Genomic DNA, 144,179 nt, shown 5'->3' with positions numbered 1-144,179 from the left:
AACTGTAATTATCATTATTCATAGACACATTTATGGATCCTTCTTCCTTGAAGGCTTCAGTGCTGGAACCTAAATTGATAGAGCTTCTCAGATTTCCAAAATCCCATCATTGTTGGATATTTTTATCTTTTTATTTATTGAGTGGAGTGAGGTAAAGGGATTCACAAGTAGTGATTCTGTAGCCCCTTTACTAAAATGTCAAGAAGACATTCACTTCATCAGACAGTTTCCTACTAGGCAACAGTTTAGGCAGACCTTCTCTCTACATGATGTAAGATTAGTCTAAGATCTAGAATTTATGATTAATTGTTTGTCCCATGCATGATCTGGCTCAACTACCAACATTGCTATTGAGAGACAATTCAGGCTGTGTCAAGAAGAAATTAATATGTATACTCATTGCAACCTGATTAGAGAAAGAGCTAAGTGCTTTGATTAGTTTAACAAATAAAAGTTCAATTGGGCATAAGTCCTTTTATTAGACAGTGAAACAGATAAAAAAGTCTGTATGTTTCAACCACATACACAAGTGGTCATCATCAGTAGATAAACTAAAGTATTATAATTAAAACAATGAACCCTGAAACCCATTAATGAACTCTCTTAGACAGATTCAAGAGAATTGAATTTCTGGAATTTCAAATTTCTGGAAAAATTCTAGTGAATAAACTGGCAACTATTTGTTACCAAAAAGTAATTGTTTTGTTCTGTATAAATACATTTGTTTTAACTATAATGCCTCAGTTTACCTGCTGATGATAACCACTGGTGTATGTGGTCAAATTTGTAATTTCTTTTTTTCACTGTCTAATAAAAGAACTTATTTCCATCTGAACTTTTGTTTTTTCGTCATAGAAAGGCAGTGTAGTCTTAGAAAAAGAAATACCAATTTAAAGTATTGTGTTGAAAATTCGTTGATTAGTCTTTTCTTAAGCAAATGGATGTCTGCAAATTTTGGTCATGAAATAGACATAATACTTGAGAAGGCTGATAAGCTTACTGGGGCAACATGGGTAACAAAATTGAAGACTTTACCATTTGTGACAAAGGAGCTTAAGCTAGCTAGAAACAAGAAAAAAAGTATGCAAGGTTAAAAGATCAAAATGTCAATAAAACTCTTTATTATTAAAAGTATGAAACAATTAAAGATCAAGTGAGAGGGAAATAACAAGGAAATGTCAAGGAATGTGGGAATGTCAAGAAAAATGACACAGGACTGTAAAGAGGCTCCACTTGTAGCATCAAGAACCAGCCTGAAGCTTTTTGGAAGCATGACTCATCAGGTAATAAACAATCTAGTGGTATAGAGCCAGGAAATCCTCAATTGCTTAAACAATTGTTTTTTGTCTGTGTTCACGTCACCAGATGACAACCTTCTCCCAGAGTCACATGAGTATGAGATCAAGACACCAATGCCAGCCATTATTATTGATCAGTTGGGTTTTGAGAACAAGATGGAAAATTTAGACTCAAACAAATCAGTGGATCCCTGATGGTTGTCATGCTAGGCTGTTGAAAAAGTTTCATAACAAGCTAGCTATCCCTCTTGCTAAATTCTTCCAGAAATCACTAAACTTGGATGTGGTCATGAATGACTAGAAACTGGCTCATATGTGAAGGTCCACACTGTTTGAAGGTGTACATAGGAGAGCCAGTAAATGTATCTCTGGACTTGTGAGAAACCATATAGTGAAAGGCTACATGCTCTAGAGCTTTCAATGTTGACTTTCAAAGCCAGGTGAGGTGACATGCTTCTCACTTATAAGTATGTCCACCAAATAAAAACAAGCTTTTTACGCTACATGCCAATCAAACACAAACTAAAGGTTGCTCATAGAAGCTCTTTAAGCCCTCAGTTCACCATATAGTCAGACTAGTTTTTTTTTAGCCACAGTGGTCAAGGATTGGAATAATTTCAACAAGGAGGCCATTCCTTAGCTACCAGTCAATTGATTAACAAGCATAAGGCTGATAACCCCCATGCTTCTCAAGAGCAGAACATAATTTGCAGTTTACTGAAAAAAAAGTTTAAAAGGGTCTGTGATATTTCTAGCTATTACAGAGTGGTGTTGCATATGATACTGCGTATATGCCCTTTTGAAAAGCTGAATGCATACAGTTTTTTTGTTTAATTGAAACTCCTCCTTAACGTTCCCTAAAAGTTTCATATTGATACCCTTAGCGTCATTCGTTACAGTAACTGTAGTGGTAGTATTGAAAGTATAAACATAGTGCCTTCTGGCTAGTTCAAAATCTCCCTCAAATTACCCTTAAAGGTCTAACCTAATAATATAGATTGTTCATTAGATGTTGCTCTGTCAGCTTTTTGAAAGTCCAAATGCTCTTAGTTTGTTTTAATTTAGTTCAACATCCATCTAAATATCCCTTGAAAGCTATATCCCTCTGAATATCCACAGTAACAACAGATGTAGCAGCTTTAGTAGCAGTCTGTGCATATCAATTTTGGTTTCTTCAACATCCCCTTCAACACATGCTGAAATTTTCAACTTAATACCATCCGTGTGGGCATAGTATGTTTGGAGTTAGTTCCAAACAGTTTCTATATATCCCAAATTAGTTTCCTTAATATCCTTAGTTTTAGTCACAGTAGTAGTAGTAGCATTAGAATTAAATTGTAGCAGTTTAAGATTTAATGGCAGTAGTAGTAATAATAGTAACAGTAGTATGATGAGAAGCAGTAGCATTAGGATGCAAATATTTTCTTTTGGTTAGTTCAAAATCCCTCACAAAAGGCTATGTTAGTTTAAAACTCACACACTAAACTGTTCCTAAGATATTGCTGTTACGCCCTTTTGACAATCTGCATACAAGGGGTGTGCTCTGATTCAGTTCACCTTCCCCCTTAAAATTCCTTGAAAATTTCACCTTCATACCCTTAGGCATAGTTGTAATAGTAGTCACAGTATCCACGCTCCAATCACTCTGAATCTTAAAAAGGGCACTAGAACTTCTGATTACCAATCCAATGAGTCCCCTGCAAAGTTTGTACAACCATCCTTTCTATAAAAAGCTTATATGCCTCAAGGGCATAACTTACAAGCCTTGCCCTGAGGGCTGTGGAGGGGTTTTCATCCTCAAAGACAAAATTTCCAGACCTTTCAACTATGCTGAATAAAATGGCTATCTCGAAATTTTGATTGGATGTGTTGGGTAAATGGTGAGCATAAGGGGGAGGGCTGGTTGCCCTCCAATCACCTTCGACCATTAAAAAGGACACCAGCTCATTCAATTTCCAATCAAATGAGACCTTTTTGAAGTTTCTATGACAACTCCTTCAATACGAAGTACCCTGGTCTAAAACAAACAAACCAAAAAATAATAACAGTGCTGCCTATGATGCTCAGGTTATTGTTCGTAGATTCATTTTAGATTAATTAAGTTTTCTTTTTTCTTATTAATTCTTTTTTTTTACTTTTATTCAATTCGTTGTATTGCTGCTTTGGTATCACACAGCTGGGCTTTTGCGTTTTTGCATTTTCCATCCGACATAGACCATTTAATAATGCACGACTATGTTTTATGATGCTAGTGAATGCATTTTTTGCATTCTGTTTTTCTTGGATGCTTTCTACAGAGCCAGTGAAATTCATACATATTAAAATAAAAAGCTTTTTATCCAATCGAATGCTAATTAATTTAGTTTTAATTTCATGGTGGAGCAAACCCACTCTCTCGAGTTCAAGGATCAGACATCAGAGAACCAATGCCTCCCTCCAAAAAATGATTATTGGGTGGAGGACCAAGAATAAATTCTGCCTGTCCCCCCAATCTTGCTATAAATTTGCCATCTGTTGATTTCTTGTTAGAGCTTAGTATTCAATATTTTTGGAAATTTCTAGCCGGTATAATGTGTAAAACTCAAAGCTGCATAATGTTATTTGAATATTATAATTTTGTTGTTGTATTTCATCATATAAATTGAAATGATGAAATATGACCTGCTCTTTTTTTATGCCTTTGCTGCACGTGAGGTGTGCTCCATCGTAATAATAATAATAATAAAAAAAAAAAAAAAAAAAAAAAAAAAAAAAAAGTTGTGTAAACCTAGATTTATAGTAAAGTCCACCTCTAATGGTGAACATTCGCATTCAACATTCTCCTAGGCTGTTAAAACGTTGCCTAGCCAAGAAAAATGCCACTATTTACTATTTTTCAAGCACAAAAAACATGCAGCTTACCACTTTTAATCCTAGGCCTATTCTACATTTTAGTAAGCTTTTTTATCCATAAATCATAAGGCAACTGTGTTTAGTAGATATTTTTACAGAATGAGGGAAATCTACTAAGCTTACCATTATGGTAAGAAGGAATTCCAAATATTTTTTTTGTAGGAATAATACGGCCAAAAAAATAGTGGCCGGCGTTTACCACCCTTCTGGAAAATAGCCCCTCGGGAAATACCCACCACCTGGAAAATACCCCCCCCGCGCTCGCGAAAAATACCCCTCCGGAAAATGACCCCCGCGTGCAAAATATCCCCGTGGAAAATAAGGCTTTTCAAATTTGAGATTTTTATTTGAGTTATTTTCCGTTTGGGGAAGGAATTTTGGTACTTGTGTACTATATGCTACTCACTCAAGTTTACGCTGTGTAAAAATCGAGAACGACCCGGTTTCTTCGTTAGTTTCTTTCAGCTTAGCGTGAGAAAAGACAAAGACAAGTGACAGAATAGATGGTAAATATATAATTTGGGATTATATATTTGCACATAGGGAGGGGGTGTAAAGTATTTGGACAGTTTGAAGTCAGAAAACAAATCTTACTTCATAATATGCAGGATAAATGTAGCTAATACATTTTGCATGCATACTCGCTATACTTTACCCCCCCCCCCTAATGTGCAAATTTATTGTCTAAATTTGTTTCTGAATAGCGAAGAAACTAACAATGAAACTGGTTTGTTCTCGAGTTTTACACATCGTAAGCTTGAGTGAGTGGCGTGTAATAGACAAGTATTTCATGGAGAGAGCCGGATTTCCCGGTATTATTTAAAAACGGTCAGAAATTAAATTTAAAAAAAACAAGTCTTTTCAACTGAAAGTAAGGAGCAACATCAAAACTTAAAACGAACAGAAATTATTGCGTATATAAAAGGATTTGTCCCTTCCACAAGAACTCGCTCTTTGCGCTAAAGTTTTGACTTTTTAGCCTAGTTCTTCAAGAACGATTCCTGAAACACAATGGCCGTTTAATTAGAAAAATAAAAAAAAATACAAGTTATTTTTTAACTGAAAGTAAGGAACGACGTTAAAACTTAAAACGAACAGAAATTATTCCGTATATGAAAGGGGTTGTCTCCTCCTCAACGCCTCGCTCTTTACGCTAAAGTTTTTTATTGTTTAAAAAAATAGAGTTGTGAGAAAAATTTTTGAACGTTTTTGAATTAATGCAGGTTTTGATTTTGGCTCACCGTACATGAATAATAAAAAAAAATTTGAATATTAATTTTAATTTTATTTGGTAAAATGGCTTTCTCGAAAGTTGTTTAAAATTTTATTAATGAAGATTTTCATTACTAATAAATATATGTAACTTACGAATTAAGTTACGTAACAAACTTCTATTTTCATCGATTTTTAATGCGTATATTAGAGGGTTCCCCCTCTAGTCAATACCTTGTTCTTTAAGGTAAAGTTCAAATTTTCTTCCAATTCTTTAAAAATGACCCCTTAATCACAAATGCCATTAATTAGAATAAATAGTTCTTATGAAAGTACTAAAAAATCTTTGGCTTGAAGAGTGAGGTATTAACTAGGGAGTGAACCCTATCATATACGTAATATTTTCTGTTCGTTTTAAGTTTTGATGTTGCTCCTTACTTTCAGTTGAAAAACTTGTTTTTTTTTATATAATTTCTGATCTTTTTTTTTCAATAATGCTGGGAAATCCGGTGCCCCCTTCATAGCAGTGTCCCTTTCCCCATGAAAACTTCCTTCATGGAAAGATCTTGCCACATAACCCCCGACCCCCCTCCCCCCCCACTATCAGAAAAAATCCTCCCTGAAAACGTCTGTATACTTCCCGATAACCAATACTATATGTTAACATTGGGTAAAGTCCATAACTTTCAGCCCTCCCCCCGGGGACTTCGCGGGATTAAGTCATCCTAAAAGACATAGTTATCATATTTTCGACCATGCTGAACAGAATGGCTATCTCAAAATTTTGATTGGGTGACTCTGGGGAAAAAATGAGCGTCGGAGGGGGCCTAGTTGCCCTCCTTTTCTTGGTCACTTAAAAAGGGCGCTAGAATTTTTAATTTTTGTTCCAATGAGCCCTCCCACGATATTCTAGGACCACTGGGTCTATACGATCACCCCTGGGGAAAAATTCTGTTTTCTGGAGTTTCGGTTACCATTGAGCTGGGTCGCTCCTTACTTACAGTTCGTTACCACGAACTGTTTGATAATAAGCTTTGTTTAAAAAAAAAAAAAAACTTTAGCGGAAAGAGCAAGGTCTTGAGGAGGAGGCAACCCCTTTCATACAAGTAAAAATTTCTGTTCGCTTAAAGTTTTCATCTTGCTCCTTACTTTCAGTTGAAAAAACTTTTTTTTTTTAAATTTAGTTTCTGATCGCTTTTAAATAATACCGGGAAATCCGGTTCTCTCTTCATGAAAAATTCCGGTACTTTTGTATTCTACACCACTCACTCAAGTTTGCGATGTGTAAAACTCGAGAACAAACCGGTTTCTTCGTTAGTTTCTTTGTTACTTTGGAAACAAATTTGTCCTAGAACCCAAAAAGATATTGTAAGGGGGAGGTGTTGTAAGCCATCCAAGGAAATTATCTTATATCACGTGCTTCAATGAAACATCTCATTCAGGTTTTACCATTATTACAGTTTGAAACACCGTTTCTTTCTCGCCGTATTTTACAGAATGATAGGCAGTTTACCAGTTTATCGAAACTCGTTGTTGTGGAAAGAGACATTCCCATAAACTTGTTTTGTGGGTAGGTTATATTTGGTCAATCCTCATGGGACAGAGTTGTGGTAATTTTGCCAGAATTTTCTGAGGTCTTGTCAGAAACTCTCGGATAGACTCCTCAAGCAGAATTTGGGTAGCTTTTTAAAATAAAAGTGCAGTAGACTCCTTAAGAAACTGACTCTACTGCTCAATCCCATTCAACTCGACCATAAATTGACTCAATTTCTATTTGAATCAACCCTATACCAATAGAACTCCCTATTTGACTCAAACCCCAGGCAGCTCTGCTGTTAAGTCAACTCATAAAGAATTCTCCTCTTTAAAAGTAGGTATTGCATATTCACAGGGATGGGCGGTGGGGCTTTTGTGCCTATTCAGCCCCCTTTCAAAAAAAAGGACAAAAATATACTTCCTGAGTTTTTTTTTGTTTTTTTGAATTGGCCAAAAGTGTTGATTCGAATAGGGCTGAGTTGCAATGGCTTGAGTTAAACCATAACCCTGGTGTAAACTAAATGCATACATAATAATATTATTTACTCTGTTTTTACTCTGTTTTGATTTACTCTGTAATTCCTTGATATGAACAAACTTGTATCCTCTTTATTGCTGAAAAATTAATAAAATCCTCCTAATAGTTCTCCTCTTCTTTCTTATGCATACAAATTCTCTTGTTTTGCCCCTCTTTGTATTTGTATTAACTGTTTTAATTTTTAGATTAATTTGACTTGTCTTATCTGTTTTTAATATTCTTGACGTGTTATGACTTGTAGATATGTTTGTTTTTCTGATGGTTTATCTTATCAAGCTAAAGTTTTATTTAATATTCAATAAATGATTATTCCCCAACACAGCCCCAAAGACCAATATTGCGTTGGATGAAAGTTTCTAGATAGCCATTTCCATCACAATGGTTGAAAAGCGCAGAAAAAACTTCTCTAGAGGCAATATGATCTGTGCAGTTCTTGTAGATTTAATGTTAGATTTATTAAGATTTCCTATTTATTATTTTTCTGAGCTTTTTTGCCACTCATTTAATTCCTACTCTTATGTCATGTGGTCACGTTTTCTTTTTTTGCACTCTCTATCAAATTTTATCCGTTTTATTCTGCATTTATGTTTGTTGACATACTCTTATGTCATGTGGTCACGTTTTCTTTTTTTGCACTCTCTATCAAATTTTATCCGTTTTATTCTGCATTTATGTTTGTTATATGACACTCAACGGATGTGGTTTTCTTTATTCTGTGTTTTTCAGATGCTTTTTACTGAGTCGATGAAAATCATATCTGTTAAGCTAAATAAGAGGCTTAATATTGTCGTTGGCGTTAAAAAGATATAATAAACTGATTGGTTATTAATAATTCTTTTTTTTTTTATGCTCTATCTGCTGTACATGTTGCGTTTTCTATCACACAAAAAAGGCACTCTTGTGAAACAAACGTTTTAATAAAGTTCGCCTGCAATGGTAAGTTCAGACACAGTAAAAAAAAGTTCTCCTAGTCTGCGGAAACGGTTGTCTAGTGTAGAAAAATGCCATTTTTACTGTTTCTTCTTTTTTCAAGTAAAAAAAAAAATTCAGCTAACTATTTCTATATCCTGTTTTTACATTTGTGCAACCTTTTTTCTGTATACGTAAATTTTAAGACACCATTATTACAGGTGTTTTACATATAAAACTTTATTCTCAAAAGATCTATAGTTAAAGTTTATATTTTGGGGTTTATCAAGCCCTTACCCCCCCCCCCCCAAAAAAAAAATCGTAGTAACCATGCCTCCTGAGTTTTTTTCGAATAGGCAAAAAGTTCATTAAGGTGTTGATTTGAACAGTTCTAAATTGCAAGAGGCTGAGTTAAGTTGTACCCCTTGTGTAAGTAAGTAAATGTAAGTATTGTAAACTCTTTAAGTTCAGAATTGCCTAAACGCACGGTTTATCATCCAACCGAGTCTCAGTTTGTCCTGATCATCCATTTCAAAAGAACACTATTTGTTCCTTGAATATGAGGGTGAAATTAAGGGGACTAGCCAGTTAGCTTTTTGACATCAGCTGTCCAAGTAATGCTTTCCCATTAATGCATAATTTCTTCATTTGATTGTTTTTTAATTGTGCGCTCAAGTAATTTTTATTTCAACAATTCCTACTTGATTGTATATGATCATATAGATCTACAGGTTGACGCAGGGTTTTGTTTTGTTTCTACCTCAGATTTTTTAAATAACTTCTAACATTTTTAATGGACCCCCCCCCCCCATATTTTTTGAAATGCCTTTTTTGTATCTTTATTAAAAAAAGAAAAACTATCCTTGCCCCTCCCCCTACATTTCTATGAATTTAGGTGGCGTTGAAATGAATAGGCGGTTTAATTAAATGGGATTGATCAAATGTGTTATTTTTTGTATGGGGACTGAGTTGCCTCTGGGGTTGAGTTTTAGTGGAAATTCCTAAAATCATCGAATTCTGGTGCATGTGACACGCTTTGAGTGAAGTGATTTTGTTGCACTAGTTCAAATGGTACCCCGTGTAGTTTCTCAGCCTGCACTTATGTTGTCTCCCATTAGCTGCCATACTTCAAGATATAAAATTAGTTACGTCCCTTCATCGGCAGAAAAATCAATAAACAACCCCAGTGGTACCCCTCGTCCTCACTTCCCTTATTTAACCCTCTTCCTGTTTTCATTAGCCTTTTTTTAATTTCCTTACAAGTTCTACTTTGTGTTTTTATTAACCTTTTTACCTAGTGTTCAATTAATGATTGTTCAATATATGTTATGTGTGAATACATCCTTTAGCAAACTTTATATACATTTTTGTTTCAAACCATTTAGTGTCTAATATGTCATATTGCTTTCACTCCTTGTCAATTCCATTCTTTTTTTGCTTCAAAATACGAATTCAGTCCATCTGGGCTTGTGATATTCATTTTTTTTAAATATATCCTATCATATATTTATCTAAATTTATGGGGTTTTTTACTGGAGTTCAAATTAATTAGTTAAAATGGGTTTTAATTAATGTATTTTAATTTGTTAGTTTACTTTTTGGTGTTGATGAAAGAGTTCAACGACAATTTTTACCATTAGATACTCTTGAGACTATTTTTTGGCTCTTCATATACTTTTACTCATTTGAAACTTATTCATTTATTCACTTTTCTAGGGAAAGTGTCAAGCAGTTAATTTTTGGAAGAGAAAAAAATGCAGAGCCAGAACGAGATACGAAGAATTCAAAAGGGAAGATTGATAACTAAATTAGTGAACTAAGTCATTTCTAGAAAAATTAAAAAGCTTTAACACGAACACAGTTATTTCTCTTCGAAGGATTGAGAATACTGAAAGCGCGAACTCACTTTCAAAGAACCGTAAATAAATGAAAGCGTAAAAAAATTAAAGGCTCCGTACTATGATAGGCTATGTGTGTAAACCTTACGTGGCACCAGATGACGGGCACCTGACTGAAGCTATCCTATTAAACGAGTCTTTTTCTCTCATTATAACTAAGGCTATGACAAATATTTAGGAACGTCAGCGATTTATTTGTCGTTATGATAATATTGACTAAAGATTGTTTGTTCTTCTAACTTTAATGTTTTATAAGATTTAAAAATTATTTTCTGTGTTAAATTGTTTGGGGAGATAAAGGCCAAAAACCGAGTGAGGGCCTTGTAACTCCTTGGAGTTAAAAAAAATCACACAACTTGGTTAAAAGAGCATTAAAAGAAAATAACAAGCGTGTAGTGGACGTAACTAGGTTAGTAGTGGCTGAAGACCAGAGTGTTACGAGGGCTTTCGCTTTGGGCGAAGGGCGAAGACCCGTGCCCATTCGTTAGAGCCAAAGGCACGGGTGCGTACTTTTACTTACTTTTTTGTATTTGAGACAAGGTACAGACTGTTCAGCCAAACTTGAGGCTAGGAATTGCCGACTTTTCTGTCACAGTGGAGACTCGATTGAGTGGAGGTACGGAACAAAAAGCTGGCAAAGCCGAATTTTTCGGTGCCGATTTGGTTAGTTATATTATAACTGAAGAGAATGACTCGGTATTACTACTCTTACTACTAACAACTCACTCCAGCATCAAGACGCCTGAGGCTAACAGGTGAAGAAATGTGTATGTATATATATGTATATATATATATTATTTTATATAAGACAGCTAAAGAGTGATAAGGCCAGAAGAAAATCAATGATTACACTGAAAGGCAGTTGGAAATCAAAGTTGCAAGAACAAAAGAAGAAGCACTTCTTCTCGGTGGCTTCGACATTCTAGAAAAACTTAGGGCATTTAGGCTCTCTTTTAGCCCTGACATCAGCAGCATTACTTTTGTACATAGTTCTATTAATTCCAAGATACTTACATGTGATTATTTTTTCTGATGGGAGGGAAGCTATGGAAAAGTGTGATATCCATACCTGTTTTTTTTTTTCTTTGGCCTTTGCATTGTTCCCTAAGAGAAAATACGTTTTTTCAAAACATTTTACGGAAAGCATTTTTCCCAAACACACTTTCAAACCATATTCCGCCCGCCTCGGGTTGTTTCTGAACCCATTCCTATCCTGTATCCCGTTTGCTGCCTTACCTCTAGATATGAAAATTTTTTATCCTCTACATTACTGAAAAAATTAACAATACATTCTGATACTTTTCTTCCATGGAAGCTTAATTTTTAAATAAACGACTATTTAAAGATTTTTCTAAACTTAAATTTCACATCAACATTGAAATACAGCGCAGTGTTATTTGCTGCAAAAACTCAATAGATTTTTTTCACGTAAGGGCTTTTGAAGCCTTTTGTAATAAAAATCTTCGGCCCGTCCAAAAAATACTGTTTAGATTGACGCCAAATTAGGCTATTTACCATGATCGAAAAAGAAAAGAATATTTTACACGATTTTTATCTTTCTATTCTTTCATAAATTTAGTGACTTTTACTAGCGTGGAGAAATTAAAGTCAGTAGAATTTCCACAAATCTTTCGCTTGCGATTGTACTTCCGGTGGGAACCAGACGAGGTGCTGTACTCCTCGGCACCAAAGAACGTTGGTATGACTTTTGACTTACGTATGACCAACGACCATTTCGTTCAATCGCCTGCAGCTTTTCAGGCAATCTTCAATCAGTCTTTGTCCCATCTTCGGCCATATCTCTATTCTCGTTTTGAGCATACGCATGTTCTTGTTTTGAGCTACTGGTGCTCGCTTTCAGAGGGACCCTGGCTCGCAAACAAGGATTTCTCGACATATCACACCAGAAGATGAGTGAGAGTTTTGGATTAGCCACACCGCCTCCTTACTTCTTTATTTGAGATTCTGTTCGGTCTGTTCATGCAGATAAACACAACGCAGGCGAAGGTGATCGAATATATTCAAACTCTTGCATCTTCTATTTTTTTTTTTGCCCTGTATCACAAGCATAATGTAGTGCAGTTCAAACAATTGCAACATAAGCTCTGACGTTTGTTTTCGTTGAGATTTTTCGCCTGGCCCATAGATTGTTTTGTTGTTGTTTTTTTTTCAAGAAAGTAAATATTCCCCAAGCCTTTGCTATGTGGGCGGAAAACTCTATTTCGTCTCTACCACTTTAGTAGGGTTTTTGGGTGGTGTATATTCAGTTTGGAAGTGATAATGTGAAGGAGTTAGGTGTTCTTGCTTTTATATTGTTTGATGGTGTGTTTAAGAATGTTTAAAGATTTTCTACTGGACGGCAGCAAAAGCGTAGCTTTTTCCATCAGTGCAGTAGATGTAAATTTTAACAAAGCCAAAATACTTCAATTCCTTGATGTTTTCTACTGGCTCAGTGCCAATATTAAGATGGCTAGGATCAGGTTGGTTGGGAACTAGCTTTAGCTTTGGGAATACTGGTAACGAGTCCAATTTGCCTCGGAGACATCGTCTATCATGTATTGTAGACTATGGGTGGTTGATTCCACTAAAAAGAAATCCATACTTGTCAGAGATTGTAAGAAACCATCTATTTGACCGAAGACGATTCTACTTGATGGGTTACACATAGCTGAATAAGACGCCTATTTTTCTGCCATTTTATTCCAAAAGGTATTACCTTGTTTAAAATGATTATATATCTGATGCCTAATTAAAGCTTAAAATTATTTTCATAACATTTTAGTTCAAAGAATGATATCTTGCACAAGATGATTGTATGTTAGTTTTCATAGAAACTCAATTCTTTTATCAATTTCATTCAAATAGATGGCGATGTGCTCTTATTTTGAATTTTTTCTAATGCCCATATTTTGTGCCATAGTTCTTTTGTCTGAAACACTGAGAATCATGCATTAAAGAAAAAACTATGCGTGAAAATGGTGAGAGTAAAAAAATATTTTGCATATTTAGTAGACAATAAAAAGAATGAATCTTTTCTGAACAGGCAAACATTGAATGTACTGAAACATAGATTATTATTTTACAAGATTTTTTCTCTTCGACTCTTGGCAATACTTCAGTCAGGTTATCCAGTGCTAATTCAAAAGCATTAACGTACAGCATGATTATATTAGACCCTTAGTGGTGTTGCTATTTGGTCTTGTCATACAGGCCATATTATTTTCCGTCATATGCCTATATTATTTTCCCCCAAAAAAACTATTTTCCCCAAAGAATGTTTTTATTATGGTTCAAAGTTCATTTCTTCTTCTTAAGAAAGGGACCTGAAATCCTAAACTGGCTCTTTTCAGCGTCCAACTGCACATTTTCACTTCCTAATACATTTCACAAAGTACATAATACAACATTCAAATACATTTCAAGACATAATACATAATTTATTAAATTTCAAATCTAGTTTTGGTAAAATAACTTATAATTAATTACATTACTTTTGTCCCAACAAAAAGTTTTATGTTAGATGAAGCAGTTTTCATTTGTTAATTTGGTGTTAGGAATTTAGGATGGTACCAAAACTGAGCTGAAATAGAACGAATTAATAATTATAATTATTTTTTCATCTGAGTTGCCAAGGGCCAAATCCAAGTTATAGCTTTATGGAAGATTTAACTAATATTTCTGTTTTTCAGGTGATAACTTTAACTGACACATGGCTTAATGATCATAATTCAGAGTTGCTTGGTCTATAGGGATGTAATTTATACACAAAAAATAAGCAATTACGTAAATATGGAGAAGTATATATTAAACCAGATATTGAAGTGGCCATTTGGAGCGATTTAACTATTTATTGTGAGATGGTGTTTGAGTCACTTGTACTTCATCTTTGTTTAGGTGTTTATTCTTGCTAATTAATAATTCTCTACCGCCCGCTTACTTCCTCATATAATGAATTCTTTGATCTTTTGGAGGAGCAGCTTGAGCGATCGGCTGTGAATCTCCCGTGTTTCTTTGTGGGTGACCTAAACGTTGACCTGATGGAAATAAATGCTATCATTCCTATCATTTGGATTACTTCCATCAATCAACATACCTACGAGGGTCAAGGATACATCCACGACATGTATTGATAATATATTCTCTAATATTAATTAATCCCCCGGGGAATCACGGGGGATTCCCCCCGTGTGGTTGTTAGTGACCCTTCTGACCATTTTGGTATGTTTTCTAGTCATACTATTCCTCCAGGAAATAGTTGTAGGCTAAAGGATGAGTTTTTTTGGCATTATTTAAATAAAACAATTCTCATGTGTTATAAGGATGTTTTATATTACCTCGAATGAATTGGGATAATATTTTATCAATTGCATCTAATAATGAAGAGAGGTTTAATTTCTTATACCAGATTATCCAAAGTGAATTAAAAAAGTATTTTCAAAGGAAAAAAGGACGGCATAAGACAACCCCAAGGAACCATGGGTAACTGCAGACCTTCTAAAATTTATTTAAATGATAGAATATATAATAATTATCAGACTGACTGCTCTGAATCGATTATTGAGAAAACAAAAAGGGAACTTTACTCGAGGAAGTATCGGGAGGTCCGGCAGAAACATAGCGCATAATTAAAAAGTACTTCAGCAGCCAACGAAAATGATCCCACTTGAAATAGTTAACCAAGAAGGTGAAATGCCCAAAATTTTTGATGATGTCTCGAAGGTATTCGGAAATTACTTCTGAGCGGAAGGAAAGCGTGTTACTGAAGGAATCTGTCCGATTCTAAACGTTCCAAGCATTTTTGACTACCTTGGTGATTTTGGATCTGAGGTTTCAACGTATTCAGCACCTGTATCATTAAGTGAGATGAAGTAGGACATCTACGAAATGAAAAGTATTGCCTCTGGTAGTGATATCATATTGTTAAGAATGGTTAAATTTATTCTGCCACAAATCAAGAAACCACTTTTGTCCCTAATTAATTCACCATTGAAAGAGGGTTTCTTCCCTTCTTGTTTTAAAGTAGCTCGTGTATCTCCTGCTCATAAGGGTGGTGAGACAAATAATTTAGGAAATTATAGGCCGATTTCTGTTCTTCCTGTGCTATCACGTGTTTTAGAGAAGTGCTTTAGTGCCCGTCTTTATATATATGCTTTAGAGGGTCGTAATGCGTTAAATTCTACCCAATTCAGATTTTGGCATGGTTACACAGCAGAACAAGCGGTTGCCTATCTAAGCAGCGTAGTCAATCAAGCGCTGAATGAAGGTTACAGGGTTTTAGCAATATTTTTAGATATAATTAAAGCTTTCGACACAGTGCATTCTTAGCAAGACGGCTACAGTATGTTCAGATTGACTCAAAGTGTTCATCAAGCTTTCCTATTACATGTGGAGTTCCACGGGCCTCTATTCTTGGACTGCTAATATTCTTAATGTTTGTATATGACCTAAGCCAAACTGTGTCTAATATCAAAAACAATTGCAGTGAATTATTCCATGATCTACCAAAAGTGACAGTACCGATGTTTGCTGATGACACGTAGTTTGTCTTGCAAGAACTGAGAAGGGATTACTTGAATTCATCAAACAACCGTTAGACAAAGTTTCAACTTGCATGCGCGTAAATAAACTACAAGTTCACCCGGCTAAGAGTAGTTTTATTATATTCTCGAGAACAGGTACATATTATCTATGGATTTCTCGATTAAAAAACAGTTATGGCGAGATTGAAAGTAAGTCTTGTCCCATGTATTTAGGCATTACACTTGATGAAACTTTGTCGTTTAGGAAACATGTTGGGAACATATGCGATTTTATCACGAAACATTGGAATACTTCAAAAACTCGCACACTTTGTCCCGCACTGCATTTGTAGGTTGTTGTATTTCTCTATAATACATCCGTACATTTTATATTGTTTTTCGGTATGGTTAAGCGGCGTTCACATGCGTGTCTAGCTAGAATTCCATGTCTAGACACGTGTTTAGCCAGACTTCAATGTCTAGGCAAAGACTGTTCACAAGTAAAATTCGGTACTTAGCTAAAACTGCAAATTTAGTTTCGAATAAATTACAGCTGTCATTTCTAGCCAATCAAGAGAGCTTACGGGGGCAAAACTTTCAAAATTGTAATCCCTATTTTTACTGTCACAAAATGATAGATGACACAAGCCAAACAATTGCCTTAGTGTGCTTCACTATTATGTCTAGTGTTGTATATTTGCCTAAAATGAAAAAAACAATTAATGAGAAAATAAAAATTAAATGTCAGTTTAATAATGTAAACTTAGATGGTAAAAATAATGGAACTTGAATAATTCTGATTGGCTGTAATCGAAAATCCTAGGCATTGAGTTCTAGAGTCTAGAACTCAAGTCTAGCCAAGTGCCTTGTCTAGCGTGTCTAGCTAACCAACGAATTTTACTTGTGAACGGTCGTTGCCTATACATTGAAGTCTGGATAGACACGTGTCTAGACATGGGATTCTAGCTAGACACGCATGTGAACTCCGCTTTAGGGACGTTTCCGTCACTAGTGAATCCAATTCGAGTTCTCCAAAATAATGGTATCCATTTACTCTACAATAAATCTTATAGTGATTTTGTGAGATTGGAGTATGGAAGACAAAAAATTTAACCAGCTGCTGGCTTACGGGATTTTTATCACCAGTTATTTGTGTTTAAGTATAATACTAATTTACCTTTAGTTATGTTTCTAAACATTAGTTATGTTTCAGGTTAGGTCTGATTGCCACAATTATAATACTTAAACAAGCAATGCGCTGTCTGATCCAATTGCCATCACTACAAGGTCTAAGCTCTCTTTGTTTATCGAGGAATAAAATTATGGAAGAGTAATGATAAGACAATTAGTGACATAACAAGGTTTGAAGAATTTAGAAATAAAGTTAAGGAAAAAATGTATTCGGTGTAAGTCTATGAGCAGTATATATATATATATATATATATATATATATATATATATATATATATATATATATATATATATATATATATATATATATATATACGCACACATATATGTAGTATTATCAGTTTTTGTGGTATATTTAATTTGTGCTTATAACTAGTACTAAAATTTTCGTTTTTTTCTTCTATTCCTGGCACGCCCCTTGGACAACTTGACTTTGCAAGTTCATGGGCAGACTAGAAGATTTTGTTGAATGACTTTGTTTTTTCATGTATTATACATATATATATATATATATATATATATATATATATATATATATATAGAATAGAATATGATTTATTGGCTAAAATAGCACAAAAGCTAGCATAAGCACGTCAGAATTACCATAACAAAACAAATGTTATGTGATAAACATAAAACAAAAAATTGAATCAATAATAAAACAGATGTCAGGGGATAAACATAAAACAAAAGTTATATCAATTATTAAAATAGGGGACAAAAGAGTTTTTGTACCTCATGGTCAACATTTGGGGATACAGGTCCAGTTGGGTATTTGGAGCTCTAAGAGCATTGAGCCTTGTATTAGGAAGGGTTGTGAGATTCTCTTTAAAGGGAGGGAGAAAACGTTGATGATAGTCAGAATTAAGGCACTTGAGACCAAAGTTCATGGTAAGGATGTGATGTCGTGATTCCAATGTACTAAGTTCAAGTCGAGTCAAACCTTCATCGCATGTAGTATAGGATGTCCCGGTAATAAATTTTATTGCTGCTTTTTTAATACTTTCTAATTCAGAATATCGATGATCGGTCAGCACGAGATATAAGATAAGATGAGTATATTTCAAACATGCTCTAACATGAGAACAATCCTTCTTTTTAATGTGTTGGGTATATACAGAGAACTGTTTGAGAAGAGAGAAAGATTTAAGGAGAAAACAACCTGACTTAAATAAGTGGGAAATGTGGGAATTCCATTTAAGGTCATTTTCCAACTGCACACCAAGCCGTTTAACAGTATTTAAATTTGGTATGCAAAGGTAATTATTGATAGGGGGTATATTTTTAAAAAAAGAAAATAACATGAAACTGCTTTTGGGTATGCTTAAGTTGAGTTTATCATTGTCAAGATCATTCTTTAAATTGTTAATTAGTGAATCGAGTCTAACATTCAAAGTATTAGATGTTTGACGAAGGTTCAGTAATGTCAAATCATCCGCAAATTTAAAAGAGTTGTCAAAACTTGGTAAAACATTATTAAAAATGCTAAAGGACCTAACTTAGTCCCTTGAGGTGCTCCACAGGAAATCGAGGAAAAACCTGATGAATCCCCGTTAGGGAGGACTACACATTGCTCACGGCCAGACAAAAAGCTAGCTAACATACGTAAAACAAAATCTCTTGCACCTAAAGCCCTTGCATTATCTATAACTGTCTGATGATCCGAAGGCTTTGCTAATGTCAGCAAAAACAGCCTCAACGTAGGAACTATTCAACTCAAGATGTTTGAAAATAGTATCAAGTATATAAATTAAGCAATGCGTGGTGCTATGATTCGGCCTAAAGCCAAACTGATTTGGGTTGATTTTATCATGAATATCGACAAAAAGGAAATGGTAAATAAAACTTTCAAAGATTTTAGAGAAAATGGAGGTTTTTGATATTGTTCTTAAGTCAGAGGGAACTTTTGGGGTCTTAGTTTTCAGTATAGGAGATATAATAGCTCTTTTAAAACACACTGGAAACATACCATCTACAAAAAATTGGTTAAAAATAGCAGTTAGATGTACAGTTAAATGCTAGACACAGTCCACAATCAATTTAGTACGAATATCACTAGGGTATACTGACTTGTTTGTGTCACGAGCCTTAAGTTTAAGTTGACTCTGATAAATTTCAATCACAGGAATGTCACTCACTGCACTGCTGGCCGGCATAAGCTGGAGCGGATGGTGAATTTTACAAATTGAAGCAAAATGATCATTTATGACATCCGCACCCACTGGGTCACCATTACTGTCCAGTAAGAAAAATTTTGAAGAGACCTTTCCCACGAGATCTTGGACACTTTTGTGGAATTTCATGGAATCCGAATACAATATCTTATTGAGCACGTGCGCGCCATGCTCGTTTATTGCTTTACAGATTTTGTTAACAACGATGTTTCTAAGTTTTCGAAATTCTTGGAAAAATTCTTCCTTAAAGAGTTTATCACGTTCATTTATTAGGTACAAAATTTTTTTATTTATCCACGGTTTGCAGTTAGATTGGCGAGTAAAATTTTTCACTGGAAAGGTGTCACAATATAACTGGAAAAGTTCCACTGAAAACATAGAAAACATGTCATTACCATTGGTAAGACGGATAATAGTGGTTCAATATTTTGATAGAAATTCTAATTTGAAATGGGCGGCCTTCTTGTTGGTAATGGGTCTGAAATAATAAATAATCAAGCTCTGAGGGGGACAAGGCGATAAAGGATTCCAAAAGATACATAGATGTTCATTTACTCCTAATGGAGAGGCCACAGTAGTAATCTTCAATGTTGGTAAAAATTAAGTCTAGGGTTTTATCACGGCGTGTAGGCGACTTGATCAAAGCTAAGAGCAGAGCTAAGCCACTTTTGGTCTAGCTCATTAAAATCACCACATAATGTAATTGCAGCATAAGGATACTTGCAGCGAATTCTGTCAGTATAAAGTTGCAGATATGCCGTCAGCTCCTTCTTAAAGCCACTACGACGAGGGTAATAAATAATACAAAAAATCATGCAAAAATCATATATATATATATATATATATATACTCATTTTGTTAAGTTCTATTTTTATTAATAAACTGAACTAACTAAAAACAAATAATTAGACCCCTTTTATTGAAATCGCTTGTTCGCCTGTGAGTCCAGGCGACTTCAGCCCCCCGTTTTGCATACAAGTCCAGTGGGCATTGTCCGTCATGAGTCAACCCAAAAATCTCGGTCATCCCCATTGTAACTCCAGTGGGCTTTCCCAGTAAGGCAAAGTTCATTTGAATTACTCCTACTCCTTGTCTATCTGCCTTAGTTCTGCCCTAGGATGGATAATAGACTATCTATCGATAAGTAAAATGACATAATTTTTATACAATTCTGTAAAAGGGTTATGCCAGCTTTGCCTCTCACTGAAACTATCTGTCTTGGCTTTACTCCAATTAGCCATGGCTCTCAAGTCTTTCATCACTTCCATCAATTAGACTTTAATTCAAAAATTTCAATTCCATTATAAAACCTTTTACTCATTTTTATTTACTAATTAAAAAAAAAATTCCTGAAAAATAAGTTATTCAATGAAAACTAAAGGTAATTTTAAACTTAACCTCAGGAGATACTTATACCTTTTAAAATTCAAACTCAACGTGACCAAAAGTTACTGCGAAAGAGCAAGCGGACCACAAAACGGACAGATCTTAAACCTGCTATCGTAGCAAAAACATGCAGATAGTAATACTATAAATGGATAAACAGAACGTAAAGTGAATAATGCATCTATTAAATACGAATATCAAGCTTAAAACGAAAACAAATATTTTGCTATTGAAGTATAAATGAAGCTTAAAACGAACAGAAATTAAATAAACAATCAATGCAAACAAACAGAAAATAGCCATTCATGTAAATTAGTAAATAAATCTTAAAATAAGTTAAACTTAAATTGGATATTCAAATCAGGCTCTAAACGAAGAAAAATCAATGCGAACAAAAGTGTTGATATTGTATCACTGCAGAAGCCTCCAACCTACTGCGTCATTGGTACTTTACTGAAAACAATTATTTGAAATATTTTCACTTTGTAACTTTAAGAAATCAAAAATTAATTAAGATTTTAGGGAATAAATATCAGCATATGTCTATTAAATTGACAATGCACATTTTTTTTTTCAGTAAACTCATTTGAATTTTTTTTCAGTAAAGTACAAATTATATTCTGGCTTTTAGAAATCATAGGGGTTTTAAACCCTAATCATATTAACTTATGCTCGATTTGAGTTTGACGCTAATATTTATTTTAATTTTGTTCATTTTGGGTTTCATTTATTTATTGATACTGATTTAAGGTAGTTGTATGCTTGGTAGATTATATGATAGTCCAGACGCCAGTTGTTGAAAATTTGAACCATACCACGACGGAATGGGGCTGCTACGAGAATTAGCCTACCCTCCACCCCCTAAATTGACCATGCGGATTCAAAAATACCAGTGGGACTTGCTTGCGAGTGGTGGAACACTCTTAAACTTGACATTTTATTATATTTTGGTGTTTCATGCAAGAAAATGCATGTTCCACAAAGTTTGAGGTGCAGTTTTCCACTCAAATAGAAATGCCTAGAAGCCATAGAATGTTTTCATAACAAGCTAACACGATTAGTTAAAAAAAAATGGCAGAGTTAAAAAAATGGCAAAACTATATGAGTCTTGAACAGTCTTGGAAAGTATAAACAAAATCAAATTGAATATTAGATATATAATGATATTAATTGTTGAAAGATCCATCAGTTCAAGATCTTTTTTCACTGTAATTTTTATTTTATTTTCAATGCTGTAAGAACTGGAAAATAATAAATTTGTAGTATACGAGTAATTCGTTTTCGGTGAAGCACCAATGACGCAGAAGGCTTTAAGTTTTTACAGTTAAAGAAGGGGATAATATCCAAATTTTGCTTGTAGTGAAACTATATTTGTATTGACAAATCTTGAAAAGAACTAATAAATTAAAATGAATATTTGATGAATAATAATATTAATTTCTAAAAGCTCATCAGTTCAACATTTTACTGTAATTTTAATATTTATTTTCAATATTAAGTACAAAAGAAAACATTTGTAATATAATTCGTTTTCATTAAAGCGCCGATGACGCAGTAGGTTTTAGTCTTCTTCAGTGAGACGATACCCAAACTCTTGTTTGTAGTTATTTTTATTCGATTCAAACTTGATTTGCATATTCAATTTAAGTTTCACTCGTTTTAAGATTTATTTATTCATTTACATTAATATATATTGTATGTTTGTTCGCATTGATTGTTTATTTAATTTCTGTTCGTTTTAAGTTTCATTTATACTTTAATAGCAAAATATTGTTTTCGTTTTAAGCTTGATTTTCATATTCAATCTAAGCATTACTCGCTTTAAGATCTATTTATTCATTTATATTATTACTTTTTGTATGTTTTTGCTATGATTGTTTATTTAATTTCTGTTCGTTTTTGTTTTCATTTATTCTTTAATAGTAATTTCTGGTCGATTGTAGTTTGCATTTTAACAAGTAGGCTATTTGTATCTACTGAGCTTAAGTTTATAATTGCCTTTACTTTTCCTTGAAAAAATTGTTTGCCGGATGGTTTTTTTTAGTTGATTTTTGTTCGTTTTTGGTGGCAAAAAGTTTCAATTTTTTATGGCATTGGGGGGGGGGGGGCGTACTGTCCGATTATTCTTGACTTTAAAAAATGGATCTAGAACTTTCAATTTAAATGGAATGAGGCTTTTTTCAAAGTCTATACGATTAACTCTTTGATAAAAACATTATATATGAACAATAGACAGCTTGCATAACTTGTGGATAGCGATTGACAACAATGAATGGATTGAAAAAATAGCTCCAATAAGGGGGTTTAGACCATTTCACTTGCTGGCACAAAGGGATCACGACTGTTTGGAATTGACCTTAATAGGAATTTGTGTGCCCAAGCAATTTTGCATCTATCACAGAGTATGTATTTTAACATTATAATTAGATAATTGTAATAGATTTCCTATGTTTTCTTCCCATACAAAACACCTTCCCATAAGTTATAAACCCCCCTTAATAAATTATGCCCCAGGGTATAACTTACAACGCCTACCCCTGGGCCCTGGTGGGCTGTGTGGACACCGGAGTTTTTTGTTATCAGAACTTTGAACTATTTTATCAAAATGTCTATCTCAAAATTGTTATCTGATGCATTTAGGGCGTGGAGGAGGGAGAGGGGCTAGTTGTCCTTCAATCTCTTTTGACTCTTAAAAAGTGAACAAGAACTTTCAATTTTCAATCAAATGAGCCCTCTCTAAAGTTTATACGAGCATCCCTTCCATAAGAAATAATATGAAGGATTCGGAGAATCATTAAATTACAACCCTTGCCCTGGGGGCTTTGGGGGACTTGTAATCCTCAAAGACCTAATTTACAGAACTTGAAACTACTTTTAATAAAATGGCTGTCTTAAATTTTGATTGGATGTGTTTGGGGAAAAGGTAGGCGTGAGAGGGGGGTTAGTTGTTCTCAATTCACTTTCGACTATTACAAAGGGCACTAGCCCTCGGAATTTCCAATCGAATGAGCCTTTTTTGAAGTTTCTACGACAACGCCTTCTGTAAAAGCCTTATATGCCCCCAGGGTATAACTTAAAACCCTTGCCCTGAGGGTTGTGGGGGATTATCCTCCTCAAAAACATGTTTTCTATCTGGAAATCAACTACGCTGAACAAAATGGCTATATCAAAATTTTGAGTGGTTGTTTGTGGGAGAAGACGGAGCGTGGGGGGGGGCGAGTTGCCCTCCAATCACTTTCGACTATTAAAACGGGCACTATCCCGTTGAATTTCCAATTGAATGTGCCTGTTTTGAAGTTTCTACGACAACGCCTTCTATAAAAACCTTATATGCCCCCAGGGCATAACTTAAAACTCTTGCCTAGGGTTGTGGGAGAGTGTCCTCCTCAAAAACATATTTTCTATCTGGAAATCAGCTACACTGAACAAAATGGCTATCTCAAAAGTTTGATTGGATGTGTTTGGGGAAATGAGGGGCGTGGGGGGGGGGGCTAGTTGCCCTCTAATCACTTTCGACTATTAAAAAGGGCACTAGCCCTTTAATTTCGAATCAAGTGAGCCTGTTTTGAAGTTTCTACGACAACACCTTCTATAAAAACCTTATATGCCCCCAGGGCATAACTTAAAACCCTTGCCCTGAGGGTTGTGGGGGAGTGTCCTCCTCAAAAATATATTTTCAATCTGGAAATCAACTACGCTGAACAAAAATGGCAATCTCAAAATTTTGATTGTAGGTGTTTGGGGCAATGATGGGCGTGGGGGGGGGGCTAGTTGCACTCCAATCACTTTCGACTATTAAAAAGGCACCAGCTCCTAACATTTGCTATTGAATGAGTATGTATTTAAGAATGCACGACCACGCTTTCTATAAAAACCTTGTATGCCCCCCAGCTATATCTTATAAATTTTGCCCTGACGGTTGTGGGGGAGGGTCCTCCTCAAAAACATATTTGCTATCCGGAAATCAACTACGCTGAACAAAATTACTATCTCAAAATTTTGTTTGGATGTGTTTGGGGGAATGATGGGCGTGGGGGGGCTAGTTGCCCTCCAATCACTTTCGACTATTAAAAAGGGTACTATCCCTTTGAATTTCTAATCAAATGAGCCTGTTATGAAGTTTCTAAGACAAAACCTTCTATAAAAGCCTTATATGCCCCCACGGCATATCTTAAAACACTTGCCCTGAAGGTTCTGGGGGAGTGTCCTCCTCAAAAACATATTTTCTATTTGGAAATAAACCATGTTGAACAAAATGGCGACCTTTGCAGGTTTATTTGATATGTTTGGAGAAAAGAGGGGCGTGAGGGGATGTGCTAGTGGCATACCAACCAATATTTAATATTGGAAAAGGACCTATCCCTTTAATATACAATCGAATGAGCCTGTTTTGAAGTTTCTACGACAACGCCTTCTATAAAAACCTTATATGCCCCCACGGCATAACTTAAAACCCTTGCCCTGAGGGTTGTGGGGGAGTATCCTCCTCAAAAATATGTTTTCTCTTCGGAAATCAACTACGCTGTACAAAATGGCTATCTAAAATTTTTGATTGGATGCGTTTGGGGGAATGATGGGCGTGGGGGGGGGGGGGTTCAGGGCACTATCCCTTTAATTTCCAATCGAATGAGCCTTTTCTGTAGTTTCTATGACAACGCCTTCGATAAAAATATTATATGCACACAGGTTAAAGCTTAACACCCTGGCCCTGAGGATTGTGGGAGAGCGTCCCCCTCAAAATATATCTTCTATTTGGAAATCAACTACGTTGAACAACATGGCTTTCTGATTATTTTGATTGGATGTGCTTGGGAAAAATGATGGGCGTGGGGGCGGGAGGGGGGGGGGGGGCTAGTTACACTTCAATCACTTTTGATTATTAAAAAGGACACTAGCTCTTTAATATCCAATCGATTGAGCCTTTTTGAAGTCTCAACAACAACACCTTCTATAAAAACCTTATATACCTCCAAGGCATAAGTTAAAACCCTTGCCCTAAGGGTTATGGGGAAGAATAATCCTCAAAAATATATTTTCTATCATGAAATCAGATACGCTGAACAAAATGGATGTCTGAGAATTTCGATACGATGTGTTTGGGGGAATTATGGGCGTGGGGGGGCTAGTTGCCCTCCAATCATTTTCGACTATTAAAAAGGGCACTAGAACTCTCGATTTCCAATCGAATGATCTCCCTTTGAAGTTTCTACGAATGGCCTTTGAAGTTTCTACCCCTTCCATATGAAGTGCTTCTGGAAAAAAAAAAAAATAATAATAAATAACAAAACATTGGAGCCGTATGGCCTTCACTATAGGCAACGCTACAGCGTTGCCTCTGATACTTTTGAATAGATGGCAGTGCATATTTGCTACAGTCTTAAAAAGTCTACTGCATAACCAGACATCCTTCTAGTGGGTTGGACTGTCATGTTTATGCACATCAGGACCCAGTGGTATATGCGACGAAGCGTATTCTTTGGCCTTCCTCTTCTGCGAGTTTCCTCTGGCTGTAGTACCGGTACCGTTGGGGGGAGTTTATCTTTGGCCATGCGGACAACATACCAAAATTATTGCCATAAGACTAGACGGCATTTTACATTTTTTCTTCATTATATTTCTCGTCCATGGGAAATAACAGGTTTGGGGAATTCACTCAATTGTTATTTGAAATAAATTCATTAGAGTTTTTTTGTTTTTTTTAACTATCTCTATTAATAAGATTATTTAATAGTAACTTCAATATTCTGCGTGAACCTTAGCACCAATATTACTCATTTGATTGTTACTAAAATTCAATTAGAATACAGCTCAGCATCGGCTTGTGATTCATTCTTGTCTGTCCTACTTTCCATGCCGTCATCAGTTCTGCATAAATTTCTGTATCGATTTATACACTCAGAGCACAGCATAAGTATACATACGAACAAAAGGGAAAAGTTTCTTCAAAAATGACATACGTCATAGCGCGCAGACTGGGAAGTTCCCCTTACGTCACAGCAATAGTTTCCCATAAGCCTGTCATAATGCTCTAAACATTTGTCACTGCGCAAAAAGGTGGAGTCATGAAGAGAGGTCTATTGATGTGTTTCAAAAATCTTTAATAGAGAGTATATTACTTTTCGCTACTGTTCGTATATATAATTATGGTGTGACTCAGAGGAAGAGTTGCACAAAGAAAATAATAATAAAATTTATTTGTGTTTTGTTTCAGCTACTCGACCGTGTTTTGGGAGAACGCCCTAAGTTGAGACAGTAGTTTAGTGTGAATGACTGGATTTAACACAAGATGGCCCCCTCTGCCGCTTTCTGCAGAAATCCTACAGCTCCCGCTTTAAATGACAGAAATCTCATGTGGCAGAAGCACCGTAGCTATTTATGGATGTTCTAGTGTTCAAGGCAAAACGCCATATCTCAACTTAGGCCCCTTTACTCAGCGAATAATTATTCTCTGTATGCCTTCCGAGTCAAGATAAGGAGTTTAGCAGTGAATTTGCCTGAAGGAACTAAATAGGGTGTTTTGGAGTCATGGATAGGGCAGTCAGCCGTGAAGTTTAATACCGAGTGAACAGAAATTCTGGAGGCTGAAATAGGATTATTTTGAATGGAGGCTCCAAAATAATACATTTTTTTTGCTAGAAGCATTCTGTGTGTTTTGCATATAGAAATCGTCGCATTAAAAATTGCTCAGCAAAAAAATGGATTGCTGTCCTTCTTGGGATCGTGAATTGACCCGGCGCTTAATGCACTTAAGATCCGACCAAATATTTTGAGGTTGGGCATTCTTTTATGGCACTAGTATCACGAAGACGATGAACAAAGTAGAGAATGTCTGCAGTCTCCACTAAAATGTTCAAATCATTGAAGTCTCGGAAGTTCACCTTCACAAACTTCTTGAAATTCAACCAGTTTTGCGATTATTCGAAACTATGAAAACCGTCTCTTGAGGGATTTAATAAGAAGGTTTCAGAAGTGCCGAGAGATTCCATGGAAATTTTTGGAAATCGGTCTTATAATCATGACGAATTCAAGGAATGCAACGTGTTCTGGGAAAGTAAAATACCCTAAGAACTCATGGGATTATAAGTAAGGGGTTTGATCCGTTCCGATTCCAGAGTTCTCCGTGTAAGAATCTCACTAGAAAAGAAGAAAGACTTGAAGACTCTAGTTAAAGCTATGTCACAGAAGGCAACCATCCGCCAATTTACGGTTCAAGAAAAAAAAACGTTAATCATATCATAGGCAGCGCGCTAGCGCTGCATAAGTAAAGAACGATGTGGGCACAATGTGTTTTTTTTTTCTCCATACCCGGGCACTTCGTATCGAAGGAGTTGTCGTAGAAAATTCGAAAAGGGCTCATTCGATTACAAATTGGAGTGGCTAATGCCCTTTTCAATAGTCGAAAGTGATTGGAGGGCAACTAGCCCCCCCCACGCTCATCATTCCCCCAAACATATCCAATCAAAATTTTGAGATAGCCATTTTGTTGAGCGTAGTTGATTTCCACATATAATTTGTACTTTTGAGGAGGACACTTCCCCACAACCCTCGTAGCAAGGGTTTTAAGATACGACATTGGGGCTTAATAGAACAAAATTGGCACAATATACCCTTTATTATTTTTTTTCCTTTGGAGCAGGGCGCTTCATATGAAACGGGTCGCCACAGAGACTTCAAAAAGGGCTCATTCGATTGGAAATCGAGAGTTCTATGGCCCTTTTTAATAGTCGAAAGTAATTGGAAAGGCACCTATCCCCCCCCACGCCAATCAGTCCCCCAAACACATCCAATCAAAATTTCGCGATAGCCATTTTGTTCAGCGTAGTTGTTTCCCGGATAGAAACTGTGTTTTTGAGGAGGACACTCCCTCACAACCCTGAGGGCAAGTACCCTTTTTAATAGTCGAAAGTGATTGGAGGGCAACAAGCCCCCCCCCACGCCCATCATTCCCCCCAACACTTCTAATCAAAATCTTGAGATAGCCATTTTGTTCAGAGTAGTTGATTCCCAGATAGAAAATATGTTTTTGAGAAGGACACTCCCCCACAACCCTCAGGGCAAGGGTTTTAAGTTATGCCCTGGGGGGATATAAGGTTTTTATACAAGGCGTTGTCGAAAAACTTCAAAAGGGTTAATCGATTGGAAATTCAAAGGGCTAGTGCCCTTTTTAATAGTCGAAAGTGATTGGAGGGCAACTAGCCCCCCCCCCCTCACGCCCATCATTCCCCCGAACACATCAAATCAAAATTTTGAGATAAACATTTTGTTCAGTGTAGTTAATTTCCAGATATAAAATATATTTCGAGGAGGACATTCCCCCACAACCCTCAGGGCAAGGATTATAACTTATGCCCTGGAGGCATATAGGGTTTTTAGTGAAATCGTTTTTGTAGAAACTTGAAAAAGGGCTCATTCGATTTGAAATTCAAAGAGATAGTACTCTTTTTAATAGTCGAAAATTATTGGAGGGCAACTAACCCCCCTCTCACGCCCACCTTTTCCCCAAACACATCCAACAAAAATTTTGAGATAGCCATTTTACTCAACTTAGTTGAAAGTTTCGGAAGTTTTGTCTTTAAGGATGAAAACCCCTCCCCCCACAATTCTAAGTGTAGGGGCTGTAAGGTACGCTATGGAGCTTTTAAAGTGCTTATTGAAATGGTTCTCGTTAAAACTTTATAGCCTCTCACTCTGTTGGATATTGAAAGGACTAGTGTATTTTTTTCATGTTCGAAGGGATTTCATGGCGAAAAATGCACCTCTCATGCCAACGGTTTTCCAAAACACATTCAATCAAAATTTTGCAGACCAAACTATAAAGTCTTAAAAAACGAAAAAAAAGTCTTAAAGTCTTTTAAAAGTATTATTTTCTTTTTCCCTGAAAAGACTAGGTCAATATAAAACGAGCAGAAATTAATTTAAAAAACTTTTTCCACAAAATAAGTTTTTCAAAGAAAATTTAAGAACTCTAATAACAAAAATTAGCAAAAATAAAATCAAATAATCTACCAAGCGTTAAACTACCAGCAAATCAGCATCGATAAATAAATGAAACCCAAAACGAACAGAAATTACAATAATTAACCGAGTCAAACTCAAAACGAGCAGAAATTAATATAAGTTGTGCGCAAAACCCCTGTGTCTTCCCAAGGTCAGAGCAAAATTTTGCACTTTACTGAAAGAACACAAATGAATGTGCATTGTCAGTTTATTATACATATACTGATATTTAGTAATCAAAATGTTAATATTATTTGATTTATTAAAGTTATAAAAGTAAAAACATTTATATTTTTTTCAGTAAAGGGCAAATTTTGTTCTGGCCTTAGGAAGGCCATCATAGCATTAACACTTATCACTTGATTAGTGCCAAAATTAAATTGGAATACTACCGACTGACCATATTCGAGTTCAGCGCCGCAATAGGATTCTTTTCTTTGTTTCCCTGACCCGAACCATCAGCATTTGGGACTAATTTATCACTATTGATTTAGTTGTTCAGAGAATGATTTACACAAAAATATGATCCTAGTGACTATGCATTGCAACAAATCTGCTAGTGTTTCTTTTTTTGCAATTATTTTTAACTTTAATATAGATGGCGATATTTTGCTGAACCAGAGTGCTCGACGTTAAAAAAAAAAGTTGTGCTTTTTCACGGCAGAGGAAAATTTCCTCATGGCAGAATGGCCTTGTTTCGTATCATCTTTTCAGAAATGTAAACGTACCAATTCCCAATATTTTTCATCTTTTTGCTGTCCTTCCAACGTTGCCTGTGTGTATTACTACACCAGAGAATAGCTTCTCCCACTTAGAAAGCTGAAAACATGGCTAATAAGTTCAACAGGACAAAAAAGACTTAGTAGTTTAGCCTTACTCACCGTCCATAGAACCATTGATATCAGCCCCAAAAAGGTCCAAGGCATTTTAACAAGGAAGAAAAATCGTCTTTTAGTTTCGTTCGCAGACACAGCATTGAACATAACAAAACCTCTTATTTGATTCTTTGAATAAACCATGTATTTTATACGGCTGCCTCTTAACGACAGATCAGTATGCCTATTTAACATCTCGTCATTCGCAAGGGACGAGGTAACGGTCATTTGTCCACGGGACACGTCTGCTTACCAGAAACAGTTTAAACACTCATAATTGAACAAGATAAAAGGTGCTTGACTCAAATAATTGAGGCCTAAATGCTATGCTAGATGCTAGCGGTCATTAGTCCACGAGAGAAGTTTATTTGGTAATTCCGGGAGAAATTGACCAACAATTCTTATTAGGAATTATTAATTACAAATTATTTTCAGCTTCAAATCTATAAAATAAAAAGATTTATAATCTGGATTCAATCTTCTTTAAAACGTTCTACTTTTTCAATGAATCACAAGACGCTTCAGTAAAAGTGGAACTGCTGTTTTTTTACGTTTTATCACCAGGCTAATTCACCAAAAATCTTACTTTTAAGTGTTTCCCGTGTTTTTCTGGACGTACTCTTTAAGCGAAATCGCCTGGCGTATTGGCCTTTTCAACTATCTCGAACTCGAGAGAAGTTTATTTGGTAATTCCAGGAGAACTTGAACAATAATTCTTATTAGGAATTATTATTACAAATTATTTTCAGCTTCAAATCTGCAAAATTTATATTTTCAGTTTTCTGGAGAGGTCGGGTAGCAAAGAAGGCCCGGAAGGGGGTTGGTTTCCTTCAAATGTATTTGACTGTTAGAAGAGTATTAAAATTTTCCATTTCCGAACAAATGACCCCCCTCCGACATTTCTACGACCACTCCTTCGTGGCAACAAAAAAAACAAAAACAAGTAAATAAATAAACGATATGTGGAAGGCAAATGGCTATTTACTTAGGCAACTAGAGCGCTGTTTTTTTTCCTTCTGATGATAAACTATCATATATAATTGACTTTGCTGTACTTGCACGTGACTAATCGAAATGTTACAGGGGGGTGGGGGTACATGTTCAATCTAATTTTTCAGCGAAATTGTTAGGCAGGTACCATTTAAAAGGAGAAATGGAGAGGCTGAACCAAACAAGTAAGCAAAGAGTGAAAAAAATTATTCCTAAATTAGCAGAGTAAGCCACTTCTAGAACAATAAAAACCTTTAATAGAAACACAGATATTACACTTTCAAGGAACACAAGAATACTGAAAGAGTAAATGCACTTTTAAAGCACCGAAAATAAGCAAAGCGTAAATAAATTAGAGATTAAAGGATATTTTAGACAATATCACTTGGTATATGACTAAGGAATATGCTTTATTTTTATATAAGACAGCTATAGAGTAATAAAGCCAGAAGAAACAAATCACTGATTAGAATTAAAGGCAGTCGGAAATCAAACTTCGAAGAAGAAAAAGAAGAAACACTTCGCCTTGGCAGCTTCTACATTGTAGAAAAACTGTACAATTTTTGGAATACATTTGATTTAAGCAGCTTTTTCTTGTTCGATGACTGAAAAAAAGAGAAATTTTGTATAAAGAGAGGGGAAAATAATTAGTAATACAAAAGCGCAAATTGGAGGGAGGAGATGGTAATTGCTCCCCTTAAATTCTTTGTCCCTTTCCTCCGTCCTAGATTTTGAAATATATTTTTTGGTATTTTCATAAAAAAAAATCCCTGTCCCCCACAGATTCTGAAAATGTATTTTTTTTCATATCTTAAAAAAAAGAAAATTAAGCTTCTATCAATTGCATAATAATTCTGGCACGGTATATATATATATATATATATATATATATATATATATATATATATATATATATATATATATATATATATATATATATATATATATATATATATATATATATATATATATATATATATATATATATATATATATATATATATATATATATATATATATATATATATATATATATATATATATATATATATATATATATATATATCCGTCCTGTCCAAATGGTTGGGGCGCTCAGTCCTCCTGGCAAATGGTCAGGCATCCTGTCCAAACGGTAAGCTCAGCCAGAGTTAACAGCCCTAAATGGATACCAGGAGAAATATATGAAGGGTAAAGAGGAAGGATGGCTGGCCTCCAGCCCCTCCCCCCCCATAGCCCTTTCTGTCTGAAGGGCGATGAAACGGAGATCAGCATCACCGGCAGGGACTGTAAAGTCCAATGCTGTATGCTTTACCCTTATGACTTGCCGCAAGTCTTTTATCAAGGTTTTAGGGATTACTGTTGAATCTTCTTTTGAAAGAGTCATCAGGGAAACTTTTGGGGATAACTTCCCCAGGAAGACCATTCCAGATCCAAGAGCGACGCCGAATGAAGCTGTGCTTAAAGTACTTTGTTCTTCGCTTGCCAATCTCAAGATAATTGGATCGTGCTGTGCGCCTTCATGTCTGTTTTGTCAGTTGGAGAATTGGGACACAATATTAGAAAGCTCTTGAGAAGGAGGTGGATTTATGTACTTGTACAAAATGGCCGTCGACGCTACATCAAATCTTTCACTAACAGACTGGAGAGCCGTGGGGAACGACTAAACCTGCCCCATTAGCCCAATTTAGGATATTTTGGAGTGGTGCCAACAAAGTTTTCGGAACACCAGCAAAAAGCGGGTATCCATACTTGGCGACAGGTCTGATGCAAGACCTGTAAAGTGGGATAATCAAGCTGAGCGGTAGAATTTCCAGGAGAGGTGGATTTTCCAAGAGAAGTAGATTCCAAGGAGATGAAGCTAGTCGACTTTCTTCATAGCTTCGTTCATGAAGATGAAGTGAGGGTGGAACTTTTGATCGGGAAATCATCCGCTCTTTTGTTTTCGATGCATTGAAACTGACCATCCAGGCATCGGACCACCTATCAGTTTCCAAAAGATCCGTCTGTAGGGGCAGGGAGGTTTTGATTGGGTCTTTATGCTTTGGGATGACTAGATAGAAAATAAGGATCTATTCCTTAAGTTCTAAAAGCGTTCTTCCGTCCAGCTTGAAAATCAGTTTACATTAATCCTGCCTAAGATCTGTTGTAAAATATCATTGTCCGCTTTACTCTAAGTCAATCGGAAATCGGGACCACTTCAGAGAATCCCGAAGAGGTCAACTAAAACAGGGATTAACACCACCAAAGACCAAATGTTACCTTTAAAAACAAGACTTGATGTAGCGTATATGAATGTCTTTCAAAAGAAAAAGAAGGAGGGCTTTCTCTCTTTATACCATTGATTTTTCAAGGGGACAGGACAGAAACATAGATACAGATCTCCCTCTTAGTATCCGGTGGGGGAGACAGAATGGCAAAAGTACTTGAAAACAGGTTCATTCAGTGCTATCTGGAGCCAACTCTTTGAATGTGCTATCCAATCAAGCCATCTGTTGATTTCTTTGAGCGAATGTTCAACAGATGTTTAAAAATTACTGATTAAAACTCGATAAAGGACTAATAGCATATGGAAGGTCATTTTATGTGCCAGGCCCTACAAAACGTGTTATAACACAAATTAAACAAAATACAGAAAAAAACTCCATTTTTTCTATTATATACGTAATGTCTTTTCTTACCTAGGACCTCGATATATAAATTACTTATAAACAAAGAACATATGTTTTTTTTTCGAAATTATTATGGTACTTGTCTATTAAACAGAACACACTCGAGAATTACGCTCTGTAAGATTTCGCAAAATCCGGTTTGTCTATTGGTTAATCCTAATGAAATATAACAAAATATAATGAAAATTGTACTTTATTAACAAAACAATGGGAACTACAGCAGAAAATTATTGAAATCAGGCCGCCAAGAACACACAGATGTCACTAAGAATCACGTTGAAAGCTCTGCCTTCTGCCGTCACTGCCGTCCGCCACATGTACTCCGCCAAATATGATTTTAAATGGTGGCGGGCTATACTTTGGTGCCGTTTGTTCATCAACTTTGTGGAGCCCCACATTCTTTCTACTTGTTGATGCACCGGTTTCTGGGTCAAAAAAATTCTTAGTGTGGTTCAACCTCAAATGCGTGAACCCTAATTTCTCCAGCTCAGTTGTGTCGTAGCCCCTCCAACAATCGGAAACGATTGTTGATCCTGCCACAGTGATGAGCTGAATTGTTGGAGTAACTGAATACAGACAGTAAACCGGTTTTTTGCAGATTTAACAGATCTTACAGAGCGTGATTTTTTAGTGCGTTCCGTTTAACAGACAAGTACCACTATTATATATAAATGGTGTAATTACAAAATAAGGTCATAAATTTGAAATACTCCATTAGCTGTCCCAATATGTAACATTTTCAACGCAGATGAAATTAATGGTAATGCAAAGCCGTAAGACAAACTGCAGCTGTTAACTAAGTAATGGGCCAGTTCAATTAATAAAATTATGTTGGTCCTTTGAATTCTTTGCACTTTTTAACTTTTAATCTGCTTTATCTATGTTACTAGGCTCACATACGGAACCGTTTTACCAATTACCTTCTCGGTAGGAAATTATAAACTATTCAAATATTAGGGAAACAAATATTCTATACATATACCGTATAACATAATATCCCACATACATTTTAAAAATATAATGCAAATTCAGTCATTAACACGATCATAAAATATGCTTTATTACATTTTATAATACATATTACTCTATAAATGTTCTTTAAGTAATAAAAATTAACGTGAATATTACTTTTCAACTTATGTTATTAAATAAGCGATAATAGTATACATTTAGCTATCTGAAATTTTTTCTTTCGAAACTGGCATTACATTTTATTCTGAAGACCTTGATACTACCATTTTTCGGTGCGAAAAAATGACCTAGACGGGTCATAACTTGGATAAAATTCGTTTCCCGCTCCCGTTTCCCTTAACATTTTTATAAATCTTCTGCTGACTGAAATTGGAACCCCCCGAAGGTTCAAAGCCTTAAGTATAAGTGCCGCTAGTTTTTCAAAACATAAATTGTTTGTTGATAAATAAGTTTGTCCCGAGCTTTTAGAGAAGGCATCCTCGTTTGATATCTTTGAAGCGAGTTTCAGATTCTAACTTGCTTTGCATTAAATGCTACGCATTACGGCAGAAAAGTTACAACAAAAATGTGTATATCAGGGGACCCATATTAACTCGGCGATAATGTTCGTTTAATACGATTGCTCGTAACAAGATAATTATTCTTTTTGAGGTGTGAAGAAACAACCTGGATAGGTCAAGATTATGGGAAAAAAAATTTCCACATGAATGACATGGTAAATACCCAGACGTCCAATACCTTAATGGTTTTACTTTCTACAGTGATCAAATGAAATTTAAGTTGTTTTGCAAAAGAAATTAAAAAACCCGTCTTTTCACCCAGCGAAGCTCGGTCCCCTGGTACTTAATATTATTAAAAACATTTCAATTATAAGCATTTTACAGTAGAATTTGTTTTGGTTAAATAATAATTTAATAAAAAAATCAAACAGAAATTTAATAGAAAAATTTTTAATTGAGACAGTGTATTATGTTGGAAGAGTATTTTCACATTACAATTAATCTCTGGAAAAGCTTCATAATGAGTCATCTATTTAATTCCTGATATACAAAATCCTCTATCCGGGATGATATCCAAATTTGAAAAAGGCAAATAAGTAATCAAGTATTCAGGAAACTATAACAAAATGAATGTTTTTTTGCCGAAAGGAACAGACATTAGACAAAGGAAATTATAGATAGCCAATGGAACGGTCATCGGCAAAGGCAAAACACCAAGTGTCTGTATTAAAATAAGAAAAACAGCCGAGGATGCCAAAAAGGTTTCAATGAAGACCTTTGTATAAGAACTTCGAATTTTATTATTATGATTTTTTTTTCTTTCTGAAATTGGTTAAAATAACTTTCTGGTTACATAGTGTGAGCAGTTATATTTGTGCTGTTTCCTTTTTTCTTAATTTCAGTAAGGTTTATCATCCACTTTGTTGTTTTTGCTTTTTGTTAGAAAATAAATTGCCGTTTTTAGGGACGCATGAAAAATTTAAACTGTACCAAATATATATTTATATGCCTTTTTGTTACGTGTTTACGAGTCGGGCAAACATTTTGGGGGAGGGGTTGTTGTTTTTGCTTTTTGTTAGAAAATAAATTGCCGTTTTTAGGGACCAAAGCAAAATTTAAAATGTACAAAATATGTATTTATATGCCTTTTTGTTACGTGTTTACGAGTCGGGCAAACATTTTGGGGGAGGGGTTATTGTTTTTGCTTTTTGTTAGAATATAAATTGCCGTTTTTAGGGACAAATGAAAAATTTAAACTGTACCAAATATGTATTTATATGCCTTTTTTGTTACGTGTTTACGAGTCGGGCAAACATTTTGGGGGGGGTTGTTGTTTTTACTTTTTGTTAGAATATAAATTGCTGTTTTTAGGGACAAATGAAAAATTTAAACTGTACCAAATATATATTTATATGCCTTTTTGTTACGTGTTTACGTGTCGGGCAAACACTTTGGGGGGAGGGGTTGTTGTTTTTAATTTTTGTTAGAAAATAAATTGCCGTTTTTATGGACAAATGAAAAATTTAAACTGTACCAAATATGTATTTATATGCCTTTTTGTTACGTGTTTACGTGTCGGGCAAACATTTTGGGGGGAGGGTTATTGTTTTTGCTTTTTGTTAGAATATAAATTGCCGTTTTTAGGGACAAATGAAAAATTTAAACTGTACCAAATATGTATTTATATGCCATTTTGGTACGTGTTTACGTTTCGGGCAATCATTTTGGGGGGAGGGGTTATTGTTTTTACTTTTTGTTATAATATAAATTGCCGTTTTTAGGGACAAATGAAAAATTTAAACTGTACCAAATATGTATTTATATGCCTTTTTGTTACGTGTTTACGAGTCGGGCAAACATTTGGGGGGAGGGGTTGTTGTTTTTTCTTTTTGTTAGAAAATAAATTGCTGTTTTTAGGGACAAATGCAAAATTTAAACTGTAACAAAAATGTATTTATATGCCTTTTTTTTACGTGTTTAAGTGTCGGGCAAACATTTTGGGGGGAGGGGTTATTGTTTTTGCTTTTCGTTAGAAAATAAATTGCCGTTTTTAGGGACAAATGAAAAATTTAAACTGTACCAAATATGTATTTATATGCCTTTTTGTTACGTGTTTACGAGTCGGGCAAACATTTTGGGGGAGGGGGTGTTGTTTTTTGTTTTTTTTAGAAAATAAATTGCTGTTTTTAGGGACTAATGAAAAATTTAAACTGTACCAAATATGTATTTATATGCCTTTTTGTTACGTGTTTACGTGTCGGGCAAACATTTTGGGGGGAGGAGTTATTGTTTTTACTTTTTGTTAGAAAATAAATTGCCGTTTTTAGGGACAAATGAAAAATTTAAACTGTACAAAATATGTATTTATATGCCTTTTTGTTACGTGTTTACGAGTCGGGCAAACATTTTGGGGGAGGGGTTGTTGTTTTTGCTTTTTGTTAGAAAATAAATTGCTGTTTTTAGGGACAAATGAAAAATTTAAACTGTACCAAATATGTATTTATATGCCTTTTTGTTACGTGTTTACGAGTCGGGCAAACATTTTGGGGGGAGGAGTTATTGTTTTTGCTTTTTGTTAGAAAATAAATTGCCGTTTTTAGGGACAAATGAAAAATTTAAACTGTACAAAATATGTATTTATATGCCTTTTTGTTACGTGTTTACGAGTCGGGCAAACATTTTGGGGGAGGGGTTGTTGTTTTTGTTAGAAAATAAATTGCTGTTTTTAGGGACAAATAAAAAATTTAAACTGTACCAAATATGTATTTATATGCCTTTTTGTTACGTGTTTACGAGTCGGGCAAACATTTTGGGGGAGGGGTCCCCCCCTAATCATATCAAATCTTATGAACAATATTTAACACATTCCCTGTGGTCCGATTGTCATTATATTTTTTGAGCAATGCATGAATTAGTTAAAGATAATTGACATTATTAAATTAATTTATTAATTTAACTTTACTGATATAGGGTGTGTGTGTAAAATCTGTAATCTTTGAGGCAATTTACACCCTCCCCTCCTCCAACCTATTGTCAGTGTCATTCTTGAAGGTCGTATCTGACATTTCCACACTTGTCAGATAATTCCCCAAAACCACTTGCTAGAGGAGAGGATATACTGTCATAAAAATCCTTGAATAATTTAAAATTTGGTGCGAGCCCCCCAAGCCCAAAATAGCTTAGAAAAATAGCAACCTCTCTTAGAAAACAGCTCAGCAAATGGTTTTTGGCAATTATCCAGGAAGTGTGAAAAATAAATATGTGGGGTGCTAACGCTATATTTTAAAAACTATTCAAGAACATTTATGACACTGTATCTTTCAATGTAAATATTAAGAACCCATCACCCCGATTATCAGCAAGTACTAATGAGTGCTTATGCAATCAGCACCCCAAGAGTTTATTTTTAGTTTGGAAAATATTAATTTCTCTGGGTAGTCATTTTCCTTTCTTTTGAGTGCATTTTGAGATAAATATGTTTATTTATGTGGTTTTTTTATATATAATTTTCTAACAGTTAAAAAATTAAAGCTTGGCCCAAATCTCTAAGGATTCTTTTGAAAATAGCGGTTTAACATATTGAATCAAAGACAAGTTAAACTCCTGTAAATTTAAAGGTCAGTTCTTTTGCTTAAAATGTATTTCAGCCCCCTTCCCCCCGGTATGTACTTTGTCGATTAAATTTCAACTTTGCAACAATAATCCATTTTTTTGTCAGTTATGACCCCAAAAATACCCCAATCACCGTAAAGCCAAGTTGTGAAAGAAGATGGTTGCGGTTAATTCTGTCAGGCGAAAATTACCAAGCACGGGGATTTCTAATTTAGAGAGAAATTTGAATGCGAGTGGCTCATCTTCCAAGTGTATAAAAAGAAACTTTTGCTTATTATAACCAGAGCGAAAATTGACTTTGTTTCACCACTTGGTCATTTTTTTGGCACTTTTACTTAAAAATTTGTTTTCCCTAATAGCTAATTTAAACGACGGTTGATTTTAAACTGATTATTTTTTTCTAATTTATGAAAGCCTCTGAACATATTTGAAACACTTCAGAACAATTAAGATTAAAAAATCGCCTGGAAATTGAAAAAAAGTTCCCTATGAATTTCACTTATCAACCGTTTCTAAAAAATTCTGATCTCAAAGATTCGTTTTTTGTATAGCACACTGAACCGTAAAGTCCTAAAGCAATGGTCTAGATTGGCCTCATTGCAAATAAGCCCTGATTATAATACAATTTTCTATCCAGAAAAAAAATTTCAACTAAGAAGCGAAATGAATATTCGCCTACACGAAAAAAATTATTCTACACGAACGTGACCAAGTAAGAATGCGAATGGTACATCTTCTAAGTGTACAAACAGAAACTTTTATGTATGGTAAGAAGAGCCAGATTTGACTTTGTTTCACCGCAAGGTCAAGGTCAAATTAAAAAAAAGTGTTATCTGAATTTCACTTATCAACCGTTTGTAAAAAAATTCTTGTATCCCAAAGGTTTATTTTGGCATAGCACACTAAACCGTGGCGCCATAAGCTAATGGTATAGATCCGCCTCATTGCGAATACAGCTCTGATCATAATACAATTTATTTACTATCCAGAAAAACAAATTTTTCAACTAAGAAGCGAAACGAATATTCGTCCACACGAAAAAACTATCTTAACTGGCACACAAAGAGTATGGATAATTAAAAGAGTAGGAACTGGCGCTAGTTTCGACGAAAAAAATCGTCAGCGTCATCTAGTGTTTGACATTCCTTTGCATTTTTAGTATAATAATACGGGGAAATCAGTTTAACTAGTGTAATACCGTATCCAGGGGGAGGAGATTAAAGGGTTTAACCCCCCCCCCGCCTGACTCGTAGAAATGTAACAAAAATGCATGAAAAAAAAATTATGCGTTTTTTTAAGTTTATTTTTGTATCCCCCCCTCCTTTCCGAAAATAGCAGGAAACACCCTTGAACTGGTGTAATTGGTAAAATTAGTGCGATAATAAGAGTCTGATCTCAGTTTCTGAAAGTAACGATTAAAAAGCCTGAAAAAATGCCAAGAGACGCCAAACACTAGATTGTGTTGTTTTTGTTGTTTTTTGTTTGTTTTGTTTTTTGTCGGCAATAGCGCCAGTTCCCACTCTTGTCAGGTATCCATACTCTTTGCAGCAACGTATAATCTGGCTGCCGAGGCAAAACTTGACCATGGCATAACATTTTGCAGACTTGAATTACCTTCTTTTGTCGGCAAAACCACCTTCTCCTGGGTTTCAGTATGCTTCAATTTATCTACTGAGAAATTCGTAACTCCGTCGAGCATTTGCTGGCGTTGCTTTTCGTTGGCAATATCTAAAAATAAATAGAAATTAGCTTCATCGAAAGGCAGATGTAGAGGAGTGTGCAAGAGGTTTAAACCAGGGACATGCCCGATCCCTTGGGAATTTTCAATCCCTCCAACAGAAGGCCCCCTCGATCCCTTCAACGGGAAGCCATAGGCTGTACATAAAATGAATAAATGAAGTCGTACTTTCCCACCTGAAAATAAACCCTTCACCTCAAAAGGGAACCATGATTACGCCCCAGTTTCTACCAAATTGAATTTTTTTTTTTTGACAAGCCATTGCTTTTAAGTACGGTTGAATATTTAATCTGGGATATTTTTGATCCGTCGTTTGGGGAGCTAAAGGAACCAGAAGGTCGCTGAATTTCGGCAAAAATAATTACTCCTCCAATTGACCAGTTGTCCCAATATTGTGAAGATCCCTAGCTATTCTCTCCCCACTTAAAAAAAAAAAAATCAAACGTAAGCATATAGACATCATGATTTTTCCAAGTTCAGCTGATCAAAATAACTGTTAATGGAGAGGGAGGGAGGTTTCGATCCTTTAGCTCCCAAAAATAGGACGCCTCAGAATGGATCGTTTTAAGAAGAAATGGAAAAAATTTCGCCCTTGAGTTACGTCCTGCCCTCCCCGCCCCATGTTAATGTTGAACATAACTTCTATTTGAAACTTGTTACATAGTTAAAGTACCAAAGATAAAAAATAAAAACATTTTTCGCCCTCTGGACCCATATCTAGAAACCACGATTTCTTAATATTTCTCTTTTAGGCGTTTCTCTTTGTGGTACTGCCCTAAGAATTCCGAACTTCGTAGGGCAGTACCACATTCTTTTCAGTGTTGCCCCGTCGAACCACAAAAATAAATAAGCGAAACTAAGTAGTTAAATTTGATAAGGCTTTAAATCCGTTAAAGTTTAAACATTAACAATCTCTTGATTCCCAAAGACAACTACACTTTCATAGGTAAGCTACACCTTCTTAAAGTGTTTAGTGCCGTACGTTTTTCGCTGATTTTGCAAATTTTCAGCCCCGTTTCTTCTTTTCATATTTGGCACCCAGTTCCACCAAAAACAGCATAACTGCAAATGGAGGTCATATTCATTAAAAATTAAATTTCAGGCTTTTTTATACCTTTAAATACAAACATATGGTTATGAAGACTTCTACTTAACCAATTCAAACCCTCAAATTTTAATTACACCGTCCTTGGTATTACAAGAAAAACATACTGAAAGCGTTGTGTACATGCTTTTTTTTGAAAGGGTTGACCAGCATGTTTTTAACACAAAGATTATTAGCCGTAAAGAATGCATCAGATCACCACGCGAAATTCCAAAGCTCAAATTTAATGTAACCTTACAACCTTAATTTGAATCTTCGGATGCATCTAATGATAAAATTTAATAAAAGAAAAATCTACATATAGGGTAAGGGGTTCCGCACTAACCGTTGTAGGTGTACATGACGTTGTGTCTCCGAACGTTCAATTAGTTTTACGTACATACTTCAGATGGGGCCAAAGTGACCTAGTGCACGATACCACAGACTTAGAATCAGGGATATACAAAGGGGGTGGAGAGTCTTGGGGCCCTATCCCCCTCCAAATCCATTTTTTTTCAAATTTCTGGGCACTTTTTTTCTATTTTTACCCCCCCCCCCCGAAACAATTCCTGCACATGTGCCTGCTGAATAAATTGAGTCAAATTTGAAAACTATTAAGGAAGAGTAGAAAGGCAGTTGCGTCTATCCACCAAAAATTGAGGGGAGGCAAAATCTTCTTCCAATTTTTTCAAAGAAAATACTAAAATAGGCACTTTTCGGTTAACCCCTCACCCCCCAAGAAAAAAAATATTTTCAAAATCTAAGGTGGAAGGGCAAAAACATCTAGACTGCTCTCCACTCCCGCTACCGGTTACCGCCAATGTAAAGACGACAACAGTTTGCACAGAGATTATTTACATTTTTACTGTCAAAATTGGGATTCTCTAAATCTGTTTTAGATTAGCTTGGAAGATAAGCCAAAGAATACAGATAACTGATATAAGAGGAAACTTAAGTTTATGTAAAAAAAGAAGAAAAACAAACACCATCTATCATTGCCTAGCAATATTATTACCTTAGTAATAAGAACGTGAAAAAAAAGAGATTAAACTAACCTATAATAATAACCAAGTCCTAATTATTTTACAATCAATTAGAAATAGTTGACTACAAAAGGTCTGCCTGGTTTTAGGAAACTTAAATATAAAATAATGTCATATGGGTGAAGGACATTAATAAATAAAAAGTCAAAGGAAAGTCTTAATTGGTATTCAACATGACTGATTAGCTCAAGACCTAAAACTGTTTTAAACACTTTACTATTATTAATGAATTAATAAGTCACCAATTTTACCAAATAAATTATCTGAGTACAGTAGCCAGGCCGGCGGAGAACTTGGTAAAGAGCGATATAGCCTATGTGCATTCTTGTTTTTCCAGCTACTTCGTATAGAAAGAATAACCATAGAAACATAAGAGAGGGCTAATTTGATTGGAAATTGAAAGTTCTAGTGCCCTTTTTAAAAGTCAAAAGTGATTGGATTACAGTAATATGAAATTTTTGACAAAGAAGCTGTATAGGAATCTTTTACTGGTAAGCAGGGGCTCAAGTAGGCTCTAATATTAGAAAAAAATAATCTCTTACAAATAATAAGCAAAACTTTCAAGATTTCAGAGGGAGGCATGAGACCAAAAATTGTCAATTGTCTAGGTAGCTGTTTGGAATCAATTCTTATGCTTATTCGATCAGTTCGATCAGGTTTTTTCCATTCCATTAGGATATGCTAGGAAAGGAGAGTGTTGTTTTAACCCCAAATCTCCTCAATTTTCTTTTATTTCACTAAAAGCCAATGTTAAGAAATGTAAAAGACTTGGAATAGATAACAGAATCTCTGGAAGGTACCCCCCCCCCTCAAGAGGGTTCACCGAACCACCAATTACTGTTCGATACATAATATATATGGATACAAAACACAGTTGCAAGTACAGAATAAAAAAATTTGAAAAAGCGAATGACATTTTCAGAGGAAAAAACTAATCTGAAAATCTGAAGAAAATGTATATGATGATACCACTAAAAATCTGTTGGTATAAATTAAGTAGGTTATTGCAATTATTTGCTAGGTCAATTGTATTTTCAGCTACTAGTAACACATACTTTTCTGTTGTTTCAATATGTTTCAAGGTATCAGCGTTAATTTTTGAACGCCATGGATCAGTACCACATGTTACCTTTCTTGTTTCACATCTGTGCACTTTAACGAGTCATTGAACCCAGTGAGCCGGCGCCTTCTTTAATATTATTAATAATTGTTTCCTTTTTTTACTTGACTGACTTGTTATTTTGCCAAAATATGTGTGAATTTTCGCAAAATGAACTAAGATGGGAACTGCTTTAAGAGATGTCTTCGGAAAGTTGACCTTCCAAAACAATGGCGTCAGGCGGGCACTTGGACAAAAGCTCAAGTGCAAGTGTCTCGACCCGAACAGAAGTCTTATTTTGGAGGTACACTATATTTTTGCAATAGTGAACTAACAGTATGATCGCTAAATGAAGTCTTTTGAAAGGAAGGCCTATCAATTAGTGGCGTCAGACAGGGACGCAAGGCCTGCTTATTTCCGAAGAACTGAGTTTTTTTTACGATTTCTCCTATCAAGTAACTTACAATCTTATTTCTGATTGGCCAAGTTTTGAAAACAAAACACAAAAATCTAACGATCTAAACTAAACGAAGAAAACTGTGAAGAATAAAATTTCATGGCAGAGGCAAGGCCATATCCAGGAGGGGGTTACCGGGTTCGAACCCCCCCCCTCCCCTGAAATTTTTGCCCGACGCGTAAAAGTGGAAATTACATAAAAACAAATTTTGATCCGTTTCTGTACAATTTTTTTATAGCCCCCCTTAAACAAAAATACCCCCCTCCCAAACAAAAATTCTAGATACGATCTTGAGTAAAGGAGAGAAGGCATTGGTCTATCCCTCTGAATGTTTGTGAATTGTTTATACAATTGAAACATACAAAAAATGTCTCCGTTTTGGTTGATTTCTAGGTTAGCTTTCCGTTTTTTTTTTCGGTTCGTTTCGTTCAGACAACGTGAACCTGTTTCCTTCTAACTTTATCTTACAGCGCTGAAGATACGTGGTTGTCCTTTCGGAATATACGTTTGTTTCATCCAATACTTTCGTTGGCCTTATAAAAACCCCATTCTCACTTTTCTTTTTCTTTTGGGAGGGGGGAGGGAGGGAGGAAGGGATGGAAAGCTAATGTGGTTTACGAAATTATCTCAAAAGTCCGAAGCACAATATAAGAAAAATAGCACTTTAGTACACATAAAGTCAAGATGCAAATTCTGACAAAAAGAAAAAATCAGTGTAAGCAAAAAAGCTTTACTATAAAAACCCTAATAATCTGAAAATCGACTTCAACCGGAGTCTATATGAAGCCAGGTCAACGCAATTCGTGACTAGGGCTGAACATAAAGAATTTCATACTCACTACCCCCTCCCCCTGTCCTGTTGAGACTATCTAGTACCATGGCAATGTCTGTCTGAATTTACAGTTTCATTCTAATGCAGAAGGACGTCAGTTTGTCTACATTTCGCGTTTGCAGAAGGGGAAGAAATATGCATGAATTTACCGAAAAACAAGTTAGTTTCTCAACTTTGGATAGAAGAACCAATCGCGGAGGAAAAATAAGCATGGGCGCGCATAAGCTGAATTTTAGGGGGCGGGGGGGAGGTACCTGGTCTAATCGGCACTTCCAATGATGTATAATAGAAATCTCAAAACAAAAACATAAAAAATATAAGGCAGCATCATTCAGCCAGGGGGGCTGCAGCCCCCGTAAGGGCGCCCATGGAAATAAGGCACACCTCGTTGTGAATTATATCCCAAAAGCAGTCAGCGCAAAAAAAAAATCAGTCTTTATCGCTCAAATAAAAATAAAACGACAACAATTGGTATAAATTAATGCAAATTGCAAAACGTTGTACAATATCGTTAAGTGGTGACGGTATGTAGCAGACATACATTCAGGAAGTGGGGTTGGATCGAGGCTCAGGCCATGAAGGCCCATTACAACCTATACCAAGACATAGTGTTTAGTGGGCAATAGTTGAGAGCAAATAGTGGGCAATAGTTGAGAGCAAAGTCCTCGGGGAGAGGGGTAAAAAAAAAACTAAAAAACATACAATATTTGTCTATTATTCATTTTTGTAACGTTTTTAAGTCAGAAAAATATTTCAGGGGCACCTTACCACCCCCCCTCCCGGATACGGCCTTGAGCACTAATATCAGTTCTTAGTAATATATTATAATATATTGATATATTATCTTGATAGCAACTGTATTATGTATTAAGTTAGTGTATATTCATAATACTAATAAACTATACATATATTAGTTAATTTACAACGCGTTATTCAGTATATACGCTTATTATTTGAAAAAAACTACGTTTTCTAAAGAGTTAAAGAGGCTGAGTTACAAGGTCGAACCTTAAAACGTACAGGGATTAGGAGGCACAGTTGGGGGGCTGCCGCCCCCCAAGCTCCCCGCTTTCGCAGCCCTTAAAAAAAAAAAAATTCTTTAAACTGAAAGTAAGGAGCGACATTAAATCTTAAAACGAACAGAAATTATTCCGTATATGAAAGGGGCTGTGCCCTCCTCAACGCCTCGCTCTTTACGCTAAAGTTTTTATTGTTTAAAAGAGTTGTGAGAAAGTAAAGAGCGTAAAGAGCGAGGCGTTGAGGAGGGCACAGCCCCTTTCATATACGGAATAATTTCTGTTCGTTTTAAGATTTAATGTCGCTCCTTACTTTCAGTTTAAAGAATTTTTTTTATTTAAAGGCTGCGAAAGCGGGGGTTTGGGGGCGGCAGCCCCTCAACTGTGCCTCCTAATCCCTGTACGTTTTAAGGTTCGACCTTGTAACTCAGCCTCTTTAACTCTTTAGAAAACGTAGTTTTTTTCAAATAATTTCTGCACGTTTTTGTACAGTTTATTACTTATTATTGCTTGACTAACTGTTAGCTGATCGTGTCAGGAGTTAAAGTTGGGGGGCTGCCACCCCCCAAACCCCCCGCTCTTGAACATTCTTGTGTTAAGGCTTTTAATTCCTGAATACTCAAATCACGTCGTACAGGGTGCCTCCTAATCCCTGTACGTTTTAAGGTTCGAACTTGTGACTCAGCCTCTTTAACCGCTCCCCAACTGTGCCTCCTAATCCCAGTACGTTTTAAGGGTCAACCTTGCAACTCAGCCTCTTTAACTCTTTTGAAAACGTAATTTTTTTTCAAATAATTTAAAATAGAAACTGAGTTTCTTTTTTAAAGTTTAAATTCAGTATATAAAAAATTTGATCTGACGGTGAATCGAACCCGGGTTTTCCGCCTGACAGTCTGGAGTATCAACCGCTGGACTAAACAGACACAATTGTAATTATTTTTTAGTAAACGAAATCTATTTTTGATGCAAGTAAATTCCCACAAAACTTGATATTTGGTTTTTGGAAAACAGGGACAAAGTAATCAGATTGAGCTGAAAATTCAAGCATAAAATCCCAAACCCCAGAAAAGCTCATTCTCTAAATTTCAGCCTGATCAGACAACATAAAGGGAGGTTGTTGTGTGAAAAATTAACATGTGATATTATAGGAAAACGAGGTTTTTCGTAAATGTAAATTCGGGGGATAATTTTTTCGGTCTGAAATATCAAAAGACCCTAACAAGTTGAATTATCCATCCAATTATTCCTCATTCACCCGGATCATTTGCCAACTGTGGCCTGTAGGCGTGGATAAGAAAAAAAAAGAAATGATGAATTTTAAGTGGCTATATTTGGTTTTTTGAAAACAGGGAAGAAGTGATTAGATTAAGCTGAAATTTTGAGAATAAACTCCCGGGCTCTATGAAAGATCAGCCTCTAAATTTAAGCCGAATCGGACAACGTTAAAGGGGGGCTGTGGTGGGAGGGTCGAAATTTCCGGCCCAGTTTACCCCATGAAGATAATGTCGGAGGAGGATGAAATTTTGCAAGTTTCTTAGTTTGAGCTTGGGCTACAAAATGCGATTACCGCCGTCTCTCTGCGACCTCTAGGACCTGAAATCGCTTAACATTGTGGTGGGTCGCCTCTTTATAGAGGCACAAGTGTGCCTCCTTGATGTAATTACATAAATTAGATCCAAGTACAAATATGTAATTAACATATCAACTTATATTAATATATAATACAATTTACACTAAATATTAATAAATTGATTCAATAATATAGTACTTTGATATAAATTTTCCTAATATGATTTCCATCAACGGATATAAGACAGAGGGGTAGATTTTTGGTGGAAGTTAGTGAAAAACAGAGCTATTAATTTTAGAAAGTGAAACAAAAATGAACAAAACGAGATCAACGCGTACCCACACCGCATGAGTAGAAAATACAGCAACTTCTCAAGAGTAAAACAAAAAATAATCGGATGGCCTTTCTTCTGTTCATCAATATTAATAATTCTTTTACTAATTCGTCAATTTTAAGGTTAATAGAGAATAATACACGAAAGGAAGTTAAGGCGGCGTGTACATGTATTTTAAGATTTAAGCAAAAAATCTAAGCTCTTCTTTTCCAGCTGTGGCAATTCACAAGCCACTATGTAACGAACAACCGTTTATACACGGAGAGTCCAGTAAAAATACGGCTTTGAGCCGGTATTTGAGCAGCAGAAATGTTTTTGGCACCTAAATACTCAGTTCGGCTAAATTCAACCGTGGAGAAAACCCTCTCTTTCAGGGGAAAAGGGAGGGGGGTCTCGAATTTAAATTTCTACAATATTTTCTAGATTGGAAGGTCGTTTCCTATTAATTCAAGTCCAGAGAGACCAAAAATGACTTCAAACATACCATTTACATCCTAGGCGAGGGCAGAGGGGGTGAAAATACCATTTGTGGTATTATAATAATCTAGTAAAAAATCAAAAAAAAATAATGGGAAAATAGGGTACTAAGTGATGGAATTTTCCAATTTTGATGTAATTTTTGGTCTCTCTAGACTTTGAGTTAATAGGAAACGACCTTTCAATTATATATTTTTTTCGATTATGTATTATATTATTATAGTACAACAAATGATATTTTTACTCCTTCTGAGCTCAAAGAGGGTGGAAATGGGTTTCGTGCAATCTCGACCCAAACACCAGTTTGCCCACAAATTGGCAACTCTATCTTAAATACTAGCGTAAAATATGAATTGGTAAGTAGTGTTAGACAAGCAAGGGACACACAAGTTACCTTCAGCTGCCGGTAGTGAAACTTTTTCTTGTGTTTCAGTTGGGCGAAGCCGAGAGGCATCGAAGCTTTCTAGATCTTTTGCTATCACTTGAACCCTTTCCATTTTTATGTCTAGAAATTAAATAGCCAAATTTAAACAAAAAGTGTGAGAGGTGATTTGGATGTGATAATGCAGAAGACAGCGGAATAGGTAATTGTAGGTTATGGGTGGGATATAACATTAATTTTTAATCAATTAACTAACTTGATTATAGTTAATCCAAATTTGTGAATTTAACTAACTATAATTGATTCCAAATATAGGGGATAATGGAATTAAGGTTTGAAGACTAACAAACAAATCAAATGGTCATAATCGTCATGGACAAAGCTAGAGATTATTCCAAGGTTGGGGGAGGGGGATTTGCCATCTTTTGTCGTAAAATACTTTTAGATTCGTGTTTTAATCGCCGGAAGTATTATAGATCCAACTTGGAACTAAAGATTCTAAAGTACGGTCTAAACCGATATATAAAACTAAAATTAAATTTTGGAAATTAAACAGATTAGGCTTTAAACCTTGTTTTATTTCAACATCATATTTTTGGACGTAATGTTAATTGAAAATGCCCGATATGCCCCTGTTTTTATCTGAAAAAGCTGATTAATGAATGTAATATACGCAACAAAAGCGATTTTTTACACTTGGTTCATACTGATGCGTTTTCGCGCGAAAACGACCGATATTGGCGTGATCCGTCACAATTTCCTTCATTTTTTACTGTAGGTTTAGGCATGTTAACGGTTCAACGGTTCCGTTTAAATATTTCTACTGAGCCGCTGAAAATCACATCCGTTATGCTAAATTGAAAGTTTCTAGTTGTTCATTAATGCATAACAAAGGGCAGAAGGGCCATTTTCAGGGAAATAACCATGGAAGATAAAAATCATATTTTGCATTAGGCACAGCAAGCCTAGGCTAATGCAAGCTAGCCCTTTGAGTATTTTCTTAGCTTCTAGAGCCTGAGTTAGCCCATTCCTAAGCTTATGATGCTTAAATATCTCATAAGTTTTCGCGCTTCGATGAAAAACAAAAATTCGGGAAAAATGAAAATTTCCGATTCAATTTGTTTATACTTGCTGCCAACGTTGCCCTCTATTTTATTTAAAAACAAATTTCAAAATTGCAAAATGATTATAACTGTTAAGTTACTTTTTGAAAATTTTTTGCACCTAAAATTTCTGCAACCGGGACAAGCACCCCCCCCCCCGTAAGACCACCTCTGCTAAGCATGGGTTTTGTCTAAATCCATATTTGGATAATTTGAAGCAGTAGTTGAGCAAAACCCAACCTAGCTTCGAATCTTGAGAAAGGCAATATTGACCTACAAAACAAGTAGTTATTTCCGGGGATCCTCAGGGCTAACGAAAAAAGAAATTAATTTTTTAGAAACTAACTAGGAACAAATTAGCAACAAAGTCAAAACAGACCAAGGTACTTGTCATTTAGCCGGAACCCACGCGATAATGCGAAGATCAGGTAGGATAAAAACCTGTTAGTCTGCAACACGCGAGATAGATACCCAGTACTAAAATGGGGTACTAAAATAAAACAAAATAGGATAAAAATAGAATAGTTTAGAAACAAATTTCAGCTATATATTTGCACATTAGGGGCGGGGGTGGGGGAGGGTAAAGCATAGCATATATTAAATACCTGACCTAGGTACCTCCCCCCCCCCTAAATGCCAAAAAAAATAAGTTTAAATATTGTAAACCCAATGACAAACCACGCTTTGCAATCCATTTCTCTGTTGAAGCCCAGACCAATTACAATTGCTTCAAATGACAGTAAAGCATTATAACCCATCCCCCCCCCCGCCGAAAACAAACAAGTAAAATTACGCAATAAAGTTTTTCTTTTAATATTCTGAAATACCATTGTTTTTATGACATCTCTCAGTAGCGCTAGGGTCTGGTTTTCCTTCTGCCCAGTTTTTTTGTCATTAGATTGTTTCTGTTTGAACTGTTCAACACGTTACACACGTCAAGAATTATTCAACCAGGTTAAGACTATTCCTAAAAAAAATCATATAAATTCGTTTCTGTTTAACTTCCTTTTAAAGAAATCAGACAGTGGTTTTCAGGAATAACCTCCCTCGGGCGACTATTTCAATGGGTGGCGCGTTGCTTACAAAGCTGTGCTTCAAGTACTTCTGGAGGAGTTGTCTCCTCTTGAAGGTAATTCAGCCGTGATAATTTCATTTTCAAAATTTTTATAAACAAATAGGTTTAAAAATACATCACGACGATCAATTAATAGTTCCCGACACCACAAAGATAATCATTAAAAAAAAAAAAAAAAAAAAAAAAAAAAAAAAAAAAAATTAGTTAACTGATTTGTTAATAGATATATCAGTATTAGTAAATATACTAGCATTAGAAGATATATTAGCAAATGTTTAAAATTAACAGGTAGTTCTAATTTTACGTAGTTTTTTTCTTTAAGAAGATATATTAGTACACAGAAACGCATCCATGATTTTTGTTCGGGGGGGTTTTAATATTTTTTTTAGGGGGGGGGGGGTTACACAAAAAACCTCAAAAAAACGCATACAAAATCTGTTTATGTCCATTTTCGTTACGTTTTTACGAGTCAAACAAACATTTCGGGGGGGGGGGTTCAAACCGGGTAACCCCCCCCCTGGATACAGCCTTGTTAATACATATTAATACAAATTTCTTGGTTGCGTCTGATTACATTCAGAAAATCTTAACTAATTAAAGGACTATTCTTTTATTAATAAATTAAATTAGTTAGGATCGTGCTGTTTCATTATCAAGTTTCACAATTTGTATAAACAGATAGTTTTAACATTACATCAAAAGACTCAATTATTGCTTTCAAACACCATACAAATCATTATTTTAAGTTAAAAAATAATTTAAGGTGAGTAAAATTAGGCTAGTAAAGCGAAATATTTCGCTTTCCTTAGTTAACTGAGTTGTTAATGCAGCCAAATTCTAGAGGAGGTTCCCGGTCCGACGAAAAGTTAATAATATTTAATAAAAATTTAATATTTCGTTCCAGGTGAGAGTGAATTAACAGCTGGAACGATCGAAAATTAAATTCGTATTAAATTTTGTATTGAATGTTTGTGAACACGGTTAACTAGCGTATTTACTGAATTAACTTCTGTACATTTATCATCAAAGTGGGAAAAAAGGAAGCAAATGACCAAAGTCAAGTCCTCTGATCCATCATCTGACTCCATTACAAGGCCGTATCCAGGGGGAGGGGGTTTACCCGGTTTGAACCCCCCCCCCCCCGAAATTTTTGACCGAGTCGAAAATAAGTAAAACCTAGGTAAAAATCAGTAAAATTAGTCGAAAACTGAGTCAAAAATTAGTAAACCCCCCCCCCGAAAAAAAAATCCTGGATCCGCCCTTGCTCCATTATTTCTTCAACTATAAGTGCTATAACGGAATTGTAAAGATATATTTGTGAAAATTTTTCCGTGTTATATTGCGTTTAAAAGTTTCACCGGAGACAACCATTAGTTAATAAATCGTTCCAGGTTCGCAGTCAATTCGTATTAAATTTGAAATAAATACGAATTAAATTGCATTTTGGACCGGGAACACGCCCCTAGGATTCCAATATCAGGAGATATATTAACACATTTTAATATTAATATATTTCTTGGTTGCTTCTGATTACAGTTATGCAATTTTCTTTTTGAATTAATTTGATTTAGCCCGAAACGCCAAGTGAAAACGCTAAGACCGTCTTTTTTCACTAAAGATTAGTACCACATTTGGTCGTATCCCGGGGAGATGAGCCCCCTTCAAAATGTTTGTCTGACTCGTAAAAACGTAACAAAAATGGATACAGAAAAATTTAGTATGTTTTTTTTTGTGTACCCCCCCCCCCCCCCCCCCCCCGAAAAAAATCCTTATGTAAAACACTCCCCGAAAAAAAATTCCTGGATACGGTCCTGGAAACACTGCTTCTTTTTCTTCTCAAAAAAGGTAGATAAAGAAGCAAAAACTGAACAACTCTCGACCCAAATTTATAAATTCCATTCTGTGTTTGCCATTTTTTGTCTTTATAAATGTGTTAAAGGAAGATAAACAAGTAGTCCCATAATCATGAGCACGCTAAAAAGGTAAACATTACTAATGGGTAGTTAAGCTATTGAAGCTGTTAAAGTAAGTACAAACAACGGTTACAAAGCATTCTATTTACCGATAATGTTAAATCTTTATATAATAGGAGTACCTTCTGCATTAGGGAGAATAGTTTTTTCATCTGTTTGAATGTGTTTCAACTGGTCTGCTTTAAAGCCTTCAACACCTTGGATAAATTGGATGTGTTGCCTTTCCTGCTTTACATCTGTTAAAAAGAGTTTTGTAACTTATTGGAAATATATCAATATAATATATTATAATATATTTATTTTTAACCCCCCGTACGAAAAAGTAGAGATTTGAAGCAAAAAACACAAAAGAAAAACAATTAATCAACGAAAAATCAGACAATATGATGGTGAGGGGACAAGTGGGCATAGGTCATACAGGGAGCAGGCAATTACAAAAGAATGTATTTTAAGGGGGAGGAATAATTTTTTTTTGATAATATGAATAAAATTTGCCCAGCAATTCGAAAAACTTTGGATTTCTGGAGGGGGAGCGGAGGGATGCCCCCTTATATACCTAATTTCCTATGTTGTATTTTAAATTTTAAAACATTATCAGAAACATCACAAGTATTCCATTAAACCCGTTTTTGTTCACGGTCGAGGATAAAGACGGAATTTATGAAATTCAAATAATTTATCTGAATTATATTCAAATCACCGGCCATGAGATTTGGGGAAAACCTAAATCGGAAGACAGAGTAACAAAAGCCGAAATAAAATCTGGTCAGAGCACGTCTTTTATACAATCCACGGTTTGAGTTTAAGATATTAAAATCTATTGTAAATTAATATAAAATTAAGTGTATTACACATTATAAAATATACTGAATAAAAACATAATATTAAATATAATGAGGTTTAACATCATACATTACTATTTATAATCATAAAATATATTATTAACTAATACTGTAGATAGAGTAACAGTTGAGTTAGGTTCCGTTAAGAGGGACTCTGTGCGATCCTCCCTCGCTTAGAAACCGAAAAATCAGCTTTATCCTAATACTAAATATCCTCACATCCAATTGTAAAATTTTATTTGTCATCGTAATTGTAACCCAAGCCTAATAACATTAGTAAAAAAAACAACAAGATATGTCAATTATATTCACCTTCAATGATTGAACTCAATTGAAGCCTAAAAACGTAAAACAAAAAATCTAGTCTTCACAAATTGAAATTGTAAGTGCGAGTTAAAATTTCAATTTTTAACTTTCACAAATAAATGAAAAAATAAAACGATTTAGCGCTGAAAGAGAAACCTATAAGGGTTTGCAGTCGCACAGAAGTCCATGTTATTATTTACCTGTTAAATCAAATTTTAATGAAAATTGTTATAAAATAAATCAAAATAAATAACCTTTAAAATAAAAATAGCTACTGAAGAATAGTAATAGACAACTAAAAATATAAAAGAAAAATAATAATAACAAATACAGCCTCCATCAAAGTGTGAATTGAATTTGGTATAAAGAAAAGGCATCAAAAGGGTGAAAGCCTCGTATCTTTTGGCTTATTTCAGTTCATTTACAGTTTGAATATTGTTTTTTTCTTTCATGTCGACACTTTTCCAGAGAGCGAATAATCCTTGGAGCAAAATGATCCTAACCCACATATGTGTAGGGTAAAAATTAAGCTGACACAGCTTTATTAACTGTCCTAAGCAGCGTTCAAAGAGGGCATTCAAAAATCTTAAATTACATTTTCCTCGGAATGAGTTTTCGAGCTGTAGGACAATTTCGCTCTCATGTCGCAAAATATCTTCTCGTGAGTGACATTCGATTCGCTTCTATTTCGATCAGGCTTGAACAACTTTTTTTTTTGGCCAGTACAATCTTATTTCAAACAAAACACCCTGTTAATACCACCGTAAAAATATGCTAATGATATCATTTACATCTTCTAGGAATACTTCAAAATAAATATTCTTTTTTGAAGCAGGATGACCCTAATAATATTGCTTTAAACGGGAAAATTAGCATTTTCAAGCGTTTTCGATTATGGTCAAAGGATGCCTCTTCATTATACCTTTTATAGCAAAGGTGGCTGAACGATACCAAATAAATCGTTATTCAAATCCACCTTATTTGGTATGGGTTATACTATCTAAATAGAGGTACACGAGACCAGTTTTGTCAAAATTGTCGCAAAATTTGACACCAAACTTAAAATTGAGAACGAGAAAGCTTTTCAATGTAAAGTTTACATATTTCAATAAATACAGTATTACGATTCTCAGAACGAAATATGCAAAATTGATAATAGTTCTTACAAAATATTAAGAGCTCTGTATGACAAGTCACGACCTTTATGAAGAAAAGATCCATTATTGACTTCGTATTTCTATATATTATTATTGACAATAGAGGCATGGGCGTAGCTAATGGTGGAGGAAGTGTTTATATCATCACATAGTCTCATTGCCTTCCAATAAAAATTCCAACGAGCGAGTCAAAATTTAAGTTTTGACAGAAGATAGCATATTTACATCCCCATCACCTAGTTGATCTATTTCCCCTCCCCAATATAAGAACATTCCGCAGCTGCACCCACGACTACAACAAGAATATATTTTTTTTCTTTGTGCTGATCAGGTGGGTCATCGATCTGAAATTGTTGGTTGATCGTACCAGGCACATACAATTTTTTTTTCGGGGGGGGGGATAATAAGAAAAAATATCATCTAATCATTGCAAATATTAAGTGCCCATAAATACGGACAAATTTTAGGGTTTCGGGGGGGCTAACAATGTTTACTATGGAAACAAGTTCTTAAGGGCCTCCATATATGTAAATGGTCGCATAATTTGTTACTTAGGGGATCAAACAAGGACCTATTGGCAAGGAAAAACGAGGCTTTGCAAATTTAAGGTTAGTTAATAACAACCCCTTCCCCCAATGCTAAAATGCTACGGTTTTCTTTATTCTTGATTTTCTAAAGGAGGGGAGGTATTAGAAGTCAAGCGATATCCTTTATGAGCATTCTGAACTAAAATATATGATTACTTTAACTATAACTGCCGTTTTACCTAATTTGCTATTTCTACAAATGCGTAAAAGAAAAAATTGGAAAATTCACTTTTTTTAAACTAAAGCAACTCTTTTTCAATGAGAAAATTTGTAGGCCACTTTACAGGTAAAGTGGGAGCACAATTTTTGTTATATCTAGCTTTTCTACAATCTTCGTTAATTTAAAAAAGGGTATTCGAAGTAGAAAAAAGTCATTAGAAAGAATAAATTGGAAGAAACTCCCCCTAAACTTGCAAAGCAATTTTTTTCAAGAAAGACACATCGTCGGTACCCCGCTTAATGGTTATACCTGAAATTTGTTACATCTCCGAGACAATTGTCAAAAATCGCTTCCTAAGCTGTTCTCAAAGCGAGAATCGTCAGAGCTGTATATCTTCAATAACACTCTGAATTTTCTTCATTTATATTTCCCTGCTGATGATCATTTTGAGGACAACTTAGCAAACGGCTTTGGCAACTATCCCAAATTCATGAAAATGTCAGGCAAGACCTTTGGACCTAACAGCGACAATAAATATTACTGCATTCAGGGCCTTATCCAGGATTTTTTTTTTCGAGTGGTGTTTTACACAAGGAATTTTTTTGCGGGGGAGGGGTTTACACCAAAAAACGTAAAAAAACGCATAACAATAAATTGTTTATATCCATTTTTGTTATGTTTTTACGAGTCAGACAAACATTTCGGGGGGGGGGGTTCAGAACCCTAACCATCCCCATGGATACAGTCTTGACTGCATCCCTATTATATGAATCTATCCTTTCTTACTCTGGCATGACAAAAATTCAATTTTGCCAAATATCATCCAAGATTATTATTTAACGCTATTTACACTACTTCAAAAATGCAAATTTCTTGAACACACATAAGAAAAAGCCGTCGCGGAAGTCATAAATCAAAGCGGAAAGGAAAAAATGTTGTTTAGTCAGACACTTCACATTGCCCAGAAAGCTATGAGTCACTCACGAAAATACGGAGAATAAAATATCCAAAGTCAAAGAAAATATGGCCAGAACGGAGGTATAGCATTGAACCATTCAGACGTTTTGTATTAGAATTAGTATATTAAACACAGATAGGGTAATTGAGTATTAATACGGAGCTTAGAAGGGACGTTTAAACTTCCAAACCATTTGATTAGTACAGGCTGGCGGAGTAAAACCAGTGTAAGTCAAATGATGGCTATGTAAAACCCACTGGAAATAAACTCGCTGAGCACCAGAATACAGGTGGTTTCAATGTAGGAACCACCAATCATAACCAGACGAAGTGTTTAATGAATCCACTGTATTTTCATTCGATCCATCAATGGCAATCCAAAACGAATATCAGTTCAATCTTGTTTCAAAACAAATCTTGCGCATTGTAGAAGAATCTTCCAATTTCTGAAATATAAATAAGGATGGTTCTAGGGGGGGGGGTTAAGGTCTGATGTGTCAATGAGTCAATCCAAAAATGTCGATCATCCCTTACTTCTAAGACTATCTACCTCATTTCTGCCCTAGGATGGATGGATGATGGACTATCTATCAACAAGTGGAAATGAAATCATTTTTATACAATCCTAAAAATGGCTTACGCCAGCTTTGCCTCTCACTCAAAATATCTGTCTTGGTTTTGTCTCTTATTAGCCATGGCTTGATGGCAACTTGATTTTAATTCAAAAATCAAGGAAAAAAATACATAATTCATAATGAAAAACATACACAAAAAAATATTTTTTTATGTCATGGACAAAAAAAAACACTTTCTACAGCTAAATTCCCGTCTGCTAGACCCTGTCCCTGAATCAGAAGTCTTGGAATGGCTCCATATACCTGTAGGTGCGTTACAGTTCTAGCCAGAAACCACTATGCCTGAATCGAGGTAACCAAAAGACACAGATAGCTGCATCTTCTTGTGTATTGTGTGGCGTTTGTTTTCAAGCCTAAATAGGGCTCAACATCCAGTGCATTTCTCTCCACCTCCGACATCTAGTCCGTAGCACAACAAAACAAAACTGGCGAAAAATAAGTGTTTATATTTAATGAATAATGGTTTGATTGCTTCAATGGCAAGGCTTTTCATGAGCAAATACCAGATTATTCCCTAGCTGTTAAGGGGAAATCAGTGACACGCGACATCATCAATCACTTGGAATCTCCGGCTTTTGACCTACTGACACAACAAGAACGAATCGGCACATGGCAAACTTATTTTTGGGAATTTTCTGCCCACACAAATATCTGTCGAAACCGATCTAAATTTAGTAATAGTTATGTAGTCGTTTATCATTTTAAAATATTTTCTCATTTTAACGAATTATGAAAAACGAGGTTCAGAAATTCAAAAATACTTAGCACATATTCAGGAATTTCTTTTCAGGGGAGGGGGACGCAATAATATAAGAAGTAATTCAATTTGATATTTTGAATAAGAAGTGCCTAGAAATTCAAATAAATTTAGAACTTCGAAGGGGGAGGGGGTCAGGCCCCAAGACCACTTCCAGGGTTGGTCCCTGCCTGAAGTATGTTTCAGTGAAAACTTTACTATGATTTGCTAAGACGAAATAAATAAATAATTATGATCACATGATGGATAACTAGCTGTTAGCGATTAACAAATCTGAATTCTCCGATATCTCAACATTCTAATTCCCAATAGTTGATATGTCAAGATATCAAAATCGAAATTTCGAAGTCATTTCTTTCCTAATGTACATGTAATATGTTTATATTGCCTTGCAATCATAAATTTTGGAAGGCATGTAAGCATATATTTTTTATTGGAAGGAGGGGGGGGTAGCAAAACAGGCAAATCAAAATTATGGGGAATATTGGAAATAAACCATAGATTTCAGGGCGAGAGGTTTTTACTTCAGCGTGCAAGTCCTAGTGTAATCTATCTTCACTATCATATGACAAGTTATAAAGATTAAACTCAGAAGTTATCCTCAATTGAAAATTTATGCACATTTTTATTTTTAGCTTAAAATACAGGCTACCACGGCAAAAGCTTTTTAGAAAATTGAAAAAAGAGTACATAAATTAGCATGCAATCTTGATTTACTGTTAGCTTTCTAAGAGAACTATGAAAAGACATCTTGAATTTCAAGTACTATATTTTTTTATTGCGAATAAAGTGCTTAAGTAGTACCCAGATAATTTTTGTATTTGAGACTTTTCAAATATCATTATATATATATATATATATATATATATATATATATATATATATATATATATATATATATATATATATATATATATATATATATATATATATATATATACATTAGGAAAGGTCGGGTACATAGACTGGGGGTAGGACTCATGAACAATAAGGAGGTAAGCTGCTAAGTCTTATTTAAGTTGGGAAGGTGTTAATTATAGAATGATAGTCGCTCATTTTGTGACAAAATGATAAAAAATTTATCAGGGGCACTAGGGGGACAGGGGGAGGGATTTTCAAAATATGTTTTCTTTTTATTTTCATTTTCAAATAATGGAAAAAAAGCTATACCACTCCTACATTTTCAAAAATTGACGCCCCTGTATTTTGAATAAGGAACATATTCTAACAGGTAATTGACAAGACTAGAAAGCTATTTCCAAGCACTTGATAGCGCTGCAAAATTCGTTTCACGAAATAAGCCAGAAACGAAAGTTTTCAGACCAAGTACTCCCTCTTCTCGTCATAATGTTTTCTTATACATGCCACAGAACTTACTAACTTAATTAATATCAATTTTTGCATGGCGAACATCTCAAAAGATTGGCCTGACATCCGAAATAAAAGGTTGCGTACGTAGCACGCTCACCCCCTCCCCCTATGCCTTCTTTTGTCGGGAATACACGCATTAAATGTACTAAAAAATCTCTGAATTTAGCTTTACTTGTGTAACCCCTTTTCTAGATGAGCTCTTCAGATAAAATTATGAAACTGGGTTTTGGCTAATTACACTAGCCCAAATCAAATGACGTATCGTCGCTGTTCCGCTTGAAGCTCGTGTCTGACATTCTCATAATTTTAAATATTTTTCCAAAACCTTATCTAAGCTGTTCTCAGAGGGAGAATCAGTAGGGTAATATAGTGCAGGATTATCAAATTTTAATTGAGCATACATTACACTGCCGATCATCTACTTGACAACAGCTTAGTAAATACTTTTTTGGATTTTTTTTCGAAAATGTTAAACGTCACATACGACCTTTACGTGTGACAGCAACAATATGTATTTTTTACCCTGATTGTTTTCCTAGATGCAACCTTGAAAAATCTAAAAAAAAATCGTATTTACAACACTTTCATGCGTAAGATTTTCGGCAGCTAATTTTCGATAAATAAGAAAACAAAGCTATCAATTAATTTCCTCTCCGAATCGTCAATTGGGTGGCTTTCCTCCCTTAGAAATAGGCAGCGGATGCGTCTGTTGCTATGTGAAAAGGAAACCATCGTCCTGAGTGTCTAGCCAATTCTATGAGTCACTTGTTCCACCCTAGCAGTTTTCGAAAAAGAAATTATTTCCTCGAGGGGAGAATTCTTCGTCAAATTATGCATTCAAGCGCTAACAGGAAGACATAGTCTGCAGATTGGGAGAAGTGATGTGACGGCATTTCCGGCCATGGTCTTGTGTGTGTGTGTGTGGGGGGGGGTATTTGATGTTTTTTGTTGGAATAATAAATCTTAACGTGAAGTATCAAGGACATCGAAATAAAAATATTTTTGCCCCCCTGTCCCATTTCGGTCTAGTCATACTTGAAAACTTGGGATTTTCCAAAATTGTGAAGTTATAAGGCAGTGCCAATAGTTCGTTAGTGTTGCCACGTTGATCCGTGAAGATAAATAAGCAAAACTAATTCGTTAAATTTTACAATGTTTTTATCCAGTAAAAATTCAAATATTACCAATCAGTTGATTGCCCAAGACAACTACATTTCCAAATGAATGCAACACCTTCTTAATATGTTTGGTGACATGCGTTTTAGCTGATTTTTGGCTAATTTTCACCCACATATTTTCTTTTTTTATTGGGTACCCAATACTTCTTAAGTACCGGGTTTCCTAAGCCTTAAGATGTATATGGCTTGGTAAATTTCCTCTTAAACAATTCAAATAATTAGATTTTATTTTCGCTATCCTTGATGCTGTAAGCATATAACATTGGACTGTTATAGGCTTGAGTCAGCTAAAAATGTCACTCGTTTCGGTACCTTCAGAAAAATCACAGAAAATTTTGAATTCTAATGTATTTTTTTTTTCTTTTAACCCTCTCAGGCGGTGGTTGTCTCTGGGCCAAGTTCGGATCGCTTGCATTGTTTATTGCAGATGGCATTAAGTTCTGGCTTGGTTTTCGACGGGTAATGAATGGTGGGTAGTGGGGGGCATTTCACCACTTTCGTTTTTTTTTTTCTCAGTGCATTGCCGGCATAGATCATTTATGGGGAACATGATGATATATATATATATTTTAACGTTTAAATTTGCTGTTGTGCTTGTTGTTGAATATATCTATCTATCCAAAATCAAATGAAAGGAATCAAACAGCTCGTGGCAACGAACTTCAAGTAAGAAGCAGTGTTGCCAACGCTTTGAAATAAACTGTACTAGTTTGCCGACTAAAATTGTACCGCAAGAGGTCAATTTGTACCATCTGAACAGCAGGTTAAAAATATTCCACAATAAGAGCAATATTTTTGACAAACTAATAATTGAACAGATATCTGAGTCAGAAAGGAGTAAGAAAAACCAAGATGTAGCCTACCCGGAAATTTGATGGTACCTAAACATTTCCTAATGTACCGCATTGTATTAGGACATCCAAAATGTACCGAAAACAGAACAATTGTACCGCTTTGGCAACGCTAGTAAGGAGCGATGCGGCTCAATAGTAACCAAAACTCTAAGAAACTGAGTCTTGATAATAATAGATATATAAAAGGAATCGAATTTTGATGCTTATTCAAAATATATAGAATTCATTAAGTTTAATGTTACCTATCAAAAGTTAAGAGCTTGAGAAAATTTGCCCGATTTTGAAAAAAACGGGAAACACCCCTAAAACATCAACCGATCTTAATGAAGATCGTATCATCAGATTCAACATATCACAGAACCCTGTTGTAGAGGTTTTAAGCTCCTATACACAAAAATGTGGAATTTTGCATTTTTTTTTTTTGCCAGAAGAAAGATTACGTAGGCGTGTTTATTTGTTTTTTGGTTTTTTTTTTTCAGAGGTGATCGTATCCAACCAGTTATCATAGAAGATCGGAAATCAAAGTTCTAGTGCCTTTTTAAGCGATGAAAATATTGAAGGACAGCTTTTCCCAAAGTCGCCTGATCAAAATTTTGAGGTAGCTGTTTTACTCAGCACAGCCGAGATCAAATAACTATGTCTTTGAGGATGACTTGACCCCATCCCCCAGTTCCCAGGGGAGGGGCTGCAAGCTATGAACTTTGCCCGTTGGTTACATAGTAGTATTGGCTATTGGAAAGTATATAGACATTTTTGGGGGGGGGGGGGAAGGGAATTTTACATAGAGGGAAAGCTGGATTTCCCAGCATTGTTTAAGAAACGATCAGAAATTAAATAGAAATAAAACAAGTTTTTATTCAACTGAAATTAAGGAGCAACATTAAAATTTAAAACGAGTAAACACTATTATGTAAATGAGGGGTTACCCTCTCTTCAATACCTCGCTCTTTACGCTAAAGTTTTATTTGAACTTTCAAAATTTTATTGTTCTAATTAAACAGCCCTTGTGTTTCAGAAGTCATTCCTAAATAATTGCAACAAAAAGTCGAACTTCAGCGTATAGATCAAGGTATTGTTGGGGAGGGCAACCCCCCTCATATACATAATAATTTATGTTCGTTTTAAGTTTTAATGTTGTTCCTTACTTCCAGTTGAATAAAAACTTTTTTTTATTTAATTTCAGTTTTTAAGGCTATTTGTCCGCAGTCGTTTGACCTGATTTCTCCTTTCTGAATGCAGTCGTTGAGGAGTAACCATGCATTTTATGACTTATAAACCTAACCACCAATAGAAGGCTAAGAAGTGTTAAACGATAGCAATAAACTTTGGAAATTTTGCTAAATAAATCAACCTGCCTATATATAGTACACAGATTAGAGAATAAAAAAGAAAGAATTCCCTTCCCACCATGTATGCCCCTATATCCATAACCTGTAATTTTAATTATTGACCGACATCAATTCTTGTACTAACAACCGAAGGATCCTGGTACACAGCCTCTAGAAACATAAACATATATTCATGTGCTCCTCCTGAAAAAATAACGACCAAAAATAGTTTGTCATACCTTTATTACTATGTTTTGACATGATGGTGTCAGGAGATGTACACCGTCGAACGTCAACCCCGCCCCCCCACAACATATAGCCTTAATGTACCTCTTGAATCCCACCCACCAAAAGTGCCATAAAACTGTCTCAAAGCTTCTTCAAAACATCTGTCTCAAAACATTTTCAAAACATCTGACTCCACCCCTCTTCCTCTCATCTTGGTGCACCAATACGGTGACACATTTTCCACTATACACTTCTCTGATCTTCTAGCGATGGATACCTTTTTGGAAAATAAAGTATTTGTCAGAACGCTCAATAGTTCCGTCGAGTTTTATTATTGATTTAAGAAATTTCAGGAGAGTAAGTATGAAAGGAAGGAAACCGAAAGGAAATGACAACGGAAACGTGAATTTTATGATAAGAAATTTCACCACAAACAAGATATTTAGGCCACTGAAATAATCTTATAGAAACAATTTCCTAGAAAAAAAGTGTATATCGAGATCATTAATTATATGTGACAAAAGATTGTTTTTCGCAAGAAATGTAAAATTCGAGCAGCATGTCGGCAAACAAATAAAAAAAAACAGTATTTTTGAGAATACCCCCTAAATATTGTCAACTAATTTTTCGTGTCTTAGTCGTAGTTGGGCCTATTTAATTATCCTCCACACGAAATGCCAATTCAAAATCAACGCACAAAATGCACAAATGAGCTGGAGATATTGTGAACATTTCTTGAAGAGTCATTTAGAAAATATTTCAAAGAAAAATGCTATAAAAAACACAAATCCAATAAATTGTGCAATCTATCTAATTCAAGATTGAATTTTATCTAATTAAATCAGTCATTTCTAATTTTTTTTCGAAATTGGTTGTTTTTTTCTATTACCCCTTGCCTTCTATGATTTATAATTAAATAATAATGATAATTTATAATTATAACTGGAGAATATAATTATGTATATTTAATTCTTGCTAAAGAAAATTAGCAATTGTTTCATTAATTATGTTTTTAATAACATTGTCAAATAAACATTCAGTATGTTTTCCAATTTTGAACCTTCTTCCAAAAAACCAATAATTTGAAAAGGGTTTCGGTTTTTTGGCAGGTTTTGGTTCTCTTTCATACTTTTTTTTTTTTTTTTTTTTTTTTTTTTAAGGTAGAAAAGGTTGAATGAAATATATTATGGAACACAACAAAAGGGACTGAAACTATAGTCCGCTGAAAACGGATTCCGTTTGAAAACTAACAGACGTAATGACTCTGAATGGTAATATTTTTCAAATGACTTTTAGAGCTAATATTGAAAGGGCCCTAATCCCAAATCTCTACCAAAAAAGGAGCGCTCCATTTCTAAGGCATACATCTGGGGAGGGAATTCACACTAAGGGAATTTTAAATTCTTGGTCAGCATGCCTGAAACTCTAGGCAGGCATGCCTTTCCAGAAACTAACAAACAAGTATGTGTCCAATAAGAGAGTCATGCATACTCCTGACATTTACCCGTGCCCGAGCCATTAAAATATTTGCCTCTCAAATACTTGGACTATCTGTCTTGGCTTTCTCTGTCTACAATTGGCCATGTCTTGATGCAACCTATGCAACCTACTGCAAAATATTTGATAACTTTAATTCTGGCCATGTCTTGATGCAACCTATGCAACCTACCGCAAAATACTTGATAACTTTAATTCAAAATCAACGGATTGTGATTGGCCATGTCTTGATGCAACCTATGCAACCTACTGCAAAATACTTGATAACTAACCTGGCCATGTCTTAATTAATGCAAGAGGTTATTATTCTTTCAATGAGACAAACTCCCATTGATTGTAATGTTTTAAGGTGTCGGGTTTGACTAAAGGAAAGCATAAATAGCTTAGAAACAAAGAGATCCTTTACATCCTATAGAAATTACAGCTTTAGGAAGTCTCTAACAAAAAATATTCACTTAATTGATCATGCTTGATCATACATGATCAAACATAAGGTAAAATAGATGAGACGTAAATAATATTAAAAAAATTTATAAAGATCAAGAAAAAAGAATTCTCTTGGAGCCCAATCTTGACTCTCGGCGGCCTTGCAGATATGCCTGGGACGGAGGTCACTTCACATAACAACCAGATTACTGTGAAATTATACTAAACACATTGGGAAGTATCATGAAAATCTTTAGTGAAAAACATTTCGGGGGGAGGGGGTATGCCCTAATACCCTTTCCATGTGTACCTGGTCTCTGCAAGTTCTAACCTATTAGGAAAGTTGCGCTTTTCAAACTATCCTGAGCAGGGGGCGTCTATTCATAAAATGTAGAGGGGCATCGTATTTTTCAAAATGTAGGGGAAAATTTTATCAAGGAAAATGCCAACGAAAGGTATTTTTCTTATGAAAACACCTAAAGTTATTTGGTACTCAAGTAAGTTCCGCGAACATGAGATAATACCCGGTTTTCACGGTGTTTATACCGGACAATTAGCTTCGGCTCGGTGGGAAATTACATTACAGCTATGTCTTAATTAAATATTTAGTTGGTATTTTGGTTAGGCTAGTTTAGTTTACGTATTTAATATAACGCGCTCTGGGGGGCCCTCCTTCCATAATTCTTTGTTGTAGTTTCCATAATTTTGTTACTAAAATATTGTATTTTCATCGTATTTCGTTTTGTTCCATTAGAATTCACCAAATTTCACTTCTCGAGTGTGTATTACATAACACATAAGTACCAGTTATTTTTTCAATCTAGGCAGGGGAACCTAGGGTACAAATTCCCTCTCCCCCCCCTTAATTGGTGTCTGATCGTGTTTTATAATTACGATTTTGGTACTTGTCGGTTATTGGAAACACATTCAGGAATTACGCTCAGGTTACATCCCAGAACAGAATCCATTGGACTTGTATAATTTAGGCTATATATTTGCACATCAGGAGTGGGGGTTAGATCAGGTTACGATAAGTTGGGTTTCCATAATTTTGTTTGGAACTATTATTTATCATCATATTTTGTTATTTTTCATTAGGATTAACCTAACTTCACTTTTTGGATGTAGGCTATTTCCAATAGCCGACAAGTGCCACGTTTTTTCCTACTTTAACTGAAAAAAATCGATGGTTTTTCCCAGTTTCATGTTATATAATTGGTTTAATCCATAATCCCAGATATCACCCGGGTTGACAAAAATCAGTTTTGAATTCAAAGAGCGAAAACACACTAATATAAGTAAATCATACAAAAACCAAGGCCAAGTTAAACTGAGCACATAACCACAGATAACGCTTCAAGACAAAATACATGCTCCGTTAATCACAACAAAGAATTTTTCAACGGTTCTCTGCTTCGTATTTGGGCAAAGCATGAATCACCCGTTGGACAAGATACAATATTAGTTACATCTCATCATCTAGGTCTAGAATCCATATTTGGAATGGCTATCAATATACCTGTCTGAAGCGATTTGAACTCTTTCTCATTTGAATGATAATGGTTGTGACAGCAGTCAAAAGCTTGAGAAAAGTATTTGGGTACTTGTGCATTATAACTAAACCAGCGCTATACACGAAACAAGTCAAGTTTGGTCAATGCTAATGAAATAAAGTAGGATTAATATATAATAGTTTAGAAACAAATTTGGGCTATATATCTGCACATTAGGGGGGGGGTAATCATAGCATATATTAAATACGTAAACTAACCTAGGTACCTTTCGCCCTCCCCTCCTAAACCCCAAAAAAAATCGTTTAAATATTGTAAACTCGATTAGAAACCCCGCATTACCATCAATTTATCTAGCAAATATCCCTTTATCTGCTTTCGTGTCTGGTTTCCTTGTACAGTCTATAGCGCTGGTTTAGTTATAATGCACAAGTACCAGTATTTGTAAAGGTAAATTTAAAAATGGTTATATTATAAAATTGGGATGAAAAATGTTCACTCCTTCCTTTGAGGTACCAAGAAAATAAAATAAGAGCACTTTCGAACCCCAGACGTATTTCGGGCAGCACCACATTTCCATTGGTGTTGTCACGCTGATGGTTCCTTTACAGGCTGCGGAAATGCATGCGGAAATACGCCCTTATCTTTTCGAACGATGGCCCAGAAAGCGCTACGTTTTAAGGCAAAGTTTTCAAATAAATGCATCAGCCTGGATGAGGACAAATTCTAAAAGAAGAATATTGGCTAATTTGATCTCTCGCTTTGGTTCTTATATCAAAGAAGGAGGAAGGAGGAGGCACAGAAGACAAAAAGAGAAAGAAATTCAGTCTGAAACAACAAAGATTTTGATATTCCATAGTCATGATTTTATTCATTTAAAAACCTTGCCAAGAATCCGTCCTGATTTGACCAAATCGGTGCGGAGTGCTGAGTTTTTCAAGCACGAAAACGGACGGAATCTCCGCACGGATTGCTAATTCCGGACGGATTTCCGCAATGTGTAAATGCACTATGAACCGGGAAAATAAGAAAGCAAAACTAAAGTTGTTAAATTTGGCAACACTTTTCGTCCATGAAAATTCAAACATTAACAATATGTTGAATCCAAATATAACTGCACCTTTTTAAGCGAGCTGTTTGATGCCACATGTTTTTAACTTTTTTTGCTGATTTTTCACCTACGATTCTTTTTTTTTCAATTTGGCGCAAGCTACAACTAAAAACTGCACAACAGCATAAGAAGATCTTTCTTATAAAAAAAAAAATTGAATTTCTGATTTTTCTTACGTATTTAAGGAACATAGGGGTACTTGTCGGTTACTGGAAACACATTCACAAATTACGCTTAGGTTACATCTCAGAAACCTGTTTCATAGCTACAAAAACAAGTAGTGGATGATACAATGCATTGGGCTTAGACAGAATGCATTGGACTTGGATAAATTGGGCTATATATTTACACATTAGGGGGTGGGGTGGGGGTTAGGCTAGGTTACGTTAGGTTTCTATAATTTTGTATCTAAAGTATAATTACGGGTGTGTTTCCAATAACCAGCAAGTACCATATAGGATTTTGGAAGTTTCCACTTAACTAATTCAGACAATTAGATTTCAATTTCATTGTCCTTGGTACTTTGAAAACAGAAAAATTGGGCCAGGCGCCGATTAGGCTACTTTAGTAGCACAGATAGATTGCTATTATGCAAAGCAAGGTTGTATGTCTTAAAAAAGGGCTAGAAAGTTTTTACCACAGTTCCAGACTAGAATCCTTATTTGGATTCATTCGAGGGACGTAGACCATTTCTGATTTAATTACAACGATCTTGATCTCGATTAAGACAAGTAAACAAAGCACATATGCTAACAATTTCCATTTTTTCTTTGTTTTATACTTGTCCTAAACTGCATACTGTATTTTGAGAAACCATTAGAAGTAGACGAGGGTTTGCCAAATTTCATAGTTTATATATTCCATGTGTACTATGTGCTATGACGTGACGTTTGCTCTGTGTGGCGTGGCGATACTCAGCCATGTCTGACAGAAAAATTGGAGCTAGCACATGCATACATAGTGGCAGATAGAGCACAACCCTTCAGAAATAATACACATAGAAAAGCCTTAAAAACAGAGACGCCAATTCACAAAAATGTAGGGATGAGAGTGCATTTCTCAAAATCTAGGGTGGACAATTAGGCTGTTTTTTCTTCAATGGTAATACCGAAAAAGGCATTTTCAATGATTTTTTTTTCAAAACCTAGAGGACAATTGCTACCACCACAATCGGTGCCCTCGCTTAAAATGGCAGCTTTCTCAGCATCTATCGAAAAAGGCACCGCAACTGCTTCCTTTATTCCAGAGCCACGATTTTGGAATGGTATTCTATAATATAATTTTATATATATAACAATATAATAATAATATAATTTAATAAATAATAATATAATTTTGGTATAATATTCTAAACTTCTTTTATTCTTTATGGTTTTTATTTGTCATTCTTTCTTTTAAGCTACTTAATTTTTGACGTGGGGGGGGGGGATTTTACCCGCGGGAGTTCTCTGAGAGGAATACGCCTTGCACCCCTCTTTAGGTTGGTGTTCCAGTGAATAAGAAAAACAATAGCTTTGGTGGGGATTGCTGCCATGTATTTTTTGTATACTTAGTTCACCATAAAAATCTTATCCAAGATTCTTATATGCCCCAAGAAATACAACAAACAAATTTTTTTAGCTGATTACACCAGGAAGTATGCCTGAATTATTCTTTGGTTTCGCTCTACCGAAAACAACCCCTTAAAAGAACATGCATCAAGCTTATCAGATTCAATTGTCATGAATTTGGTCATTTGACTTTGACCGCGTTTGCCGACACATCCAAGTTCAAAAATGGATATATTTTGGCTTTGACTACAGTGACTCCTTATATTTACACTTGTGAAAAATAAAATTACGCACTACAACCGTGAGTACAAAATTCGCGCGTAATTTGGTGAGTTGAGTTGCGTTAAAATTTTTGTACGTAAGCTCTGTGATTGACCAATCTTAGTGAAAATTTAATGCACAAATTTTTTTAAGTAGAAAAGAGGGATGCTCCAAACGGCAGTTTTCTTATCTGTATTATGAATCTTGGAAAAAATACTTATGTCGTGTTGCTAGACACGACGTTGCCAGACATCGTTGCTTGGTAATAAGCAAGTTTTGATATTAGCTTTTCAAACCAATTTTTTGCTCTTGGCTCCACGCTTCTGTATAAAGGCGCTGAGTTAAAATATTTTTTTTTATATAATATAAAAAATATAATATAATATAATTCACGAATCTTGCTTTTTTATCAACAAGTGCAAAAATGATAACTCGGGCAATAGTGAAATTATACTCTGATTTCAACATACGATACATTATCCCATTATCAAAATCCATAACACCGAGCTATTGGGGATAAGAAACATCAACAATACTTAAAATTATGCTCCTGTATAGAAATGTACTTCATCAGAGGGGGGGGGGGTGTCAACACCAAACAAGGCAAAATATATAAAAATTGTCCTTATAAATAAACAGCTAAACTATTCAATCGACATTTTTTTATACTTTGAGATAGGCTAACAGGGCCAACAGTACAAGTGCTATAAAATTATTTCTCTGGATGGCCTGAAAGAACTATTGGGAAACAGTACGTTCTACGTAGGGGAAAAATTTCTCTGTAAAGTGTAATTCCAGGGAACCTATTCTATTTCTCGGAAAAATGACCCCGGCTTCGGGGGGAGGGGGTGGTAAAAACAAAATTTTCCGAAATGTTTGACAGAACTTAGTAAGTTTTTCTATTTTAAAATAGCTTCTTTATATTTTATATAAAAAGCAAAGTCCAAAACACTTAACTGTATGAGCAATTAATAATTCTTAGCAGCCCTTTCACGCTTGATCAGACCTCGAATCCCAATCTCTGTTCAAATTTTCATTTTTGAATAGTCGACTTTAGATAATGATTGTAATAGTTTTGTGAACTTTTGCATTAGCCTAGTGTGAAAGAACCTGTTCAAGCGTTGAAGTTTGCAAATGACGTAGCGTAACAACCATTTAGGATAGAAAATCTCATAAGTAGTGTGAAAGCCGCTTAATATTATTTGTTTTATGTCCTTCTATCTTAGAAAAATACGTAAAGTTAACCATTCATACTTTGGCTATTCGTACGACCGTGTTACATACGACATACGACCGTGTTACATAGTTACATACGACCGTGATCCAGCACACCGTAAGGCTCAACAATATAACTGTAATGCAAAACAATTTATGAGGAAGGAAAATGCATAAAATTGGTGAAAGGAGTTTAAGACTATCAACCGACAAAGTCTTGGTTAATAAGTTAGGTGTTTAAGAGCTTATTTGACTAATAACAGGTTATTAGAAAGTACGTCCTGTTTAAGACCTATTCACAATGAGATTAAGCTAACGCAGAGATTTAGCTAACGCCTAACCCATTCATAACCAGATCTGGCTCATTGGTGAATTCTGAATCGCTAGGGTAGCAAATTTTCCCAAAAGCAACAGTGATAAAAAAAAACTTTATATATAAAAAAAAAATACAAAAAAATAATTACAGTTTCTGCAAACTCAAATTACAGTTTAAGAAACTATTCTACAAAACTGAATTCCGTTTTTGCGTATACCGCTAAGAATTGATAATTTATCCATATTACGATGTCATAGATAAAGTATAAAGATCATATCACAACGTACCAAGGACATCAAAATCAAACATTCCCCCCTATATTCTTTTTAGGCCTGTTCATGCATAAAAATCACGATTCTTCTAAGAGTTTTCTTTCGGTTGTTTCGAAATTATTATGAAAATATCACATTTTCTTCAGTGTTGTCTCGTTAGCCGAAAAAGAATAATTATTTAGCAAAATATGACAACGCTTTTCGTCTGTGAAAATTCAAATATTAACAATGTGTTGATTCCAAAACACAACTATGTCTTCATGTATTTTTAGCTTTTTCTTAGCTGATTTTTGAATTTGAATCTATTAATTTGGCGCGCAATGCTATAAAAAAACTGCATAACTGTACATTGAGGTCTTTTTCTTTAAGAACGGAATTTCAGTTTTTTCCTAATTTTTAAGATATCTATGGTTGCCTATGTTTCCACAAAATAAATTTTAACAGTATTTTAACCTCTCTAATCTACTGGTCTAGGCATGAATTATTTAAATTCAGGTTTAAACCAATTCTAACTCGCTCCAGAATGTTAGTTTGAATAAAACTTAAAAACAAAAGTGACATTACAACTCAAAGCGAAAATTTAATCCTTGAAAGAGAGTACCTCCACACTCAACCCCTCACAATCTTTATGCTCAAGTATAACTATTGCTTAACTGAAAGCCTTCAAGGGTGCAGCAATTATAATCCTAAACTTAAAGTAACAAGGACATCAAAACAATAGCATTTTAGTAGGTCTATTCATGCCTGAAAACTACCATTTTATAACATTTTTCTTTTGGGTATTTCCATATTATGCAGTTTTGGTACTTGTGTATTATATAAAACACTCGAGAATTTAGATCACAAATGATGAGAACTCGAGACAAGAAACTGGTCAAGCAACTTCTTTATATAAGACAATTTGCTTTGGCTCAGTTCGAAAATAAATTGCAGCTATGTTTCATTTAGTTGGTATTTTGGTTAGGTTAGGGTGGAATAGGTTTGTTTAGGTTACGTATTTAATATATTCTATACTTTACCCAGTCCCCACCTAATGTGCAAATATATAGCCCAAATTTGTTTCTAAACTAATATATTTTCATCATAGTTTTGTTTGATTTCATTAGCATTAACCGAACTTCACTTCTCGAGTGTGTTTTATATAATACTCAAATAGCCTACTGAAGTTTTTCGTGCACCATCACATTTTCGTCAGTGTTGCAATGTTGAACTAAGAAAATAAATGAGCTAACCTGACGTTAAATTTGACAATGCTTCCCCTCTGTGAAAACTCAATCTGTTTCCCAAAGGCAACTAACCTTCAAAGGAAAGCTAGACTTTCCTAATCTGCTTGGTGCCATGTTTTTATTTGTTTTTTTTTTAGCTTTTTTGCTGTTTTTTACCCACTTCTTTTATTTAAGGTCCAAAAAAGTGAAGACTCCTTAAATTTTTATAGAGGTCTTTTCCATTAAAAATTGCATTTCTGATTTGTGTTTGTTCTTTTTAAGACACACACGGTTGTGTAAGTTTTAATGTAGCCAATTAAAAAAGAGTTTACTGTCTTTAGTACTTTTAATAATTTATTATTAACTAAACATTTATGCTATAGAGATAAATAAATTACAACAGTGTTTCTTATATAGCCAAGCTTTGATAATCAAGCTCTGATTGGCTGGCTTAAATAATCCCATCCGAACTACTTGAATATTCGGCGTTAGCTAAACCTCGGTGGTAGGTGGAGTTCATTGTGAATGGGACTTCAGCACACACAGGACATTCAATGGGTTAGAATCTATTAACTAAGAAGATAGTTATCAAATTTAGTCGTAGCAATAAAGCTAACCTTCAGCATTTGGAAGAATAACTTTTTCTGTCGTATCTATATGCTTCAATCGCTCTTGACTAAATCCTTCAACACCGTGAATAAATTCCATATGCTGCTTTTCTTGTTTCAGATCTAGACCATACGAAGACAAATAAATAAATAGGTATTCATCTTGTACTACGTATTCATGTGTGTACTCGGGGGAACCTCAAGCCCATCTCCTTAAATTTTTTATGTTTTTATTACCCAACAATTGAAAAAAAAATCATCTCTTCTAGCTTCTTCGACAAACTAAGCCCTCCTCCCCCCATATCTTAGATTTTTTTTTTTCATCCTTATAACATAGTTCGCGAGGAAAGAGCTTCGAGCCCTGATGCCGCTGGTTATTTGGTTTTGGAACAAGGGTCAGTGGCATGACTCTGTAAGCTCAACCAGAGTCAATCGAGCTCTGAATGGATACCTGCAGAAACCTGGGGAAGGTAAACAGAGATGGTGTACCAAACCACAGGATGCACAATTTAGTATAACTAAACAGAAACAGAGAGTTTACTTAGGTAGTGTTTCATCTAAAAAACTTATGGCTAAAAATCTGACACGACAACACAAGGCATATACAACAACGGGCAAAAGGTCGGGTTTACTTGCTTCCCTTTCCAACATACGCTTAAAGAATGATAAGATAGACTTAAGAAAATAAGTTATAAAAATAAAGCATTGGAATCAAAGCACACTTTTTAGCTCACACTGTAACGCAAACTTTCTCTTTAGTATCGCCAACAGGAATTGCATCAAACTTTCTAAGTCATATTCCGAAACCAAATAAACTGTTTCTGATTTTGCCTCTAAATTTTAAAATAGAAATCTGATTTCTTTGTGAGGTAAATTTTGAGGATTAACAACCTACCAATTGATCTTTACCCCACGTTATAAATTTTTTGAACATTTTGGCATAAAAAAATGACAAAAAAGTTTAAAACGTATTCAAGGTGACAAAAAGAAATCGTTAAAAAAACAGATTATTAATTTTTTGTGCATTTTTAATCTATGCTAATATAAATAGTTTCAACCTCAGTCTTACCCGATGCCTAGTATAAAATAGCGCAATAATAACAGCAAAAGTGCGCAATATTAATAAAGTGTACAAATACTGAATCAGTTTCAAAAGAAAAAATGTTAGATTACATAAAACAAAGTCCAGAAGATTTAAGAAAAATAATCGAGAAAAATAGTTCGAACATTTAAACTTAAGCCCGTACAGGCAAACGAACCCTTCCACCTAGAACTCTGAAACACAGAGAAACAGAGGGAAGACTTACAAAAAATCTTGCGACTTAACGAATTTTTATTCTTTTTACTAGATGAATTTTAACAAAACGAATCAAATGGGACTTCATTTTTCACTGTTTTTACTGGCTTACTTTATGAAGTTTCAAACAAGAGAACCGAAAGGTTTTAAAAAGGCAGGGTCATGTATTCCTCCAGAAATTAGTTTTAATTAAGAATAATGCGATTAGCTTACGAAAATAAGTCGCACACAAATTAATCAAATTAAACCACGTTTTTTACAATGGAATTATAGGACTTTTTACAGTATGTAAAAAGCGTTTTTTTAGGCACCGCAAAACACTATTATTCAACAACAAATTGTCTTTATAGTTTTTTTTTCTCATAATATTGATTGAAGCAAAAAAAAAAAAACATTCTCGGAGAAAGATTTAAAACTTTGTTTTCGCTCCTTGTATGCGTTCTTTTGGTTTGAGATCAACAGAGGTTAAACATTATTATTTTAAATACGTTTTTTTTTTCATGTACATCTCGCAATGAGACTGTAATCAATATCTCAGTAACACTTTTTCCGCTATTTGAGAGTTTTTCGATGTTAAAAATAACTTTTCTGCACTTATGGGTTAGTGTGTATGCGTCAATCAATGAGAAATGGTTACAAATTGCATTATTCGTAATTGCGAAAGCAGAAAAAAAACTTGGTGAGCCGGCCAAGTGGTCTGCAAGTGTCCCATCTCACAGGTATGACTTAATTTATACACAAATTATGACTTAATCTAATTATTTATATACAGTGGACTCAACTGATTGGCCTATGTAGGATTTTATAAAAAAAAAGGGGGGGGGGTTGATGAAATTTGTGAAAATATGGATTTTTTCTTCTTGTAATAACTGGTGGAATAGGTGTGATGGTTTCAGGGGCGGAACCAGGATTTTTTAGGGGGGGGGGGCAAAATAGGTTGATCCAATAAACTTACGTTAGGAGCAAGTTTAATTAATGCAAACTTGCGTTAATTAGGCAAATTACGCCCCCCCCCCATCTGGATCCGCCACTGGATGGTTTATCTTTTTTTTCACGTTGTGATATTTGTTTTCTACGATGTTTATTTTCTAGATAAGACTAGTTTCGTTTTCAATCAATGTTTTCGTAAGAAATGGGCAGACCTTTCCTGAATTTTAAACAATGAACACCTCTGTTTAAAAATCTTTGCACTTTGTGAACTTAGATAGCGATAAGGGTTCCTGATTGAGACCAATTTTAGGACTGGGGTTCTAATTATTGATTGCTGTGGTAAAAGTTGCCACAATAGCCCTATCCAAGAAAATACCAACCGTCTGTTAAGAAGTGTTTTTCGTAAAATTCTTAAGGAGTTTTCAGAAAATTGAAGGACATCACATATTTTAGTTGCAGATCCAAAATTTTACGGGGCTTTACGCTAGAAAAGCTCCTATTATAGAATATTCTTCCAGTTTGTTAACCAGAAAATAAATAAAATGCATTTCTTACTGCTGAGTCTGTATAATCTTAGACCTTTTACGGCACAATTTCCAAAATATTTCTAAAATTATTTATATGCAGTGTTACAGCCATACCAATTATTCTCCTTTCCTTTTTTAATCTTTAATAATAATTTCTGGTCGTTTTGAGTTTGAGTTATTGTAGGCTTCTATTTCTACTGATCTTAAGTTTAATATGACCTTTACTTTTCTTTAAAAAAACTTTCTTTTTCGTAAAGTTTTCGTAGTATATATTTATATATATATATATATATATATATATATATATATATATATATATATATATATATATATATATATATATCGGCGCGTACAAACAGCTCCTCTCATTTGATCTGCCATCAGCGGTCCAATTACCCTGGAACACGTATTTTGCAGAAACTTTCTTAAAATGCCTTTAAAACCAACTCGAGACTTCGAAACCTATTTTTAATTCCTAAAAACATCTAATAATAACATTGCACTACTAATTACCAATTTTCATGTAGGCTATGTATTGGAATAAATTAATTTAAAATTAGTTTCTTCAAAATTAGTGTTCCAACGTTGAAGCCAAGTTTCGCGTTCAAGAGAGATCTGACTTGTCTACCCTTGAAAAGATCTAATTTCACTTATGTTTATACCGGTTTATACATTCTCTGGAGCAATGGCACATTGGTCCAGGTTCTTATAATGGCTGAGATAGAAAAAAATCCTACTGCTATTATATATGCTGTGCTACTGACGCAGCACTGCCTCTACCTAACCATCTGACTAGATAATTTACAAAACATCACAAAGCTTGAACTGAAATTGTTTGTCATTTAAGCCACTTAGAGTTGTGACTTTTTTTCTTCCTTTGTCTTACTATTTAATTTGTTTTCGCCCTTTGTATGCCTTTAGTGCTCTCAGTGTTAAATACGTTATTTGTCTTCTCCTTTATCTAACGTTACATGTTGATTTTATTTACTAGGTTTTTTTTTCTCTTTTATATCAAACATTTTTCTTCTGCATGATAATTTTATTTACTAGCTTTTTTCTTCGTTTTATCTAACATTTTACGACTGCATGTTAATTTACTAGCTTTCTTTTCTTCTTTACTGCACTATGTGAAGCGTTATATTGTTGCAGAATCAGACGGCACCAATTCTGAACCTCATACAACTTAGAATTACTATTATTAAAGTAATGTCAGGTCAGTTCCATTATTCCACACGCACATACACGTATATATATATAAATATATATATATATATATATATATATATATATATATATATATATATATATATATATATATATGTTAGTAATAATCATCATAGAGAGCTCAATGGGTTCCCCTGATGGTTGTCAAAAGATGTTATAAATATTATTTACAAAAAGGAGTTAGTAATTTAAGTTAGTCGTAGTATTAAGGCTAACCTTCTGCATTTGGAAGAATAACTTTTTCAGCCGTATCTATATGCTTCAGTCTCTCTGGACTAAATCCTTCAACACCGTGAATAAATTCCATATGCTTCTTTTCTAGTTTCACATCTAGACCATACAAGAAAAAAAACATTACTTTTCTCATTATATCACGCATTATACTAAACAGGATGGGAAACTTGTAAGAGATGAATTTCTGGCTACTTCACACGGAAGATAGGGATTAAAAACTAATAACGCAACTTAAAGTGCAGCACCTGGCGACTTCATCAAAAAGTAAAAAATGCAAAGAAAATTGGATATTTAATCAGATTTATCTGCAATGCAACAATCTTAAAGCTGAAGTTTCTGAATAAGTGATAATTAATCAGGTTTTTCTGTGTTCAAGACTGATTCGAAGTCGAAATCTAGCATGCAATATATAGGCCTATGTTAGCTTGGGAAAATTTTCTTCATTCTTTTAAAACGCCCACGTTTCAGTGCCATACTTGACCCCTGCCATATCTTATTCATAGCCCCAGAGAATAAGAAACTTATAAGAATCGAATTTTTCACAACTTTTTTCACAGCTTATAAGAGTCGGATTTTTCACAGTCGGTTCGAAGACTTCACAAGGAAGATAGGGATTAAAAACTACCGGCGCCGCTTACAGAGGGGCGTCTGACAACTTTAGTAAAAAGTAAAAATTCCCGAGAAAATTGAATATTTGATAAGATTAATCTGCATGCAATAAAAATAGAGCTAAAATTTCACGGTAAGTGATAGTTAATCTGCATTTTTGTTTTCAAGGACAAATCTTGGTAGGTCCAGAAGACCTACCTTAGTATGTTGCATTTCGATGTAATTTAAGTTTAAATTTTTTTTTTCATTTTCTCCTTTTTTTCCGTTGAGAAAGGTCCCCGGATGTGGGGCCGAAATATTCAGTGTGTTTGTTTAATTAAGTGTTTATTTTGCGGTATTTTTTCACTGCTTTGTCAAAATTGAAACCCGTTTTTCTTGTTTAATCTTTCGTCCAGAATTTAAGCTAGTAGGCCTACTGGTAACATAATTCTGCTTTCTTAACCCTCCCCTGCACTTTAAAATTTCAAAAGGACAAGTATGCAACAGTTTAGGACTTAAAAAATAGCCAAACACTAGATGGCGTTAGCGATATTTCTTTTTGACACTAGTACCAATTTTCACTAATAAATTTCCGATACTATTTTGCTATACCAAATAGCAAACAGGGTTACCACTCTACTCTATTTTCCCCGCTCTTTACCTATCTTAAGTTTTGTGTTTCTTGTGAAACAAAAGATATTGCAACAACCCTACAGCTACGACTTGCTTCAAAAGGATAACATACTTATATCACTGGATTCATTAGCTTCAGATCAGTCCACTGAATGACCCAGGATTACAACCTTACTTGAACTTTTTCTCAGACTTTGATTTCAACATACTTAAAAAAAAGTAATATTTTCACATTTTTTTAAACCTTTTCAACACAATGTTCAATACAAAAAATGGTACTTGTTTAGTATTCGGGCAACATGTGATAAGTGAAGTTTGATTAATGCTAATGAAATAAAACAAAGTATGATAAAAATATAATAGTTCAGAAACAAATTTGGGCTATATATTTGCACATTAAGGGGGTAGGGGTAAAGTATAGCATATATTAAAGACGTAACCTAACCTAGGTACCTTTTTTTGCCCCTTCAACCCCAAAAAAACTAAAGTTTAAATCTTTGTCACGGAGTGAGCAATACCTAACAAGGCAGCGAAAACCTGTTTTTCATATAGCATCTTTGAGATTCTACAGGCGGTTTTTTCGTGTTGCCCGGATACTAAACAAGTACCAAAAAACAAATTTCAGAAATAAATTCGTTATATTGATAACGCGGAATCTCAGCTTTCAAATGAACAAACTTCAAACATAGCAGGAAGCGAAGAAAAAGGAGGCGCACTTACACAAGCGAAACATAACACAGAACTTGTATAGTTTTGTTATATTGTCAATACGTCTAGATGGGACAAATCGGGTAAGAGGTAAAAATCATTATTTTAAAATCACTATCACAAGCTCAGGTATGACAAACTCGTATTTGGGAGTTAATAAACAAAAGTAGGCAATAACATAAAAAAAAGCTTAACTGCCAGAACATGTGTCGCCTGCCACTAGACGCGCTCGGGATCGTTCACGGCACTTGAAAACAATAAGGCTCACTTTGTTTACTTTGACTGCTGGTGATTTTGACTTTTTAAGGAGGCTACAATTTATTCATATTCTCAAGGCCGTATCCAGGGGGGGTTACCCGGTTTGACCCCCCCCCGAAATGTTTGTTTGACTCGTAAAAAACGTAACAAAAATGGACATAAACAAATTTTGTATGCGTTTTTGAGGTTTTTTACTACTACCCCCCTAAAAAAAATTAGTAAAACCCCAACCGAACAAAAATCCTGGATGCGCTTCTGCATATTCTGGCTTTTATTCTCATTCACTGAGGACAACAAGTGTTTGTATAGCCTAGTCTTAATTGGTTAACATGTCATTGCTTTGAAAAAGTCTTCATTTATTGGCATTATTTTGTTCTTAAGGACGGATTTCAAAGGGAATGGGAACTAGAACAGAGGCAGTAATGAGTGAAGCTTTAAATGGATTGGGAGGAGGAGCGTGAACAGCTGTTTTGGCGGCTTGTGTTGCATATGCTGTAAATAATGTTAGTAATAGTCTCTTTTTTTTTCTTGTAGAATTAATGAACATAAACATGCACCAGGATGTTTTCTAAATGAAACTACAAAAAATACACACCATCAATGGTCTGCAAGTCTTCCGTGTTGCTGAATCACAACTTCAGGAAAGCCCTCAAGCCACAGAAATTAAAGTGTGCCTTTCACACCATAGATACAGGATACTAAACTACCAAAATACAGGGATTGGGAGAAATGAACGAAATTAGTAACTATAGATTGGAAACATCAGTTTTTATGGAAGTATCCCAAACCAGCCAAAAAGTTGACATTTTTGCATCCAACGGCGTAGGAATTTAATTTTCGGGCACATTGACCTACTTCACAATTTAACACTGTTTCTAGATTTGTCAGTCTAAAAAAGAAAATTCCGAAAAAACCGCTATTGAACCCCCCCCCCCCCTCCCGAAAAAATATTACAAAGGGAGCCCCAGTAAATTCGGTTATCTTCTCAAATACAGAACACACGAAAGAAAGATCGCAATGAAATCTCAAAGCCGGTGTTGATAAACAGGTTTCTGCTGCATAGTGAGATATTGCTCAGTCCGTAACAAAGATTTAAGCTTCAGTTTTTTGGGGTTTAGAGGGGACTAAAAAGTAGCTAGGTTAGATTGCGTTACATATTTAATATATGGTATGCTTTGCCCCCCCCCCTAATGTGCAAATATATAGCCCAAATTTGTTCATAAACTATTATATTTTAATCCTATTTTTTTTTATTTAATTAGCATTAATCAAATTTCACTTCTCCCATGTGTCCTGTATTTGAGAAGAGTACCGTAAATTTAGATTTTATAAAAAGAAAACTAAAAAATAAAATAAAATAACGACAGCCTATATCTCCAGCGTAAGAGCTATATGAAACAGCTAATAATGTAAAAATGTATTAGTAAGTGCAACGTTATCTCGAGTGCTAGTGCTATTACCATTAATACTAGATATTAGTGGTTGTTACTTTACAAATTGTTAATAACAGAGATTAAGTGAAGTGACAAGGCTAACCTTCTGCATTTGGAAGAACGACTTTTTCTGCTGTGGCTACCTGCTTTAATTTGTCATGGCTAAATCCTTCGACACCCTGAATCATATCCATGTGCTGCTTTTCCTGCTTTACATCTAAACCAAACAAAGAAAAATTTATGATCTATATGGGCTTTTATTTAATTTCGTTTCTTTAGGTCAAATTTTGAAGATTAAATATCTGTTTAGATCTTATGATGTGGCTAATGGTTGTTTTGAAGGAGAGCTAGGCGTGGTCTCGTAAAGTAACAAAGCGACTTATTTGCGTTAGTAGTGGACAGTTATGAGTCTTGACCGGTCCGTGAATAGGAAAAATGTACGTAAACGATGTAATTATTTGTAACGATGTTTTTAATAAAAAAAAAGTATGTAAAAGTAACCAAATAATTATATAAAACTCTATGTGAACCGAAAGGCGAGAATCGATTAAAAGATATATCAATGACAAAAAAAAATTTCTATGCAAGTTTCCGATATGTACCATTTAGTAAGCATTTAAATATTGTGCATATTTACAGCTACATTTTTTGTTTGCTGTAACCAACCTCAATGGGGTTCGTTCAACGATATACCGCCGCTGTCCGCCTATAAAAGTCCTATCTGACATTTTCACATGTCTAAAACGATTAAGCCGTTTGCTAAGCTGTTCTCCAAGGGAGGATCAACAAGATAATTTGGATCAGGAGGATCAAGTATAATTGAACATTGCCCTGCTGACCCTCCATTTCAGACCAGCTTAGCAAATGCTTTTTGGAAAATGTGCCAGAAATGTTGGAATGTCAGGTATGACCTTCAGGGCTTTGACAGCACTTTCAATTTACTACACGATGCAGTAAATTGGAACCATGTTGTATAACACATATTTAGAACTTGTATTAGGGACAGAACATAATCAATCGTCAAGAGGGACAAGAGTTCTTGTTTCCTGTCTGGGCCAACTAACCATAGGTAGGCTATCGGCTACTGTCCACTGACAACAATGTTTGACTAAGCCCTTTTAATAGTGGCAATTGTCCGGCACGGTTGCGACTAAGAATCTAACAATATCCCAAAATTGAATTGTGAAAAATTGGCCCCCGGCTGACTGGCCGTATTTCAAACAGTAGGCTCTGCGAAAAATTTGGTTCTATCCCGCTTTCTAGGGCTATAATTAGAGAAAGGTTGAGGTAGCTAGGACATGTTCTGTGGATGAGGGATAAAAGATTGCCAAAAATCTTCCTTTCCGGCCAACCATCTAGGGCCAAACAGAAAACCAAGTGGTCCCCACATGGGGCAGGAGGAGGTTGCAAGGAACGATTTAAGGGAAATCAGAACTTCTCGGGAGAGTGTAAACAGGGAGGCTTTAAGTAGATTGGGATGGAGAATGAGCGTACGTAGTTGTGTTGGCCTCACGAGTCTTGGTACTGCAGTGAGTTGTAAGTAGCAGTATTAGTAGTAGCAGGGGTGGATCCAGGATTTTTAGGGGTAGGGGAAAAATAGGTTAATCCGATAAACTCTCGTTAGGAGCAAGTTTAATCAACGCAAACTTGCGTTAATCAAGTAAATTACACTATTTTATACTACGATAGGGGAGGCGCGCGTCCCCCCGCCCCCCTTGGATCCGCCACTGAGTAGTAGTGATTTGCTTTTTTAGGCTATCGTTTGATATATTTACTTTCCACAAGATATCAAATTCAGGACTAAATTTCCATATCTTGGGGAAAATGCCAAGGAGTGGCAGCCAGGCTTTCTAGTATCTTTTTTGTACTCAAGATACTTCAAAGATTTGGATTTTTACCAAGTTTGAGGTTTGATTTACCTAGTTCAAGCGTTTATTTATCAAGCACGACCAAATTTTGCTAGGACTTTCAAAGCCTCGCCGAAATCCGTATGGCCTGATGAGCCCCACTTGACAGCACATGGCACCAATACCAGCCAATATCTAATCTAAAAGCTATGCAGCGATGTAATAGAAGCTGTACAGCGGGTAGCAACAGTTTCCCCAACGAGATCAGTCAGTTGGTTTTTGGATGCTATCTATACTATGGAAGCGGGTAGCAACAGTTTCCCCAAGGAGATCAGTCAGTTGGTTTTTGGATGCTATCTATATAATAAGGATGTTATCGTTATTAAGATTGCATACAATCAATAGATTATGGTTTGTAACCTAGTAAAGAGTTAACCCCAGATCATAGTAATCGAAAACGTTCCCATAAAGAAACTTTCAAACGTATAAGAATTATGATTTGACACTGATTGAGGGATAGTAACTATTATCAATGTTAAACTTTAAGGCAAATAGTTATGACGAAAACAAATTTATGGGGTTTCAACAGCGAACTAGAAAACTCGAAAACAAACGGCGGAGGATCGAAATATAGAGAACTTCATTAGAACCACCAAAGTCAAAACTTAAATTTTGAGGTTTGGGCCCCCGCTCTTGAAAAATGCTTTCTTGCATGGGTAGCAATCAAGGCCGTATCTAGGGGAGGGGGGGGTATCAGGTTTGAGACCCCCAAAGTTTTCATCTAACTCGTGATAAATTAACAAAAGTACGTATAAACAAATTTTTTATGTGTTTTGTATCTTTTTGTCCCCTCCCACGAAAAGATAAAACCCCTAAAAAGCAAATCCTGGATACGCCCTTGGTAGCAGTAATGTATCTTCTTGTTTGTTTGTTGTTTTTTTTCATTAAAATATGATGATTTTTAAAGAGAGGTTGGTAAATATACCCTGCTCTGTCTTACGGCTTCTTTTTTTTTAGGAAGAGAGTGAACTTCAAATTTTAAGGAAATAGACAAACTATTTTTCTTTGGCCCGAACAGAACAGTGTACGATACCATTATTTTTAAGTATATCGTCTAAAATATTTTTTGGCTAGTTATGTTTTATTAGTTAGAGCGGGGTGCTACCATTTCATCTAACCGTTACAAGCTCTAAACGTAATTTCGTCGACAAGGAAAATCCGTCAGAACATCAACACGTCAGGACTTCGACATTCACAATCGCAACCCGTCAGAACGTCGACAGTCATAACATCGACAAAAAAATTAACAAGTTTATATAAAAGCAATAAGTATATAATAGCTTAGAAACAAATTTCGGCTATATATTAGCACGTCAGTGGGGGCGGGGAAGAAAAGATATATTAAATTCGTAACCTAACCTAACCTAGTTATCTTTCCCCCCTAAACCCCAAAAACTAAAGTTTTAAAATTTTAAAGGTTATGACAGATTTTGTCGATGTCCTGACGTGTCCATGTTATGACTGTCTATGTCCTGATGTGTCGATTTTATGACTGTCGATGTTATGACGGATTTATTGTCGATGTCCTGACTGGTCCTGACGTGTCGATGACCTGACACCTTCCCGTTAGAGCAAGAACACAGTTTCCAAAAAGGTCTTTTTTGTTTCTTTTATGAGATGGTACGGTTTAAAAACCGAATTTTCACCAGAAACATCGGATCCCAACAGTCCTCTTTTCGAAAGCTTATGATGCAGCGTGTTCATTCTTATAAAATACATATTGTACGGAGTACGAATTGTCTGGTCAGATAAGATTTCATCCTGTCAGAGAATCATGTTTCGATTGTATATACTGATTACAGGATCACTTTAGTTGCGGCTACTCAAAAGAGATTATGTTACAAGAAATAAATTTTACATGAGTACAGAAAAAAATTTATTTTATTTTCCTTCATTATGAACAAGATGATATTGTTTAAAAACTGAGATCCATCAGAATAAGGCAAACGAATCGTCCCAACAGCCATCTTTTCTAAAACTTAAGATATACCAGATCATGATTACTTAGAAATGCATACCGTAGGTCGTACGAATTGTTTGGTCGGATAAGATTTCATCTTGTCACAGAATCATATTTCCTTTATACACAATGACTAGAGTCCATTCATGCGGTAATTCGAAAGGTGTTATGTTACAATAAATATATTTTACATGAGAGTAAAAAATCCCCCCCCCCAGTGCAGTTTTTATTCTTTCTCTTTTATTACACTTGTTTGGTAGACATCGGAAATACGACACAAATAATTTTGGTATCAAAAGCTCAATTAGGCCAAGTTATGGCTTTTTGAGGCGAAGTCACTGGTGCTTTTTTTTTACTTTTTCCGGCAGCTTTGTTCCCTATTTGTGCTTTTTAAGGTTCAAAAGGCTAATTAGACGAATTTGAAGTAGCCTTTTTCATGAAAAGTCAAATCCTGTGAAAGTAAATCTGTTTTCACCTCGCCAATTTCGACTGAAAAAGCCATAATGACAAAAGGCTTGGTCTAACCATTTCTACGGGTCAAAAAAAGGACTACTGTATAACGGATTTTGCAAAAAAAAAAAATTGTATATAATAATAGAAAAAAAGCAAACAATAGATTTAAAAACCGAAAGACGTTAATAAGGATAAGAACATACGCTATAAATATTAGTTTGACAAGAAAAGTCTATCGAAATATCACAACCAATTTACTATAGCAATCATAGAAAAAACCCTTGGTTCAAGAAGAGTTGTTTGGAGAGTAGATTTTCAAACATGGTTCAAGAAGTTGAACCATTGGTTGAACTTCTTGTCTTCTTGAACCCTTGGTTCAAGAAGAGTTGTTTAGAGAGTAGATTTTCAAACATGCGGTCAAGCAACTCTTCTCAATGATCAACAATAATTTCATTGAGCAGAGAAAACGACATACAAGAGGGACTTTTAAGACATACACAAAATGTTAGTTAATTCATATTTAATTGTCCATAAACCTGGAGGTAACCTTTCAATCAAATTAGTCAGAGCCCTTATATGCAGATAATAAAGAGCAAAGCCACGCCCAAAATCTAGTTTACCTATAACTTGTTTTTAAGACTCGTACGAAACTGGAGTGGACGAACACCGGTATTAAAAGAATTTATCTGTGCTGCATCCTAGGGAAATTAGGCATTATTTAATCCATATAATAAGTTCGCTACCTTAATCGGTCGCATCTTGTTTTGTCTAGGCTTACCAGACGAAAAAACAGTAATTTCTTAGATCACACTCTCCATTTAGAAAATTCATAATAACGGTTAAAAAATCACTTTTCCAGGCTTACAAGGGGAGTGAATAGCAGTCACGTCATGCCTATTCTTAAATGTTCCAACCTGCGTTTATCAAATATATACTCCGGATTTGCATACAAGAGAATTCACAAATTATTTTGTTTCAACAACCTCTTTTTAGGACAACTGTAAATTCGGCAGTATTTCCGGCGTAAAAAAACGTTCTAGAAAGGTCACAACTATGGAAAAATTTGTTCACAGCAAGACCGTATTCAGGGAAGGGGCTAGAGGGTTTGAATCCCCTCCCACCCAACATGTTTTTCCGACTCGTAAAAACGTTAAAAATACATTTTTTATGTGCTTCTTATAGTTTTTTTTATAGCCCCCCGCACACACAAAAACCCTGGATACAGCTCCTGTTTAAAGCCTTAATTTTGGAACAACAATATTCGGATGAATTCGCGACGTGAATGTGGCGGGTTCGAATCTTGCAGCAGTCTGATTTTTTTTTTTTTGATGAGTGACGTCATAAATACTTGGAATAGTTATGATAAATTTTACTGAACATGAGTGTCTGTGCTAAATACTTGAAAAAGCACGCTACAATCTAATTTGATTTCCAACAGCATAGAATAATTTGTCAGTAGGTGTCAGTATTTGCCTATAAAAATGAAAAAGGTTTGCCAAATAAAATGAAACCAAGTTCTTGAAAACAGTCTTTCTTTTCACCTGGCGAAGCTCGGTCCCTTGGTACTTTATTATTTATATATTTTTTCGAAGTCTTAATTAAGTTTTATCCATTATTATACGTTTAATTTTATTTTAATTATTATAAGAAGATATCCAATGCTTGATTCTCACAGAATCTAAAGGAAAGTCGCTTCTGAAATTTCGCTTCCAATTTTCACATTGTGCCATGTCTTCATAAGGCATAAAAATTCAATATTTTGCAAGCCCCTCATATTAATTTTAAATATCGATAGATTTGTAGAATCCGCCGGTTCTGCACTAAAAATTCACGAAGATTACGATATTTTCACGCCTCGATGCGACAATCGGGATTATGAGTTTCACATTTCGCGAGAACCAAGCATGGCTGAAGATGAGCTTGGGAGGTCGACCGCAATGAAAGATCAATGCACTGCATGCTGGCCGTGAGGTTGAGGTCAAATGGGCCTCTCGAAACTATCATGCTAGTTATGAAATGAGTAGAATAGACAACATTTATATTGTTAGGTAAATTTTTGTTATGATGGTTATTTGTTTAAACAATTATTCATATGACAGAAATACTCAAGCTAGGATCTGACAGGAATCAAATTTCACTTTGGCGGCGGAATTTTACGTTGCGCAATGAAAAACATAAGCAAATTTTCATGGACTTCTGCAGCATGGAAAAATTCGCTTTTCCGACCGGCAAAATTGGGTCAAAAATAAGTAAATCCTGATCTTTATCGACTTTTAAGAAGTACTAGTGATACTCTTAGAGGAGTTGTCAAGAAAAGTTATAGAACTTCATCTCAATCAGATATACCAGCCGGTATACACAGAAGTTATTAGCGATACCATTAGGTATCGTTTCCAAAAATAAAACTTAATAAAATTTCACTTTCAATCGGATATGCCAGCCGGAAATTCCAAAGTGGTGTCGCTTGATAGTTTTTTCTTTTTAATAATTTATACCGTCTTCTGTCAGAACCAAGCTTTTTCATGCATGTTAGACAAGACTTCAATCATAGTTATTAAGTCAACTGTTTAATAAAAAGATATGTATAACCGAGTGGCGGATCAAACCTTCTGCATTTGGAAGGACAACTTTTTCTGTGGTGTCTATATGCTTGAGTCTGTCATGATCAAATCCTTCAACACCCTGAATAAATTCCATGTGCTGCTTCTCTTGCTTTACATCTAAACCAAATAATAACAGAAATATTTATAAGTACCACATTGCTTATTTGTGATTTATTTAGTGAATAAATTAGTGAAGTTTCTTGGGGGAAAAATGCCAGGCCTGAACATGCCAAACCTACATTCACATAGGTTAAAACTGGCAAGTTGCACTTTGAAAACCTTTGAGGCTAGACCCAAGATTTTCCACTTTCTTTAATCGGCAATTGTACCCAAGGGAGACAATTAAAAGAGGCTTTGGGAGCAATTTCCCTAGATTTAGAAAAATATCTTTTTCGAAGAATCTAGATTTTGAAGAATACCGTTTTTATGTCTTGATCGTACCTTCATCTCCAGTCACCCTAGAAAATGCCCTAGGTTTAGAAAAATACCTTCTTCTTTGTATTTTCATTAAGGAAGTCAAAGAAAAACAAATATACACCCTCCAGATTTTGAAGAATACCATTTTTTATGTCTTCATAATACAATTTAAAAAATATTTGCCCCCTCTCCCTATATTTTGTGAATTGACGTCCTTGATTGTACTTTCATCTCCAGCTTCCCTAGGAATTCCCTTTTCACGTTTGGTAAATCCCTTTTTACGTTTGGAAAATCCCTTCTTTCACAGCTGATTTTCTAAGTAACTTGGGAGATTCTTTTAAATAAGCATGATTTTCATCCCTATTTCTTTCTTTCTGGCATTAAGGGCATCGTTTTTCTTTGGTGGGTGGGTGGGGTTCTCAGGGTACTATGACAGAAAATCGTTGCCATCCTTTATTCGTAAGGTTCTTGGTTCTAAAGGGAAAATGTGGCCTGTTTAGCTACCATGTTGTATCATTACAGGGTATGTAATTTACCACCCACTCGGACAGGTGTTACTTCTCGAGGGGGTTAATGAACTGATGTTGCGCTGTTTTTGTACTAAGGAAGGATTTTAAAGGATTTATAGGTACGCGAAACAACTTCAGTCCTTAGAAAATAATGTATAAAAAAATCAAATACTGGTAATTACTGACCTTATCCACAAAAATAATCATGCTTTCGTTACTTCAAAAGTCGAAGTTTCAGAATTTAAATAAAAAACAAAATTAAGTAGACCATTTGACAGACCTTGGTATAACATAGAAGAGCCCCAGTGAGATCATTATGAAACCTGAAATTCCCGGAAAAATCTTTTATCTTTTCGAAGAAAAAAAAATTACCCCCTGGCCGAGTAAATAAGATGGCACATCCTCCAAAAAATAATTACTAACGCAAGGTAGGTAGCAGAGGGTAACCGACAAGGGGGTGCTACCATTTCATCTAACCGTCACAAGCACTAAACGTCGACAGTCATAACAAAAAACATCATAACAAAAACCATCACAGTCATCGACAAAAAATTTATAAGTTTATATAATAGTAATAAGTAGATAATATTTTAAAAACAAATTTCTGCTATATATTAGCACACCAGGGGGGGCGGGGGTAAAGCATAGCATATATTAAATACGTAACCTAACCTAGGTACCTCCCCCCCCCCTAAACCCCAAAAAACATAAGTTTTAGAATTTTAGATTTTATGACGGATTTTGTCGATGTCCTGACGTGTCGATGTTATGACTGTCGACCATCTGACGGGTATCAATTGTGACTGTCGATGAACTGACGAGTCAATGTCCTGACGGTTAGTGGTTCTGACAATTTCTTTGTCGATGTTATGACTGATTTTCTCGATGTCCTGACTTAGGGGTCCTGACGTGTCGATGTCCTGACGCCTTCCCACCGACAAGCCTGTCAAATTCTAGATTACTTACAGTTACGACCGTAGCTATTTTATTTGAAATAACTACAGACCTAAAAAAGGTCTACGACTGTACCCATTTGATTAACTAATTAACGAAGTCAACAAAACCATTCGATACAAATGATGTCTCACAAATTCTTTTAATAATTTTTCGAAGGAGCGAAAGCTGGCGCAAAGCCCAGCCCTTAACAAGCTATTACTTTATTTGACCGAAGGACGAGCGAGCCCATGCCATTATTTTTATTTCTCCTCGCAAGCTTCACCCATAATTGCTCCTAGCTTCTTTGTTGAACTTAATGCATGTTGGTTTTGGATGAGAAAGCACTTAAAGTAAGAAAAGATGTTACTAACCTTCAGCAGTGGGAAGCACTAGCTTCTCTTGAGTTTCAACATCCTTCAGCTTGGATTGGCTGAAGTTTTCCAACTGGGTTTTCAAATTGTCATCAACCTTTGGAAGATCCTTTACTGATGGGGCAGCCATTAGGTCTACAAAAATAGCAGAACTATAGAAATTCAGTCACTAATACACAGTCGCGCCCACAAGGAAAGGGAGTATTCTAGACATTCTTCTTTAAGTTACAGAAGGAGGGAATCTAAGGCTTTAAAGGTATTCAAAAGATCAGTTTTTTCATTTTTTTTTTCAGGACAGAGTAACAATTGCAGGGAGGGGCAAATGACCCGCCCTAGATTCAGAAAAATACTTATTTTGGTACTTTCGTAAAAAAACGTACTCCCCCTTGATTTTGAAAAATACTTTTTTTGTATATTCATTAAAACAGAACTAAGAAAAAAAACCTACATTTCCAGGAATTTGATAATATTTGGTAATTTTTACCAACGAAAGACCATGGATGTGTGATCACTTTCCAAATATCAAAAAGAACCACACATCAAAAACAGTTCTAGGACAGAGGGGCTGGTTGTTTTTTTCAATCGCTTTCAATTTTAAAAAAGGACTAGAATTCTTAATTTTTAATCAAACAAGCATCCTCCAAAGTTTCCACGACAAAGAGGGGGAAGATGGGGATGAGGAAACTGCTAATAGTCTATTTTTACAACCGGCAAGGAAAGCATGTTTTGATTGTGTTTTGCATCCCTCTGAACATTTCCTTAAACTTTCACCTTAATACTCTAATCCTTTTTAGGAGATCCGGGATCAAACATGCCCTCTTTTCTTAATTAAAAAAAAACCTTATATGTTAACAATGAGCAACTTATATAACTTACATCCCTTGATCTGGAGGCTGCACGAGGGAGGGGGGAGGGTGTCAACCTCAGAGGCAAAGTTATTTAATCTTTGGATTAGTTTGGATAAATGGCTGTCTCAAAATTTTGGTCGGATGCATTATGGTGAAAAGGGCGTGGGAGCGGAGCGATTGCCCTCTGATCCTTTTTGAACCTTAAAAAGGGCACTGAAGCTTTCCATTTCCTTTTGAATGGGCTCCCTCCAAAGTTATATGACTACCATTCCCACAAAACCTTATATCTTAACAATAGGGAATTTGCATAGCTTAAACCCTTGTCCTGGGGGTTTGAAGGGGGAGGCGGGGTTGTCAGTAGAAAGGGGGGTGCTACTCGTGACAGGACCACGTGGTTTATGGTTTTCTCACTGAGAATGAAAAACAGGAATTTTCTCACATGGAAAAACAGGAATTGTCTCACTTTTATGTCTGTTTTCATGGATGGTTATGTGTGTTGTTCGATTTATTTGATGTTTTTCATGGTTGTCAACATCAAATTATGGAGGTTTTATGGTTTTTGTCAGTGAGAATTTGAAAAACAGGAACTTTCTCACATTTATGTCTGTTTTCATGGATGGTTATGTGTGTTGTTCGATTTATTTAATGTTTTTCATGTCTGTTTTATGAATGATTTATGTCTGTTCGTTGTCAGTGAGAATGGACATGCTCGACGCCAATGTTATGAGATTGTTTGGATAACCTAACCTGAGAACTTGATTTACATAATCGCTAGGGGAAATTATTTATTCACGAAGGGGGAATTAAGAAACATTATGGTTTCTTTGATCTTTAGGCTAGCCTAACCTGAGAAATTGATTTACATAATCGGCGGGGAAATTATTGATTCACGAAGGGGGAATTAAGAAACATTATGGCTTTTTTAATCTTAGGTCTGAGGGATAAACGTTCTTTAGGTCAGAGAGAAAAATTATTATTCTATTTTTAAATAGGGCTTCATTGATCTTTAGTGTCAGGAATTATAAATGACATCACTTGTTATCTTGGAATTATGCGGGAGACTAAAGAGATAGAAATTCTATTTTTAAATACGGCTTCACTGAGCTTTAAGTCGGAGAGATAAATTGATATTCTAACGAAACCTTAGTAGTTTAGCTAGGAGCATTTATGAGATGAAGAGATTAACGTAGGAAAGGGTTTCCTAGAAATTTGAAATGTGAAAGCACAGAGATGCCAAAAAACAAAAGGAACACACAGAAATTACTTTTAGGGGATTATTTGGGCGAAACGGTTTTAGACAGCTTATGGAATTATTTCGGCGAAACCGTTAGAGACGATGATTTAAAAGATGATTTTAGAAGAGGTTTTGAGTGTGGTCGTTATAATACACAAGTTCCATTGAACAGTGTTGTGAGGTCCCATACCACAACCCCAAAGGCCCCCGATCACCCTACCCCGATCCAAAGGGTTCCAATCCCCATACCCCACTCCAGAAGGAACCCCCCGGTCCCCAAAGGTTCCCAGGGCTCCCACCCGGCCCCCAGACCCTCAAAGGCCGACCCCGGGCCCCCCCAAAGGCACTTCGAGCTACCAAACGACCACCCGGGTCCCAAAGGCCTTCACCCGGTCCCCAAATGTCCCCCAGGCTCTCAACCGGCCCCCAGGACCCCCAAAGGCCCTCCACCGGTCCCCAAAGGTCCCCCAGGCTCCCAAAGGGCCCCCCACCCCCTCCCTCTCCTCCCCCTCCTCACCGTCCCCTCCCCCTCCCCCCAATCCCACTTCCCCCTCCCCTCCCTCCTCCCCTCCCCATTTTTTTAATATTTTTTGTGCATTGAGACACAGAAGGGCACCCTCCCCCAAGGGCCCCCCAAACACCCTCCCCGGGCCCCCCAAAGAGTCCCCACGACATTTTTTTTAATACTTTTTTATGGCTTTATTATATCTTTTCTGAACAAGATCCATTCATAATGTCATTCCTAATCCCATTTTCCAACCTCAAAGAGTCCCCTCCCCAATTCGTAAATACTTTCTTGAATTTTTTAACATGGTATTTTTTTTAACTTTTTACGTATCTTAAAATGACATGAAATATTCTTACGGCTCTACAAATCGTACTCTGTGCTTGTTCATGGACACGACGCGGCTTTTCCACTGGTACTCTATGGCAGGTTATCGACACTACCGAGTTTATTGCATGCATTAAATCAGTATTTTTTACGCAGTGGAAGGATCAACACACAATTCATATCTGTAAAAAGTGAAGATGAATTATTCGACGAAAGTATGTGCACATGAAAAAATCATTGTCGTGTTGAACGCTGACAAGGAGAAATACCTGAACTATGAAACGAGTGCAAGTGGAGATCTTATTGGCAATGTATGCAATACGTTGTCATGACAGTGAGGAGTTAAATTCCTTTGGTGTACCCAAGAATTTCCATCATGCAAGTGGTGGATATGCGAGAGTAACATTACCAGAGAAATTAGTAGTCAAAGAGAATGCCAACTTAAAAATAATAGTTGATGAAGAGGGACAACTTCTAGCTAATGGTTCTGGTAGCATGTTAGCCGTTGATAGATCTTATCGCAATTCTTCCGGTGTTAGCATTCGAATGAAAGCAAAAGGAAAAAGAAGACATGCATACAACTGCATCAACATCATAAATCATATCATGTCAATGTGCCAAAACTGCTATCTATGTAAAAATAATGTGACAATAGACAGTGAAATCGCAGGCAGAATAAAAAGGACATTAGCAGACAATATCATCAATGAATATAAAGATGAATTGACGGAAAGTGAAGCGCAAGTGTACTAATAATGTATAATAATGTATTTAACATATTTTTATATCAATATTCTACATGTCCTTATTTCATTAAAAATATCTTATGCATTATTTTGTTAAGTGTTCATTATTTTTAGGGTATGCTAGAACGTCAAACGTTCAGAATATCTATTAAAAAGGTCAGAGATGTAAGAAAAATAATTTTAGAGATAATGATACTACTAGCAGGCTCAATTTTTCATAGAAGATAGAAAAGTTCAAGTTCTCTTCTGAATTTTACCAAAGAACACAATTCAATTCTAATTTCACCAGAAAAATAAAAAGCTTACTCTTCACTTTTAAGTTCACCAAGACATAAAAAATTTAAAGTTCACTTCTAAATTTTTCCGTAGAAGATAGGAAAAGTTATACTATGATAGTGATTATTTTCTATGAAGATAAAAAGTTTCACTTTAATTCTAAATTTTCTTAAATTCAATTCCGACCTTTCTCAAAGAGTTAAATTTAAAGTTCTATTCCAAATATCTTCACGGAACAAGAAAAGTCCCAAGACATAAAAAATTTAAAGTCCACTTCTAAAATTTTCCGTAGAAGATAGGAAGTTATACTATGATTGTGATTATTTTCTATGAAGATAAAAAATTTCACTTTAATTCTAAATTTTCTTAAATTCAGTTCTGACCATTCTCAAAGAGATGAAAAAATTTAAAGTTCTGTTCCAAATATTTCCCCGGAAGAAGAAAAGTTCAACTTCGATTCCGAATTTTCTCAATGAAAATGAAATAAGTTATTGATCAATTCTATTTTCCCAAAATAATATAAAATTTTCCACTTCACTTCAGATTTTTCTCAAAGAGATGAAAAAATTTAAAATATTGTTCCAAATTTTTCCTAGAAGATAGAAAAGATCAAGTTCTAATCTGAATTTTACCAAAGAACAATTCAATTCTAATTTCTCCAGAGAAAATAAAAAGCTTCCACTTCAGTTTTAAGTTTACCAAGACATAAAAAATTTAAAGTTCAGTTCTAAATTTTTCCTTAGAAGATAGGAATAGTTATACTTTGATTGTGTTTATTTTCTATGAAGATAAAAAGTTTCACTTTAATTCTAAATTTTCTTAAATTCAGTTCTGACCTTTCTCAAAGAGATGAAAAAATTTAAAGTTCTGTTCAATATATTTCCTCGGAAGAAGAAAAGTTCAACTTCGATTCTGAATTTTCTCATTGAAAATGAAATAAGTTATTGATCAATTCTATTTTCCCAAAATAATATAAAAATTTTCCACTTCAGTTCAGATTTTTCTCAGAGATGAAAAACTTAAAACACTATTCCAAATTTTACATAGAAGATAGAAAAGTTCAAGTTCTCTTCTGAATTTTACCAACAAACACAATTCAATTCTAATTTCTACAGAGAAAATAAAAAGCTTCCACTTCAGTATTAAGTTCACCAAGACATAAAAAATTTAAAGTTATTTTCTAAATTTTTCTGTAGAAGATAGGAAAATTTATACTATGATAGTGATTATTTTCCATGAAGATAAAAAGTTTCACTTTAATTCTAAATTTTCTTAAATTCAGTTCCGACTTTTCACATAGAGATGAAAAAAATTTAAAGTTCTCTTCCAAATTTTTCATAGAATATTGGAAAAGTTATACTTTGATCGGGAATATTCAAGTTCTCTTCTGAATTTTACCAAAGAACACAATTCAATTCTAATTTCTCCAGAGAAAATAAAAAGCTGACACTTCAGTTTTAAGTTCGCCATGACATAAAAAATTTAAAGTTCAGTTCTAAATTTATACATAGAAGATAGGAAAAGTTATACTATGATTGTGATTATTTTCTATGAAGATTAAAAGTTTCACTTCAATTTTAAATTTTCACAAAGAAGTGAAGAAAAGTTCAACTTCAATTCTGAATTTTTTCAATGAAATTGAAATAAGCTATTGATCATTTCTATTTTCCCAAAATAATATAAAAATTTTCCACTTCAGTTCAGATTTTTCTCAAACAGATGAAAAAATTTAAAATACTGATCCAAATTTTTCATAGAAGATAGAAAAGTTCTTGTTCTCTTCTGAATTTTACCAAAGAACATAATTCATTTCTAATTTCTCCAGAGAAAATAAAAAGTTAAGTTTATTAAAAGTTTATTAAAAGTTAACTTTTAAGTTTACCAAAACATAAAAATTTAAAGTTCAATTCTAAATTTTTCCATAGAAGATAGGAAAAGTTATACTATGATTGTGATTATTTTCCATGACTATAAAAAGTTTAACTTTAATTATGAATTTTTTTAAATTTAGGTCCGACGTTTCTCAAAGACTTAAAAAAATTTGAAGTCATGTTCCAAATATTTCCCCTGAAGGAGATAATTTCAAAAATTTTATCAAAGAAGCGAAGCAAAGCTCAACTTCGATTCTGAATTTTCTCAATGAAAATGAAATATGTTATTGATCATTTATATTTTCCCAAAATAATATAAAATTTCCCACTTCAATTCAGATTTTTCTCAAACAGATGAAAAAATTTAAAATACTGTTCCAAATTTTTCATCTAGAGTTGGAATATTTCAGTAGTGACTTGCTGTGCTTTACCTTCTCACAGTTACATTCTCTTGATTTTTCGAAGTTCATTTTGAATTTCTGTCATGAAATGCAAGAGTTGGAAAATTGGGGTCTTAGTCCACCAGCTCAGTATTGAGGTCCCAGTCCACCAGCCTGAACGGTGGAAATTCACTAGCTCAGAATTGGGGTCTTAGTCCACCAGCCTGAATGATGGAAATCCACTAGCTCAATATTGGGGTCTCAGTCGACCAGCCTGAATGGTGGAAATTCACTAGCTCAGAATTAGGGTCTTAGTCCACCAGCCTGAATGGTGGAAATTTACTAGCTCAAAATTGGGGTCTTAGTCCACCAGCATGAATGGGTGAAATTCACATTAGACGAGGTTACGTGCGCACACACACAGAGAGAGAGACGACTAACACACAGGGACAACACATACAAAGAGACGAGACACACAGAATGAAACTGAATTAAAATATGAATATGATCAGGAAGTGTTTACAAGTCAGGTTGGACGAGTAGTTATGGCGCTAGACTCAAGATCTGGTCCCCATACAGGGTCGTGGGTATGAACCCCACACCTAGCAATTTTTTCTTATGTACTTTTTTTTCTTTCATCATTTCTTTTGATTTCACTAAATAACTTCTGTAAAAGGATCTATTCAGAACCTAAATTGTTAAGGCCTTTAATAGATTAAATAAAAAAAACTAGAAAAGTCCAAAATGTTCAAATTCTCTTCTGAATTTTCTTAAAGAAGAGAAAAAAGTTAGATCAATTCTGAACTTTACCAATGAAAGTGAATTACAATATGAATATGATCAAGAATTGTTTACAAGTCAGGTTGGCCGAGTGGTTAAGGCGCTAGACTTAGGATCTGGTCCCCATATGGGGTCGTGGGTTCGATTCCCACACCTAACAATTTTTTTATTATTCTAAATCTATAGAAACGGCCTCTATTTCTGACCGTTTAAGTTTTGATGTTAGTGTTGTCAGTCAAAAGCTATTAGCTTGAGAAAAGAGCTTGAGAGAATTGCCTGATTATCGAAAAATGGGGAAACACCCTCCAAAAGACGACAGGAATGCCCCCCTCCAGCGCTTTGTCGGATATGTTGAATAAAATATGCAAAGTCGACATAGCTTTATTTCATTTTTTTAAGGTTAATTTAGACGAGGTTCTGAATTTTCTTAAAGAAGAGAAAAAAGTTAGCTGAATTCTGAACTTTTACCAATGAAACTGAATTACAATATGAATATGATCAAGAATTGTTTACAAGTCAGGTTGGCCGAGTGGTTAAGGCGCTAGACTTAAGATCTGGTCCTCATATGGGGTAGTGGGTTCGAGTCCCACACTTGACAATTTTTTTTCTTATTCTAAATCTTTGGAAACAGCCTCTGAAATGGGGAAACATCCTCCAAAAGTCGACAGGAATGCACCCCTCCAGTGCTTTGTCGGATATGTTGAATAAAATATGCAAAGTCGACATAGCTTTATTTAATTTTTTTTAAGGTTAATTTAGACGAGGTTCCGAATTTTCTTAAAGAAGAGAAAAAAGTTAGCTGAATTCTTAATTTCTCAAAGACATAAAACATTCAAATTTATCTTCTAATTTCTCCATTCAAATAAAAAGGTCCCACTTCACTTCTTGTTTTTTCTCAAAGAGATTAAAAATTTTAAGTTCTATTTTAATTTTAAAGTAAATTTTAGCTCCTTTGTCTTATGGATTCACCCCTCTAATTTTTAAATTACAAAACGAGGGACTCATTCTATTGTTAAAGACTATTTTTCAAACTCGTTCATCTAACCACAAAAACAATAGGTTAGGTTAGGTTAGGTATAAATAAATATTAATAAATAAATAGAAACATTTCTACATGTTTAAGTTAGGTTATGTTAACTTATCACGAGCACTCATGATAAGTTAACCTAACCTTTTCCGGCGAGTATGGTTAGGTTAGGTTAGGCTAGATTAAGTTAGCTTAGGTTAAGTTAGGTTAGGTTAGCCCACGTACGCTTCACTTAGGTTAGGTGAGAGACATGCAAAAAGTTAATGATTAGGTTAGGTTAGATTAGGTTAGGTTAAGTTAGGTTAGGCTAGGTTAGCCTACGTACGCGCGCGTACGTAGGCTAGCCTAACCTAACTTAATCTAACCTATTAATATAACTTAATCTAATCTAACCCTTCTCAAGCTCTTTTCTCAAGGTCATAGCTTTTGACTGACAACACTAACATCAAAACTTAAACGGTCAGAAATAGAGGCTGTTTCCAAAGATTTAGAATAAGAAAAAAAATTGTCAAGTGTGGGACTCGAACCCACTACCCCATATGAGGACCAGATCTTAAGTCTAGCGCCTTAACCACTCGGCCAACCTGACTTGTAAACAATTCTTGATCATATTCATATTGTAATTCAGTTTCATTGGTAAAGCTCAGAATTCAGCTAACTTTTTTCTCTTCTTTAAGAAAATTCGGAAGAGAATTTGAACATTTTGCACTTTTCTAGTTTTTTTTATATTTAATCTATTAAAGACCCTAACAATTTAGGTTCTGAATAAATCCTTTTACAGAATTTATTTAGTGAAATCACAAGACATGATGAAAGAAAAAAAGTACATAAGAAAAAATTGCCAGGTGTGGGGTTCGAACCCACGACCCCGTATGGGGACCAGATCTTAAGTCTAGCGCCTAAACCACTCGGCCAACCTGACTTGTAAACAATTCCTGATCATATTCATATTGTAATTCAGTTTCTTTCTGTGTGTGTCGTCTCTTTGTGTGTGTTGTCCCTGTGTGTTAGTCGTCTCTCTTTGTGTGTGTGTGCGCACGTAACCTCGTCTAATGTGAATTTCACCCATTCATGCTGGTGGATTAAGACCCCAATTTTGAGCTAGTGAATTTCCACCATTCAGGCTGGTGGACTAAGACCCCAATTCTGAGCTAGTGAATTTCCACCATTCAGGCTGGTCGACTGAGACCCCAATATTGAGCTAGTGGATTTCCACCATTCAGGCTGGTGGGCTAAGACCTCAATTCTGAGCTAGTGAATTTCCACCGTTCAGGCTGGTGGACTGGGACCTCAATACTGAGCTGGTGGACTAAGACCCCAATTTTCCAACTCTAGCATTTCATGACAGAAATTCAAAATGAACTTCGAAAAATCAAGAGAATGTAAATGTGAGAAGGTAAAGCACAGCAAGTCACTACTGAAATATTCCAACTCTAGATGAAAAATTTGGAACAGTATTTTAAATTTTTTCATCTGTTTGAGAAAAATCTGAATTGAAGTGGAAAATTTTATATTATTTTGGGAAAATAGAAATGATCAATAACTTATTTCATTTTCATTGAGAAAATTCAGAATCGAAGTTGAACTTTTCTTCATTTCTTTGAGAAAAATTTTGAACTTTTCTTTTTCCGTAAAAATATTTGGAACAGAACTTCAAATTTTTTCATCTCTTTGAGAAAGGTCGGAATTGAATTTAAAAAAATTTAGAATTAAAGTGAAACTTTTTATCTTCATGGAACATAATCAAATTCATAGTATAACTATTCCGATCTTTTATGGAAAAATTTAGAATTGAACTTTAAATTTTTATGTCGTGGTAAACTTAAAATTGATATGGAAACTTTTTATTTTCTTTGGAGAAATTAGAAATGAATTATGTTCTTAGGTAAAATTCAGAAGAGAACAAGAACTTTTCTATCTTCTATGAAAAATTTGGAACAGTATTTTAAATTTTTTCATCTGTTTGAGAAAAATCTGAACTGAAGTGGAAAATTTATATATTATTTTGGGAAAATAGAAATGATCAATAACTTATTTCATTTTCATTGAGAAAATTCAGAATCGAAGTTGAACTTTTCTTCACTTCTTTGAGAAAATTTAAAATTGAAGTGAAACTTTTAATATTCATAGAAAATAATCACAATCATAGTATAACTTTTCATATCTTCTATGTAGAAATTTAGAACTGAACTTTAAATTTTTTATGTCATGGCGAACTTAAAACTGAAGTGTCAGCTTTTTATTTTCTGTGGAGAAATTAGAATTGAATTGTGTTCTTTGGTAAAATTCAGAAGAGAACTTGAATATTCACGATCAAAGCATAACTTTTCCAATATTCTATGAAAAATTTGGAACAGAACTTTAATTTTTTTTCTTCTCTATGTGAAAAGTCGGAACTGAATTTAAGAAAATTTAGAATTAAATTGAAACTTTTTATCTTCACGGAAAATAATCACTATTCTAGTATAACTTTTCCTATCTTCTACAGAAAAATTTAGAACAGAACTTTAAATTTTTTATGTCTTGGTGAACTTAAAACTGAAGTGGAAGCTTTTTATTTTCTCTGGAGAAATTAGAATTGAATTGTGTGTGTTGGTAAAATTCAGAAAAGAACATGAACTTTTCTATCTTCTATGAAAAATTTGGAAAAGTATTTTAAATTTTTCATCTCTTTGAGAAAAATCTGAACTGAAGCGGAAAATTTTTATATTATTTTGGGAAAAAAGAATTGATCAATAACTTATTTCATTTTCAATGAGAAAATTCAGAATCGAAGTTGAACTTTTCTTCTTCCGAGGAAATATATTGAACAGAACTTTAAATTTTTTCATCTCTTTGAGAAAGGTCAGAACTGAATTTAAGAAAATTTAGAATTAAAGTGAAACTTTTTATCTTCATAGAAAATAAACACAATCAAAGTATAACTATTCCTATCTTCTAAGGAAAAATTTAGAACTGAACTTTAAATTTTTTATGTCTTGGTAAACTTAAAACTGAAGTGGAAGCTTTTTATTTTCTCTGGAGAAATTAGAATTGAATTGTTCTTTGGTAAAATTCAGATTAGAACTTGATCTTTTCTATCTTCTAAGAAAAATTTGGAACAATATTTTAAATTTTTTCATCTCTTTGAGAAAAATCTGAATTGAAGTGGAAAATTTTATATTATTTTGGGAAAAAAGAATTGATCAATAACTTATTTCATTTTCATTGAGAAAATTCAGAATCGAAGTTGAACTTTTCTTCTTCCGGGGAAATATTTGGAACAGAACTTTAAATTTTTTCATCTCTTTGAGAATGGTCAGAACTGAATTTAAGAAAATTTAGAATTAAAGTGAAATTTTTTATCTTCATAGAAAATAATCACAATCATAGTATAACTTTTCCTATCTTCTACGGAAAATTTTAGAAGTGGACTTTAAATTTTTTATGTCTTGGGACTTTTCTTGTTCCGTGAAGATATTTGGAATAGAACTTTAAATTTGACTCTTTGAGAAAGGTCGGAATTGAATTTAAGAAAATTTAGAATTAAAGTGAAACTTTTTATCTTCATTGAAAATAATCACTATCATAGTATAACTTTTCCTATCTTTTACGGAAAAATTTAGAAGTGAACTTTAAATTTTTTATGTCTTGGTGAACTTAAAATTGAAGAGTAAGCTTTTTATTTTCTCTGGTTAAATTAGAATTGAATTGTGTTCTTTGGTAAAATTCAGAAGAGAACTTGAACTTTTCTATCTTCTATGAAAAATTGAGCCTGCTAGTAGTATCATTATCTCTAAAATTATTTTTCTTACATCTCTGACCTTTTTAATAGATATTCTGAACGTTTGACGTTCTAGCATACCCTACAAATAATGAACACTTAACAGAATAATGCATTAGATATTTTTAATGAAATAAGGACATGTAGAATATTGATATAAAAATATGTTAAATACATTATTATACATTATTAGTACACTTGCGCTTCACTTTCCGTCAATTCATCTTTATATTCATTGATGATATTGTCTGCTAATGTCCTTTTTATTCTGCCTGCGATTTCACTCTCTATTGTCACATTATTTTTACATAGAGAGCAGTTTTGACACATTGACATGATATGATTTATGATATTGATGCAGCTGTATGCATGTCTTCTTTTTCCTTTTGCTTTCATTCGAATGCTAACACCGGAAGAATTGCGATAAGATCTATCAACGGCTAACATTCTACCAGAACCATTAGCTAGAAGTTGACCCTCTTCATCAACTATTATTTTTAAGTTGGCATTCTCTTTGACTACTAATTTCTCTGGTAATGTTACTCTCGCATATCCACCACTTGCATGATGGAAATTCTTGGGTACACCAAAGGAATTTAACTCCTCACTGTCATGACAACGTATGCATACATTGCCAATAAGATCTCCACTTGCACTCGTTTCATAGTTCAGGTATTTCTCCTTGCCAGCGTTCAACACGACAATGATTTTTTCATGTGCACATACTTTCGTCGAATAATTCATCTTCACTTTTTACAGATATGAAATGTGTGTTGATCCTTCCACTGCGTAAAAAATACTGATTTACTGCATGCAATAAACTCGGTCGTGTCGATAACCTGCCATAGAGTACCAGTGCAAAAGCCGCGTCGTGTCCATGAACAAGCACAGAGTACGATTGGTAGAGCCGTAAGCATATTTCATGTCATTTTAGGATAAGTAAAAAGTTAAAAAAATACCATGTTAAAAAATTCAAGAAAGTATTTACGAATTGGGGATGGGACTCTTTGAGGTTGGAAAATGGGATTAGGAATGACATTATGAATGGATCTTGTTCAGAAAATATATAATAAAGCCATAAAAAAGTATTAAAAAAAATGTAGAGGGGACTCTTTGGGGGGCCCGGGGAGGGTGTTTGGGGGACCCTTGGGGGAGGGTGCCCTTCTGTGTCTCAATGTACAAAAAATATTAAAAAAAATGGGGAGGGGAGGAGGGGAGGGGAGGAGGGGAGGGGAGGAGGGGAGGGGAGGGGAGGGGAGGGGAGGGGAGGAGGGGAGGGGAGGGGAGGAGGAGGGGAGGGGGAGGGGACGGTGAGGAGGGGGGAGGAGAGGGAGATGGAGGGGGTGGGGGCCCTTTGGGAGCCTGGGGGACCTTTGGGGACCGGTGGAGGGCCTTTGGGGGTCCTGGGGGCCGGTTGAGAGCCTGGGGGACATTTGGAGACCGGGTGAAGGCCTTTGGGACCCCGGTGGTCTTTTGGGAGCTCGATGGGCCTTGGGGGGGCCCGGGGTCGGCCTTTGAGGGTCTGGGGGCCGGGGGGGAGCCCTGGGAACCTTTGGGGACCGGGGGGTTCCTTCTGGATTGGGGTATGGGGATTGGAACCCTTTGGATCGGGGTAGGGTGATCGGGGGCCTTTGGGGTTGTGGTATGGGACCTCACAACACTGTTCAATGGAACTTGTGTATTATAACGACCACACTCAAAACCTCTTCTAAAATCATCTTTTAAATCAACGTCTCTAACGGTTTCGCCGAAATAATTCCATAACCTGTCTAAAACCGTTTCGCCCAAATAATCTCCTAAAAGTAATTTATGTGTGTTCCTTTTGTTTTTTGGCATCTCTGTGCTTTCACATTTCAAATTTCTAGGAAACCCTTTCCTACATTAATCTCTTCATCTCATAAATTTTCCTAGGTAAACTATTAAGGTTTCGTTAGAATATCAATTTATCTCTCCGACTTAAAGCTCAGTGAAGCCGTATTTAAAAATAGAGTTTCTATCTCTTTAGACTCCCGCATAATTCCAAGATAACAAGTGATGTCATTTATAGTTCCTGACACTAAAGATCAATGAATCCCTATTTAAAAATATAATATTAATTTTTCTCTCTGACCTAAAGAACTTTTATACCTCAGACCTAAGATTAAAGAAGCCATAATGTTTCTTAATTCCCCCTTCGTGAATCAATAATTTCCCCGCCGATTATGTAAATCAATTTCTCAGGTTAGGCTAGCCTAAAGATCAAAGAAACCATAATGTTTCTTAATTCCCCCTCGGTGAATCAATAATTTCCCCTAGCGATTATGTAAATCAAGTTCTCAGGTTAGGTTATCCAAACAATCTCATAACATTGGCGTCGAGCATGTCCATTCTCACTGACAACGAACAGAAATAAATCATCCATAAAACAGACATGAAAAACATCAAATAAATCGAACAAAACACATAACCATCCATGAAAACAGACATTAATGTGAGAAAGTTCCTGTTTTTCAAATTCTCACTGACAAAAACCATAAAACATCCATAATTTGATGTTGACAACCATGAAAAACATCAAATAAATTGACCAACACCCATAACCATCCATGAAAACAAACATAAAAGTGAGAAAATTCATGTTTTTCCAAGTGAGAAAATTCCTGTTTTTCATTCTCAGTGAGAAAACCATAAACCACGTGGTAATGTCACGAGTCAAACCCCCCTCTCTACTGTTGTCAAACTAGCAGGCATGGTTATTTTAGCTTCAGACTATTTTGAACAAAATGGCTATCTCAAAATTTTGATCGGATGCGTTTGAGGGAAAAATGATGTGAGTGGTGGCATTAGAACTTTTAATTTGTAATCGAACGAGCCCCCTCCGAAGTTTATACGAATACAACCACCCCTTCAATGTTATGTGCCCCTGGGAGAAAATTAATTTATTAATAATAGAATGAGCCCTTATGGCTGTTTACAATAGGCAACGCTATGGCATTTCCTCTGACTTGAGCATGCGAGTAGAACTCTTAATTTCCCTTCTAATGAACATCTAAAATTATCAAGGGTGCATATGGGGGTATTTTCCAGGGGAGGAATTTTCCGTAGGGAGTTTTCTGGGGAGGGGGAATTTCTGGAGGGGAAACAACTAGACCCAGGTGCATCAGATACAACCTGAAAATGTGCTATTGTGCCCCTCACCCTTGAAATTGTCGGGGGACCCTTTGTCGGGGGACCCTTGAAATAATAGAAATAATAACTTTGTCGGGGGATTTTTGATAGTCCATTTTAGAAGAACCAGAAATCAGATCGATCTTGAGAGGGAGGATTCTCCTCACCCTGTGTGGAGTTACAATTTATTATAATCTCTTCTTCGAGCATATGATATTCCGAATCCCAGCATTGGTATTACGCTAAGGGGAGGGGATTTTTTCATTCTCAGTGAGAAAACCACACATAACCATCCATGAAAACAAACATAAAAGTGAGAAAATTCCTGTTTTTCCAAGTGAGAAAATTCCTGTTTTTTCATTCTCAGTGAGAAAACCATAAACCACGTGGTAATGTCACGAGTAGAACCCCCCTCTCTACTGTTGTCAAACTAGCAGGCATGGTTATTTTAGCTTCAGACTATTTTGAACAAAATGGCTATCTCAAAATTTTGATCGGATGCGTTTGAGGGAAAAATGATGTGAGTGGTGGCATTAGAACTTTTAATTTGTAATCGAACGAGCCCCCTCCGAAGTTTATACGAATACAACCACCCCTTCAATGTTATGTGCCCCTGGGAGAAAATTAATTTATTAATAATAGAATGAGCCCTTATGGCTGTTTACAATAGGCAACGCTATGGCATTTCCTCTGACTTGAGCATGCGAGTAGAACTCTTAATTTCCCTTCTAATGAACATCTAAAATTATCAAGGGTGCATATGGGGGTATTGTCCCGGGGAGGGGAATTTTCCGTAGGGAGTTTTCTGGGGAGGGGGGAATTTCTGGAGGGGAAACAACTAGACCCAGGTGCATCAGATACAACCTGAAAATGTGCTATTGTGCCCCTCACCCTTGAAATTGTCGGGGGACCCTTTGTCGGGGGACCCTTGAAATAATAGAAATAATAACTTTGTCGGGGGATTTTTGATAGTCCATTTTAGAAGAACCAGAAATCAGATCGATCTTGAGAGGGAGGATTCTCCTCACCCTGTGTGGAGTTACAATTTATTATAATCTCTTCTTCGAGCATATGATATTCCGAATCCCAGCATTGGTATTACGCTAACACATATGCGTATGTAGTATACAACATAATATTTGGTGTTTTTGAGCCATAAGCATTCACATATTTCTGTCCCAAAAATGTTCAGTCTTATTTACTTATAATTAGACTTCCCCCCTGCTGGCACATAAGGCAGCGACAGTGCCTTTCCACGACGATCTCTCAGGTGCTATAGAGGAAACACCCTCCAAGTACGATCTGCAAAGAGCAGCATCCTTCTCGAGGAATTATTCTTTACTGTTTTACGCGTCTCGTTATACTGTGGGGGGGAACATGCATCATGAGGGAAGCAACCCTCACCCACATGCAAAGGTCACCCGCCGGTTTTTCTTACCTCCCAATAATTATATATAAAAAAAAAATTAAATAGGTCTACACCTTTTCGCTCTCGATGCGACGATACTGGAAATCAACCATAAACACGAGCATATGACCAGATGCAAAACTGGAAGTCGAATAAAACACTATCCAAAAATACGTTATTGCGCTTCCACCGTCCATCAATGAGCGTTCACCTATGGAGTGGACGGGGGGAATCGTACCATACTTAGTATAATCTATGGAAAACCACCAACGAGCGGGACAAAAATGTTTCCATGTCCCTTTTCTAAATATTTTTTCTTACTAAAATTTTCACTAACAGAGAAGCTAACATATTCAAAACGTTATTTTTGGTCCACCTAAAAACTCTCAAAATGTTACATACGTGAACCCAAGTCGTATCTAGAAATTGTGCTAGACATGACAATACAATTAACCTATGAAATGATTTGGAATAAATTATTTAATACCCAGACATTACGAGGAAAGAATATTAAAATCAATAAACTTAAAAAATACACATTTTCTACAATTTAGATATAAATCAAGGTCCAACACATAAAGGGCATTATGCTGATTATTCAGTTAATCATTGCACAGCCTAGTCACTTTTACAAGGTTTCATATCGTAAGGCATTACATATAATGGGAAATGAAGTCCCTTTATCTAGGTAAATATACAGAGAACCTAGGCCCCAGTTTTTAAGTTTTTACGTAATTTCGAAAAAATTTGTATTTTCTAAATAATTCCCGTACTTTTGCCCTCTTTATATCAAGTCCCCCCCACCGGGAAATTAATTCTTGAGCGTATACCTGAAATGGTTAACAACATATGTATTTGTGACTACAACAGGACAAGCGACTAACAGGCACGATTACTATTCAAAATACATGTGTTGTAGTATAAACAATGGCTTAGTCTAGCTCGATACAAAAAAAAGTCATTTTTAGGGTTTAAAATACATTGTAAAAACTTGCTGAGTATTTGTGACTAGACAAGATTTATTTAAAGCTTGATATACAGCTTCAAATCCCATTCTTATTACCAGAAAGCAGCTTTTCATCTCAGAAATGAGCGCCGACATGTAATACATGTTGGAAAATGACATCGCAATGAATTCTTTACTTTGCTTTGTTTACTGTGCTGTTAAAATGCGACTTTCATATAAAATTCTAGGTATTCTAAAAATATGTCAGCGTAGTCCGACTTTATATGAGCACAAGTTCATAGGCACGCACGAGTTAAAAACTTGGGAAGAGGCATAATTCCTATGGGAAGGGAAGCATCATTTTTCTTTTTTTTTATTATTATTATTTGGCATTGCGAACCAGCTATTGATGAAAAAGGCACAGAAAGTAATGCAAATGAACAAAATGGCAATTTTTGCATATAGCATATGGCTATTTCCGGGTCAATGGGGGAGGGGAGCTGTGGTATGATTTAAACTGAAGGTGACTATGGAAACTGGATAAATATAATTTTACTACATCTAATCAAAGGAAGAATCTTGTTATTTAGTGTTTAGTTCAGAAAAGGCCAGCCGTAAGACTGTTCCCTCTGGAAAAAGGATTCCTCGGATCAATATTACGGGTGATATCTTCCCCAGTGCCACTATATACAGATATTCCATAAACTTTATACATTTATAATTTCTTAAACCACATTGGCCTGTCATCACATAAAGAAAGAAAAACGAGCAAAAATGGGGTTTTTTATAGGCCAAATGAAAGTACTGAAAAAAACCACAACAAAGCGAATATTTCGAGAGGACAAACTCCTCTCTTTTTCAGCGCGAAACGAAATAATGTATCCAAAAACAAACGCGGAAAGTCAATGTGAAAAGAACCAAAAAACAAAAGAAAACACGAAAAATTTAAAAGATGAATAAAATTCAATAAAAGCCAAAAAATATAAGAATTAAAACCAAATACCTAACAACCATAAAAGCGAGTTATTCGCCAATATCTGTGATTTGCACAAAATCCAAAAAATTATAAACTGCCATCGACGGATACTAGCCAGGGTTGCCACCCTGACCTGAAAGAATTTACTAAATCAGAGAGGAAAAATTTACAAGATTGCATCTGTTTTTACTAAATGCTCAAAAAAAATTTTATATATATTTTTATATATTATATTATATTATATATATATATATATATATATATATATATATATATATATATATATATATATATATATATATATATATATATATAATGTTACATTTCTACTTACTTTTAATTTCTCTCAGCAGGCTCCTTATTCCTCAATAAAAATTCTCAAACTGAGGAGATTCACCTAATCACCTTGGGTGGTTGGCTTTTGTTTTGATTCCAATACATTCACAATAGTCACAAATCCAGGTGTCATTATAGCTTCATTTTTAGTTGGTAAGATTTGATATACAGAAAGCTGATTTTGTCGACCTTTAGACGCCGGAAGTGAAGTGTTTGTTTATGAAAATAGGTGACTGCTTGTCTGTCTCTGAGACAGACAAGCAAACTTGTAAATTGTAGAACAGACAAGCAAAAATTGTAAATTGTCATATGTTTACGATAATTTTTTTCCCTGAATTCATGGAAAATAAAAAAAAAATTGTTTACTATAAATCATGACTTTTTACTAGATTTCGGGAAATTTACTAGATCCCCTAAATTTACTAGATTTTTTTTTACTAGATCTAGTAGAATCCTACTGACGGTGGCAACCCTGATACTAGTGAACAACTGAGAGAGAAAAGAAAACAATTCATTCACTCAAAAACAAAACGAACCAGTATATATTTGCACATTAGGGGGGGGGTGGTAAATTTTGAACTTACCTCCCATTTAGATCAGAAATAAAATTTACCCCCCCCCCACCTAATGTGCAAATATATACCCTGAATTGGTATATATAGGGGTGGGGGTAAAATTCATTCCCAACGAAAATGATCATTATATTTGGAAAGAGCATAAAAAAAGGCATCAAGTAGTAGGCTATATTCATTTTATTTGTAAGTCAATAATATGATTTGGTAAAAATTTACCTATTTTTTTATTACATATTTACCTTTATAGTTAAAAGTAACTAAAGTAGAATTTTACCGCAATCCCTGTTACTTGAGTGGAATTTTGAGCCATATCAGTGGATTTTTTATAAATTCAGGAAATGTAGGCTGGGCTATTTGCAGATCTTTGAAACCTCATAAATTGGAATTGAGCAAAGTTAAGAAGCTGAAAACAGTTTTGTTGTAGGCTACTTCATTTAAGCAGAACATCTATTTTGCAAGGTTTCACTTTTATAACACAACGATTTTTAAAGGTCAGTCCTCTAGAGGAAGAAGGAGTGGAAGTAGGCTAGGTGAGCTCCTTCAAAGTACCTTCCCAGGACATATTTTAGTCTGTAGACCCACCCCTGAAAGTTTCATTTTCCTAACCTAACCCCTTTTCAATATAGCCTAGTAAAACATAGCTAAACTAGAATCTACCCTTAATTTTAGCTATGAAGCCTATTTGCAAATTAGGGCTTCGCCTATGCCCGTTCCACTGTTACACATTTAGCGGATACTTGATCTGAGCCCCCCCCCCCCCATACGTTAAGTTTATGTTGCCTTAGCTACTAAAACAAAAAATACACTAGAAGACATCCGATCGGTTTTGGCTTGCAATCCAAGTGGTTTTCTTTTGGCATAACCACTAGCCTATTAGAAAAAAACAAACATTAAAAACTTACGTATTTCCAAAATTTACTCTATATTCTTACTTCCTCAAATGTTGAAAATTGACTGACTCAACTTTCGTTGTCGGAATTCGCCATTTGCATTGAAGCCATTGTATTGCGCGAGCGCAACAGCTGACCTGGCAGTCGTTCAAAAACTTCGTCATGATTCAAAATTTCAGCCAATTTTGATCTTTACAATTTTAGTTTTTGCGCATAATTTACTCTTTAATTAAACAGCTAAGAAAATTATAAATACAGTACAAAACGAAACCATTGCCGTAACTTCGTCGAAATTCTGGGGGGGGGGGGGCAAAGGTGGATCCAATTTTCCCATATCAAGTGAAAATGATAATAGATCATATGAAAACAAAAGGAATGTAAAGAAAGTGTAGAAAGCATTAAAATATGAACTAAGGAGTTGTGAAGTAGAGGCCATGGGTAAAATTGCCGAGGATCTGGAAGATGCAGCTAGACGGTATAATAGTAAAATATTGTACGGGCATGTTAACAAATTGAGAGGGAGTACTCAATCCGGACTTGGCCCCAGAGGCGCCATTTCAGCCAAACCTTAGGGTGGGCAAGCAATCGACATGGGCCCCGAAGCGGGCTTGTATAAAAAAAAAAAATTGCCTCTAGCTTTATCCGAAGAAAAAAACTGCCTTCTCTGGGAGTTACCGTAAAAATTAAGGAAATTGTCTCAATTTCTTTCCCTTTCCTTCTTTTGCTGTTATGCCATTGTTTTGGAAAAGGCCAGATATCTGAAGAAAATTGAAACGGTATGTATAATGTTAAAAAAACAGCCGTTTAGGAATCTTTCACTTTTCCGAACCTATAACTTGACGAAAGCCAAACCTCTGTAGAAACTCACGCTTTGACTAAAGTATATTCGGTAGCCGAATTCTTCAGCTCGCTGCTTACAGTAAATACTTTAGTCCAAATTAGAGTCACGCTATAGCTATGACGATACAGAACATTGCTCGGTAAAGCATATTAAAAGGATAAGAAAATACAGAAAAAATTCGACTCAGTTCGGTGGACATTCAAGGAACAAAGGGGAACTCCGTGATTTCATCTTTGTCATTTCTTCAACAAGCTTGTCGAAATCCAAGTTTTTAACTAAATCCTTCTCTGCAAAGATCAAAAGCAGGTGACTGAGATGATCGTCTCCTGTGGTTGAGCGCAGATAGTTCTTCACGACTTCCAGTCCAACAAACAAGCATACATTGCTGGCTGTCGTAGGAGGAAGTGTGGCAGCAATATGAAGACCCTTAACAATTTCTGAATAGGCCACTGGAAGTATCTTGATATTGTTGATAACGTCCATGAAGTTCTTTGACTTTGCCTTCTCCTCGAGCAAAAATCACTTGGCAATATTAGTTTGAGCCTCAAGAAGGATCAGGCCAATGTTAGTTTTAAAATAAAGTTCAGAGAATTGCTTGAGGAGCCGTGCATCCAAGAACATGTTAGAGCTGGGGTCTAAAGCTTTCAGTGTACTGAGCACTGGAAGGTTATCTGTAAACCGTCTGTCGAATTCCGCAATCAGACGATCTACAGTCTCCAGGTATTCTGTTTTCAGTTCTTCCGCTAGAGTTGGAGCTCTATTGTCGGATTCGACCAAGTGTTTTTCTATACTCGGATGGGTTATGAATTCTTTCAAGCATTTGATACTTTTTTAGGTTCTTCTAGGTAATCCTTACTGACTTGCAGATGAGGATCCAGTCGTAAGCTCATACATATTAGGTCCTTCAAGGACTAGACATCCAGCGACCTATTTTGAGTTCTCCAAAAACGATGCAAATGAAGTGGCAGAGCCCAGTTCAGCTATTTCCTTCCTTGTTGCTTGAATCAAGGTGCAGGACCAAGATATTACCAGATCAACTGCCTGAAGCTGCTCAGAAAGGGAGGTTGTCGTCCTCAAAATTGCTTCCATATAGAGCAACTAAAATGTAACTGTGAAAGATTCCATTTTTCTCTGGAGCCCAGCTCCTTCTGCTCGAGCTTCACTATCAGCTCCCTCGCTGACTGTAGGCAGTACAGCCAGAACACATTCATATCGGAGTCTTATCTTCGATATTAATCGATACCAGTATGACCATCTTGTCGCAGCACTCCTTTCTAATTCCAGGACTGGCAGTTGAGTAGCCTTTTGGGACTCGACAAAAAGCTGATGCCTGGTGTTGCTGTTGGAAATGAACGTGTATAAATTTTGGACTAACGCAGAAAATGAGGCAACAGTCCCAACACCTTCAACACAGTTGGCAGTGACCAAAGTCTATGCGCATAGCAATGAATGTATATTGCTTGTGACGCTTTCGCTCTCAGTCACACTTGAAGACGAGAGAAGGGCCCACTCATCACGCTTGCTCCGTCGTAGCACTGAGCAACACAATAGTTCAAGTCGAGACCAAGTTTCGCCACTGTGTCGTGAATGAAGCTGGCTAAACTCTCAGTATCCAGGCTTTTCATATGGTAGCATCCTATTGGTCTTTCTCGTACTTTTTCCTCGTCGAAGTACCTCAGAAGAATGGCGAGCTGTTCTTTCTTCGAATTATCTTTTGTCTCGTCGACAAGAACAGCAGAGTGTTTGGCACGCTTAGCTTCTTGCACTATTGTAAACTAAAACCTAGATCCGATAACCGAATTGAGATCGTTCTGGTGTTTATGGGAAACATGATGATTGTGTCGTCTTTGTATCTTGTTAAAAAGTATGGGAGAATGTTTGAAGAAAGGATAAAATGTTTTGATAATATGATTTTATTTTGCTAGAGAGACGGTCTCATGGCGGCTATAAAAGGCTGTACCAAGTCGCCCCAGTAGGGCCATTACTTTCAGTAAAGCCTTTACGTGTTCCCTGTTTTCATTTGTCTTCTTATTCCTGTCCGTTGACAAAACAGATGCGATGGGTTGCATCTCCTTGGCTTGTATAGCTTTGAACTTCGTCCACGAAACTGCACTGTCTCTGTGGTGGTCACTTTTCGCATGCTCTTCTAGAACGCTTGAGATGTCCTTACATCTTCTAAAGCCGATCTCGATAGAAGGCCTCGCCCTGTATGTCTGTCCACGAAGGGTTGACGTGCCGCCAAAGTGTCTGCAGCAGAAACAGAAAACCTAATTTTCCTTAACTGAGTACTTAAGCCAAGGATTCTGTTCATGATACAAAATATCAAATTACCGTCTGAGCTTACCGTTTGCTGAAACACGTGTAGGGTATCGCAACAGTTCTGGTTGACATGGATGGTCGTGGGAGGATGAAGAAAAATCAGTAAGACAATTTGAACGATGGTGCTCTTTATCTCGAGTCGTATTTTGTCCAGAGTGTGGTTCTTGAGCAGTGAAAGGTGCAGTGTCTCTTTGAGTTGCCTCTTTATCTACTATCTTGACCTGATCGACCACTCTGTCATTTAAAGGATTCAAAGCGACAGCAATGAACCGTTCATTTGCTGGGTCAGGCCCCTGAAAGATATACCGAAAGGTTAAAAGCTACTCCTGCACTTTTAAGAGCTATTGAACTAATTTTCAACATTTAAAAAGTTTCTTTTTTTTTAGTATGTTAAGTCCAAAGTGCGTAGCAGTTTCCACTTTCGGCACAGCAATTCAGGACAAATAGCGCTAGAACTCCTCCATGGTGTGAAAGTTTATTAAAGTATATTGAACTTCAGAAAAAAAACAAGAAATTTCAGCAAAGCCACAGAAGGTGTTTTTCGGATGATTATACATGCGTTGATCAAAATCTACCCGCAAAGACAATAATAGAAACTTTGGGCTTAATGCAATAGCAACCCAAATCGCAAAAAGCTTTTGCAGTAGTCCTTGAATGAATGATTCAGGTGTCATGACAGATCGCAAATAAGCTAAAGGCACGTTCGATTTGCTATAGTTTTAGTTACGTCCTTCTCCGTTGTGGGCTTATTTGCATTTTTTCTGCTACGTTTTCCCATTTAGCCTGAAGAACTACTGATAATGTGACCGCCAAACAGGTTCATAATTTTGGACCAAATGGCGAAACGTGAAGCGTGACTATAGCAAATCGAATGCGGCTTCATATCACCAGTCGGCTTTGTAGAAAATCTAATGCTATAAGAACTGCCAAAGTGTGTGGTTCCATAAATAAAAAAAAAAGAAAGAAAAGAAAAAAAACGACAATCTTTAGATTATGCCTCTCAACCCATGTAGCATTAATATCCATAAAATTAACACCACTGCAAAACTGTGTGTTTCAATAAATAAAAAAAAGAAAGAAAAGAAAAAAAACGACAATGTTTGACTTATGCCCCTCAACTCATGTAGCATTGTTATCCATAAAATTAACAGTACTTTGCAGAAGAAAAAATAACAAAACAAAACAACATAGAGGTAATCTTAATCAAACAGTTCGTGGCAACGAACTGTAAGTAAGGAGCGACCCGGCTCAATGGTAACCGAAACTCTAGAAAACCGGTTTTTGATACCAATTGATACATCAGAAGAATCAGATTTCAATGCTGATTTCAAATATATAACTTTCACCAAGTTTAGTGCTACCCATCAGAAGTTACGCCCCTGAGAAAAATATGGCTGATTTTCAAAAAAAGGGGGAAAGAATCCCTAAAATTATAGAACCTTAATGAAAATCAAACCATCATATTCAGCGTATCAGAGAACCCTACTGTAGAGGTTTCAAGCTCCTATCTACAAAAATGTGGAATTTTGCCTTTTTTGCCAGAAGAAAGATCGCGGATGCGTGTTTATTTGTTTGTTTGTTTTTTTGTTTTTTTTTCCCCAGGGGTGATGATATCGACCCAGTGGTCCTAGAATATCGTGGGAGGGCTCATTGGAACGGAAATTAAAAGTTCTAGTGCACTTTTTAAGTGAAAAAAAAAATATGGAGGGCATATAGGCCCCCTCCCACGCTCATTTTTTTCCCAAAGTCACCCGATCAATATTTTGAGATTGCCATTTTGTTCAGCATGGTCGAAAATATGATAACTATGTGTTTTAGGATAACTTACTCCCCCGAAGTCCCCGGGGGGAGGGCTGAAAGTTATCAACTTTACCAAATGTTAACATATAGTATTGATTATTGGGAAGTATACAGAAGTTTTCAGGAAGTTTTTTTTCTGGTAGTGGGGGGTGGGTGGGTCGGGGGTCATGTTGGAGGATCTGTTCATGAAGAAAGTTTTCATGGGGGAAGGAAAATTGCCATGAAGGGGGCGCTGGACTTGCCAGTATTATTTATTGGTTATTGGGAAGTATACAGACATTTTCAGGAAGGATTTATTTCTGGAGGGGGGGCTGGAGGAGGGGGGCTGCCGGAAACAGGCGTGCTGTTTCCGGCACACCTGAAACAGCGTGTTCCTGGAAGCGAAGGAACACAGTTTTATCTTTTGCTTATGGAAAGCGTACGGTGCGTTTTTTACGACTGCAAACGTTCTCCTCTTGAGATGTTATCTTTGCTTGGTCGTCTTGTTTACTGCGTTCGACATTGGAGATCCTGGGTCGTAAACAGTGGACATTATGCTTTGAGCGATAATTTTAGTACCACAAACCTTTACCATTGCCTAGAGATAAATATGCATTCCCTAGTGCTTCTCATTCGTCGATTCAAACGGCTTGGGCTCGAACGTCTTTTCAAACTCTCCGACATGAATAGCCAACCGTGTGAAGATTTTTTTAGGAAGATGCGGTCTCAAACCAGCACTTACAGTACTATAATAAACTTTTCGTTCCTCCAACTTCTACATCGAATTCGTCGATATGAAAGTATAACGGATTTTGAAGCTCAATATTCTAATGAACAGTTGTCCTTGCCCAAGGCCAAGCGAGTTAGATCCATTGGTGTTGTGTCTGTCAGTTCCGATTTTTCTTTGCCCGGGGACGATGAAATTAAGCTCGAGCTAGGGCGAGCTCGTATTGAAAGCCAGCGAATAATGAAAGCCTTGATACCCGACGACGTACTTTCTGCTTTCGGTCACCAATTACCGAATGTTCGTCTTTCTGTACTTCACGACAGTGACACAGAGGATGACTCAGAGGAAAATACTATGTCCGATAAGCAGGAAAAGGCTTCCGCGATTGAAACTGAATCGGGCTCGGAAAGTGACGGCATCTTTGAAGATTTGCCAGTGATTGCTCACTGTGTGAAACACCAAGTTGAGAAAAATTGGGTTAGTGAGCCTGTGACGAACATGAAGAATTCTAGGTTTTGTCTTGTCAAGACTTCTGACGGCTCCATAACACCAATAAAAAAATCCACGCTGTTGTGGCTTCTGAGGGAAAACTCTGAGAAGCTGAGTAGTGACCGATTAAAACGGGTGATGGTCCAGGACCGACGAGTAGGACTACGTGAGTCGCCACAAACCAATGCAGAGGTCGGTGTGAAATCGGAATTGCGTATCGGTGAATGGTGCGTTTACAGACCGGTTAGCAGGGGAAAGAAAGCATTAGTTGGGCGGGTCATACAGTTTGGCTACTTGTCTGGGCGAAGATGCCACTCTGTTGACACGCAGAATATGGCAAAGCCGTTCCCTGACAACATAGGAATTCTGTGCCAGTGGTTCCAGCTAAATGCTGATCTCAGATTAACTGCCACATTGGTAGACCAGGGTTACTGTGACTCCAGCCTGTATATCATGCATTCAGCAGAACCCGTTTCTATGGAAATCGGCACCAACATTGTCTTTGGCTTTGACTCATACGTCTTCACAAAGCTGAATTCATTTATCCAGAAAAAAGGGTTCCACTTTTTTGATGTCTCGTCAGCATCGTAATCATCATGTTAAAAATGGCACGTAAACCCAAAACTGACCTCAAGACCATAACCACCACCATCGCCATGTTCTGTGTGTCAACAGAAGGAATTTTGTTTAACATTTTTCAGAGGTAGTTGTCATTTTTTCCCCCTCCTCTCCTCCTCTCCAATCGGTGATATTTTAATAAAAAAAACATACAAATCTTACAACTTTATACATTATCATATCACCTAAACTTCAAAAACAAAATTATTATATACCAGTCAATGTATTAGTGGACATGAAGGCACACTACCATTTAACTTTTTTCTTGCCAAATATCTATCGCTCCCCCCGTTCCAGGGTGTCCTTCCCCCTCTAGGAGACGCTTTTCCGGTGGCATTTTTACTTCAATTTCTTAAAATTCATATCCTTAAATTTTCACTAATACGAATTCAAATTTTAAAGGTGGTCATCCATAAGGCTTACTATTATAATTTTAAAATTTTTTAACACAAAAAAAAAACTATTTGCTCTTCCGTATACAGGGCGTCCTCCGTCCACAAGAAATCCATTCTTGCAGAGGCACATTTTTCCTTCTTTTTTTCAGGTCTTTTTACGACCAACTTAAATCAACAAACAAACCAAAATACAACCAACCCATCAACAAAAAACCAAAAATAACCTTAATACCGACGTGCATGAGGGCACAGAACTGAACAGAATCTTGAACCATGTCTCCTACGGACGAGGAGGCCACCCACGGCGGGGCTGGTCCTTCCAGCTCAAGTGTGTGTGCCCCTCGTCCCCCATTCACTTGAGTTCTTGATATAATTTTTTGAGTCTCGAATGCATTCCGAGATCTAGGGCACCATCGGAAAACTTGTTATGCTCAATAGAAGACCTAGTAGTAGAAAACTTAGTGTTTATACTTGTGCTAACCGAGCTTAATTTGATTTACTGAAGCTCATTTGTCCAGTTTTTTAGGGTTGTCATTTGAGCTGTGATTATCGAGATGATTACTGAGACGTACCAATAAATATTTGAGAAACTAGTTATTTTTTTTAGTTGGTTGCTTTACTTAGCGCTTTTTACTAATAACTCGGTAGTAACAGTTTTTCTGGCTGTTGCTTTACAGTTTTCTCTTCAAATACCCCAAGGCCTGGGTTTAATACCAAGAATGTTGGATTCTAAGTACATTCGGGAAAAAGGGATCTGTGCTTCTTCCGGATTCTTTCGTGTCAAAACAGCAGATTCCTTTTTTTTTAGTACAATTAAGAATCCGAGATCCAAGGGTGCGTCTTGGCACAGCCACTAAACAGAAAAGCAGGTATGATAAAAGGGAAAGGGACGTGTGAAGACTGATGAAACATGGATGCGTAGACACGTTTTTTCGGAAGTTTGGTGAATTGTTTTGGCCTAAAATATTTGTCGTAGATCCTACTAATCCACCAGAACGTTTTCACGTCGAAATAATACTAGGAATATTGACAATCAGTTGTTATTTACAACTAGAAACCACGTTTCACGGTACTTTGAATTTCGCACCTTGCTTTTTACGTCATAACCGCGCAGCCCTATGTTTGATAACTTAAAAACCGTGTTCCGGGATTTTTTTTGAAATTTGGGGATTTTTTTTAAAGAAAAATCGTAATTTTATTTTTGAGCTGGTGGCAATGCTGCATGTGTAATAGGAAAAAGTGACACCATCAGTGCCATCGTAGGGTTACCTAGTTTTTGCAAGGATATCAACAGCTTGCAGTCCTCCGTTCTTCTTCTTTAGGTACATATCAGTTGTTTTCAGTCTTGGGGGTTCTTTTCCTTGCCAAATAAACCCCCGTAAATGATTTTTTCCAAGTTTTAAAAAATTGCTTTTGAAGGTGCTGAAATATTCGACAGATACCGAATAACAGGCAAGCTGTATATATTTACATATTGCGCCCTTTGGAATATTTTATAAGTTTCCTTACCTGTCCATTTTTAATGCCTCCGGCGTGCCTCCGGAGGCATGCCTCCGGCGTGCCTCCGTGCCTCATGCCTCCAGGTGTCCTTAAAAATGCCCAGTTGTTAACCCCTCGACTAATGCCTCGATAACTACCACACTCACTTTTATCACCTCTCTTAAAAAGTGGTTTAATTAAAGTTTTCCTAAAATCGTTAGGTTCTTCCCCTTTTCAAAAATCATATTCATAATCTTCAGTAACTTATTTCTAACCTCAGAGCAACGATATTTAAGAAACTCATTTACCAACCTATCAGCACCTGGAGCCTTATTATTTTTTAAACCTTTTAGTACTGTTGCTAGTTCCTACTAACAAAACAAAACTTCTTTCACATCCAAGGTATCACAAACTTTTTTCATTTTTCTCTATATCTTTTCCTGCAACTCTATCTCGGTTAAGCAAATTCTTAAAATGTTCGGCCCATCTCTCTCTAATTCTTTCCTTATCGCTAATTGTGGCCTCATTCCTATCTTTAACTGGGCCAAGCAGAGGCACCGTTTGGCGGGGGGGGGGGCAGGGGGGGGCCATTACCCACCCTAATTTTTCTGGGGGGCCCAAGCTTCCTCCCAAAAAGGCCTTTTTTATTCTTTTACAAAATATACAGGAACAAAATTACAATTAGCAATTAGTCAAAATTTTGAAACTGCTACATTTATATGTAGATTAACTCAGATAATAGTGAGATTAATAGTGCAACTGAGTCGTGCAAGGGTTGAAGTGACAGATCAATTTCTGATTTTATTGATTCAACATCTTTCTTATGTGCTATCATGAGCAGTGTTTCCACTTCTACTTAATTTGGTAGTAGAATACTTATTTTTGGACTATTCTACTTCCAAATATTAAATCTACTTATCTACTTACTTTCTACTTATTTTTGGAGGCTTAAGTTTTCGTGCCGGCCAAGTATTTTGGTTTTGATTCCGTTGAATTGTAATCCTATAATGTCTTATAGAATGGAAGGGTGCAATTGTTTTTAGAAGCGGCATCTTTGTCGGGAGCGGAATCTTTGTCGGGAGCGGCAAAAAGGAAATTCGAGAAATTATAAAGATTAGTTTAAATGAATGAATTTGTTTAAAACCGTAAGACCATCCATATGGTCTTATTTGTTTAAAACCGTATAACCCATGTATTATTTGCCCAGTTTGCCAGTTTACTATCTAATATCAGCAGCTGAAGAGCCATTGAGAATTCATGAGTTTGTCAGGAGCTCAAAAGCGTAAATTGGAAGCATTGAAGAAGGAGAAAGAAGCAGAAAATCAAGTTTCTCTCAACAAATCGATTAAGAAGTAAAAGCCAAGTGAACCGGCTCGGCAAGTAAGTAACCTAAAGTATTTGTGTTTTGTTAAGTCGTTTCTTTTTTGTCGTGATCTTGCTGACCAAAGTTACTAATATTAACCACACGGTGTAGTTCATATTGTGTTAAGGGGATGTGATACCATAAATATTAACCCTAAAACACCCAATAGAAACTTTTCTAGTTTGTCTGGCCAAACTATTTACAATTGATTGGGCAGTCTTGCCCTGGCTTGTAGAGCTTGGATAAAAGATTCGAATAATCGACACAAAAATAAAAGCCGACACCTACTTTCCCGGAAATCTTCGAAAAACCATATAACTTCTCGCGGTTTGTCCCGGAGATAGAGATGTTCAGATTTAATGAAACATATATTATCGGAAAGCCTATTTTTAATTTTTTTCTATTAATTGGAGTAAATTTTCTTCTTAAAGTTCAAGAAAGGACAAATGTTCAATTGGTCCCTCAAAATGTTCCAGCGTACCTGCTAGGAAAACGCCGAAAATCACCTCAAAGGAATTATCAGTTGATCAGCTTGGTCCCTTTGGGAACTCCCTATGGCGCTAAAAAAAGCTTTTTATTTTTTTTTTTTATTCTTTTTTACTGTTGTAAAAAAGCTAATTCAGAAGTTAGGTAGCCTCTTTTACTTTCTAGTTTTCTTCTTAGATCTTTCCTTTTTTTCTGTCATTTAATTCTTCTTTAATAAAAGAAAATTATAGCCCCTCAACCAATGCAGTATAGTTATCTTTAAAATTAACTAGCCTTTTACTGAAAAATAATAAATACAAAATAATACTGGATATGCAGTAGACCTGGTTTCTAGTAAATTAAATAAAAAAAAAACAAGTTTTTTAGACTGAAAGTAAGGAGCGACATTAAAACTTAAAATGAACAGAAATTATTCCGTATATGAAAGGGGATGTCCCCTCCTCAACGCTTCGCTCTTTACGCTAAAGTTTTTTATTGTTTTAAAAAATAAAGCTTTGAGACAGAGTCAACTTTAGCGCAAAGAGCGAGGCGTTGAGGAGGGGACAGCCCCTTTCATATACGGAATAATTTCTGTTCGTTTTAAGCTTTAATGTCGCTCCTTACTTTCAGTTTATAAAACTTGTTTCTTTTATTTAATTTCTGATCGTTTTTTAGTTAATGCAGCTTTTATTTTGGCTCACCGTCATTGAATAAGTAAACAAAATTTGCATAAAAATTTTACTTTTCTTTTGCTTAATGGATGTCTCTAAATTTGGTTATAACGTAATTTACAAATTAACTTACGTAACTAACTTCTATATTCGTATATTTTTCTTCTGGCAAAAACAAACAAAGTTGCAGATTTTTGCAGATATGAGCTTAAAACCTATGTAATAGAGTTTTCTGATACGCTAAATCTGACGGTGTGATTTTCATTAAAATTCTTTCACTTGTAGGGGATGTTTCCCCCCTCTTTAAAAATCGGGTAAATTTTCTCAGGCTCGTAGCCTTTGATGAGTAATACTAAACTTAATAAAATTTATATATTTAAAATCAAAATGATAATCACATTCTTTTGGTACATTTATTGACATAAAAATTCCGTTTTTAAAAGTTTCGTTTACTATAGAGCCGTATCGCTTGTTTTTTTTATTGTTTTTTTTTTATTACGTATATGTTATTACGTATATGAGGGGGTTCTCCCCTTAGTCAATACCACGCTCTTTACGTTAAAATTTTAAAAAAATTTAATTCACAAACCCCTGAATCAAAAAGGCCGTTTAATTATAATAGATAGCTCTTTTGAAAGCACTAAAAAAACTGTAGCGTAAAGAGCGAGGTATTGAATTGGGGAGAACCCCCTCATATACGTTATAATTTCTGTTCGTTGGTAGTATTATTAGTAATAATAGTATAATTTAATTATAGTAATAATAATTTAATTATAGTAAGTATAATTTAATTATAGTAATAATAGTATAATATAATTTAATAAGAAATTAGTATAATTTCTGTACCTTGGTAGTATTATTAGTAAAGATGGTGGGAGCAGTGAAGATGTTAAAAGTAGAATAGCCAAGGCTCAGGGTGTTTTTCATAGTTAAAAAAAAATTTGGAAGAATAGGAAGATAAGTCTGCAAACCAAGATTAGATATATAGAGTATTGAACTAGCTCTCAAAGGGATTACAACTGTCTGAAATTTTTATTTTGTTTGAACTTATACTTTAACCTTGAATTAATTCAGTGATTGCAGAAGTTGTGCGATTGGAGTGTTTGCCAGATAACGTCAAAGCAGTGACAGTTTTTCATTTTTAATACGGATAATTTGACTTGACTTGCTTTATTTACTAATAAATACAAAATAAACTATATACAAGCAACCGCCTGGGGAAGACTCGGAAATGCTGATGAAAGACGGCTGCACTCGTCTAATTCTCAACCTCTCAAAATTCTAATTCTCAAAAAAAAAAAAAAAAAAAAGAAATGAAAAAAAAAAAAATTGAACACTCTCTCTCAAAATAAACAAAAATACCAAAAACTATGAATAAAAAAAAAAAAAAAAAACATTAATGATGACAATAATAATAAATTACCTCCCCTCTCCCAATAAATGTTTTTTTATTTTTAATTTAAACGACCCAATGTGTTCAGCTTCCCGAACGCCAACTGGGATATCATTCCAAATAGCCGGAGCCAAATACCGAATCCCGAAACCTGCACGTGTGGTGTCTCGATACTCAACACTAAAATTTTCCGCCTCTCTAGTCGCATACCTGTGGAGTGAACTATTTACGCGAAAAAAATTTGTAAAAACTGGAGGACATACATCATTCAAACATCTATAGGCAAAAATAGCAGCTTGGTAATCGCGAATCTGACCAATGTTAAGCGCTCTTAATTTTTTAAAACATGACGCGGTATCATTCACATTTTCTATATAATTCCCAAGAAGACGTACTGTTTTATTTTGTAAAATCTGCACTCTTTTGAAATTTGCATAAAAATTGCTAGACCAAATGACACAACCATAAGACATATAAGGCGCAAAAATTTGATTTGGATAATTTGAATGCAGAAATTTGGAATGTCGGAGAACGGTGGAAAAAACTGACAGGCTACCACGTTCCACCAGACCCCTCCAATAAGGGTGTCTTCCTCCGCATTACGTGACCCTGTCCGCTAAAGATAAGTCTACTGTCAATTTATTGGATTTTTATTTTTATTTTCATCATGGTGCAGTTTCAGAAGGGATATTTAGCGGTAGCTCGGCTCAAGGTATATCCCCTCTGGCCAGTCCGGGTTGTTAACATAACAAACCAAAAAAAGTCTATGCCAAAATGCATTGTTTTTTGGTACACTTCCTATGACTTTCAGACTGTGGTGGAAGAGAATCTTCTTTCATATAGTGGAAATTATGCCAAAGCTTCGAAAAAAAAACCGCTAAAGGCGTTAATCATGCTTTTTGTGAGTGTGAATCTTCTCCGGATCTTTACTATCAGTTTCATAGTTGCCAGGTGGCGCGCATTTGCGCCATTTTTGAGTTGGCGCGCATTTGCGCTTTTTTGAGTTGATAGCGCATTGAATTTTTCAAGTTGGCGCATTGCGCCGATTTCGCGCATGTCAAAAAAATTCGGCGCAAAGTCGGCGGATCTTGCCTTTACAATAACAATGGCAGAACCCAAAACTTTGAAGTGTAGTATTTACTGACAACGTCTACTGCCAGAATCAGGAGTCCGTCAGTAAAGCTAAATGGAATTTTCAGAACGACGTAGGGATTCTCATATTGCAGTTCAGGCTCCATGACGACCTAAATTTTAAATTTTTAAATCGTGCATTATCCTTAGCGTGAAAAACCAAATGGGAAAGTGGTCAAATTTCGTTAAAAAAAAAAAAATACAGAAAAGAGTGGGAAAAGCTGACCTTTGTTCGACATAGCTCAAGCAGCTCTTTTTGCTTACCCATCAGCAACCCTTTCGTCAAGAGACTGTTTTCTGTTATGAATCTTGTCAAGTACAAAATTCGAAACAGGATGCACCTTAAAATGCTTAACTCTACTGTGATCATACGACTTAGGCTAAATTGTCAGGGAAAGTGCTGCAGGGACTTCGATCCTACACGCGCTATGCTGAACAGATTTACCATTGACATGTATGATACCGAAAAACCATCCAATGACAATGAAAATGAAGATAAAACTCTTGAGGAAATTTTGGGCGATATAGAAGGAGGGTTTGCTTTTTAACTTTGAAAATTATCTTGAATATTAGTCGAAGATAAATACAATATATGATTAAAAAATGTACAAAACTATTCTAAATCGAAGTTCATTGAAAGGAAAACACAAATAAAATAACAATAAGCACTGTTGAAGGACCTTGCCAAGTACAATTTTGTTCATATGTATGTCTTTGGCTTCTGTTTCATGACAAAATCTCAGAAAATTGTCTTTAGCCTGCAATTTTATAGATAGTCGTATTGATAACGACCTGTCTAATTTCTTACCTTTGACTTGGTCGTTCTTTTCGTTCCAATTTATATTTTGAAATCTACGAAACATTTTGTTCTCATAATTAAGTTTGAGAATTTATATCTTTTTGAAGCTTAGAATTGCAATGTCATAAAAACACTGTATAAAGAAGTAAACTTTGATGTCACTTACATAAATGACATTTTGGAGAGATGCGACCTTCAAGAATCATGCTTTTTTAGTTCTACATTAGAAAATCCTATCTATTAGTTATCTTTATCAAATGTGCCTTTAAATTCTACGTTTGCGTAAAACTTATCAATATTGGAAGACCAGTATACTGAGTACCTATTTCTTTTTTTAGTTCTTTAATCACAATTTCTATTGTTGATAGGGAATAATTCAGCATATTGGCAAGAAATTAATGTAAAATACCACCTTAGATGTTGGCAAGTTTTTTTTGTTAGATCTTCTTTAATTCTCTTTTTTATTTAATTCTCTGACATACCAGAGAGTTAAGGAAAATATCTTTCTTGTCAAGCCAAAGACTGAGAACAGAAAACTTCGTCCACAAAAGCGCATGTAATCAGTCAACAAATACTTCCCAATTCCAGATTTCGGAATATGGTGCCGAAATCTGTCAATGAATACTGAATCCTTCAATTTTGAGTTCTAGTATTCTGAAAAGCGAAATTCACACTATCTGGTAACATTGTCTCTCAATTTCTTTTTTTTTTGCACTCGTCCCTGAAAGATCTAATTTACCCTGAATTTCGAAGTCCACCCAAAAAAATATAGCAAAAATGCGCCGATGGCGCATTTTCGCTTCCCTTGGTGCGCAATCTAAAGTCAGGCACCTGGCATTATTGATCAGTTTATGAAAAAGAAAACTGCGAAAGGCGCGGGTAGCGATTTAACTGCTTTGAGCGAATCATCTGCATCCCGAAAACAGCTTATTTTAGCCTAAGATAAAGTTACAAAGCTTAAATTTGGCCTAGTAAAAGAAATAGAAAAAAAAAGTTCAGGAAAAAGTGGTTTCTGTGACAGGAGTAGCAGGCTCATCGCAACAAGCCGCTCTGAACCCTGAACTGATTGTTTCGGAAATATATGATTCAATCACTCTTGAATATAACACAAAGTTTGAGAAAATAGAAAAACTGTTTTCATCTTTGGATAGCCAGATTCAGTCATTAGAATTTTGGGTGGTTACTATTGACGAAAAGCTGGATGATTACGAACAGGAGCATATACTTGATTCTTTAGTTGTTTTTTTTTTAGTGAAGCAGGACCCCAGAAACGACCTGGGTACTACTGTTCTTGATATAGTGAAGAAAATGGGTGTAAATGTCCAGAAAGAACAGTTGTCGTCTGTAAACCGTTTTAGACGTTTGAATGCTGCCCAGAATATCCAAACACCTACGACTGTTGCGCCAGTTATTGTGAAATTTGTAACTAAAGATACTGCGTAAACTGTTTTCAGAACGAAATAAAAGCTGGCGAAATGAGGCGTATTTGTCACGGAATATTTTGTAAAAATGAAAAAAACATATTTTAAAAGCGCAAGAGAAAGATATGGGGTAAGAAAGGTATGGTGTGATTATGGCCGTGTTTACTAATGTGAACAGGATTAAAGCTATCTAACACGATTCTCCTCGCTTGTTGGCATCCTTTAGTGTCTTATAAAAAGGTGATCTTTTATTTTTTATTTTTTGTTTTCATACTCTAGCCAAATGTGTTTAAAAATATGTTGTTTTTTTGTGTGTTTTTATTTTTTTTAAATATGTTTAGTATGTTGCAGTATTGCAGTATTGGTATGATTGTTGTTATTTTAATTATTTATTTATATTTATTTTTGTTTTTATTTATAGCCTCTCAGTTATTTTTTTGTTTATTTTATTTTGTGTGTGTTGTAGCACAGCTTTGATACTTAGTCTCCTTAAGTTATATGAATTTTTCTAACTCAGGCTCTGGGGATTTTTACTCCCTTGATGGGCGTTTACTTCAATTAAAAAGAATCCCCTTAGATGTTTTTAGTATTATTAATAATCCTATCGGTCAAATTAAAATAAATTAACTAAATAACTACCAATAAATAAATAGTAAGTATGTTTCTTATTTGAAGTGGGTTACTAAACGAAATGATCATTTTTTGGTCCTTCAACTCAATACTCAGGGTCTCTGCTCATCGATTGATCAGTTGAGGCAGATAATTTTTGATGGGCGACCTGCTGTTATCGGATTATGTGAGACTTTTCTTAATTCTAGCTATGAAATATTTATAGATATACCCGGTTACAAAATGGAGCGACTAAATCCCAGAAGGATGGCAAAGGGTGGACTAGTAATGTATGTTTCTGATATTTTTCCCTGTATTGTTCGAAGAGATCTGTCAAGGAATGACGAAGGGGTTTTTGAATCCCAGTTTATTGAAATCGATTTTAAAAATAAGGTTTTGATAATTGGTAATGTTTATAGATCTCCCAGTGGATCCATCCCTTCTTTTCTTCAGGTCCTTGATGAGGTCTTGGATTTAATAGGCAGACGTCCATTTGAACTTGTAATAATGGGAGACTTTAACTTAAATCTAATTAACAAGACTTCCTCTTCTAAGGTGGATTTTTTGTCAGATACTGACTGGTGGGATGGAAGGAACAACCTGTATTCCGACACGTGTAACTAAAACGTCAGCGTTTTTAATTGATGATATTTTTTCGCCTCTTACCTTGGTTCAGAATTCTGTTGTAGTGAGTGATATTTCAGACCATTTTCCTGTATTTTCCAGTTTTATCATTGAAAAAACATTGAATAGGGACACTCCAGCATCTGCTTCAGCTTCTTTTAGGTTTGGTCTGAATGAATTGATCCGCCTTAGATCCCATTTAGCTGAGAAGACATGAAATGTTTTTGGTGAGGATAATGATTTTTGTTCAAAGTTTGATTCCTTTTAAGAGTCCGCGAAGGAGTCTATTTTTGACGTATGTGCTCTGTTGCTCTGTCCCCCTCTACTCCAAGGTCAAAAAGATCTACTTCTCTTAACCCATGGATGACCCCTGGTCTTCTAAAGAGTTGGAGAAGAAAAAATAATCTTTGGAAAGCTTTTAAGGCAACAAAGCCATCTTTGAGTGCTGCACGTCTTCAGCAATTCAAACTCTACAGGAATGTTTTCAATTCCTTATGCCGGAAGGCTAAATTCCTTTATTATTCCAAAAAATTCTCGGATTCTGGGAAATATATTCGAAAAACATGGCAAGTAATCAATTCCATCCTCAAACATTCGTCTCCGGCTCGTTCTATCCCTCCAAGTCTTTTAGTTGGTGATGTGGTTGTTGAGGGTATTCCATTTGTTCAAGATGCATTTACATCATATTTTGTCAATATTGGGAAAAACACTGTTTCTTCAGTCAGGTCTTCACAACCAAATTACAAATCTTATCTTGGTCCACCTTGTCTCAAATCGATGGTGTTAAATCCTGCTTCTGATGCTAAAGCAGCCAGGACTGTAAATTGCTTGAAGGGTTCTTCGTCGTCTGGCCCTGATTGTATTCCAACTATGGTATTTAAGTTCCTTCTTCCTTCAATTATTTCTTCATTGACAAAACTTATAAATTTTTCTTTTGAAAATGGGATTTTCCCCAATTCTCTTAAGCGAGCTAGAGTAATTGTTTTTTATAAAGGTGGAGCAAGAAGTGATCAAGCCAATTATCGTCCTATAAAGATAATTTCTTAAACCAGATTGGCCTGACATCATATAAAGAAAGAAAAACGAGCAAAAATGGGGTTTTTATAGGCCAAATGAAAATACTGAAAAAACAAAGTGAATATTTCGAGGGGACAAACGCCTCTCTTCTTCAGCGCGAAACGAAATAATGTATCCAAGGAAAGTGCCGAAGAAAAAAAACAACAAAAAACAAACGCGGAAAGTCAATGTGAAAAGAACCAAAAAACCAAGGAAAAAAAAAAAATTAAAAGATGAATAAAATTCAATAAAAGCCAAAAATTAAAAGAATTAAAACCAAATACCTAACAACCATAAAAGTGAGTTATTCGCCAATATCCGCGATTTGCACGAAATCCAAAAAACTATGAACTGCCATCGACAGATATGGCAGTTCATATTGAAGCGTATTTTGTTGAGTTTATTGATTGATTGATTGATTGAATAGAAGCTACAGTGATGACAGTGGTCAAATATGGCTCTGAACCATGGACGCTCCGAAAAGCGGATGAAGATTTGCTAGGTGTTTTCGAGAGAAATTGCTTAAGGATTGTTCTGGGTACCCGGTTGACTGACCGTATTTCAAACAATAGGCTATACGAAAAATATGGTTCAATACCGGTCTCTAGGGCTATATTGAAAGAAAGGTTGAGGTGGCTAGGGCACGTCGTGCGGATGAAGGATGACAGATTGCCGAAGATTGTTCTTTTCGGCCAACCGTCTTGGACTAAAAGGAAAGCAGGTCGTCCTCGTCTGGGGTGGGAGGACGTCATAAAGAAAGATTTAAAGTAAATGGGAACTTCGTGGGCGGGTGTAAAAAGGGAGGCTTTGAATAGATTGGGATGGAGGAGCGTGCGTAGCTGTGTTGGCCTCAGGCGGCTTGATGCTAAGGTGAGTTGTTAGTAGTAGTAGCAGTAGTAAGTGAAAATGACAGTAGAAGACTGAAACTGAAAAAGAAGACATTTGGTACGCTTAGATTATGCAGACTTATCTTAGTTTTGACAAGATTTTTGAAGAAACGGTACTCTTGCATTATGCGGGCCTTTCTAAAAAGTCAAGTTTGGTTAATGCTAATGAAATAAAATAAAATAGGATGAATATCTAATAGTTTAGAAACAAATTTGGGCTATATATTTTCCCATTAAGGGGGTGGGGGTAGAGCATACGCAATGAAAACCATGCTATCATTGCCTAGTCTATAGCAGTAAACATGTCAAAAACGAGTTTTATCATTGCCTACTTTATAGCAGTTAACCCGAGAGGCCCGCATAATGCAAGAGTACCGAAGAAACTAAACTTCAGCTGGGGGGGGGGGGGTTGGCAAACTCAGGTCTAGGGGGGACAAAGGTCTGGTAGGGGCAGTTGTCCCCCTGCCCCATAGCAAATTATGTCCCTGAACGAAATGACAGTTTTTGTGAGGCGATAGACGATAAAGCTCAGTATATAAACCTATGGGTAAAGGACCACTAGAAAACTCCCCAGGAGGAAGGGCAAGTGCTAGGAGCTCTGTTTTGGTGCTTGTCTATTATAGTGACCACACTCAAGAAGTGAAGTTAGGTTAATCCTAATGAAATTAGTGGCGGATCCAGGGGAAGGGCAAGGAGGGCGCCCCCCCCAACGGTGTCTAAAGTAGTGTAATCTACTTAATTAACCCAAGTTTGCGTTAATTAAACTTGCTCCTAACGCAAGTTTATCGGATCAACCTATTTTGCGCCCCCCCCTAAAAAATTCTGGATCCGCCCTTGAATGAAATATACCAAATATGATGAAAATATCATATTTCAGTAACAAAAATATGAAAACTACAGCAGAGAATTATTAAAAGCAGGTCGCCCAGAATGCATTATATTAAATACCTAACCTATTCTATATATAAAATATTAAATGTAAAATATACTGCCATAGTAGTTTATCTCACTCAGGCTAAGCTAATTATCTTCGTGTACACAAATAGAAACTGGTTTTAAAACAGATGAAGAACTGTCCAAATATTGGCGTGGTCGCTATAATAGACAAGTAGCCTACCTTTGCTTTCGTCAAGATTCAAATGGAAAAAATGTCTCATTTTTCTATTTATAGTTTTCATGTCTTTTTGTTTCCCAAGGGGGCATTAGTCTTCCTGCTACTCCTCCCCCCAGCATCCGGTGTTTATGAGCAAATTGTGGCGAGCCTTAGAGAAAATACAATGAAATGACATGAGAGATCGCAATCCTTTTTGAAAGAATTACTGAGAAGTAGCTTGAAAAATTAAAACAACATCCTTTATGAAATGTTATCTCTGAGAATATGTAAATAGGAGGAAAAGAAGTAGGTTTTGCCTGAAAGGCTCCTCTCCACCAGGGCATTTGTTTCGACCTCTCATTCTCGTGAAATATCTGGGGGCTTCCTTGAGACGGTACTTGTGGGTTATTGAAAACATAATCAAGAATTACGCTTTTGTTACATCTCAGAGAACTAGTTTCATAGCTAAAAAAAACAAGTGATAGATGATACAATGCATTGAACTTAGACAAAATGCATTGGATTTACATAATTTGGGCTATATTTTTGCACATTATTGGTGCAGGTGGGGGTTAGGTTACGTTAGGTTAGGCTGGTTTACGTTATGTTTCCATAATTTTGTATCTAAAGTATTATTTTACCATCATATTTTGCTATTTTTCACCTTGAAACTATTATGAGTGGAAATCCCATTTTCAGAGAAAAAAAAAAAATCATCAACGCTATCTATAGTCACCAAGTAAAAAGGGAGACCTTAAATCAAATAGGATAAAATATTTTTTGAAACAAAATCGAGTTTTCATGAGGGTACAATGTCTTTAATAAACCCCTGAAAGACTACAGAACAATGATACAGCATGACATTTGAAGGGCACACATCATAATCACACATCATAATCACAACAGCAGGAGAGGGAAGTTTAGTTTCAGAATTAAAAATACAGGGGTAAATTGCTACAAAAGTCTGCCATCGGGGCAATTTTCTAGATGGAGGAGCTCTGACCACTAAGTTACGGCGGTCCGTTAAAAATTCTTCATATTAAAGAACATTCTTTACTTTTTCGTGAAACTTTGCCACCCATAATAATTTGTTGGCAATGTGATGGTACACTAAAAGCATGGGCGTACGTAGCTTCTTGTCTAGGGGGGGGGGATTCTGAGATGAAGGGCGGGGGGGGGGATGAAGTTATATTGTCAGTTCACAAAACCTTACATTGCCAGCAAGTTCTATCACACCTATGAAATCTTTATTAATAAGTAATAAAGATTTCATAGACCAAAAATCATCAATAAGCTTCAGCATTAATCTTCTTGGATTGGAGCTAAATATTTCCAAGACATTATGGATAATTGCTTCTTATTTGGCCATTATTCTGTTATTTCAGCAGTTTATTTCCAGCTTTTTCAACCATCTTCCTTTTATCAACTGCTTTTTTTAGCCATATACCTTTTTTCAACCTTCTGCTTTTACAACCATCTGCTTTTTCAGCCATATCTAGTGTAAATTTGAAGTGCTAGGGTGGGGGGGGGGTCAGCCATGTCCGTCACGTATGGGGCGGAGTGGCGCGAAGCGGCACGATTTTTCCAACGCCGGTAAAATTCATTGTTCGGTTCAATAAAGACCATGAGAATACTGACATGTCATCTACAGAAATTTTGAACCTGGTCGGTAAACGCAAAAGTTTTACTGACTCCTGCTATGATTTTACGGATGGTGCCACAATTTTCGATTTGGTTAAATAAACAGCACAAAAATAGTGACATGATATGTACCGAAATCTAAATCTCGGTTGGTAAATGCAGCGGTTTTACCGACTTGTGCAGTGATTTTACATATTGTATTTGAAACGGACAACATAATAATTATTGACAAAAAAAACAGTCGGTAAAAATAACCAGCGAGTTGATAAAATCTCTATCTCCCCCCCTCTACCAAACATTTTGGTTAGTAGCAACACTGAGGGCAGCAGCCCCCCTGCCCCCCCTCAGTACGCCCATGACTAAAAGTCCTTCATATTTGGCTATCATAACTAGAACTGACTCCAAAATCCGCACTAAACATATCCAGTATTTATTTTTAAAGCAAGGTCTCTATTTATTGATTTTTTTTTAATTTCAATTACCTCCTAAAAGAATGTGGGAAAACATTTGCTTCAAATATTAAAGTTGCGACATCCAAAAGAACTACATGATCTGGATTTCCAACAATGAGGAGGGCCAAAGCAGAATCAATTTCCACACTTTTTTTTAATTTTACAATTCAGAAAATCTTGTATTCACGCCGTCTTTTCCGCCGAAGCCAGTGTTTACCCCCCACCCCGGAAAATACTCCCACGGAAAATTCCTCTTCTCCCCACGGAAAATTACCGTCCCCGAACGGAAATTCTCCCCTCATTTTACCCTTGGATAATTCTAGGATTTTCATTAGAAGGAAAATTGAAATTTCTACTCTATTTAAGTCAGGGGCAATCGTATTGCATTAACTATAGTAAAAACCCATAAGTGTTCAATGTAACAATTTTTGTTCATTTATCTTTTTCCAGAGGCACTATATAAAAAGGGTGGTCGACTAAGCTTTGGAGGGGGCTCAGTCAATTGGAAATTGGAAGTCCCAGTGGCCTTTTCTAAGATTCAGCCTGCTTTTCAACCAAGTGCTACCGAATGAGTTGTTACTGACTACAGTGTCTAAAAGTGATTCTTGTTCCAGTTTAACGTATCTAAAAATGATTCTTTTTCTAGTTTAACGTGTCTAAAAGTGATTCTTATTCTAGTTTAACGTGTCTAAAAGTAATTTTTATTCTAGTTTAACATGTCTAAAAGTGATTCTTGTTCTAGTTTAATGTGTCTAAAAGTGATTCTTATTCTAGTTTAACGTGTATAAAAGTGATTCTTATTCCAGTTTGACGTGTCTAAAAGTGATTCTTATTCTAGTTTAACGTGTCTAAAAGTGATTCTTGTTCTAGTTTAACGTGTCTAAAAGTAATTCTTTTTCTAGTTTGACGTGTCTAAAAGTGATTCTTATTCTAGTATAACGTGTCTAAAAGTAATTCTTATTCTAGTTTAACGTGTCTAAAAGTGATTCTTATTCTAGTTTAATGGTCCTTGTGTTCCAGCAGCTGTTTTGAAAGAATCTTCAGATAAATACAGAATTAGCTATGAGGAAGAGACGATGGGAGAGTGGAGGTAGAAATTGATATATAATCCTCAAGGCCGTATCCAGGACTTTATTTTAGGAGGGGTGGAGGGAGGGGGGCTTCAAAACAGGCACGGTCACCTGAATCAGAATCTCAGTCTGAAGGAGAGGAGCTAAATTTGCAAGCCAATCCTGTTGAAGACAGTCTTAATGATAGTGAAAGTGACTGAATGTTCCGTTCTTATGATCCAGTGGTTAGTTAATCAAAGTCATCAAAGTGTTACAAACCTCTTTTTTAATTGTATTTGGTACTTTTATAAATAAATGAAAAATAACATGCATATGATATGAGGAATGTGGCTGAATACTGCATTTTGAATATGCTAGGTTGTTAGCGTAACATTGATTAGGTTTAAATGTAGAAAAAAATGACTAACATGATTTTACTCCCAAATAATGGTAAATTTGATTTATTTATTTAATTTATTTTAATTCATTTTTTTTTACAAAATGGATGCCCGAAATCAGGCACTGTCCAATTGCTGAGCTATTACCCTAGGCACAAGATTACCAAAGGGATAAACTAGAAAGCTAATTAAATTGATGAAGCTCTAGGTGAAGGAGCGTTACCTTTTTTAAGCCCAGGAAAATTGAAATCATTAAAGAAATTCATTAAAACGAAGCTTGTAACATTTCAATTTTTTTTAGCTTGTTTTTCTTCGCAGATCTTGAACTTGATATAAAATATAGATACGTGGGATGGGGGGGGGGGGGGGTGGATGAGAAATAAAAGACCTTTGAAGAGACATTTTCATCGGAAAAAAACTCTTGAAAAACTGATTAAAACTTTTATCTTTACATTCATTTCATCTAAGCATGCCAAATTAAAAATAAGTGTTTAAAAATCAGTTTTTCGTCAAGGCCACCTAGCTAACTTAGCTTAGATAACTTAGCTTAACTAGCCTTGGAAATCTTACTTATATTTATGTAAACTACAAAAAAGGTTTCAATGCCAACTCTGAATTCAACACCCCCACCCAGACTGCCAATTTTGGGAAAAAATCAACAAATGCCTTCCTTCCATTCCAATTAATCTTTGATTCTAGCTGTGCTTGTGCAACATCTAATAATGATTTATAGAAATAATATATAACTGTTTAATCAAGGTATTAAAAATTATTTATAGACTTTAGTTACCTTGTGGTGTAGGCAACACGATCTTTTCCTGAGTTTCAGTACGCTTCAGTTTTTTTTTGGGGAAATTTGCAACTCCATCAAGAAATTGTTGACGTTTCTTCTCCCTTGTAATATCTAAAAATAAATGTACAGATGAAATAAAGTATAGATCAAAAGCATTGGTAGGAGAAAGCTGCAAGTCCCACTTGTGCAACTGGAGGAGGGGTTGACCATCCATTCACGAAATATAATATCTATGTTTGCAGTTTTTATGACCCGAGGGTTAAGTTTACTTCAAATAAACCTCCCTACATTTCCGCACTTTAAATAGGCTATTATGCACAGAATAATGCTATTTTAAGCAAATGAGTTTCATCTTTCCTCAAGGGTTTTCAGACCCCATACGGTGACAGTTGATTATAGTTATCTTGACTAGAGTCTACAATCAATTCAACCATAGTTCTGACTCTGCTTCTGACGACTCAGACATTAAAGCTTAACTCTTTGAAGTCGATGTCCATATCTTTTGGGAAAATTTTCAGAAGAATTTAAACGGAGTCTATTTTTAAATATCCCTAAGACCACATTTGTCAAAAATTCAAAAACCCACAAGCAAATTCCTAATTTCCATAGGTGGCTGCACGTTGATTCTAGTCAGTAACATGAGTGACAAAAAGTCAACTAGAACTCGGGGGTCAAACGGCCAGGGTAAATCTGACAAGGAGGGTAAAATGCTTGGAGTTGGCTAAAGTACAATTATAATGAACTTCAATTCAAGGTTTAAACACATTCGTTATGGATAAACTTAGTGTCATCTATTATACATTGAGGCAAACTATAAAAGCCCACAGATGGCAATGGCATAGGATTTCTATTGTTAGCGCTAGTAAAATTGAGTAACGTAAAAATAATGAATTTTGGGACAATCTTTAGATCGACCATTTTTCTTATTATATTTTTAAATAACGGTCTCGCGGAAGTACTACTGATCTTGGCATTTGTAACATAGATTTTTCGACACTTTTTCGGCACTTTTTCGTACAGGGTAAACAAAAGAGCAGCAAAAATAAAATGCTGAAATTTATGATGCAAGTTTGATTGTTTTTCTTTATTTCAATATAGTTATTTCTTATATTTCTAGTTCTAGTTATTTTTTTATTTCAATATATGTTTTTCTTTATTCAATATATGATATATATATATGATATGATATGATATATATATATATATATATATATATATATATATATATATATATATATATATATATATATATATATATATATATATATATATCAAGGCCGTATAAAAATATGCTCCCATACTAAATCCTATTGCATTTTGTGGGTTAACGGTTCTGATCAGCTTACGCAATTAGGTAACCATAGGTAACCCCATGTTCACCTGACCTTGCATAGTAAATTAGGGTTAATAATATGCCCTCTGATCAGCTTACGCAATTAGGTAACCCCATGTTCACCTGACCTTGCATAGTAAATTAGGGTTCATAATATGCGCTCTGATCAGCTTACGCAATTAGGTAGCCCCATGTTCACCTGACCTTGCATAGTAAATTAGGATTAATGGGCGCTCGAGGTATGGTATAAGAGAGTGCAAGATTGTCAGTTCAGTTCAGTTCAATTTCGGACTTGGCTAAGAGAAGAGCGATTTTCAACATGAAGAGGAAGTGTGATATTACGTCGTTTTTCGCGCCCAAGCGGACCAGGGATGTTTCTGACTATATATATATATATATTGAATAAATACCATTGTTGAAAGCTTGAAAAAACTAAGTCTGTCCAGCCGTTAAAAAGTTATTGCTTTAATTGACCAAAGAACGAGCTAGCCTTGGCCCTCATTTTTATTCACCCTCACAAGCTTCAACCATAGTTGTTCCTAAATTCTTTGTTGCATTGAATACATACTGATTTTAGATGAGAAAGCACTTAAAAAGGATGAGAAGGAAGAAAAGATGTGACTAACCTTCAGCAGTGGGAAGCACTAGCTTCTCTTGAGTTTCAACATCCTTCAGCTTGAATTGGCTGAAGTTTTCCAACTGGGTTTTCAAATCGTCATCGACCTTTGGCAGATCCTTTATTGATGGGACAGCCATTAGATCTACAAAAATAGTAGGCTATAGAAATTCAATCACTAATACATAGTTTTGCCTAAATGGAAAGGGCAGGTTCTATACATTTTCCTCAACGTAAGAGAAGGAAAGAATCTAAGATTTTAAAGGTGTTCGCAAGAACAGGGCGTTTGCTTGAGGATAGGTCACCAGTTACAGGGATAGGCAATGGCTCCCTGGCCCCCCTAGATTTTAGAAAATAGATTTTGGCACTGTCGTAAGAATTGAATATGAATGTACTGCCTCCTTGATTTTGAAAATGACCCATTTTTTGGAATTTCATAAAAAAAACTAGGAAAACATACATTTCCGTAAATGTATGTTAAAATTGTAGAACAACAGAAAAAAAAGCATGCCCGAACTTGATTAGGGAACATAAGCTTTACAAAAAACATAGATTTTGAGATGATTTTGTTCAAATCACAGCCAATCTCCCCTTTATCCTTTTAGGGCATCCCCTCATAATTACGGCTCACCAGCTATGACCAATGAGTGAAAGCGCTAGAAAAAGCTTTACTGCTTTGTAACTACATTTTCGAAAACAAGTTTGATACACCCTTTCGTTTCGACACAACGACATTCAATATCAATTATGGTGGTGAACACACCGTCAAAGCCAACACCGAAGGGTGCATCAGGTATAACCTAAAACTGTCTCAATGCATACGCCTTGAGATAATAGAAATGATAAGTTTTTCAGGGGATTTTGGATAGTCCATTGTGGAAGAACCAGAAATCTGATCAATCTTGAAAAGAAGGATTCTACCCATCCTGTGGGCAATTACAATTTAGGATAAGTTATTCTACCTGTTCTTCAATGCATTTGGTATTAGGAATACCAGCATTGGTTTTAATTTAGCATAAATAAATATATAGTACACAGAGTTTTTGAGCCTTACTCATTCATATGTTTCTGTCCCTGTCAAGGTCAGTCTTATTTAATTATGCTTTGGTTTCCCCCAGCTGGCAGACAAAGCAGCACTAGTGTTTTTCCAAAATAAAGTTTACAAAATAATATTTGGTATTTTGAGCTATAAGCATTCATATATTTACTGTCCCAGAAATGTTAAGTCTTATTTACATATGCTTTGGTTTCCCCCAGCTGGTGGACAGAGTAACACTAGTGCCTTTCCACACTGACCTCTTGAGGGCTGTAAACGAAAGACCCTCCAAGTACGACCTGAACAGCTCAACATCCTTCTTGTGGCATCGTCGAATTTCCTATTTGTGTCATTCGCTGTTCATGATACTGGAGTTGGGGGGGGGATGAATCAAGGAAGCAGCCTTCGCACGTTTACGAAGGTTTTCTTACCTCCCAATAATTATAAAAGCATGATCAAGGTATTAAAATACCAGAGGAATTTTCCTTGTTTTTGAAAAAAAGTTTGAGACACACTTTTTCTTTCTCGATGCAATGATACTGGATATCAACCAGAAACAAAAGCATATAGACTGAAAATTGAAGGTTGGATAAAACACTTCAAAAATACATTATTGTGCTTCTACCGTTTCCCATTTTCCCCCAAGGATTTTTTCCCATTTTCAAAGAAATTATAAATATGTTTTAAATAATTCATATATTTCCCTCCCCCACCACCGGGAAATTAATTATTGAGTGTATGCTTGAAATGACTCGCAACATCTGTATTTGTGACAGCAATAGAACAAATGACTAGCAGGAATTGTGACTATCCAAAATACATGTGCTATAACATAAATATGGGCATACTCTATCTGCGGACAAAAAAGTTATTTTTAGAGTTTAAAATACATTATAAAAAGTTACGAGGTATTTACAACTTTACAAGGTTTCTTAAAAACTTGATACCCTGCTCCGCATCTCTTTCTTATTATCAGAAAGCAGCTTTTCATCTCATGAATGAGCACACACATATTATACATTTTGAAGAGTTACATCACGTTATAAATATCTGTTTTCTACAGTGTTATGAAAACACAAGTTTTATATAGAATTGCAGACACAATAAAAATACGTCGGCATAGTTCAGTTTTATAGGAGTTGAAGTCCTTAGGCACATGCTAGTTCAAGGCTTTGGAAGGGGGTCTTCTTAAGGGGTCTTCGGCAGGAGTTTTTTCCTTCGTCTTCTTTCTTTTTAGGTTCATCTGGCATTGCGAATTCCTTTCCCAAAAAAGTGATAATTCAATTAGCAAATTTGATTTTAGCCTTGCATCACTTTGGACAAATACTAATGCCTCCCCCTTGAAATAAAACAAAGCTATTGCATAAATCTGTTAAGACATGACTTGTTACAAATTCAATAATATTCAATACTGATCCCTTTAAAACACAAGTTTCATATAGAATTGTAGACACTATAAAAATATGTCAGCGTAGTTCAGTTTTATAGGAGCATAAATCCCTAGACACGTGCTAGTTGAAGGCTTTGGAAAAGGCATTATTCTTAAGGGGTCGTCAGCAGAAGTTTTTTCTTCTTAGTGAATTTGAATCAGCTATTGATGAGTATTAATTCCAAAAACTAATACATATCCTCAAAATAGCAATGTTTGAAAATATGCTAGGGGATATCTAGACAGTCAGTGGAGGGTGGGGTTTAAGATGCAGCTAAAATACAAGCGACTCCAGAAATTTTAAGCATGTAATATTGCTTTGTTTTATGATTAAATAAAAAAACAACAAGTTTTTCAACTGAAAGTAAGGAGCAACGTTAAAACTTAAAACGAGTAGAATATATTACGTATATGAGGGGTTCGCTTCTTAGTCAGTGCCTCGCTCTTTACGCTAAAGCTCGGATTATGTTCCAATTCATTAAGAATGACCCCTGAATCACAAAGGCCGTTTAATTGAAATAGATTACTCTTTTGAAAGTACTAAAGAAACTTTAGCGTTTTAGTTTTAAAAATGTCTTAGTATTTTAGTAAGTTTAGTACTTTAGTACTAAAAAAACTTTAGCAACGGTATAACAATGAATTCTACTTTTAAGCTTGTTTTTCTTTGTAAATATTAGCCTTGATGTCAAATATAGCCCGAATACCCAAATAGGGGGAGAGAAGTTGAAGACCCTCAAAAAATAATTTTCATCGGAAGTCAATGTGCATGCAATTTTAGCTCAATTTAACCATGGGAAATGAATGAAAAATTGATTACGACATTTTATCTCTACTTTTATTTCATCTATATATTATCACTTAAATAAAAGTGTTCAAAATTAGTCTCTCCTTAGGTTTAGGCAAGGTTTAAGTTAACTAACCTAAAAACCTGACTGCTCCTTATAAAATTTCAAAAGAGACTTCAAGGCCAATTCTAAACTCAACTCTCCCCACCCACACTGCCAATTCTAAAAAAAAAAGTTCTTTTAGCACCAAATAGTGCCTAACTTTCATTATAATTAATTTACGATTGCAGTTAAGCTTATGTATTTTTTTTTAGAAGGATAGAGTAATAGATAATTGTTAAATAAGGTTATAAACAACAGTTTGTAGACTTCAATTATCTTGTGCTGGAGGCAAACACAATATTTTCCCGAGTTTCAATACACTTCAGTTTATCTTTGGGGAAATTTGTAGCTCCGTCAAGGAATTGTTGACGTTGCTTCTTGATGGCAATATTTATAAATTAACGTACACATAGAATAAAATTTAAAGCAAAAGTATATAATGTATATAGGGGCAACCATTATTCTGCCTCTATTTTAATGGAGTTTTTTTTTTAAATAACCTAAAACCGCCTCTGTTGACAATTTGAAAAACCACAACCAAAATTCACAATTTACATAAATGACTATGCACTGACTCTGCAGAGTGACTAGACCAACGAGACGTTAATTAGAGTTTGAGGGTCAAAATATGGAGGGTAAAATGCTTGAAGTTGGCTAAAGTTCAACCATAGTCAACTTACGTTCAAGGTCCAAACGCACTCGTTATGATGATAAAAAATAAATTTAGTGCCCTATCAGCCCTCCTCCTATAAAAATATTGCACGCCAACTCCCATAAATGTATTAGATATGTCCACACTTGTTTGTACTTACTCTTAGTAGTACTCGTTTGATTCATTTGATTCAAACTTACTCGTTTGATTTATTCTAAAAGGCAGAAGAATAAAAAAAAATGAAATGAAAAAGCAAAAATGTTTTACAGTAATTAACGGGGGGACCGGCGTTTATCCCACCCCCGTGAAAAATACCCCCCGCGGAATGTAACCCTCCCCGGAAAATACAAAAAAATATTTGCTCGGAAATACCCTTCTGCTGGTTTTTCGCTGGAATACTTTTCCGCGGAGGAGGCGATACTGGCGTGATTTGAAAGCAATCAGAAATTAAAGTCTTTTTCAAATGAAAGTGGAATAGGAAAAATTTTTCACCCGAGTTCATTCGCAAGAAATTTTCTGGGTGGAATTTTCAGCTAGAATGGAACTGTCTAGGGGGAATTTTTCCGGCGGGGAGGGGGGCTATTTTGCGTGAAAACTATCAAAAATTAAATTAAAAACAGCAAGTTTTTTTTCAACTGAAAGTTACGCCAAAGTTTTAACTTTTTGTCCCAGTTCTTTAAGAACGATTCTTGAAACACAATGGTCTTTTAATTAGAATATTGTTTTTTAATTCTATAAAAAAATCACATTAGTGTAAAGAGCGGGGTCTTGAGGAGGGGGAAACCTATTTCATATACTTAATAATTTCTGCTCGTTTTAAGTTCTGATGTTGCTCCTTACTTCCGGTTGAAAACCTTATTTTTTTTACCTTTTAATTTTTATTTGTTTTGAATTTGACAAGGTTATTTATTGCAATTTCTGTTCGTTTTGGGTATCATTTATTTATTAATGGTGATTTGCGGCAGTTTTACACCTGGAAGATAAGAAAAACAAACTCGTAGAATTTGACAATGCTTTCGTCCGTAAAAACATTAACAATAAGAATTTGTTGATTCCCAAAGCCAACTCTCCTTTCAAAGGCATGCTAAACCTTCTTAGACTTTTTGGTGCCATATGTTTTTAGCTCAATTTTGAGGATTTTTCGCCTACATTTTTTCTTCTTCTTTATTTTTTAACTTGGTGACCGCTACAACCAAAAATTGTAGAAGTTAATATGGAAGTCTGTTCAACAAAAATGGATTTGAGTTTTTTTTTCTAAGTTTTTAAGATATTTATAGTATGCAAATTTCTCTTTTTCCCTTTCATTAGCACTTTTTAACAAAACTAAAAAAGACGAAACTCAAATAGAATTCACAAATTTAGAAAACCTTATTTTCCACTGGGAGGGGGGATTTTCAGGGGGTATTATCCGTGGGGGGTATTTTCCGGGGGGGGGGGGAGTATTTTCCGGAAGGATTTTTTTGAGGGGGTTGTAGTTTCCAAAGGGGGGGGGAGTAAATGCCTAGAGCCTAAATAACGGTGCCCTGTGTTCTGTTTATTTGATCAGATTCTATTTTCAAAGTAATGACCCTAAGCGAAAATTCATTGCATAATACTTAATTAGCATTTTCATCTATGCTTGAACTCCTTGATTAGACATTCATTTTTTGCTACATAAATTTTATACCTGTTATGTTTAATTTTAAGCCAAAAATTATTATAACATAAATAAAACAGTTTATGAATAATGAATATCCTGTTGAATGGCTTTTAAAATTTGATATGTGTATTAATAATTTGCAACTATAAAATATATTTTAAAATTATTTTTCAATAAATAATAAATAAAAAATATGGAATAAAAAAATCAAACTCTGAACCGTAAATATTAAAAAATTTTTGAAAAGCTGGCGTTTTGACAAATGGTAACTCTGAAATCAAATGTACGCTAAAAATTATCCATGAATAATCTTTGTGCTGCCGCGTACGTGCTGTTCTTGGAACTTAATTGTTAAGTTTTGAATCTGAGTATACCACTTATAGTACTGAATAGCAAAACAAAAAATCCTATGATTCACGCATTAATTTAGTGTATTGATCAATATTATTAACCGACGAATAGATTATTCGATCAGATTCTTGCTCAGAATAAGTCTTAGTTTTGCACATGACTAATAATAAAAAGAGCACTTGGCACTTTTTTCCAAAACTTAAGAAAATGTGTCTCTAATAAGTCTGAATATTCGTCCCTTGATTGAGTTCAAGATTCCCTTCAATTTTCACTAAAAGTTTAGTTAATTTATACCTTTAGCCCTCTTGAGATACTGCAAATATAGTCCTTTGATATTCTAGATACAATTATTGTTTTGTTTTTAGTTCAACATCTCCCTAAGCACACTTTGAAAATTTCAAGCTAATACCCACAGCAATTCCTAAGATAGTGCAGATACGCCCTTTTGATGACCTAGAAACTAACAGAATCTCTTCATTTAGAATCTATGTCTATGTCTTGATTTATACACTAAGAGTTCTAACTTAATACCTTAGCTGCTCCTGGGATATTGTATAGCATAAGCCCCCTTTTGACAAAATGGATACACACGGTGTCTTTTATTTGGTCCAAAATCTTCCTCAACGTGCCTTGGAACTAATAGATTCAAGTTAATACCCTTGCCTGTTCCTGAGATATTACGGGTACACCCTTTTGACAATCTGGATATACAGTGTCTTTTAATTTAGTTTAACACCTCCCACAACATTCCTTGAAAATCAAAAATATTTTATCAGGTACGCTTTTTTCACAAAAAAGCACCAATGACTTTTTTCTCAAAAGCTCAAAACTTATATCGTTAAGCTTTTTGAGCTAAGGGGGATCCAATTGCAAAACTAAGAATAATCCCCCCCCCAAAGAAAGAGAAGGGAGTGGTAAAGGCCACAAAAGGACCAAATACTTCCCTCTGGCTACTTTGTATTGAAGGGTTGGAGACTTGAGAAACTTGAAAGGGGAAGCTTGAGAAAGCAACTAGTCTTTCTCTTGCACCCTTTTCTG

The 144,179-nt window shown here is 35.4% G+C and overlaps 1 protein-coding gene and 1 long non-coding RNA gene across 22 annotated transcripts in view; one reads left to right on the top strand and one right to left on the bottom strand.

Annotated features, from left to right (window-relative positions):
• LOC148941078 (uncharacterized) overlaps positions 1-10,241 on the top strand; it is a 16,738-nt gene extending 6,497 nt beyond the window's left edge. The window contains exon 3 of the long non-coding RNA XR_016143380.1: positions 10,102-10,241. This is a non-coding gene — a long non-coding RNA (uncharacterized LOC148941078). The remainder of the gene's footprint in view (positions 1-10,101) is intronic.
• Positions 10,242-31,662: 21,421 nt separating this feature from the next.
• Positions 31,663-137,288, bottom strand: LOC148941077 (uncharacterized). 21 transcript variants are annotated; one of them, XM_089105313.1, is made up of 11 exons: positions 137,158-137,288; positions 135,196-135,309; positions 90,672-90,806; positions 88,442-88,555; positions 81,619-81,732; positions 77,878-77,991; positions 73,693-73,806; positions 53,474-53,587; positions 49,213-49,323; positions 40,783-40,896; positions 31,663-32,020 (listed from the first exon to the last, which is right to left on the bottom strand). In XM_089105313.1, exons 1-11 carry the CDS (start codon positions 137,285-137,287, stop codon positions 31,995-31,997), a joined length of 1,200 nt encoding a protein of 399 aa, XP_088961439.1. In that variant the 5' UTR covers position 137,288; the 3' UTR covers positions 31,663-31,994. The 21 variants fall into 21 exon arrangements, with proteins under 21 accessions (XP_088961439.1, XP_088961440.1, XP_088961443.1 ...); XM_089105314.1 differs by lacking the exon at positions 49,213-49,323; XM_089105317.1 differs by lacking the exon at positions 53,474-53,587.
• Between the last annotated feature and the right edge of the window lie 6,891 nt (positions 137,289-144,179).

This window comes from Artemia sp. Qi Xiang Cuo, chromosome 19 (assembly GCF_049724085.1).
Source record: "Artemia sp. Qi Xiang Cuo chromosome 19, ASM4972408v1, whole genome shotgun sequence".
Lineage (NCBI taxonomy): Eukaryota > Metazoa > Arthropoda > Branchiopoda > Anostraca > Artemiidae > Artemia > Artemia sp. Qi Xiang Cuo.
This window is presented reverse-complemented; position numbering and strand designations above follow the sequence as displayed.

Excerpts from the sequence above, each read along its gene's own strand:
- LOC148941077 (XM_089105313.1), bottom strand. The coding sequence starts at position 137,287 with ATGGCTGTCCCATCAATAAAGGATCTGCCAAAGGTCGATGACGATTTG. Across the intron at positions 53,588-73,692 it reads TATTCTTCCAAATGCTGAAG|ATGTAAAGCAGGAAAGGCAA; the intron begins GTTAGCTTTATT and ends TCTTTTTAACAG. Across the intron at positions 49,324-53,473 it reads TATTCTCCCTAATGCAGAAG|ACATAAAAATGGAAAGGGTT; the intron begins GTACTCCTATTA and ends TTTAATTTCTAG.